Source organism: Rana temporaria, chromosome 5 (genome assembly GCF_905171775.1).
Source record: "Rana temporaria chromosome 5, aRanTem1.1, whole genome shotgun sequence".
NCBI classification, from domain to species: Eukaryota; Metazoa; Chordata; class Amphibia; order Anura; family Ranidae; genus Rana; species Rana temporaria.
This window is the reverse complement of record NC_053493.1, coordinates 78705941-78850119: the sequence shown is the minus strand read 5'-3', so window position 1 is coordinate 78850119 and position 144179 is coordinate 78705941. Positions and strand designations below refer to the sequence as shown.

The following is a 144179-nucleotide window of genomic DNA, read 5'->3' as shown; positions in this document are numbered from 1 at the left end:
TAGCTATGGGGGCAGGCTGTGCCCCCTCCTACGCCAACCTGTACCTGGGGGGGTGGGAACGTGACCTCTTCAATGAGGAATCCAGGAACACGTCGTCTGATAGCGTGCTAACATGGCATCGCTATATAGACGATGTTTTCATGGTTTGGGGGGGCTCTCGTGATGAGCTTCTGATGTTTTTGGAGGGGCTACAAATTAACAACTACAATTTAAAATTTACATACAATTATAGCCAAAAAAATATAACCTTTTTGGATGTTGAACTCTTTATTGATAATAAAGGTAGCCTGTGTTCTACACTCTACAGGAAACCTACAGCAGGCAACAGCCTACTGCATGCTTCCAGCTCGCACCCCAGTCCGCTAATCAACAGTATTCCATACAGTCAATATTTAAGACTGAGGCGCAATTGCTCCCGCGATGAAGATTACAAAAAAGAAGCAGCACAGCTTTACGCCCGCCTCAAAGAGAGAGGCTACAGTAAGACCTGCTTACGCCGTGCCTACAATAAAGCCAGCCGATTAGACAGAAACGATCTTATCTATAAATCTAAAAATGTCTCTAAAGCCAACACTACTAGGGTGATTACACGCTTCAATCGTCAGCACCAAACTATTCGTAATATTTACAGCAAATACTGGTACCTCCTCACCTCCGATGATAAAATTAAAAAATTCATCCATTTAAAACCGGAGATAACATTCAAACGCTCTCCCTCAATTCGGGATAGAGCCGTTACCAGCCACTATGCGACACAAATGGTGCCCAAACCAACTAAGACAGGAACTTTCCCGTGCGGTAAATGCAACTTTTGTCGATATATTCTGCCAGGTGAAAGTGTTTCTCTACCTAATGGCGAAACATATTCACCTAAGTTTCGTGCAACCTGCCAAACAATTGGCATTATCTATATAATGAAATGCAATTGCGGTGCCTACTATGTAGGTAAAACTAAACGCAATTTCTTTTGTAGAATGAGAGACCATGTCTTAGCTGTAAAGAAAAAACTTATGGAAACACCCATTAGCCGCCACATGGGCTTGTTCCATAACCACAACCAGGCAATGTTAGGCTTCTTTGCCTTGGCACACATTCCTCTCAATGAGAGAGGAGGCGATGCTGACAAACGACTGCTACAAACGGAAGCACGCTGGATATATACACTTAATGCCACTCAGCATCCAGGGTTAAATGAAAATATTAGTTACAAACCCTTTCTTTAGTTTAATCCAGTGACCACAAGCTGGACATATCGGGGTGACTACATTGTTGATTTGAAGCTCTTCCATCTGAGCTGTTCTTCCATCTTTTATGGTCAGGCTTTACCAAATGGCTATCAGCCTTAATCCATCAAGGCCCATCAAGCCATCCTGTCCGAGTCCCTTTAGCACTAATACTTCCTGTTGATAGAAGGAGGTGGTGCAATTGGCGCCGTGAACTGTGTTTTTACACTTATACGAGCCCCATTATTGCGATACCCCACCACCCGACACTTGGGAGTATAGAACTTTATTGTGCAGCCTATATGACTGTAGGTATGCAACAACACTTTATAATTAACTTGATTTGTTTTTTGAATACCATTTTTTTCGGTTATACAGAAGAACATACTTTGATGTGACAACATTAATGTCAAATATTACTGTAATGGATTTCGAGGGGTTTATGCTGTGACCTGTGGACTTTATCTACGGTTTTTCTTTTTGTTTCTTCTGGGTCCACTGGGGGCCCTTTTTTATATATATACTTTATATTCCTTATTATCATTATATATCTTCACACATTTTTTATTCATTCATTTATTTATTTATTTTTTCTCTTTCTTTTTCTTTTTCTTTTTTTTTTCTTTTTCTTATTATTATTTTTCTTATTATTATCATTATTATTTTTTCTATCTTATTATTTTTTCTATCTTTTTATTATTTTTCTTAATTTTGATTTTATAAACAATATTATATTCCTTTAATATTCTTTATAATTAATCAAATAATATTTTTTTCTTTTTCTTTCACCAATTCCTATTTCCCAATTATTACACTTACATTTACTCTTGCTTTCCCTCTTTTTCTTTTTCTTTTATTCCCCTTTTCTCTTCTTCCCCCTTTCCCCACATCTATTTTCACTTATTTGCCTGACACGGATTCAAACTTGTTTTGCATGCTCTCCTATCACCAGCATTGATCTCCTGCACTTTAGCACACTGCCGTTATCATCAGACATCTATTAGTATTGCTGCAAGCCATTTTGGGCGCTAGGGGGCACGCACCAGCTCAGCGTTACTGATCTGAACTCAAGCGGAGGCTTGAGTGTCAGTGCGCGTCCGCTTTCTCACGGCACCCATATGCTAGGCACTGATGCGTCATTTGTGACGCTGGTGCACTTTCCCAGGAGTTCCCCTTCTCCGCGCTGGCGCGTTAGATTCAGCATCTCCTAGAGGGATGCTCTTCTTCTGCGCAGACGCGGTCCCTGTGGTTCCTATGGGCAATCCCCATGACACCTGCCGTGATTACCACGCCCATCTTAGAGTGAGGAGCTGCCCCCTACTCAGCTGTGTATCATCTCACTCTGATTGAGGGCAGCTTATTAGTGAGCCGCACAGCTGATGTGTCAGCGTGAGCTCTGCCAGAGGAATCATTCCTTGGTATACAGAGGCAACAGCAGGTCATAGGTATGCTTTCATCTACCATTGTCTTATCATTATTTCATTATTTTCTTCCCTTCCAAGTTTAATTCATTTTTCACAACAGTCTGGATGTGATACTTTGTTGCCACTTGCAGACTCTGTGAAAATATACTTTTTACTCACTTATCTGTCAACAATGAGGAAATATATTTTTTCCTGGATTGACTTTCTTTCTTTTATTTCTTACTATTCAGTATCTGGACTATACAGTTCTCCTGGGCAATTTATCTGCCCTATTCCCGGCAGTTATTATTGCAACTAGAATCAGGTAAAACCATTACCATTATTCCTTTTAATTAGATTAGTATTTTCATTCTCTTTTCATGCTATACCCCTATTACTATGATAGGTATAACAACTATAAAGTTGAATTATTACAAAAAAATGCTACATTCTTCTAATTAATTTAGATTCGTTTGATACTTTGCAGCCTATATAGGCGTTTATATTTATATTAACATTATCTTTATTACTGCTGTCGTTTGCAGTTTTAATAATTAATTTTCAAACTAATTTGTCATTATACAATCTGATGATGTAGTGAATGACTTCCTATTTTGTGCAGTATAGTATTGACAGAAATCTCTTGGGATGAATTATACCCATCTCTTCTGAGACTACCTCATCATCAATCTTCCCATTATTTCTATCATCATTTTAATCAGGTAATAATCATTAATTCTTCTACACATATCTCTCTACAGTTGTCTGTTCTTCGCAATCTTTCTCCCTTTCTGGTTACCTTTTCTCTTTTTCCTTTTTTACTTGTTAATTTTCCAATATTCTTAATATTTTTATTCTGTACCTACAGTACCTGCTTGCCTCCGGCTCCTCTTCCTCTATAGGCTTGCATCCAGGCTCTGTGCATGGCACGGCGTTCCTACCCGCATGCTTAAGAGGATTATTTCCTCTTTCTCCCATCCCTCCTTCCATCTATCTGGGATTCTCCATCTGGGACTTTGAGCCAATCACGGCCAATCATTCAGGTTTTTTTAGTCCACTTTTACAGGTAAATATATTCTTTATAATTATTATTTATATTTCTTTCGTTAAAGTCCACAGCTACCACAGATACTCCATTAACTCGACTTTCATTTATTTAAAGAAAATACATTATCTTTATGTTCTATAATAGACGATGATTATATTAAACTCTATGGTCAACCAGACACGTTTGTATGTACCGATATAATCAATTTATGTGACTTTTTGTATATAATATGATTTATATGTTCCTGTTCATTGATATACTCTTTGTTTGCTCAGACTACTGCCCCCCATTGGTTCCTGACGAAGCCCCCTTGGGCGAAACTAGTAGAACCGTTACATGTGGGATGAAATGAAGATCACCTGCATCTATATGCACTTGAAGTATCATTTTATTTGATAGTCTGGAATTTGTCTAGTATGCATTCTATAGTATTCAATGTACAATATTTTTGCTTTTTTCTTTTTTTCTTTTTCTATGTCTTTTTATAAAGAAAACCTTTTTACAAAATAAATATTTTTGATATTCATATCGATGTTGTGGCTCTCATGATTGAGGTTTGACCAGGCCCACATATTTCTACAGAAATTTACTGTCGATGCTTTAACAAGAGTCCCCATATTTTTCCTGTATAAGGAAACCCCCATATATCCTCTTTCATAGAGGGACTTGAAAGCTGACAGTCAATCCTTATTTTATTAATGTTTATGCTCTGTCAATCCACTTATATCTAATATCATCTTAAAGTGATACTAAACCCAGGATCCTGCATTCACTATATTTGGTCTCCCTTGGAAATGCAATAATTTTGTAAATATAAACTGCTAAAGACATTTTCTCATTGGCAGTATATAGCAGTCTTGTGACTTCTATCAGTGTCTGGTTAAAGCTTGTATGAGGAGTTTTCATTCTCCTATGACTTTCCTATGAAGCTGCAAGACCCCTGACCCTCTCTCTGGACAGTGCTGATTGGCCCTATGCTGATTGTCCATAGCAATCAAAAAGTGTCCCTTTATGTCAAAGGTGGTTTTAGACCAGCTAAAAAACAGCGCTAATAAATTAGAATCACTTGCAGAATTTAGAGATAGTGATTTGTGGGGAAATTTCGTCATCAAAAAATTAAAAGTAATAATTTTTATTATTATTATATTATTTGTTATAATTATTTATATTTATTTATTATATTATACCGTATTTATCGGCGTATACCGCGCACTTTTTTGCCCTGAAAATCAGGGCAAAATCGTGGGTGCGCGATATACGCCGATACCGCGCCGTGTTTGAATGCCTGCGCCGACATATACCGAGCGCAGTACACTCGGGTACATTCGCCTAGGCTCGACTTCACTCGTAGTCACGCTCTGTGACGTTTATGCGTGAGAAGTCGAGCGTGGCCGAATATACCCGGGTGTACTGCGCTCGGTATATGTCGGCGCAGGCATTCAAACACGGCGCGGGAAGCGGGGATTCGACATGAAGACAGCGCGGGAGAAGCCGGGAGGACACCACCGAGGCCGCAGATGGACGCCGGACCGGACGAGGCCGCCGATGGACGCCGAGCAAGCCACCAAAAACTGTAAGTAGTAAAATGTAATAAAATGTTTTTTTTTACAGGTTTTTAGGGTCAACATTAGGGGTGCGCGCTATACGCCGGAGCGTGCAATACCCCGATAAATACGGTAATTTATGATTTTGTGTTTCAAATTTTATTATACCCAGGATGTCTACTAGACTCTTGTTTGGACAGATTTAAATGAGTTATTCTTAAAGTGGATGTAAACCCAAAAAAAAAAAAAATTTTTTTTGATGTCACGATGTAGAGTATACGATTCCCTATCATCTGTGCCCAGTCTTGCCACGCAGAGTTAATTCAGCGCTGAGCAATCCTCTTTTAATGTTCAGTGAAAATTAACAGAATTCCAGATAAAAACTTGCCAAATTATAAAGTCTGTTTCTCTGTTCTTGCTTTGTGTTACAGGTTATTTACATATCCTGGCAATATACAATGAACTTTGGATGACCTCATATTATGATAAACATAACATAACATATGATAAACATGTCCAAGCTCTAGATATGTAAATAACCTGTAACACAAAGCAAGAACAGAGAAACGGACTTTATAATTTGGCAAGTTTTTATCTGGAATTCTGTTAATTTTCACTGAACATTAAAAGAGGATTGCTCAGCGCTGGATTAACTCTGTGTGGCAAGACTGGGCACAGACGATAGGAAATCTTATACTCTACATTGTGACATAAAAAAAAAAATTTTTTTTTTTGGGTTTACATCCACTTTAAGAATTGCAGGCCTACAATATAAAACGCCAAATTTCCAAGCAAAATAATGGTACCGCTTTTAGCACCTAAAATCTGAAATAATCATACCACCAGGGAGGTTAAAGGGGCATGGCAGGGAGTGTGTCCTATGCCTACAAACTTTTAGTAATAGGTGTCCCTTGTTCCCATCTCAAAAAGTTGGAAGGTATGTGTCAATTCTGCATAAAAGTGTTCTGTGTACTTGAAAATAAAGAGTCCTGCTTGAACATACATACAGCCTGCCTGGTGTGTGTTCTTAATGGGTCTGAACGGCACATAGCTGTAGTTTGGATCCCGGAACCTTGGATGACTGGACCATCAGACGTTGCAATCGGCAATCTGATCCAATAGAAGCAGAGGAGTGTCGGGAGAGCAGAACCGAGCGAGCAAAGGGTCTTGTCACAGTATGGAAAATGTCATAAATCAAAATTCTAGCTGCATCAAAATCATAATCAAGGAAGAACACAGATCAAGTCGCACTGTCTGTGATCCTTCAAATCGCACTACAAAACTCTTTGAAATAGCAACGCATCAGTGTGAACCTAGCCTAAATTATTAAGAGTTGTTTTTTTTTTTTGTCCTGGCCATAATAAAATATACAATTTACACAAACCACTGCACATTCCCAGCAGTAGCAGCATTTTAGGCTGGATGTGATGAGCGCACTCCATTGCTAAAGTGTAAGGCAGCTGTCTAATCCAGTGTACTTTTATCTGAACAGCATTACAAGACTCAGCAGAGGAATCCTTCCAGATAAAACTTCTGTACAGAGCTTATAGTTAACCCATCATTGTCTTCCCTTGCTGCCTTTCTGAATCTGAGAGGCTGGCTGAGTACGGCTCAGAAACAGCTTTTTTTCATCATCCTCACCATCTATAGCTTTATTTCCAGCAGCATAGCAGTGGTTTGTTTCTATGTCATAAATCACTAAGGCGAAAGGGCCTCTCCCTCCATATTATGTTGCAGATTAGTTTTACTTTTTAACAGGATGACAATGTCCAAAAAAGCGGAAAAAAATGTCAGCATTCAACAGCGATGGTATCTACCAGTCTATATCTGCGGACATATGATTATTGGCACAGAGTCTCCTACTTCAACACAATGCAGTAGAAAAAAAACATCCACTTCCTTGCAGCTCTCTCCAGACCAGGGAATCCTCAGAAAAATTGTAAATGAAAAAGAGCTTGCAAAAGAGCTTACAGGCCATATTAAGCCTTGAAAGAGGTATCCAAATTACTGGGTCATCCTGAGACCCCCAAAGTCCTTGTAGTTTGTCCATGGTGATGGCGGGAGACATTTCCAAAAAACAGGCAGATTACACACCCTGTCAGACTCTTTCCTTCCTCATTAGGTACCTAATACTGCTCTTACTATCACGTTAACAAGTGGGCCCTATCTTTGACCTACTCTTAGGCCTCGTACACACGAGGGGACATGTCCGATGAAAACGGTCCGCGGACCGTTTTCATCAGACATGTCCGCTTGGAGATTTCTGTCTGATGGTTGTACCCACCATCAAACAGAAATCTGTGCGGACAGGATACGCGGTGACGTGGCCGCGCCGTCGTCGCGACGATGACGCGGCGACGTGCGCAACCCTGGAAGGTCAATGCTTCCACGCATGCGTCGAATCACTTTGACGCATGCAAGGGCTTTTGGCCGAGCGGACATGTCCGGTGAGTCGTACAGACGACCGAACATGTCCGACGGACAGGCTTCCAGCGGACATGTTTCTTAGCATGCTAAGAAACATTTGTCCGCTGGAAACCTGTCCGATCCGCCGGAAAATTGTCCGGTTGGCCGTACACACGACCAAACATGCCCGCGGAAACTGGTCCGACGGACCAGTTTCAGCGGACATGTTCGGTCGTGTGTACAAGGCCTAACACTGCAGGCACATAACTCAGAAACTTCTATTTAAGCACATCTAGATCAAGATGACTACTCAGATCTTGCTGGATTTGAGTACCCAGTAGGAGATGCTGGCCTCCCCAAAATGGCTGCTTGGAGCCCATAGTTGGGAAGAAATTAGTCCTTATATAGGCAGAATGTGTCACTATCTCTTGCTATACAAGGGCTAAGAAAGTGTGATAAAACTATACATTTTCAGAAAAGCTCTGGCTGGTGCCCATTCACTCCAATAATCTGTGAAATGCCAATTCAGCAATTGACTCTTCTACTCTCTTGTCAGAAACCATGAATCAGACCGAGACAGAAGTACAGTTAAATCACACTTGTTTATTAATAATAATAATAATAATAAAAGATAACCAGAGTAAGCGCAATCAAAACATAGCCAGAGTTCAGGGACCAGATCAGATAGTCAGCCGAGCCAAATGTCATAGAGCCAGAGAAGAACGTAGTAGAACAGCCAGCAGGATCAGAAACCAGAAGGGATGTGTCAGCCAAGCAAGTCTTAAACATCATATTTTACATTGTTGGATCTTAACAAGGTTCCAAGTAGAGCTTCAACATGCAACAAGAAGAAATGAGAGGGAGACAAAACATTTTTTGAGCATTCAATTTAATGAAAACAACTAATAAACTGAAACAGTCAGATCTTCATTGATTGGTTGTAAACATATGTATTGTATATAAATTGGAGTGGGCTACAGTGGAGAGATACCCCAGATGATGTGCTTTTGACCACGAAACGCGTCGGGAGGACTCCACTGTCGCCCTATTTGCATGCAAGAGCTTTTAAATTTCCAGCCAAATGTAAGTTTGTTAGCTGTGAATAAAAATGTATTTATTTACCATACGGAGTTACGCTATGTGGCCACCCTTTTCTCTTTTCTACATGTATCTCTAAAACATACTGAGCCAATCAGTTTGGGGATCCCATTATAAGTACAACTTCCAGCTCACTCCTGGGGACCTATCCTACTGAAAGATACTTCAACCAGTCTGGCGTACGATTCCTGCCAAGGATCGTTTTTGACATCTGTCATAGAAAGCCTTAATTGACCTCTGTTGGCATATGTCATCATTGGTCAACGAGTTCTGGTAAGCCTGCACTTTTTCCGGTGGTGGGATAGTCATGTTAAAGAAGTCACGGAATTTTCATCTATTCACTCACTCACCTGAATGACTTTTTGATGCTGATGAACTTTCTTTCATACAGAATCTGTTATCAGTTTTTTTGTTCAGCTGAACCTTTATATATATTTAGCACCTTAGTGGACTTGTGTTTTGTTATCAGTTAGCAGGTGTATCAGATCACTTGCTTCACGTGCCATCCAGGCACACTTCCTTGTTCCTCCCACTAGAGGGACTCATATATGATTTATGCACAATATTTCATCATTGTTATATGTGTTTTAAATTTTTATTTCACATAGTATGGTATTTTGATTTTCACTTAGTCAAATTTTAGCGCTACACACATATACCCTTTAAACTGAAACAGGCTGTTTTTCAGCTGATCAAAAGTTTAGGACCACACCTCCAAAAAAAAACTAAACCCCCCCCCCCCCCCCAAAACAGAAATCCAACTTCCAAACATGAACTCAGTAATGACTAGCTCCGCCGTTATTGTTGATCACGTCAAAAATTTGTTTCGGCATGCTTGATGCAAGCGTTTCCATGAGGTGAGAGGGAACATTTCTCCAAGTGGTGAAGACAGCCGCACGAAGGCCATCTACTGTCTGGAACTGTTGTCCATTTTTGTAAACTTTCCTTGCCATCTATCCCCAAAGGTTGGGGAGCAGACCAGTTTCAGCAGACATGTTCCTTTGTGTGTACGAGGCCTTCCGCTCAAGCTTGGCTTGCATACACTGAGGCCCCGTACACACGACCGAGTTTCTAGGCAGAATTCAGCCAGAAACTCGATCGGAGCCGGATTCTGGCGAGAAACTCGGTCGTGTGTACACTTTTCAGCGAGGAAGCCGGCGAGGAACTCGTCGGGCCAAATAGAGAACATGTTCTCTATTTCCTCGTTGTTCAATGAGGAAAGTTGGCCCGCCGAGATCCTCGGCGGCTTCAACACTGAACTCGACGAGGAACTCCATGTGTTTGGCACGTCGAGTTCCTCGGACATGTGTACGGGGCCACAGTCACACAAAAGTTCTCTGAACTTTTGAGCGTTAAAAATGTGGTGATGTTCAACACTACGACGAGGCGAGAAAAAGAAGTTCAATGCGTCAAATTGTTTCCGAGCATGCGTCGGAATTCCATACAGATTTTTCAATAGGAATATTTTCCGTCGGAAAAATTGAGAACCTGCTCTCAAACTTTTTCTGGCGGAAATTTCGACAGTAATACACGGTCGAAATTTCCGATGAAATGCTCACATCAGACATTTGCTGGTGGAAATTCCGCTCATGTGTATAAAGCTTTAGAACCACTTTAAGTACAGTATGTCAATAACAGACTTACTTGCTGACTGACCAAGTGAAAACAGGAAAAATAAGAAAAACTAAAAAGAAACTAATGCAGCTACCACTTCTAAGAATTTGATGGCTGTAATGTAATATTTTTTATTTTTTTGTTTTTGGATTTAATAGAGGAATTTAAAATGATTTATGTGGTTAGTGCTCTTTGCTACCTCTACTGAATAAGCTGAAACATGCATATTCATTGGTATTATATATATTGTTCCCTTTAACTCATTGTAGCGAGTAAGTAAACATTTTTCCAGGTATTTTAGGACAAAAGAAGGTCACGCTTCATGGTGAGCATAAGAAAGAACCAATTGTGCTGATAGGATCTGATAGAGTACAGTGAACCATTTACAGAAGGACATTCAAATATACTTAGTAGGTTGGCTGGAACAAATAATTCCTTACCTAGTTAGTTAATACAGTCCTAATAACTAGAACTATTCAGTGGCATGCACGGAAACTGGCCACCTGCATTGGAAATCTGATGTGCAACAATTTTTTTATTTTTTTTGTAATAGTTTTTATAAATCTTTTAGGTAAATACAAGAAAGTAAACAGCATTTGGTTATGTCTGGAGGTTTATATTGCCTGCATGGTGGAAAAATACATAATGTATGTCATTGTGTATGTGTATGCTTGGAGTAAACAGGGGTATTAGCAGTTACCAAATTAGCAGTTACAGCGGATCCCCAACGGATTTTCGCGTTCGCTACGTCGCCGCTAGTCTAGTTTCCCGTCGCAAAGTTAGTCTTCGTTTTAGGTGCCCTAACTTTAGTCAGCAAACGTATCGCTGTCTAAAGTATGGCCGTCGTTCCCGCGTCGAAATTAAAAAATGAACCTCGTTTGCGTAGCACGTCCGGGAATACGGAAGTACGCTACGCACGTCGCCGTTCAAGAAAATGACGTCACGCCGCGCAAAGCACGGCGGGAGTTAGGAAACAGAGCATGCGCAGTAGGTACGGCGCGGGAGCGCGCCTAATATAAATGGCACACGCCCATTTGAAATGGCCCGCCTTGCGCCGGAGGCCGCCGGCGTAGTTTTCATTGCAAGTGCTTTGTGGATCAGGCACTTGCGATGAAAACTTGCGGCGGTGTAGCGTATCTACGATACGTTAAGCCGCCACAGTTCTATGTGAATCTGGCCCTTAGGTATTCCAGTTTAAGTAAAGTAGGGAAACCAAAAAGTAAAATTATAGAAGAAGATCAGAAAAAAACATCAAAGCCCCTCTGCCCTTGAACTTTCAGCATATCCATTGTCATTGGTTGTGTTCGATTACATCTCCATCTTGTCCTTTGCCCCTTGTCCAGATGCCATCTGAGTCCAATCCCAGGAATGATTGGCTCTAATTTAAAGAGTTCAAGACCAAATGTACTGTCCAAGTTCTCTGAAATAGCATCCGTTCGCTATCCTGAATACTTAACATTTTTTCATGGAGTATTTTCTACAAGATTTTGGCTTTTGTTTGTTCAGAATATAAAGTTTAGGTTTATAAGCCCTCAAAATAAAAAACTTGCTGCAAGAAAGATAAAAAAAATTGTATTTTAAAAACACCCTGAATTAGTTATTATGTATAATCCTCTTTATATTTACCAGCAACAATTTTGTGTCCAACCTTACCTAAAATTCAATTATTTTGAAGCCTTTACATTACAGTTATTTTGCACATTGGTATCAGGAGATACACCATCGTATCTCTATGTGAATCTGGCCCTTTGTGATTATGGGCTAGCTAGAACACACTGCTCATTTCAAACAATCAAAGTGAGAGGGGGAAAAAGGAGAGATTTGGGAGCTCACGGAGGATGTTACAAGGAGCAGAAAAAAATTATTGAATGTGTAGCGCTACCCCCGGAGGTGCCCCTTAAGATTGTTCAGTACCCTCAACCCTAAGTTACTCTGCCTCTCAACCCCATATAACAGTCTCAGCCCACCCCTGGCACACCTGGCATCAGTGTAAGTGCAAGGACCAATGAGAAACACACGCTATGATAAAACACAGACATTTTCTTTACTGCAATATTTCTGTGGAAAAGTAACAAACAGTAACGATATTTATATTCAAGGATCAACTTGAAAGCAATTAACTGAGATGAGGAGCAATATAGCTCAATACTATACTCAGGTTGCTTTCAGGGGATTCCAAATCTGAGAATGCCCCCAAGAGCAAATACACACTTAAATGCCAAATAAATCACAATATGACACTCTATATAGGATTGGTAGTCCAGGCAGGAGGAGAGCAGAAGACTGACCCTCTTTATGTCAGACCTCTCTTTTCTGTCTCCTGACACCACAGGCCCAACTACAAACACTGTATGCAAATCAATATTTAATGGCTTAGCTTCCCAGATAAACTGTCCCATACACCCACTGCATATACAGAGTCCTGAGTATGTGTGTGCGGGCCCATATAGCACTAGTAGCTTCAGTCCCTTTAACCTGCCTGGCGGTGTTCCCGAGTCTGACTCGGGGTTAGATTTTCCTGCTGCGAGCGGTAACCCCGAGTCAGACTCGGGCTTCCCTCGCTAGATCCACAGGCAAAGTTACTTACCTTGTCCCTGGATCCAGCGATGCCACCGCGCTGTGTGAGCGAGCAGGACCTCGCTCGATTCACACAGTGCCTCCGTGTGACGCCGATCTCCGTTCCCTGCAACGTTACGACGCACGGGGACGGAGAACGGCGCCAAATTCAAAAAAGTAAACAAACACATTACATACAGTATACTGTAATCTTATAGATTACAGTACTGTATGTAAAAAAAACACACCCCCCTTGTCCCTAGTGGTCTGTCCTGTGTCCTGCATGTCATTTTATATAATAAAAACGTTTCTTTCTCCCTGCAAACTGTAGATTGTCCATAGCAACCAAAAGTGTCCCTTTATGTCAAAAATAGTTTTAGATCAGCTAAAAAACAGCGATAATAAATTATAATCACTTGCAGAATTGTGCGATAGCGATTTGTGGGGAAATTCGTCATAAAAAAAAAAAAATAATGACAGCGACAATTCTGCAAATGAGCAAATTTCAGTGATTTTGATTTGATTACATTATTGAATAATTTTTATTATAATTATATTATTATTTGTTATAATTATTTATAATTATTTATTATATTATAATTTATAATTTTGTTTTTAAAAAAACTGTCATACCTGGGATGCCTATTAGAAGCTTGTTTGGTCAGATTTAAGTGAGTTATTTCTAAGAATGACAGACCTACAATATAAAACGCCAAATTTCCTTGCAAATAATGGTACCGCTTTCAGCATGTTTTTTCTGAAAGAATCATACCGCCAGGGAGGTTAAAGAAAGATGAGGCTTTGTATCTTTAGCCTAGCCACTGTCATTGGTGCACTTAAAGCAGAGTTCTACCCAAAAGTGTCTTCTCTTCCCCTCCGGTGCAACAATTGGCACCTTTCGGGGTGGGGGGGGGCTCAGGCGGACTGATTCCCGTACACAGGATTCAAAACCCGTACTGTCCGAGTGAATCCCCGTACGGGTGGCAACCCTAATTATAACCCTTCATTTTAAAATTTTTTTTGCCTTGCCTTTTTTTTTCTGTCGCATAGGGGAGATTTCCATTCACTCCCTGTCCCATAGCCAAAACAAGAAGTGAGACGAATTCTCTCCAAAGTTAGTGAATCCCAGGGTGTCACCAGGGTCACCAGAACTATTGGCCCTATTGGAGGATTTCCCTTCTACTAATGTCCCAGTGTAAACCCAAAATCCAGGATTTTCTTTTACTTTCATTTGTGATGAGAACGGTAAAACTTAAAAAAAATAAGTATTTTCTGTAGTTACACTTTAATGCTATATTTTCTAAATGCATCCATATTTCAATTTGACAAGGTTTTACAATTCAAGCCATTCAATGAATGCACATGGTTGTGGTGAGCTGATGTGTGCTTTTTAGTGTTAGAACAGTCAGTGAAGAAGCAGCATATTGCCTACCAGCCAGTTAAATGCCCTCTAAAATTAGATACCCCAAATTCCCTTAAAAAAACAATGCAAGTGTAAATGAGCTCGATCTGATCTGCTTATGTCAATTCATATTAAGCTAATTGTTTTCTTTTGTGCAATGTACAGTGCCTTGAAAAAGTATTCATACCCCTTAAAATGTTCCACATTTTGTCATGTTACAATCAAAAAGTAAAAAACAGGTATGTAGGAGGTACAGTGGGGAAAAGGTTTGTGTGTGGGGAGGGGGGGGGGTTATAGTGGGGATAAGGGGTAAAGGGTGGTACAGTGGAGAACAGGTGTGTGGGGGACAGTGGGGACCTAAGAATTAAGTATCAGCAATTGGTATCGGCGGGTACTTAAAAATAAGTATCATACTCTTACTCGTTGCTAAAAAAAAATGGTATTGGTGCATCCATACTGTAAACAGAGTTTCTTTTGGCTTTCTTTTAACAATGGCTTTCTTCTTCTTGCCACTCTTCCATAAAGGCCAGATTTGTGAAGTGCAAGACTAAAAGTTGTCCTGTGGACAGATTCTCCTACCTGAGCTGTGGATCTCTGCAGCTACCATGGGCCTCTTGCTGCTTCTCTGATTAACGCTCTCCTTGCCGCCCTATCAGTTTAGGTGGACGACCATGTCTTGGTAGGTTTTCAGTTGTGCCATACTCTTTCCATTATCGGCTGATGGATTGAACAGTGCTTTGTGAGATGTTCAAAGCTTGGGATATTTTTTTTTTTATAACCTAACCCTGCTTAATGCGCTGCACCGATTTCAAAAAGTAGTTCCTGTACTACTTTTTGCAATTTTGGGCCGCGATTTACATTGACATCTGTGCAGAAACCTACACAGATGTCTCTGAAATAGCGGCTGAAATCGGGACTGCCAGCGGGAGTGAAATCATGCGAGTTCAGCTGAACTCGCACGGCTTCACTACAGCAGCCCAGTGTGAACCTGGGCTTAAACTTCTCCGCAACTTTATCCCTGACCTGTCTGGTGTGTTCCTTGGCCTTCATGATGCTGATTGTTCACTAAGGTTCTCTAAAAAAAACTCTAAGGGCTTCACAGAACAGCTTTATTTATACTGAGATTAAATTACACACAGGTGGTCTCCATTTACTAATCAGATGACTTCTGAAGGCAATTGGTTCTACTAGATTTTAGTTAGGGGTATCAGAGGGGGGGTTTATTAAGGGACTGAATACAAATACACACCACACTTTTCAGATATTTATTTGTAAAAATAATTGAAAAAACATTTATAATTTTCCTACCACTTCACAATTATGTGCCACTTTGAATTGGACTATCACATAAAATTGCAATAAAATAAATTTATATTTTTGATTGTAGTATGACAAAATGTGGAAAATGTCAAGGGGTATGAAAACTTTTGCAAGGCACTGTATTACCATGAATGCATAGCACAGAATAAGCTTTGGTTGAGTCAGGTAGATATAAAACATTTTTTTTTCAATTTATGAGGCTCATGCTGTACATCCAATGACAACTAGATTTAAGACATGTTTAGATTGCCAGACAGAAACTTTTAGATGTACTTTAAATAAGGAACTAAAATAAATCTATTAATTACGATACACTGATTTATTTTTCCTTTTTTATTTATTTTTGCAGATTTAGCAAAGAAGCGTGAATTCATCTTATTTATAACTACTGCAAGTCATTCCAGAATTCTTTGTATGATAACTTTTTCATTTTTTCAGCTAATTTATTTTATATTGTGTCTCATTTTTAATTACTGATAAAAAAAAATACTAATGTGCACTGTGTACTGAGTTTTTTTTCTTATGCATTAGTGCCAGCTCTGCACATATATTTTTGTACTCTATTCATCATTTCTTTTCTGTTATCATCATTAAAGCGGGAGTTCACCCGAAAAACTATTTTTAACATTAGATTGATGCTCATTTTGTCAAGGGGAATCGGGTGTTTTTTTTTTAAATCGAAGCAGTACTTACCGTTTTAGAGATAGATCTTCTCCGCCGCCTCCGGGTATGGGCTGCGGGACTGGGCGTTCCTATTTTTTTGACAGGCTTCCGACAGGCTTCCGACGGTCGCATACATCGCGTCACGAGTAGCCGAAAGAAGCCGAGCGTCTGTGCGGCTCTATACGGCGCTGCGCACCGACGTTCGGCTACTTTCGGAAAATCGTGACGCGATGTATGCGACCGTCGGAAGCCCGTCGGAAGACTGTCAATCAAATGTTAAAAATTAAGTTTTTGGGTGAACCTCCACTTTAACTTTGAAATTGAAATTTAGAACTTACAGTATATATAGAAATGGCTAGAGGCACTAAAGTTTGACAGATATTTATGTTATGTATAATTTTTTCACCACCTCATTATTAATTCATTTGCAATCATTATTTAACATGAAACACGTGCAATTAAAAGCTATAGCCAGACCCAGGCCCACCCATAAGGTGTGCAAGGCGGCCCTCTCATAGACGCAGCTATGACGCAGGGGTTTGTTTATTTGGTGCAGCAACATTCCCACAGTAGCTAAGCTGCTGCCCACTTTCTGGCCAGCACAAAGTGTGGAAATTACAACTGGCTGCAGAGTTTGAGATGAAATGGCTTGAAGTACTGCTGTATCCTCCGTGTCTGAGCTGACCCAAGTGCCCCTTGAGCTTCTGTGTCTGAAGAGACTGAGAGGTTGCTGGTGACTCTATTTGTGGGCTGAAGCTTGCACATAGGGGGCAAATGGGTGGGTCTAGAATGGATGCTGGTGTTTCGTCAGATTAGGCGACCCATCAAAATGTGTAACGGAAGTGACGTTTCATTGCCGCCATCTTGCTACACCCCACACTCCTCCACAATAAGGATACACTGAGAAGGGGGCAAGTGGACATCTTGTTACACCCACCAGAGTTTTGCATTTTACACTTTTTTTAACAGTACACAGAGTTAGAAAAAATTGAATTGAATGCGTCCAGGTGCGATTTAGCGCAGCTATATGCACTTAACCGCAGGTAATCGCAGTCTTATGTGTCAACTGCGGATAGCAGCGTGAGAAGAAAAAAAGAACAACAGGAAGCACATCATAATCAGAAAAATTAAAAGGGTTGCTTTTTTTTCGGCTTTTTCCGGCGTATAGTTACCCCTGCTATATGAGGCGCAGCCAATGTTAAGTATGGCCGTCGTTCCCGCGTGGAATTTTGAATTTTTTATGTCGTTTGCGTAAGTCGTTCGCGAATAGGGATTTGCGTAGAATGACGTCACCGTCGTAAACATTGGCTTGTTCCGGTTTACCCCCACGGACGGCGCATGTGCAGTTGAAAAAAAACGTCATTTACATCGGGTCAAGACATATTTACATAAAACACGCCCCCATCACATCCATTTGATTTGCGCGCCCTTACGCCCCCAAAGATACACTACGCCGCCGTAACTTACGGCGCACATTCTTTGAGGATACCAAAAAAAAAGTAAGTTACGGCGGCGTAGTGTATAAGAGATACGCTACGCCCGATGGAAATATGCGCCAGGGTACGTGGATCTGGCCCTCGGTGTGTACGCACATCAGACCATCAGGCCACTTCAGCGGTGAACCGATGAAAACGGTGCGTCGGACCATTCTCATCGGTTTGGACCGACCGTGTGTACGGGGCGTGAGTACTGTATTTTGCCATAAAACTCAGTTTACTGTTAAAAATAAGTGTAAAATGCAAAACTCTAGTGGGTGTAACAAGATGTCTAGTGGCCCCTTCTCAGTGTATCCTCCCTGTGGAGGAGTGTGATGAAACGTCACTTCCATTACACATTCTGACCTGTTGCCTAATCTGATGGAAAACCCGCAGGCAGTTTTGAATTTTGTAAAATATATGGTAGTTGTAGAGTATGTAATTAAAAAAAAAAAAACTTGGCTATAGTGCACCAGATGCAACTCTTCTCTGCATTGTGGTGTCATGCATTACCAAAAATAGTGCAATTTATGTTTTTCTTATGCTGAGGGTCATTATTTGACCATTCAAAGTTATCGGGATATTGTAACACTTACACCACTTAAAAAAAAAGATAATGCAAGCATAAGACACACAGGGAGATATGAACAGGCCTTAAAGGGGTTGTAAAGGTACATTTTTTTTTCTCCTAAATGGCTTCCTTTACCTTAGTGCAGTCCTCCTTCACTTACTTCATCCTTCGATTTTGCTTTTTAACCACTTCCCGCCTGATCCATAGGGGATTGACGTCCGGGAAGTGGTTCTGAAATCTTGACTGGACGTCCATGGACGTCCTGCAGGATTTCATGCCGTGCGCGCCCGTGGGGGCGCGCAGCGCGGCGATCGGTGATGCGGGGTGTCAGTCTGACACCCTGCATCCCCGATCTCGGTAAAGAGCCTCCGGCGGAGGCTCTTTACCACGTGATCAGCCGTGTCCAATCACGGCTGATCACAATGTAAACAGGAAGAGCCGTTAATGGCTCTTCCTCACTCATGTCTGACAGACGCGAGTAGAGGAGAGCCGATTGGTGGCTCTCCTGACAGGGGGGGTTCGCGCTGATTGTTTATCAGCGCAGCCCCCCCTCGGATCGCCACACTGGACCACCAGGGAAGCCCACCCTGGACCACCAGGGAAGGGCAAACAAAAAAAAAAGGGGGCAAAAAAAGAAAGTCATTGAAAAAAAAAAAGAGCATTAAAAAATAAAAAAGATGCCAATCAGTGCCCACAAATGGGGACTGACTGGCAACATGGATAAATCAGTGCTGCCCCACAGTTTCCATCAGTGCCACCCCACAGTGTCCATCAGTGCCACCCCACAGTGTCCATCAATGCCACCCCACAGTGCCCATCCATGCCCAGTGCCCACCTATCAGTGCCCATCTGTGCCACCCATGAGTATCCATCAGTGCCACCCATAAGTGCCGCCCATGAGTGCCCATCTGTGCCGCCTATGAGTGCCCAGTGCCGCCCATGAGTGCCTATCAGTGCTGCCCATGAGTGCCCATCAGTGCCGCCTATGTGTGCCCATCAGTGCCGCCTATGTGTGCCCATCAGTGCCGCCTATGAGTGCCCATCAGTGCCGCATACCAGCACCGCCAATCAGTGCCACCTCGTCTGTGCCCATCAGTACTACCTCATCGATGTCCATCAGTGCCATCTTATCGGTGCCCATCAGTGCCGCCATATCAGTGCCCGTAATTGAAAGAGAAAACGTATTTACAAAAAAATTTACAGAAAAAAATAAAAACGTAATTTTTTTTCAACATTTTCAGTCTTTTTTTAGTTGTTGCGCAAAAAAAAAAAATCGCAGAGGTGATCAAATACCACCAAAAGAACGCTCTATTTGTGGGGAAAAAAAGGATGCCAATTTTGTTTGGGTACAGTGTAGCATGACCGCGCAATTGTCATTTAAAGTGCGACAGTGCTGAAAGCTGAAAATTGGCTTGGGCGGGAAGGTGCGTAAGTGCCCTGTATGGAAGTGGTTAATGTCCTTATTTCTTCTGAGAAATCCTCACTTCCTGTTCTTCTGCCTGTAACTACACACAGTAATGCGAGGCTTTCTCCCTGGTGTGGAGTGTCGTGCTCGCCCCCTCCCTTGGACTACAGGAGAGTCAGGACGCCCACTAAAAAGAAAAATTGAAGGATGAGGTAAGTGAAGGAGGACTGCACTAAGGTAAAGGAAGCTATTTAGGAAAAAAAATGTACCTTTACAACTTCTTTAAAATGCATTTGAATTACTTTCCTCACCCTGACCATCGCCCTTTACTAAAGTGGAAGAACACTGGCAGCTGTGCAGTGGCTGAAAAGACCTATTATATACAGTTGTAATTGCTGAGTGGCAGGAGGGAGGGGCAGATATGTAACTTATTATTTATGGCGGGGGAATGCTTACATACTTTATTAACTGCTAAGTGAGCCTTCCCTTTGAAAATTGAATATTTACTTAGCTTAGCGTAGTGAATGAGGTGAAGTTGTGCTGACTTTTATCATTTAATGAATCATGTGCAAGCAAAAATCCATTTTTTTTCCTTGCACATGATACTGCTCAGAGAGTCAACTCCCTGCATGCGCACGCTAAATAAGTTATGTTATGGTTACAGACTAAGAGAAATTAAGAAATTAGAAAGTAGAAATGAGATCCAAAGATAGACAGAAAGGGAGGAATCAGGAAGAGAAAAAAAACCTCCATCTTTAGAGGGGGAGAGGGGGAAGGGAATGGGTAAAAAACAGAGAGTCTATGTGGCATAGCAACATACAGAATACAGTATCAATCACTGACGATGCCTACTAGGGAGAGAGTATTATCCATATGAAATAAATGTTAAAATGTTTTACAGATTTTACATTCTGTTTATCATTTCTTCTGAACCAAGAGTAGGAGAGTCCCTATGTACGTAATTTCTGTATAAATCTATAGTTCAAAGAACCTTTTTGTTAAAAAAGAGGATGTAATTGGGGCCGCTTCTGCAAAATGCTGAGGAACCAAAAGCGCAGTTTGTTTTGGCTTGTCGTTTTTGTTTTTTTTGGTTAGAGATCTCCCCAGCGGTGCACTTCCTTTATATTCTGTGGTCATGAGTGCAGGCCCAAGGCTCAACATTTCAATAGCCAAGGAGGAACCCTTAGAATTTCACATAAAAAGATGGTTTGTTTTTCTTACATTTGTACACACGTAAGCAGAACATTTTGTGAAGCAGCTCACTGTAGAACACACTTTATATATAGAAAATATATTCAGTATAGTAGATGAAGAATGGCTAGGAACTGACATACCTCCCAACTTTCTGAGATGGGAATGAGGGACACCCAGGGCCGGCGCTAGCGCAAGGCAACATGGGCACTTGCCTTACGGCACCAGGGAACAGGGCGGAAAATTGACCGATCCGTGACAGTCAGTCGCCCGATAATCAAGATAGAGTGTGTGTGGTGTGGGCTGCCGCTGCGGGCGGCATCTGAAGGACGAGTCCCGCAGCGGCGCTGACCTGTGCAGTCACTCTGTCCAGTGTGTGACAGTCTCAGGCCGCGTACACACGGTCGTTCCAAACCGTTGAGAATGGCCTGACGGGCCATTTCCATCGGTTCACCGCTGAAGTGGCCTGATGGTCTGATGTGCGTACACACCATCGTTCCAAAAACCGATCGGGTCAGAACGCGGTGACGTCAAACACACGACGTGCTGAATAAAACGAAGTTCAATGCTTCCAAGCATGCGTCGACTTGATTTTGAGCATGCGCGGGTTTTGAACCGATGCTTTCTGTACTAACCATCGGTTTTGACCGATCGGGCAGCGAGCCATCGGTTCGATTTTGAAGCATGTTTTAAAATTTTGGACCGAAGGACAACAGACCAATGGGCTATACACACCGTTTGAACCGATGAAACTGAACCTCGATCCATTCTCATGGGTTTTGTCCGACCGTGTGTACGCGGCCTCACTGTCTAGTCCTTGGCTACGCGGCCTACGCTGTGCCTATGTCCTATATCAATGAGTGACGTAAGCGGCCCCGCCCCTGGTTCCCCTGGCCGCTCAGCCGCATGATGTGAAGGAGCGAGGGCTGCAGGAGGCGGAGCAACGGACGTACCGGACCCACACCAGCAGGCAGTGCAGCCTGAGGCGTCATCCTGGAGGCGATGGCGACCTGTTGAGGGACTCGGGACGGGAGCCACCCGGTGCACAGATTTGTGTTCAGAAACAGCTAAGGGGGACCGACCTGTTTAAAAGTTTGCTGTTTTAAAAAAAAAAATGCACTTTACAAAACCACAAATAGTTTGTTTGCTATCTTTCTCTGTAAAAGATAAATAAGTTAAACGAACACTTTAAGCATCATAACCATTAAATCTTAATGGAGCACATATATAATGTATGGTCTGTGTGTGTGCGCGTGTGCGTGTGTGCCGGGGGGGGGGGGGGTGTATCAAAATGCACCTTCGCCTGAGTTGGCAAAAATCCTTGCAACGGCCCTGGGGACACCTATCAGCAAAAGTATGCAGGCATAGGACACACCCCTTGCCACGCCCCCTTAAAGGAGAATTGTACAAATAAATAAGATTGGTTAAACCCACAAGTGCTTTTTTACCACTACTATTCCTTTATATTGGCTTATGGAATTTACAAATGCAGCAATTTAGAAATCAGATGAAAGGTTTAGCACTGGAAAACACATTTTGATAGATACCAAGTGCATTTTACTTACATCCATAAAGACCAGACCAAAATGAGGGACAAATGAAGAGGAAAGAGGGACAGAGGGACATTGCTCCAAATCAGGGACAGTCCCTTGAAATCAGGGAGAGTTGGGAGCTATGGGAACTGATCCAACAAACAAGGGTCGGTGTAGGTGTATATCAATGAGTCATCTGTATTTACCATAAGACACACACAGGGGGCTAGATTCACATAGATTAGCGGATCTTTAGATCCGCGTAATCTATGTGATTTACGATCCGCCAGCGCACTTTTGTGAGGCTAGTGCAGTATTCACAAAGCACTTACCTCCAAACTTGCGCTGGCGGATCGTAACTCCCCCGGCGGAATTCAAATTCCGCGGCTAGGGGGAGTGTACAATTTAAATCAGGCGCGTTCCCACGCCGATTTAACTGCGCATGCGCGCGCCGGCGATATTTCCCAGTGCACATGCTCCAAATGACGTCACTAGGACGTGATTGTTTTCGGCGGCAACGTAAATTACGGCCATCCGTATTCCCGTCCGACTTACGCAAACGACGTAAAAATTTGAAACACGGCGCGGGAACGACGGCCATACTTAACATTAGCTACCCCTCATATAGCAAGGGTAACTATCCGCCGGAAAAAGCCGAACGCAAACAACGTTAAAAAAAAGCGACGGGCGGGCGTTCGTTTCTGAATCGGTGGAAATCGGAATTTGGATATTCCTCGCGTAAAAAACCGAAGCGACACCTAGCGGCCGGCGGGATATTGCAGCCAAAGATCCGACGGTGTAAGTCACTTACACCAGTCGGATCTAAGGGAGATCTATGTGTAACTAATTCTTATGAATCAGTCGCATAGATCCGACCGTCGGATCTCAGAGATACGACGGCGTATCAGGAGATACGCCGTCGGATCTCTTTGTGAATCTGGCCCGAAACGACGTCATTTTTTTAATTTAGACGTGAATTACGTCCATCCCTATTCACGGACGACTTACGGAAAAAAAAAAATTTAAATTTTGACGCGAGAACGACGGCCATACTTAACATGGCAAGTCTATCTATACGCCGCAAAATAGCAGCTTTAACTATACGCCGGAAAAAGCCAACTAGAGACGACGTAAGAGAATGCGACGGCCGCGCGTACCTTCGCGGATCGCCGGAAAAAGCTAATTTGCATACCCGACGCGGAAAACGACGCGAACTCCACCCAGCGGACGCCGAAGTATTGCATCTAAGATCCGAAGGCATACGAAGCCGTACGCCTGTCGGATCGAACCCAGATGCTGTCGTACCTTGGTTTGAGGATTCAAACTAAAGATACGACGCGGGTAATTTGAAAGTACGCCGGCGTATCAGTAGATACGCCGGCGTACTCGCTATGAGGATCTGGCCCATAATTTCTAGAAAGCAGCTGCATTTGATGTCCTTGGTGTCTTGAGTTAGCTGACCTCGTGGTGGACAGGCCGCTAGTGAAATATGAACTAGAGACTCATTCTATGCAGACTATCTAAAGGTCACTGTCCAAAAGTAAACACTGAAACATCAACAGGGTCACATTATTTCTGCTTTTAGGTCTGTTCTATCTCACCAAGGTCACTCTCGTTTTTGTACTGATTACCTAGCAAAAGTAAAACATCCTTCCTAAAAAGCAGAATGGTGTATGAAGCTGATTGGGTCATTCAAGGCATGATAATTGAATGTGAAAATAAGACAAATCATTAGGTATGGAAATATTTCTGGTGCTTTTTTCTTTTACACGTGGGATATTTTTTACATGTGGGATATTTTTTACACGTGGGATATTTTTGACATGTGTATTTTCAAACAAATTGTTAAACAAATGTTGTATGTACTATTATTGCAAGACATTTGTGCCTTGTAATTTTTACATCTGATTTTCTAAATTTTAGGTGGGTGACTTTTAGCCCACCTTACCATAACATGTCTGGTTGTCTTGTGTCAGTCAGAAAGCTCCTTAACAAGGTGGGCAATCGGGCGAATAATCAGATGAACTGTAACCTGTAGTTTACTAAACAGGTGCAAAATTAGACTTCATGAACACTTAGGGCCCTTTCAGACGTGCCTTTCAAACGTATGTCCGTTTTTCATCCATCCCCCCATAGAGGAGAGCGGAGATCTGACAAGGCGGTCCCTGCACGGCATTCCTGAACCTTGCACTCTGTACAACGCTTTCCTGAACCTTACACTCTGTACAACGCTTTCCTGAACCTTGCACTCTGTGCAACGCACTCCTGAACCTTGCACTCTGTGCAACGCACTCCTGAACCTTGCACTTTGTACAATGCATTCCAGAATCTTGCACTCTGTACAACGCATTCCTGAACCCTGTACTCTCTACAACGCACTCCTGAACCTTGCACTCTGTACGACGCATTCCTGAACCTTGCACTATGTATGAAATGCATTTGTGAACCTTGCACTCTGTACAACACATTCCAGAACCTTGCACTTTGTACAACGCATTCTTAAACTTTGCACTCGGTACAACACATTCCTGAACCTTGCACTCTGTGCAACACACTCCTGAACATTGCACTCTGTACAACACACTCCTGAACCTTGCACTCTGTACAACTCATTCTTAAACTTTGCACTCTGTACAATGCATTCCTGAACCTTGCACTCTGTATGAAGCGCATTCCTGAACCTTGCACTCGGTACAACGCATTCCTGAACCTTGCACTCTGTATGAAATGCATTTGTGAACCTTGCACTCTGTACAACACATTCCAGAACCTTGCACTCTGTACATCGCTTTCCTGAACCTTACACTCTGTACAACGCTTTCCTGAACCTTGCACTCTGTGCAACGCACTCCTGAACCTTGCACTCTGTGCAACGCACTCCTGAACCTTGCACTTTGTACAATGCATTCCAGAATCTTGCACTCTGTACAACGCATTCCTGAACCCTGTACTCTCTACAACGCACTCCTGAACCTTGCACTCTGTACGACGCATTCCTGAACCTTGCACTATGTATGAAATGCATTTGTGAACCTTGCACTCTGTACAACACATTCCAGAACCTTGCACTTTGTACAACGCATTCTTAAACTTTGCACTCGGTACAACACATTCCTGAACCTTGCACTCTGTGCAACACACTCCTGAACATTGCACTCTGTACAACACACTCCTGAACCTTGCACTCTGTACAACTCATTCTTAAACTTTGCACTCTGTACAATGCATTCCTGAACCTTGCACTCTGTATGAAGCGCATTCCTGAACCTTGCACTCGGTACAACGCATTCCTGAACCTTGCACTCTGTATGAAATGCATTTGTGAACCTTGCACTCTGTACAACACATTCCAGAACCTTGCACTCAGTACAACGCATTCCAGAATCTTGCACTCTGTACAACGCATTCCTGAACTCTGCACTCTGTACAACACACTTCTGAACCTTGCACTCTGTACAACGCATTCCTGAACCCTGCACTCTGTACAACACACTTCTGAACCTTGCACTCTGTACAACGCACTCCTGAACCTTGCACTCTGTACAATGCATTTTTAAACATCGCATCCTTCTGAGCCATGCACTTTGTATGTGGTATCCTCCTGAGCCCTGCACTCTATATGTGGCATCCTCCTGAGCCCTGCACTCTGTACGTAGCATCATTCTGAGCCCTGCACTCTGTACTTAGCATCCTCCTGAGCCCTGCACTCTAAACGTAATGCATTCCTGAACCCTGCACTCTATACAACGCACTCCTGAACCTTGCACTCTGTACAATGCATTTTTAAACCTTTCACTTAGTACAATGCATTCCTGAACATTGCACTCTGTATGAAACGCATCCATGAACCTTGCACTCTGTACAACACACTCCTGAACCCTGCACTCTGTATGTAGCATCCTTCTGAGCCCTGCACTCTGTACGTAGCAACCTTCTGCACACTGGACTCTGCACATCGCATCCTTCTGAGCCATGCACTTTGTATGTGGTATCCTCCTGAGCCCTGCACTCTGTACGTAGCATCCTTTTGAGCCCTGCACTCTGTACTTAGCATCCTCCTGAGCCCTGCACTCTAAATGTAATGCATTCCTGAGCCCTGCACTCTGTACGAATTCCATTTCTGAACCCTGCAATCTGTATGTAGCATTCTCCTGAACCCTGCACTCTGTACGTGTCATCCTCCTGAGCGCTGCACTCTGTATGAAATGCATCCCTGAGCCCGGCACTCTTTACATAGCATCATCCTGAACCCTGCACTCTGTACGTAGTATCCTTCTGAGCCCTTCACTCTGTGCGTAGCATCCTCCTGAGCCCTGCACCCTATACATAGCATCCTTCTGAGCCCTGCATTTGGTACGTAGCATCCTTCTGAGCTCATCACTCTATGTATGTAATACATCCCTAAACCCTGCAATCTGTATGTAGCATCCTCCTGAGCCCTGCACTCGGTACGTAATGTATTTCTGAGCCCTGCAATCCATATGTAGCATCCTCCTGAGCCCTGCATTCTGTATGTGGCATCCTCCTGAGCCCTGCACCCTGTATTTAATGCATTCCTGAGCCCTGCACTCTGTACGTAGCATCCTCCTGAGCCCTGTACTCTGTACATAATGCATTCCTGAGCCTTGCAATCTGTACGTAGCATCCTCCTGAGCCCTGCACGTAGCATCCTCTTGAACCATGCACCCTGCATGTAGCATCTTCCTGAACCCTGCACACGGCATCCTCCTGCACCCTGCACATAGCATCCTCCTGCACCCTGCACGTAGCACCAGCATACAGGGGCACACTGACCACCAATATGCAGTGTTAAAACCTATAAATGAATATCCAGTGCAAATCAACCAATGTACTGCAATATAGTAGTGATGGTGTCACCCCCTCTGCAAAAATATTTTGAGAAATTGCAGAACTTCAATGTGCAAATAATGGTGAATGGTGCCCACAGGTGTACGGTAGCAGTGGCTCACTTTTACCTCAAGCACCACCAAAAAAAAGATTGCCTGGATTGGATTTGAGTTTTCCCTCCAAGTTTTTTCTCTATCTTATCTTCTTAACATTTGGAAGTCATATCCAATTTTTATATCTCATGGAGGAAATGTGAGAAATAATGTATATATCGTTCAATCATTCCATAAACGCATACACTGCATATATCTTTTGAGGAAAATATGCTTATAAAGTAGTATAACATTTATAATAATATTTTGAAATTTCCATCACAACCTTCCAAGCGTTATATCAAATGTATGTCTCTCAACCACATATTAAAAATAGTGCAATCTGGCCAAGTAAGAGCCATTATGTTGAAGAACGGGATCCATAGATCTGTATGAAAGCGTCACACCCAAGATGTCTTCCTACTGGAGACATAAACCGGAACGATGTGCGCCTCTAGAGTCTACACATGTTTGTACCGCACAAAGAACACGCCCACTCACACAGCCTGACCCACCACAGAGGTAGGGATGTGGGAGGCGACGTCACGGTACAGGGAGGAGCCGGGTGTCACGTAGGGTTGAGGGCGGAGATTGCGGCCAGTCTTCCCTCAGTGCACTCTGGAAGGGGCCCAGGTAAGCAGAACGTTCTGGGGCCACTGCTGTGCTGTGTGGGGGCTGCAAGGTGAGGTATGGGGGGGCTCAGGGGCGTGTCCACGTGGTGACAGCCGGGTATTAGTCCGGCGTGTGACAGGAGGGGGAAGCGCACTCAGTGCTTAGAGACAGCTGTGTGCCACATAGGAGGGCACGAGACTGATTGTACACACTGATCACTGACTGTATACACTGACTGTACACACTGATTGTATACACTGATTACTGACTGTACACACTGATTGTATACACTGATTACTGACTGTACACACTGATCACTGACTATACACTGATTGTACACACTGATCACTGACTGTATACACTGACTGTACACACTGATCACTGACTGTATACACTGACTACTGACTGTATACACTGCTCACTGACTGTATACACACTGATTGTATACACTGCTCACTGACTGTATACACTGATTGTACACGCTGATCACTGACTGTATACACTGATTGTACACACTGATCACTGACTATATACACTGATCACTGACTGTACACACTGATTGTACACACTGATCACTGACTATACACTGATTGTATACACTGATCGCTGACTGTACACACTGATCGCTGACTGTATACACTGATCGCTGACTGTACACACTGATCGCTGACTGTGCACACTGATCGCTGACTGTGCACACTGATCGCTGACTGTGCACACTGATCGCTGACTGTGCACACTGATCGCTGACTGTGCACACTGATCGCTGACTGTACACACTGATCACTGACTGTATACACTGACTGTACACACTGATCGCTGACTGTACACACTGATCGCTGACTGTATACACTGATCACTGACTGTATACACTGATCACTGACTGTGCACACTGACTGTGCACACTGATCGCTGACTGTGCACACTGATCGCTGACTGTACACACTGACTGTATACACTGATCGCTGACTGTGCACACTGATCGCTGACTGTGCACACTGATCGCTGACTGTGCACACTGATCGCTGACTGTGCACACTGATCGCTGACTGTGCACACTGATCGCTGACTGTACACACTGACTGTATACACTGATCGCTGACTGTGCACACTGATCGCTGACTGTGCACACTGATCGCTGACTGTGCACACTGATCGCTGACTGTGCACACTGATCGCTGACTGTGCACACTGATCGCTGACTGTATACACTGATTGTATACACTGATCGCTGACTGTGCACACTGATCGCTGACTGTGCACACTGATCGCTGACTGTGCACACTGATCGCTGACTGTATACACTGATTGTATACACTGATCGCTGACTGTGCACACTGATTGTACACACTGATCACTGATTGTACACACTGATCACTTAGCCTAGGTTCACACTACTGTGATGCAATGTACTGCAAACTTGATCCGTTTTTTTTTGTTTTTGTCCTGTGTGCGGTGCGAACTTGCCTTGCGATTTTGCTGCGAATTTCAGGAGGCAGCCGGTGAACAATTCACAGAACTGTATCGCACCCACAGGCACCAAATTTGCAATGCATAGATGTGAACCAAAGCCATGGAATACTATGCTTTTTATCTGTCCTGCGAATATGTGTTCCTAAACGAATAAAACCTGCTGTAAATTCGCATTAGTGGGAACCCAGGCTGACTGTATACACAGATCACTGACTGTATACGCAGATCACTGACTGTATACGCAGATCACTGACTGTATACGCTGATCACTGACTGTATACGCTGATCACTGACTGTATACGCAGATCACTGACTGTATACACAGATCACTGACTGTATACACAGATCACTGACTGTACACGCTGATCACTGACTGTACACGCTGATCACTGACTGTACACGCTGATCACTGACTGTACACGCTGATCACAGTACCCTGTGTAATTCAGGGACCCGCACCTGATGGGGATACAGATGCTGTGTGTCACAGTAGACTAAAATGGGATTCCGGCATGGGGATACACACAGCACCTGTGCAGGTAAAAGACAGACCTGCAGGGGGCACTGCGCTAATCGCCCCGTATGAATTGGGCCTAAGGGTCATTTCACGCTGTTTTTCCTTGCAAGAATATTTTTTTCCTATTTAACCACTTGACCACTGGGCACTTAAACCAGGGTTTGACAAATTTGCTTGGAATCTAGGAGCCAGCTAAAAAAGTTAGGAGCCAGAAAATGCGCCCCGTCCCGACGAGCTCGCACGCAGAAGCGAACACATACGTGAGCAGCGCCCGCATATGTAAACGGTGTTCAAACCACACATGTGAGGTATCGCCGCGATTGGTAGAGTGAGAGCAATAATTCTATCCCTAGACCTCCTCTGTAACTCAAAACATGCAACCTGTAGATTGTTTTTTAAACATTGCCTATGAAGATTTTAAAGGGTAAAAGTTTGTCGGCATTCCACAAGCGGACGCTATTTTGAAGCGTGACATGTTGGGTATCAATTTACTCGGCGTAACATTATCTTTCATAATATTAAAAAAAATGGGGATAACTTTACTGTTGTCTTATTTTTTTATTTAAAAAAGTGTAATTTTTTCCCAAAAAAGTGCGCTTGTAAGACCGCTGCGCAAATACGGCGTGACAAAGTATTGCAACGATCGCCATTTTATTCTCTAGGGTGTTAGGATAAAATATATATGATGTTTGGGGGTTCTAATTAGAGGGAAGAAGATGGCAGTGAAAATGGTAAAAAATTACATTAGAATTGCTGTTTAACTTGTAATGCTTAACTTGTAATACCAACGGCCACCACCAGATGGCGCCAGCTCACACCAGTAAGAGCTGGGGACTTCACAAAAAAAAAAAAAAAACATTTTTTTTTTTTTTTTTTTTGCCCACCTTCCAAGCCAAGTCGCCAGGACGCTATTTCTATTCGGCATGGCGACCGGGATTTGTCGAGCCCTGACTTAAACCCCCTTAATAACCAGACCAATTTTCAGCTTTCGTTGCTCTCACAATTTGAATGACAATTACTCAGTCTTACAACATTGTACCCATATTAAATTGTTGTCCTTCCTTTTTTTTTTTTTTTCACAAATAGAGCTTTCTTTTGGGGGTATTTAATCACCGTTGGGTTTTTTTTGTTTTTTTTTTTTTTTTTGCGCTAAAAAAAAAATTCTGTAAGAAAAAAAAAAGAATTTTTATTCGTTTCTGTTGTAAAATTTTGCAAATTTTTAATTTTTGACCAAAATTTATACTGCAATATATTTTTGGTAAAAATAAGTACAAATTGGTGATTATTATTTGGGCTTTGTGAAAGTTATAGAGTCCACAAGCTATGGTGCCAATATCTGAAAACTGATCACACCTGAAGTACTGATTCAGTACTCATTTCTTGAGACCCTAACATGCCAGAAAAATACAAATACCCCCCAAATGACCCCTTTTTGGAAAGAAGACATTCCAAGGTATTTAGAAAGAGGCATGGTGAGTTTTTTGAAGTTGTAATTTTTTCCCACAATTCTTTGCAAAATCAAGATTTTTTTTTCACAAAATTGTCATATTGTCACACACAGCATATGCATACCACAAATTACACCCCAAAACACATTCTGCTATTCCTCCCGAGTATGGCGATACCACATGTGTGAGACTTTTACACAGGGTGGCCACATACAGAGGCCCAACATGCAGGGAGCACCTTCAGGCGTTCTGGAGCACCCAGGCCAATTCTGACATTTCTCTCCTACATGTAAAAATCATCATTTATTTGCTAGAAAATTACATAGAACCCCAAAACATTATAACAATTTTTTTAACACGTTTTTTTTTTTGGAAATAAAACTGTTTTTTGCTTTTAAAAAAAACACACAAAAAAAAAAACATTAAAGTTAGCCCAATGTTTTTGCAAAATGTAGAGTAGTGGCCGGGGTATTGCAGGGATGGCTGAGCATGGATGGCTGGATCTGTGACTGCAATTGTCACAGATCCAGCCCACAGCGCTGCTGACACCCGCTCTCCCCCCCTCTCACACTGTACCAATCGGTACAGAGAGGGTAGGGAGGAACCGGCGTCATCAAATGACGCCGGTTTGTTTACAAGTGATCGCTCCGTCATTGGAGCGATCACGTGGTAAACGGCCGCGATCCGTGATGCGCCGGGTCCCATGCGCGCGCCCGATTCTGGGAGGACGTCCATAGACGGGTGCAGTGCGTTTTAATAAGTCCTGCAGGCAGCTTCCCATTGAAATGAATGGAAATCATGGTAAAACCACAAATTAGTGTTTTTGAGTCACATATCCGTTTTTCACAGGCTCAGATAGAAAAACGCACAGCAAAATCTGATTTTGCTACAGAGCAGTGTGAAAGTACCCTAAGACTCAAGACTATGTAATATGAAGACACAGCTATACATTGCATTGGGGTCCAATCAGGCGGACACCTGCCTGGGGCTCTATAATGGCCATACACTGTACAGTCCACCCACACAGCTATGTGCTCTGTGTGAATGAATTAGCGGCTGTCGGCTTGTAGTTCTCAATAAACTCCCAGGGAGCTGTGGTAGTTCATTGAGTCTTCCTGTCGGGAGTATCGGCTTTCCTATACAGAATGTACAGGTAAGCTGATATACTGACAGTGTGGAGCAGACTTGCATCTCCTGATCACTGGTGCAATGATTTCCAGGCTGCTATTACAAAAAATAAAAAACGTTTTTTTTTTGTTCCACTTGACCCTTCCTTCTAGATTGTAAGCACTAATGAGCAGGGCCCTCTGATCCCTCCTGTATTAATTTGTATTTATTATCGCATAGTTTTTTGGCTCCTTTTAAAATCTTATGGATAGCAGAAATCACCCAAATGGCCCTGATGAAAAGTTTGCATACCCTGGAAGGTTTGACCTTGGTACAGACACAGAAGGTGTCACACACACACACACAGGTTAAAATGGCTATTAAAGGTTAATTTTCCACATTTGTGGCTTTTTAAATCACAATTGGTGTCTATGTATAAATAGTCAATGAGTTTCTTGGCTTTCACTTAGATCCACTAAGCAGACTAGAAACTGAGCCGTGAGGTGGTAGAAAAAGAACAGTCAAAAGACCTGCATAACAAGATAATGAAAATTTACAAAGATGGAAAAGAATATAAAAAAAATAGTGAAAGCCTTAAATGTGCCGGTCGGTACTGTTCAATCGTTTAATAAGAAGTGGAAAATTTGGGGATCTCTTGGTACCAAGCCAAGGTCAGGTAGATCAAGAAAGATTTTAGCCACAACTGCCACAGGAAATGTTCGGGATACAAAGAAAATCCCCACAGGTAACCTCAAGAGATAATCGGGCTGCTCTGGAAAAAGATGGTGTGGTTGTTTTTAAGGAGCACAATACGATGATATGTGAACAAAAAAGAGCTGCATGGTCAAGTTGCCAGAAAGAGGCCTTTACTGTACAAGTTCCACAAAAAAGCCTGGTTACAATATGCCCAGCAACACCTTGACATGCCTCATTGGGCTTTTTTGTGGCATTGGCACAGTAAAGACTTCCTTCTGGCAGCTCAACCATGAAGCTCTTTTTTGTTCAAGTATTGTTGAATTCTGCTCCTTAAAAAATAAAACGCACTGTCTTTTTGGAGAGCAGCCTGTATTTTTCCTGCGGTTACCTTTGGGTTTTTCTTTGTATCCTGGGCAATTCTTCCGCCATTTGTGGCTGCAGTCTTTCTTGGTCCTGACCTTGGCTTGGTATCAAGAGCCCAGAATTTTCCACTTCTTAATAAGGGATTAAACAGTACTGACTGGCATATTCAAGGATTTGGGGATCTTTTTTATATCCCTTTTCCATCTTTATAAAGTTCCATTACCTTGTTACGCAGGTCTTTTGACTGTTCTTTTCTACCTCCTCTTGCTTTAGCCTGCTTAGTGCATTCATGTGAGGGCTAACACACTCATTGGCCCAGATTCAGGTAGATTGGAGCAATATTTGCGTGGGCAAAGAGCAAAGATTTTTCTCTGCGCCCACGCAAATATTTTGATTTGCCCAGCGATTCACGGAGCAGTAGCTCCGTAAATTGCGTGGGCGCTATGCTAATTAGCCCTGCGTAAGGGCGCCTAATGTAAATGATCCCGCCGGGGGCGGGAATCATTTAAATTAGGCGCGCTCCCGCGCCGAGCGAACAGCGCATGCTCCGTCGGGAAACTTTCCCGACGTGCATTGCGGCAAATGACGTCGCAAGGACGTCATTTGCTTCTAAGTGAACGTGAATGGCGTCCAGCGCCATTCACGAATCACTTACGTAAACGACGTGAAATTTAAATTTCACGAGCGGGAAGCGCAGCTATACTTTAGCATTGGCTGCCCCTGCTATTAGCAGGAGCAACCTTGCGCTAAAGTCGCCGTACGGAAACTCCGTACCTTGCGTGCGCAGGGCCCGCGCAACTTTTGTGAATCGGTGGTAGTATGCAATTTGCATACTATACGCCGATCACAATGGCCGCGCCCCCTAGCGGCCAACGCAAGAATGCAGCCTGGGATGTGAAGGCATAAGGAGGCTTATGTCTGTCAGATCCTAGGCTGCAGTCGGTGTAACGAGGTTCCTGAATCAGGAGCACTCGTTACACCGGAGCAAGTAAGCACTTGCGCCGCGCAACCTATGGTTGCGCGGGCGCAAGTGCTTCTTGAATCTGGGCCACTGACTATTTATACACAGACACTAATTGTGATTTAAAAAGCCAAAAATTTGAGAAATTAACCTTTAATTGTCATTTTAACCTGTGTGTACCACCTTCTGGGTCTGTACCAAGGCCAAACATTCCAGGGTATGTAAACTTTTTTTTATCAGGGCCATTTTGGGTGATTTCTGTTATCATTCGTTTTTTTGGATCCTTTTAAAAACATTTGATAATAAATGGCTTCATGTGATCATTATCCTTTGAATAAAAGACAGTTTGGCATGATTAGTCATATTTTCAATATAAATGCCAAAATGTCACAATTTCTGCCAGGGTGTGCAAACTTTTGAGCACAATTTTAAGTTCAGGTCCACGTATACAAGGCCTTGTATGGTAGGAAAGTGCAGTGCTTCTATGACCCCCTCTAATGGGTTAATATGTGTATAAATGGCTAATGTATTTATTTTGATCTTGTTATATATTTGCTGGATGTTAATGTAGGAATGTTGAATGTGGATGTGTTATTATCCCCCTCCCCCTGACACCTTTGATCTCTTTGCAGGGAATTGAGAATGGACCTTCGACAATGCTAGGGTTACAATGGGCAGCGCCGCGCTCCGCTGTTTCTGCTATGGGTGCCTCTTCACCTCTGTGACCTGGACACTTCTGCTTTTTATTTATTTTAACTTTAGCGAAGAGAACCAGGGCGTCAGACATGTGCCCATCAAGGGGTTAGAGCCATACAACCCGTACCCCAAGAAAATTTACCACCGCTTCTCTCGGGGATCAGCTGGACAGCCCGATGGCTCCTATAAGGGTCGTGCTGCAGAGCAGATGGGAAATCGTGTCGGAGACCTACCAGATACAAATGGCAATTTCTCTCCAGAAATGGGTAAGCAGGAGTTTTTTTAGACTATTTTTGGGGGACTCGCTTTGGGTATTTTAATCAGTTCTGTCATGTGGTTCGCATGTTGAAAGAACATCGAGAGACTGTGGAGAGGCCTAGAAGTCTATTACTTGCTCTCCTTCCTCCTTATTTTCCCATCAGAGCCCCCCAACAAAAATTGCTGCTGGTGGCTTACACTCCATTCACACTTGTACAACTTGTCATATGACTTTGGACATCAACGTCGCATGTCAAGTCGTACCGCATGTTTTCCAATGATAACCATTCTTATATGTGCAACAAGTCGTAGCGACTTCAAAGTAGTTCATTTCGTCGATTTTTTTTTCATGCAACTTGAGTGCCATAAACTTTAATGTTGACCCTCAATAATTGCATGAAAGTCATACCTGAATGTTTTACAATCAAAAATTGAAAGTCATACCTGAATGTTTTACATGCAACAGTGGGTCTGACTTTGCAGAGAGACAAGAAGTCACATTCAAGTTACATCGAAGTCGCACCCTGCCAATGTCGCACGACCTTGGAATCGTACAAGTGTAAATGGGGACTTAGGGTCAGAGTTTGTATTGTATTGAAAAGCGGCTCCCGTGTGGCTGTGGTCGTTTCATTGGCCAGTAAACCAGTGCTGCAAAGGGATGAGAGAGTTACCCCCCCCCCAATACTCGGGGGGGGGGGGGGGGTTGGGGAGTAATTCTCTCCTGCCTTTTTCTTTTTTTTCTTGTTGGGGGAGCCAACCAGAAAACCTGTTGCTTTTTCCTGAATAGGCCCAATTGCTTTAGGGCCAGTCAGGGCCGGCCTTAGGCCTTTAGGTGCCCTGTGCGAGAAAGCTTTACAGCCCCCCTTCAGTAACCACACCCCTCAGTAACCACACCCTTTCAGTGTCCACACCCATTTCTCCAATACCGGCTCCATTTAAAGCCCTCCATTCCGTTAAGTTTCCAAAAAATAGATTACACGCTATGATAAAAAATACAACTTTTATTCACACGCTATAATAACGCCACATATACTGCAAATCACATGGTATAATAACGCCACATATAAAGTAAATCGCATGGTATAATACCACTACCTGTAAATTTACTATCAAACATAATTACAATAAAGTATTTTTTAACTTTTGTATTTACTGTTCCTTTAAGAAATACCCTATTTAAATAATAAAATACAAAACAGACAGTAAGTACACTGCATTTATAAAAAAAAGTTTTTACATCTGCTGCCTGCTTCTGTGGATTCTTGCCCTCCTTTGTCTTCTCAGAGCGCATGGCATATGAGCTCCTGCTCCTCACCCCTGCTCCTCATAGCAAGGCAAGGACAGCCGCCCACACCGTCTTTCTGGCAGAATCCACTTGTGGCCTGCCAGTACTTTGTCCAGTTTTAAAGATGTTCTTAATGAGTAATCCACAGACTGCCAGTGACACTGTCACTGCAGCCTGTGCTGCCTGGTTGAGCCACTGGACCCCTTTACATTATACAACACCCTGCATCACTTTACATTACACAGCCCCCCACATCTCTAGACACCTATATGTTACACAGACACCCCCCCCCTAACAGTTCTGGACCCCCTGCATGTTACGCAGACCCCTCCTTACAATACAGAACCCCCTCTACAATACAGATTCACCCCTACAGGGCAAACCCCCCCCTCCTATAATACAGACCCCCCCCCTCCCCACAATACAGATCCACCCCTACAGTGCAGACCCCCTACAATACAGAACCCCCCCCCCCACACACACACACACACTACAGAACCCCCTCCCCCCTACAACACAGACACCCCCCCCCCCTTCAAACCAGGCAAGCTGATCATTTGAGCCACGTGCTGCACACACAGCACAGTACGGAAAAGGGGGAGGCGGCTGCGTGACTGTAAGACAGTCACAAGCAGCCGAGACTCATCAGACCCGCGGCCAGGTCCTGGGTGTGCCGATGGCTCGCTTGGGTGCGGCTTGCACCCCCCCCCCTGCAAAGCCAGGCTTTAGCCTGCTGTGTGTCTGCTGCTGCCTCCCTGTCACTACGCCATGCCACCTGGTCCCCGCTAACGGCGCTAAGTCCTCTTCAGTCGCGGAGGGGGGGGGCGCCAAATCTGTGCAGGTCGCCAGGCGCCCATGTTGCTATGGCGCCCTTTGCACAGCCTGCACACCCCAAAGGCCGGCCCTGGGGCCAGTTCACACCACATGCAGTCCAGTGTGTATTATTATTATTATTATTATTATTATTATTTTTTTTTTTTTTCTCTGCTTTAAAAAAGCATGGAAGTAAGTTATATGGTTTTCAATGGCATAGTTCACACTAGTGCTTGCAGTTTTAGTGAGTTTCAGTTCCAGGAAAAAAAGTAGAACATGCTGCATTTTTCCTGCACTGGACTAAAACGCATAAAAATGCACTGGAACGCACCTAAACGCACCAGAAACTGTTTCTATTGTGAGAACGTATCCTTAATTAGCATGTCATGCTAATTAAAAAAAATTTTTTTTTGTATTTTTGGTTTGTAATTTGCACACAAGGACAACTATATTTGTCTTTCTACTTAATTTTTAATTTCTTTCATTGCAAAGCTATCAGTCTGGTCAGACTGCGCTGAAAACAGACTCTTTAAAGCTGAATTCCATAGGCCTGATTCACACCTATGCAGGTTTCAGTTTGCATATTCCAGGTGCATTTTTCAATACATGTTTTTGATCCACTGAAGTCTATGGAACCAAAAACTAGAAAATATTCCCTGGCCCTTTCCATAAAATGTACAGATGTGAATGTGATCCATAGGAAACCATGTTAAATGGACTGTAGCGTGTTTCTGAAGAAACTGAAAACGCACTAAATGCATAGGTGTGAACAAGGCCTTAAAGGCCTTTTTTTTATTTATTATTAAGGTACTTTGTATAGTGCTGTGAATTTACGCAGCGCTTTACATATATGTACATTCACATCAGTCCCTACCATCAAGGAGCTTACAATCTAAGGTCCCTAACTCACATTCATATACTGGGGCCAATTTAGGCAGAAGCCAATTAACCTATCAGCATGTCTTTGGAGTGTAGGAGGAAACCGGAGTACCCAGAGGTAACCCACGCAGGCACAGGGAGAACATGCAAACTCCAGGCGGGTAGTGTCGTGGTCAGGATTCGAACCAGCAACCCTTTTTACTGCTAGGCAAGAGTGCTACTCACTACACCACTGTGCTGATATGCATTAAGATCTTTTGTGTATAGCAGCCCCCCCCTAATTACTTGCCTGAGTCCCCATCTCTCTCCAGCGATGTCCATGAATCTCTAAGCCATACAGGACTCTCCTACTGATTGGCTGTGACACAGCAGCAGCAGCAGCACCATTATCTCCCGCAGCTGTCAATCAAAGTCAGTCAGCCAATCAGGGGAGAGGGGGTGGGGCTGGGTTGGGGCTCCATGTCTGAATAGATGCATGGAGCTGTGACTCGGCTCGGATGCCCTCATAGGAAACTACTGACTGTGGGGGCACTATATAGGAGGGAGGGGCCAGGAGCAGAAAAGGGGGACCCAAGAAAAGGAGGATTCGGGCTGCTCTGTTCAAAACCAACTGCACAGAGGAGGCAAGTATAACATGATTTTTTTTTTTTTTTAAACAAGACTTTACGATCACTTTAATGAGCAGACAGTCCACTTGCCCCATTACACCCTTGTTTACATCTTAAAGCCATATTAAACCCAATATATTGCAGCTTACCAATCATTGGGTGCAATGGTTGCATTTGTTTTATTTCTTTTAGGCTTTTTCCCTCCAAATGTTTTTTTTTTTCTCTGTTTTCACCTAGTGATCTGGCAAGTAACATACACCTCCTGTATTAGAGTGCCTCCACTCTGGATGGAGGAGCACAGGGGGCACCTTTTGGATAGCAGCATTAGCAGTCTGATTGAAGGGGAGTGTTTAGATAATCTAGAGGATTTAGTTAGGGCTCTTTCACACGGAGCGGACCGTTTCTGGGTCCGCTCCGTGTGTTCGCCAAAGCTCAGCGGGAATCCCCGCTGAGCTGTCGGCGCATAGGGCGGTCCCCGCACACAGTGCAGGGACCGCCCTGTCTCTGCTCCGCTGTCCCCTATGGGGAACCGTATGCAGACGGACCGTCTGTCCGTCTGCATCCGGTCCGTTCCGCCGAACGGAAGAAAAATAGGGTTTCTTCCGTTCGGAAAAGCGGATCCCGACTGACGCGGACGCTAGCGGATGCTCCAATCTGCTAACGGACGCGTTCCCATAGGGATGTATTACAAGTCCGTTAACGGACTTGTAATGAACGGACGAACGGTCCGCTGGTGTGAAAGGACCCTTATAATCTAGAGCAGCCGTCACTAAATGGCGGCCCGCGGTCCGAGTCCGGCCCGGGTGGCGCTTCTGCCCGGACCGCCATTATCATTTTAAATTTCAGCGTTGGTTTGCTGGGGCCGCGGGTTTCCCCAGCAACCAGTGACGCTGAGAGCGGAGAAGACAAGCAGTCACGGGCCGCGAGGTAGGGGCGTGACGTCACGTGCGTGCCCCGCCCCCTGCTGCATGCGGGTCCACTCCTGGCTCTCCTTGCGAGATTGGGGCGTGACGTCACGCGCGCGCCCCGCCCCCCTGCTGCTCGCATTTCCCGGGCTCTCCTTATCGCGCAGCATGCAAGGTATGTGACAAGTTAATTAGTTGTCACGAATGGGCAGATTTGTTTGTAATTGTGCTGTCATTAATGGTCACGCTGATGGGCACCTTTTTTTTATGTTAAGGGGCACTCTGATGGACGAATTTTATTTTAAGGGGCATGCTGATGGGTATATTTTTAATGTGCACACTGATGAGCATATTTTGTTAAGGGGCACACTGATGGACACATTTTGTTGTGCCCATCAGAGTGCCCCTTAACATAAAATATACCCATCAGCGTACCCCTTAAAATAAAATGTGCCCATCAGAGTGCCCATTAACAAAAAATGTTCCCATCAGCATTTCCCTTAACATAAAATAAGGGTCACGCTGATGGGCACCTTTTATGTTAATGGGCACTCTGATGGGCACATTTTATTTTAAGGGGTATGCTGATGGGTATATTTTATGTTAAGGGGCACTCTGATGGGCACAACAAAATGTGTCCATCAGTGTGCCCCTTAACAAAATATGCTTATCAGTGTGCACATTAAAAATATACCCATCAGCATGCCCCTTAAAATAAAATGTGCCCCTCAGAGTACCCCTTAACATAAAAGGTGCCCATCAGCGTGACCCTTATTTTATGTTAAGGGGCATGCTGATGGGAACATTTATTGTTAAGGAGCACTCTGATTGGCATATTTTATTTTAAGAGCAACACTGATGGGCCCTTTTTGTATTAAGGAGCACTCTGATGGGCAGATTTTATGTTAAGGGGCACATTTTCTTGTGCCCATCAGAGTGCCCCTTCATATAAAATGTGCCCATCAGGATGTCCCTTAACATAAAACTTGTCCATTAGAGTGTCCCTTAACATAAAATGTGCCCATCAGTATGACCCTTATTTTATGTTAAGGGGCACGCTGATGGGCACATTTTATGTTAAGGGGGACTCTGATGGGGACAGCTGATGTAAAGAGGGACTCTGATGGGAATGCCTGATGTAAATGAGCGCTGTGATGGGGACCCCTAATGTAAAGGGGTGCTGTGATGGGGACCTCTGATTTAAAGGAGTGCTGTGATAGGGACACCTGATGTAAAGGAGCTCTGTGATGGGGACCCCTGATGTAAAGGGGCACTGTGATGGGGACCCCTGATTTAAAGGAGTGCTGTGATAGGGACACCTAATGTAAAGGGGCACTGTGATGGGGACACCTGATGTAAAGGGGCACTGTGATGGGGACACCTGATGTAAAGGGGTGCTGTGATGGGGACACCCGATGTAAAGGGGCACTGTGATGGGGACACCTGGTGTAAAGGGGCACTGTGATGGAGACACCTGATGTAAAGGGGCACTGTGATGGGGACACCTGGTGTAAAGGAGTGCTGTGATGGGGACCCCTGATGTAAAGGGGCACTGTGATGGGGTCCCCTGATTTAAAGGAGTGCTGTGATAGGGACACCTGATGTAAAGAGGTGCTGTGATGGGGTCCCCTGATTTAAAGGAGTGCTGTGATGGGGACACCTGATGTAAAGGGGAACTGTGATATGGACACCTGATGTAAAGGAGCTCTGTGATGGGGACCCCTGATGTAAAGGGGCACTGTGATGGGGACACCTAATGTAAAGGGGCACTGTGATGGGGACACCTGATGTAAAGGGGTGCTGTGATGGGGACACCTGGTGTAAAGGGGCACTGTGATGGGGACACCTGGTGTAAAGGAGTGCTGTGATGGGGACCCCTGATGTAAAGGGGCACTGTGATGGGGTCCCCTGATTTAAAGGAGTGCTGTGATAGGGACACCTGATGTAAAGAGGTGCTGTGATGGGGTCCCCTGATTTAAAGGAGTGCTGTGATGGGGACCCCTGATTTAAAGGAGTGCTGTGATGGGGACACCTGATGTAAAGGGGAACTGTGATATGGACACCTGATGTAAAGGAGCTCTGTGATGGGGACCCCTGATGTAAAGGGGCACTGTGATGGGGACACCTAATGTAAAGGGGCACTGTGATGGGGACACCTGATGTAAAGGGGTGCTGTGATGGGGACACCTGATGTAAAGGGGTGCTGTGATGGGGACACCTGGTGTAAAGGGGCACTGTGATGGGGACACCTGGTGTAAAGGGGCACTGTGATGGGGACACCTAATGTAAAGGGGCACTGTGATGGGGACACCTAATGTAAAGGGGCACTGTGATGGGGACACCTAATGTAAAGGGGCACTGTGATGGGGACACCTGGTGTAAAGGGGCACTGTGATGGGGACACCTGGTGTAAAGGGGCACTGTGATGGGGACACCTGGTGTAAAGGGGCACTGTGATGGGGACACCTGATGTAAAGGGGCACTGTGATGGGGATCCCTGATTTAAAGGGATGCTGTGATGGGGACACCTGATGTAAAGAGGTGCTGTGATGGGGACCCCTGATTTAAAGGAGTGCTGTGATGGGGACCCCTGATTTAAAGGAGTGCTGTGATAGGGACACCTGATGTAAAGAGGTGCTGTGATGGGGACCCCTGATGTAAAGGGGCACTGTGATGGGGTCCCCTGATTTAAAGGGATGCTGTGATGGGGACCCCTGATTTAAAGGAGTGCTGTGATGGGGACACCTGATGTAAAGGGGTGCTGTGATGGGGACACCTGATGTAAAGGGGTGCTGTGATGGGGACACCTGATGTAAAGGGGCGCTGTGATGGGGGCACCTGATATAAAGGGGCGCTGTGATGGGGAAAATGGGGACTTGAGATTCGGACCTCGGCCCAAAGAAAATTTTAGTGACCGGACCTCCTTGAATTTTAATTCAAGACCCCTGATCTAGAGGATTTAGATACACTAACAAAATAAAGGCAAACCCCCAACACTATATAATCAGTTACAGCAACCATTTTCTTTCTTTCTTTTTTTTTTTGGATAAAGGTTTTTCAGATATAAAAAGAAGCTGATCATTGTGAGCACCCCTGTCTGTTGTACATGGTTTGTATATTCCCTCTAACTGCTGCATCAGATCAGATTGTTCTGTAAAAAAACAACAGACTTGATAGCTTTACCACCAAGTTGAAAATAAGAGGCATACCAAGTAAATGTTTAAATCAACAGCTGAAATTGCTTTTAAAAAGTGAGGGCTTTAATATCTCCTTCAGTCTTGGATGGCTAGTTAGACCGCATGCAGGCAGTAGGTGTTCAAGGTCAGTAAACATGAAAGGTAAATCATTTTCCTTTAGTCTATAAAGTCTGCATGCTGAAATAATCAGTCAGCTCTCCTGGCAGAGCTCGGAATCTCGTAGTCTGCCACCGATCATTTGGCATAAGATAAATAACATGATTCATACCTTTTCCTGCTCCCAGTCCTGACATTCCGAGTGGAAGGCGTCCATATTGGCAGAGAAGAAAATGAAATAGTTTTCTATATTTCTGCTTCCTGTGTTGGTACAATGTGTACATCTGTGTGTCTGATAGACCCGCATCAAACACTGCATTAACTTGTGACCTGTAAGTTGGGTGTATGGTCATCTTTACATGATCTTATGGCTGTACACTATACATGGTACAATTAGATTATCTCTCTACAATCACCTTTTAAGCCTATTACACACAATGGCCTGGATTCACAAAGCACTTACGCCGACGTATCTCGAGATACGCTGCGTAAGTGTAAATGTGCGCCGTCGTATCTATGCGCCGTGTCCACAAAACTAGATACTCCTGAAAATAGGCTTCATCCGACCGACGTAACTTTCCTACGCCGGGGTATCGTGGGCGCATATTTACGATGGCCGCAAGTGGCGCTTCCATTGATTTTCTATGCGCATATGCAAATGAGAGAGATACGCCGATTCACGAACGTAGTTGCGCCCGACGCATAATGTACTCGGTTTGCGTAAGTCGTACGTCCCGCGTAAAGTTATTCCCCATATAAGAGGCGCAACTCATGCAAAGGTATGGACCAGGGAACACAGCCGTTGTATTTTACGTAGTACGTGAATAGGGCTAGGCGTAGGTTATGTTCACGTCGTAGGCAGTTGTTTCAACGTAATTCTGAGCATACGCACAGGGATGCGTCCACGGGATGGCGCATGTGCCGTACGTTATTCGTATCTTTATGACACTCAGTCCATCATTTACATGGGGTCACGCCTCATTAGCATGGCTCACGCCCACTTCCACCTACACTGGCTTACGCCGAGGAAACCCAGCGTAGATTTGGGGGCGAGTGCTTTGTGAATCCAGTGCTTGCCTCTGTGCGCTGCTCCGGCGTAGCCTAAAAGATATACGCTACGCTCGCATAACTATGCGCCGATGTATGTGAATCCGGGCCACAGAGATTATCAGATGAATGATCTTCCGTTTTTTTTTTTTTTTTTATGCTAGTCTCATTTCGAAAACAAATAGGTTACTAAAGTACGGAAATTCTGGTACGGCAGAATAAAAATTTGGAAGTATTTGTATTGTATTTTTGAACGAAAACTGTACTGATTAAACAAAAATGGTATGAGAAAATCTTTTGTTTGTCCCTTTGAAAAATTTTGGTCGACAGCTGTGTCCTAACGATCATATTATCGCATCGAAAGCGGTATTTTTTGTGCAATATTCTGATCGTATGTACGGAGCTTTAGGCCTCTTTCACACGGGACGGATCTGTGATGATCCGCCCCGTGAACCTCCGCTTGCTCAGCGGGGATCGCTCCGCTGATTCCCGCACACTGTGCAGGGACCGACCTGTCAGATCTCTGCTCTCCCCTATGTCCGTGTTCACCCGATCCGCTCTGCAGACGGGTGGAAAAATAGGGCTTTCCTCCGTCTGCAGAATCGGAGCATTGAGGACCCAGATGAGATCTCATAGGGATCAATGTGTGTCCCTTTTTCATTCGTTACAGGCCAGTTACACACGAGTTGGACTCCGTCGCTACAGAGTCCGTCTGCTCCCGCCAGCTCAGCGGGAGATCGCCAGTCCGCTGAGCTGGCAGATGACACGCTCTTCTCTGCTCACTGAGCGGGGAGGGGCTTGTGCAGCACCGCTGATTCCTATGGAGGGAGCTGATAAAAAACGGACAGCATGTCCGTTTTCATCAGATCTCACCCGATCCGCCATGGATGGATATGGACGTATCGCCATACGTCTGATTTTGGCGGATCGGGTCGGATGTCAGCGGACATGTCTCCGCTGACATCCGACGCTCCATAGGACTGCATGGAGCAGCCGTTCAGGTCCGCCGTCAAAACTGACAGGCGGACCTGAACGGTCCGTCCGTGTGAATGGGGACTTAGGCTTACCAATGAGACGGTCCAAAATAAGAAGACATCCAAACAATCCATAAAATTTGTACCAGTCTGGCCGGCTCTTGCACTACATAGTAATGGTAGATCTAAAGGTAATTGTAAAGAATTTGACCAGCTTAAAGCAGCGTTCCACCCAAAAATTGAACTTCCACCTTTCGGAAACACCCCCGCCCCCCCTCCGGTGTCACATTTGGCAACCCCGCTGTCTTCTGGGAGACACACATTTTCCAAAAGTCAGCAGGGACCAGTGGGATTGCGCAGTGCGACATGCGGAATGCGCAGTAGGGAACCACAAAGTGAAACTGCAAAGCTTCACTTCCTGATTCCCTTACCGAAGATGGCGGCGCTTCCACCCGAGGGACAGATCCGCTTTGGGTGCTGACATCGCGGGCGCCCAGGACAGGTAAGTGTCCATATAATAAAAGCCAGCTGCTGCAGTATTTGTAGCTGCTGACTTCTATTTTTTTTTTTTCTCCGCTTTAACGCCCACTTCTGGCTCCCTCTGGTTGCACATATCGGCCCTAGCCATGGTTGGGAAATGAAGTGAATTTTGACATTGAAGCATGCTTCAATTTTATGTGTCGTTTTTCAAAACGTCAACTTTTACTTCACAGAAATTGACCGTGTGTAGCAAAAACGTCGTTTAAAACGAAGTTTTTTCATCCGCGCATGCCCAGAAGCTACTTATGAAGCGAGCTTCAATGGAAAAACGTGGTGGAACGTAACCTCGCTTTGCTAGAACATTATGAAAAAACGATGGTGTGTAGGCAACTTCGTCTTTGAAAATTGAAGTTTCAAAAACGTCGTTTTTTTACTTCACAGAAAATGTCGTTTTTTTTCATCACATAAAGTGATGGTGTGTACGCGGCATTAGGCCTTGCTGACTTCTATGCACAGTGCCATCTGGTTCTGCATAGCCTTAAATAAATGGTTAGAATTCCAGTTTTGCGTCTTGGTTAGTAAATTACTTTTCTTTCAGACCACAGACCATCATGCATATTTCTGAAAGCTTCTAAAAATACCATATAGTATATATTTACCATGTCATTTTCTGGCAGGCCTGTTTCATAAATATAATGGGCTTTGCTCACTGCTTCTCAAAGTGTAGACAAAAGCATTACTACAAGTTCTATATGGTTATTACAAGATCTGTATGACCGTGCTCACTCCTTAAAAAAAAATGTGGTCTCCATTAACCACTTAAGGACCGGACCAATATGCTGCTACATGACCCAAGGGGTTTTTACAATTCGGCACTGCGTCGCTTTAACAGACAATTGCGCGGTCGTGCGACGTGGCTCCCAAACAAAATGCAATATTTTTTACTTTTTGCTATAATAAATATCCCCCAAAAATATATATAAAAAAAATGTTTTTCCTCAGTTTAGGCCGATACGTATTCTTCTACCTATTTTTGGTAAAAAAAATCGCAATAAGCGTTTATCGATTGGTTTGCGCAAAATTTATAGTGTTTACAAAATAGGGGATAGTTTTATTGCATTTTTATTATAATTTTTTTTTTTTTTTTACTACTAATGGCGGCGATCATCGATTTTTTTTTTTTTTTTTTTTTTTTTTTTTTTTTTTTTTTTTCGTGACTGCGACATTATGGCGGACACTTCGGACAATTTTGACACATTTTTGGAACCATTGTCATTTTCACAGCAAAAAATGCATTTAAATTGCATTGTTTATTGTGAAAATGACAGTTGCAGTTTGGGAGTTAACCACAGGGGGCGCTGTAGGAGTTAGGGTTCACCTAGTGTGTGTTTACAACTGTAGGGGGGTGTGGCTGTAGGACTGACGTCATCGAGTCTCCCTACAAAAGGGATCACTCGATCGATGCAGCGCCACAGTGAAGCACGGGGAAGCCGTGTTTACATACGGCTCTCCCCGTTCTTCAGCTCCGGGGAGCGATCGCGACGGGGCGGCTATAAACGAATAGCCGCGCCGTCGTCCCGGATCGCTCCCCGCGGGAATCCGACCGCCGCATGTAGCGGGGGGGGGGGGATCCCGATCGGACCCCCGACCCACGTCTAGGCAGGGACGTACAGGTACGCCAATGTGCCTGTACGTGCCATTCTGCCGACGTACATATACATGCGGCGGTCGGGAAGTGGTTAAAAACCATGTACTGCATGCCTTCTTTCCAAGTACATCTGCACTTACAGTGGCTATAGTAAGAATCCCATTTTGTAACTTTGTCGCCTGAAACGGAGACACAGTTTTTGATTTATCCAGCTGTATTTGCTCTATAACATCCAAGTGAAAGATACAACACCAACATGTCAGAAAAAAAAAAAAAGTTGGGAAAAGGGATCACCACCCCATCCCTCCCAAAAATGACTTGTAAACTCAATCGGGTGAAGCTAATCACCTTCTCAATAGCACACAAAGCCATTTGACTTTCAACTGTGATCAGCTGTGGTAATTTTGATTTGTCCAGCATGAAAAGAGCTTTCCTGGAGCATTTCAGTCTCCGGGATAAAGTTGTGGACAGGCACAAGTCAAGAGATGGATACAAAAAAAAATTCAAAGGCTTTATCAATGTCTAGAAGCACAGTGAAGTCAATTAAGTGGAAGGTATTTTGTACAACACAGACCCTCCCTGGATCAGGACGTTGCTCCAAACTGGATGAAAGGGCCAGCAGGAAACTGGTGAGCTACCAAGAGGCCTACAGCAACTCTGAATCAGTTGCAGGAATTTATGACAATGTGGGCATGTGACAACAATATCACAAATTCTCCACAAATATGGCTTGTATGGGAGGGTTGCACGAAAAAAGGCCACTCCTCAAGAAAGGTCACATGCAGTCACGACTGAGCTTTGCCAAATCGCACCTTTGAAGATTCTGAGGCCACATGGAAAAAGGCGATATGGTCAGGTGAGACTAAAATTTAATTATTTGGCCTCAACATCAAACTTCACGTCTGGCGGAAATCCGAAACCTCTCACCATCCAACTAACACCATTCCTATAGTAAAGCAAGGGGGTGGTGATATGCTGTTATGGGTATGTTCATGCAACATGGACTGGAGCACTTTTCATGATAGAAGAAAAATGGTTGGGGCAAAATATGAACAAATTCTTGAGGAAAATCTGCGGTCCTCTGCCAGAAAGTTGTCAATGGGAAGGTTTACCTTCCAACATGACAATGACCCAAAGCACACAGCAAAAATTACCACACAATGGTTGAAGTAGGAAAAAAGGTGAATGTTTGTTTTTGCATGGCCTAGTCAGAGCCCAGACCTAAACCCCATTGAAAATCTGTGCAATGACTTGAAGACTGCAGTCCACAAATGGTCACCATCGCATTTAACTGAACTTGAGCAGCTCTGCACAGAAGAGTGGAAAACAATTGCTAAGTCTAGATGTGCAAAGTTAGTAGAGACATATCCCAACAGACTAAGGCCCCTTTCAGACTGGGGCGGGAGCTGCGGTGGCGGTATAACGCCGCTAAAAATAGCGGCGCTATACCGCCGGAATTGCCGCGGGTATCAGCCGCTAGCGGTGCGGTATTAACCCCCGCTAGCGGCCGATAAAGAGTTAATACCGCCCGCAATGCGCCTCTATAGAGGCGCATTGCGGGCGGTATTGCCGCGGTTCCCATTGTTTTCAATGGGAAGGAGCGGTGAAGGAGCGGTATATCCTCTCACCGCTCCAAAGATGCTGCTGACAGGAGATTTTTTTGTCTCCCGCCAGCGCATCGCCTCAGTGTGAAAGCCCTCGGGCTTTCACATTGAGTCTGCAGTGCAGGAGTTTTTCAGGCGGGATAGCAGCGCTATTTTTAGCGCTTTACCGCCTGAAAAACTCCTCAATGTGAAAGGGGCCTAAGGCTCCATTCACACCTAGGCGTTTTAACGCCTGAAGCCCGACGCTATTGCAGCCTAAAATACGCTGGAGGGGTGATTTAACATTGTTCTCTATGGAGATGGTTCACATCTCCACGCCAAACGCCGTATGCCTGAAGCTCAAAACAAGTCCCTGACCCTTTTTTTAGGCGGCTTCGGCATTCGGCATAGCCGACAATGTGTAAATCACCCCTCCAGCGAAAACCGCAGTAAAAAACGCCGCGTTTTGTTGCGGCAAATCGCGGTAAAAAACGCTGCAATTTGTCGCGGCAAATCGCGGTAAAAAACGCCGCGCTAAGTTGTGAATGCAGCCTAAAGGCTGTAATTGAAGCAAAAGGTGGTCCAACAAAATACTGACACAAGGGTGGCAATCCTTTTTCCAACTCAGTGATTCCTGTGTTTTTTTTTTTTTTTTTGTGACATGTTGGTGTTATATCTTTCACTTTGAAGTTATAAGTTGCATTAATAAATACAGCTTGATAAGACAAAAACTGTGTAGGTCTTAATTTCAGGATGCAAAGCAACAAAATGTGATTATTTTACAGGTGGATGATTCTTTTCTATACCCACTGTATCCCCCTCCAAATTCTCACAAATCCCTGTTTATCCTGTCAAAAAAAAAAAAAACACTTAATGCAGCTTTCTGTGATGGTGTGGCAACAATGCTGCACTGGTCCTGAACTCGGAGCAGAGTTGCTGCTTGCATGTAGTTAGTGCCTGCTTGTACTATGATGGAATGGGACATTTGTCAAGCGGCTCCGGGCCGCACCTCATTCTACCCTCTGCGTTCTAGATTGAGAGCAGTGAGTCTGTTGCTGACCCCCCTCCTGCTGTGAGCTTCAGTGTCTGGGAGGGGGAGCTCATGAGGCAGAAACAAATGAGTATTTGGCAGTAAAGAACGTTTTTTGTTTTAATTTTTGAATCTTGTGCAGCACATTGTAACTGGATTTGGTACTTTAAATTGTCGTACAGGAACCTGAGGTCCAGGTATGATTTTCATTACATATTTACAATTGTCCGTCTTGGACCAATGTGCATACTTCATACATGGGGGCCATTGAGGAAGGTGATAACTTCTGTAGAGATCACCACTATTAAGATGGAAAGGTGGAGTAGTGATATCATGATCTTCCTTTATGATGAGATGGAGAATGTGGTGTCACTGCCCCATGCCACCCTATCTAATCGGAGAACGTATTGTATTAAAATGGTAGCGGTGCTGAGAGAGTGCCCCCCCCTTTTTTTTTGGGTCACTATGCAGATAGAAAGGTGCTAAGCACAGGACCCAGGAATATAAAGACTTTCATTTCATGGCTCCTTCTGAAAATGCCAGTTGCCTGCTTGTCTTTTCAATACTTGCTAAGTTACAGACCCAGAACAAGTGTGTAGCCAGCATAGGCGTGCGCACAGGGTGTGCCCAGGAACACCCTAATCACCATGTGCAGCACAGATTCCCCCTACTGCCCTGGCTCCCATCTTCGCCCTTCAGCGCTGCCAGCTTCCCTCCTCTCCTATCGGCTGTTGCTGCTGGGATGTTTTAGGAGTGGGGAAGGGGCCAGAAAATATGTAATTTACCGGCCCCTTCCCTTTCTGAATGAACATCAGGAGTGATCGGTAGTGTGTGTTTGGGCTTTGGGGTGCACACCCTAATGCAATAGGCTGCGCAAACCTATGGTAGCCAGATAATGCAAAATGCCTACTTGACATATTTTCAGGTTATAAACGCCTCAAAATACTGCCAGTTCAGCAGGGACCAGCCACATTTCAATCAGTGGGTGGCTCTCCTGGCATGACAGAAGACAGTGAGGTGATGGGACTTCTGTTAAAGGGACACAATGAAAACTTTTTGTTGATCAGCAGTTGCGTCTCACTGTTAAAATACAATGTCTCAATGGAGGGGGATTCCTCCATTTACCTCGCTTGTGGTAATAGAGGGATCTGTATGTGAGCTCTGAAAGAAAGCAAAGCTGGCATAGAGTTACCTGAAAGTGCCTTCTGTGGCATGTAAAGTACTGTATGCCCAGATGCAGTGGCGGCTGGTGCTCAAAACTTTTGGGGGGGCGCAAACAAAAACGAAAAAAAAAAAAAAAAAAATCAATTGCAGCCTCACTGTGCCCATCAATTGCAGCCTCACTGTGCCCATCAATTGCAGCCTCACTGTGCCCATTAAAGGCAGCCACTGTGCCATGCCATCAAACGCAGCCACTGTGCGATCAATTGTTAGCACTGTGCCCGTCAATTGTCGCCACTGTGCCATGCCATTGTCGCCACTGTGCCATGCCATTGTCGCCACTGTGCCATGCCATTGTCGCCACTGTGCCATGCCATTGTCGCCACTGTGCCATGCCATTGTCGCCACTGTGCCATGCCATTGTCGCCACTGTGCCATGCCAAACGCAGCCACTGTGCCCATCAATTGTCACCACTGTGCCAGTCAATTGTCGCCACTGTGCCATGCCATCAATTGTCGCCACTGTGCCATGCCATCGTCGCCACTGTGGCCATCAATTTTCGCCACTGTGCCATGCCAAACGCAGCCACTGTGCCATGCCAAACGCAGCCACTGTGCCATGCCAAACGCAGCCACTGTGCCATGCCAAACGCAGCCACTGTGCCATGCCATTGTCGCCACTGTGCCATGCCATTGTCGCCACTGTGCCATGCCATTGTCGCCACTGTGCCATGCCATTGTCGCCACTGTGCCATGCCAAACGCAGCCACTGTGCCCATCAATTGTCGCCACTGTGCCCATCAATTGTCGCCACTGTGCCACATCATTGTCGCCACTGTGCCATCAATTGTCGCCACTGTGCCACGCCATTGTCGCCACTGTGACCATCAATTGTTGCTACTGTGTCATGCCAAACGCAGCCACTGTGCCATGTCATTGTCGCCACTGTGCCCATCAATTACTGTCGGTTTTCCTCGTAAAATGCCGCCAGATTGCCCCCCGGCACTTACCTTTCTCGGTCAGCCATCCTCCTCCACGATCCCTCAATGTCTTCTCCCGCCCTCAATGTCGCTTCAGCCAATCAGGTTACTGGTAACCAGACCTGGTGAACCTGATTGGCTGAGATGCATATCCGTGTTAACCAGGGAACGCACACCCCGTGTGTCCCCTGGTTAACTATTTGGAAGCCGATTACAGCCCACAGGCTCTGATAGACACTTCCACAGCCAACCAGCTACCGTTATTCAGATGCCCCCCGCCTAAATCATATACCACCAGCCGCCACTGGCCAGATGGCCTCTGCACTGTTTTTCATTTACTGTACATTGAATCTAATTTAAGAAATCTGTTTGGGAATTCAAATCAAAATCTTCATATTTTACATGCACAGCATGATCAGGATATTTGATGTAGTTCTGACTCATTTTACAATTAAATAAGGTTTTTATTATACTGTAGAGATATAGAAGTGATCATTTCTAAACTCTGTTCATCACAAGCCGGGCATAGGGGGTTATTTACTACAGGCAAATCCACTGTGCACTACGTGTGCCCTTGGAAGTGCAGTTGCTGTAGATCTGAGAGGAAGATCTGACATGAGGGGAAACTTTGCTGATTTCTATCATGTACAAGCAAAAATGCTGTTTTTTATTTTCCTTGCATGTCCCTCTCAGATCAACAGTGACTGCACTTCCAAGTGTACTTGCAGTGCACATTGGATTTGCCTTTAGTAAATAAACCCCTAAGTGTGTGTTGCATGTCACAAGTAATTGTAAACCAGGCATAAGTCATTTCCTCTGACAAGTCCAGTTCAGGTTGCTAATTACAGCTTGTGTCCTCTATTTCAAGACTATGTGTGTATTCCCTTGTGGTAGAGAGCACTGCAATGTAACCAGTTGGAGATACTGAGCTCAAAAAACTCTTATTCCAGGAGAAGGATAATGGGAAAAGTGCAGTGACCCCCAGGAACCAATCGGGCTTCATTTTACAAAAGTTAGAGCATTGGAAGCTGCATTCTGAATGGTTATTGTAAATTAATAAAGGTTGCACTGAAGCCTACAGAATAAGCGCCAATTCAAACCTGCATTCAAAGCTAATGGACAGAAAACTAAATGTAAATATGGTTGGTGCAGGTTAAATCAGAATCTTCCTCTGAAAAGTGAATCCTGATTGGTTGTGGTTTACACTTAAAGTGACACTTAATTATATCCTTATTCTCCAAAAATAATCCATACACATCCATCACCTAAAGCGGAACTATATAGATTTTTAACCGGTTAAAAAAAAAAATCTATTCCTGACATACTGGGAATACTAACCCTCACTGAGAGGTTGTGCTCTCAACCAAGCTGTCAAACCATCAAATAGCTGGTGTCATAAGGCAACTTTCACACTGCAGCGGGGTGTTAGCTTTTCGGCCGCTAGCAGGGAGCTTTTAACCCCCGCTAGCGGCCGAAATAAAGGGTTGAAAGCGCCTGCAAAATGCCGATGCCGAAGCCCTTTTTAGTCGCTTCGGCAGCACTGCCCATTGATTTCAATGGCATGGGTGGTGGAGGAGTGGTGTATACAATGCTCCTGCACCTCCCCAAAGATGCTGTTTGCAGGACTTTTTCTAAAGTTCTGCAAGAGTACCCCCCCCCAGTGTGAAAGCGCAGTGGAGGCACTTTTCAGGCACTTTACATGTGCTATTTCTAGCACCAAAAATGCCTGAAAAACACCTCTATTTGAAAGGGGTCTAACTGATCACATGTGCAGCACCATGGCAGCTGCAGATCAAACAGAAGCTAAGATGGCAACTTCCTTGGCTGTAAAGGATAGGAGGGTTTAGTTCTGCTTTAAAGGCCCTGTCATTTGTTTCTTCTTGTGTTTTTTTTGTGTACTTGCAATGTCCCAAACCTCTCCTTTTCCCTCCTCACTTCCAATTTGGAATGAGCAGCGCACGTTAGTTGTGGTCATGTGCACTGTTCTATGGATACTGTGAATCCCATACCCCATAGCACATCCCAGGAGTGAGCAAGAGAGGGTGACTACATTCCTACATACAGTGGGACCAGTATGAAGCAATGTAGTGACCCTCTAACAGAAAGTCAGATCACCGCAAAAAAAAAAATTACAGTTATTTATAATCACCATTTAACATTAGACACAAACTTTTTATGAATTCTTAAAATTACTTCTTATTCTCCCATCTAGACTTTCATGATGTCACAAAAAATAAGCAGAATTTATTTTACCTGACACCTGTAGCGCGGCTTGGGGCTTCTACACCCAAATGTTCAGCATTCTCATTCTGTGGTGAAGGGGAGGGTGAGGAAACCCTTAAATGCGGGCAGAGCGGCAGCGCTGGCCGAGACTGTAGCGCGTACCTATGGCATACCTCGGAGGGGAAGGAGGGGGACGAGCGCCCACCGGAAATCACCGAGCCGTCATCTCCACTCGGCTGTCACGTCACACACGCACAGTCCCGCCTCCGCCATCGGCATTGGACCATCTCCTGTGACAGACAGAACACTGGTCCAATGCTGGTGGCGGAGACGGGACTGTGCGTGTGTCACGTTACAGCCGAGTGAGAGCCGAGAGGAGATGATGGCTCGGTGATTTCCGGTGGGCGCTCGTCCCCCTCCTTCCCCCTCCGAGGTATGCGCGCACCCGTGATTTTCCCCCTATTTTCAGGGGAAAAAAGTGTGCGGTATACGCCGATAAATACAGTATTATTATTATACAGGATTTATATAGCGCCAACAGTGTAAAGGGGAGACAATACAGTTATAATTAGGGTTGTCCCGATACCAAGCATTTGCCCGAGTACTTGTACTCGGGCAAATGCTCCCGATGCTTCACCCGATACTTGTCCTGTGTCCTCCTCCAGCCCCCCCTCCGTTTTGCTGCAGTCTCTCTCCCTCTGTGCTCCCCCCCCGCCGTGTTTTCCTTCTCCTCCGTGTCCCCCGCTGTTTCCTTCTCTCTCCGTGTCCCCCGCCGCTGTTTCCTTCTCTCCTCCGTGTCCCCCGCGGTTTCCTTCTCTCCCCCCCCGTGCGTCCCCCGCTGTTTCCTCCTCTTCCCCGTGCCTCCGCCGCTGTTTCCTTCTCTCCTCCGTGTCCCCCGCTGTTTCCTTCTCTCCTCCATGTCCCCCGCTGTTTCCTTCTCTCCCCCGTGCGTCCCCTGCGGTTTCCTTCTCTCCCCCGTGCGTCCCCGGGAACTGTCAGGATGGAGAGCGGTGGTAGGAGCCGGTAAACCCGGCTCCTTACTGTTCCCAATGGACAGAGTCAGCGATGACTCTGTCCATTCACAGAACTGAAACATTGTAAACTGTGATTACAATGTTTCAGTTTATGAATGAAGAGAAGCTGTCTTCTCTCCTTTAATTTTCAGCACAGCTGATGCTGCTGAGAAAGGGACAGGGGAATCTGTTTCCCTAGTCCCTTTCTCTGTCTCAAAGGGGAGATGTCAGAGGTCTGTTAAGACCCCTGATATCTCACCAAAGCCCCCCCAACAGGGCTGATTAAAAAAAATAAAAAAAAATTGCAATAAATAAATAAAATAATAAAAAAAAAATGTAAATAGTAATAAAAAAATTAAAAATTAAAAAACACACTGACAATCCACTACTGAACCCCCCCCCCTCTAAAAAAAAAAAAAAAAAAAAAAACCGCCACTGTAAAAAATAAAATAAAAAAAAAACAAACAAAAGAAAAAAACGCCACGGTCACATCACATTAAAAAAAAAAAAAAAAGTATCGGTATTCGGTATCGGCGAGTACTTGGAAAAAAAGTATCGGTACTTGTACTCGGTCTTAAAGTGGTATCGGGACAACCCTAGTTATAATACAATAAAATACAAGAGGATTAGGACGGTCTTGCTCAGAAGAGCTTACAATCTAATAAAGTATCCACGTTTATGTGCCAGTTGTTTTTAAATATTTGCTCACTGATCAGATCACTGCCTTTTGTGTGTAGTCAGGATTTTATGTGTCCTGCTTGCATGTTACAGGAAGTTATAGTTCTAGGTAGCATGTGTAATGTAGGGGTCCTGTAATACAAATGCAACTTAAAAAAAAAAAAGTACATCTGTAACCAACTGCCTGATAGTATACATGATAACCAGTTATACACTTTAATATTGGAAATCTTTTCCTCCACTTTTCAGGCATGATCTTCAATGAACAAGACCAAGATGTGAGGGACATCGGCTACCAGACACACGCCTTCAATATGCTAATAAGCAACAGACTGGGCTATCACAGAGACATCCCAGATACTAGAGATCCCAAGTAAGTCACACAACCCCTCTGTTATATGGGACAGAGTCTGGTTGTATGTGTGTGCTTGCTTGTTCTGGGTGCTGTGTAATGGAGACACACAGACACACATACACACACATACACACACACACACACACACACACACACACACACACACATATATATATATATATATATATATATATATATATATATATATATATATATATATATATACACACACACATACACACACACACACACACACACACACTCTGTTTTTCAGGCAGCTGTACGATATTACAAGGATTGCAGACCATTTGTTTGCTCTGCCTGTTTGTACAACGGGTGACACAGTGAACACTGTAACAGCTGAGCATCACATGGCAGCACAAAACATTCCGTAGATTTTATAGCCACCCCCAAATAAACTTTACATCCTCCGAGGCCAGCTGTGTATACTGATTCAATGTTGCATACATTCCTTTTTAGTATTTTTAGTCTTTTCTTTCTGGATTTTGTAATCATTCCCAAAACCCAACATTCATTGTTGGTGTTTTTAGATCTTTATTATATATTCTGTAATCTTGCATCTAAGGGACAACAGGCTGCTGATAAAGAAATGGTTGCGAGATGATTAAGTCCGAGTGTTTCCTATTACAGAATGTTGTGACCGTGGTCTGGAAAAAGTAGCACAGAAAAGTCTGTTGTATAAAACTGCAGTTTTGTTCATGTAGAATGTTGGGGAACCCAGGGCTGGTCATCCTATGGTCCTGGAGCTGTGTTTTTTTTCCTAGGCCCTCAAGCCTCGTACAGGCAAACGGTTTTCCTTCCAGAAAAACCGCAGGGAGACCTTTTGGCCGGGAAAACTGACGGTGTGCATGCTTCCTCGCAGTTTTCCCGATAAGAAAACTGCCAGGAATCCCTGCGGGAAAATAGAGAACCTGCTCTCTATTTTCCCGCCGGGATTCCCGGCGGTTTTAAACCTTGCAGTTTTCTAATGGGGAAACCCTGCGAGGGAGCATACACACGGCCGGGATTCCCGCCAGTTTTCAACCTGGCAGTTTTCTTATGGGGAAACCCTGCGAGGGAGCATACACACGGCCGGGATTCCCGCCAGTTTTCAACCTGGCAGTTTTCCTATGGGGAAACACTGCGAGGGAGCATACACACGGCTGGGATTCCCGCCAGTTTTAAACCTGTCAGTTTTCTTATGGGGAAACACTGCGAGGGAGCATACACACGGCTGTGATTCCCGCCAGTTTTAAACCTTGCAGTTTTCTTATGGAGAAACCCTACGAGGGAGCATACACATGGCTGGGATTCCCGCCAGTTTTAATCCTGGCAGTTTTCCTATGGGGAAACCCTTATGACGGCCAAAACTTTCCCCGCAGTTTTACTAACGGGAAAACCTCTCGTGTGTACACGGGGTAAGTTACCAAGCAGGTTCTCGGTTTTCCCGTCAGGATTCTCAATGGACTTTATGCCGCCGGGAATCCCGGTCGTGTGTACAGGGCTTTAGTCTGAAAAACTGATTATCTAAGACAAAGACAGAAAGCCATCATCCATGTTGGTATTCTAATAGAGCTAAAATGTAGATAGCAGTCACCTCCTACTAGCGCTACAGTGAGTACCTTCAACTCTGTGATCACTAATGACCTCAAAAGATTTGATGCACCCTAGTAATAGGCTTGTTAAAGAGGGCTCCGTGTACTAGAAACCATGTGATGCAATGCTGCTATGATCCAAGGGTTTCTAAAGCCTCGTACACACGATCGGATTTTCCGACAACAAATGTGCGGTGGCAGGGTTTTGTCGGAAAATCCGAATGTTGTACGCTCCATCGGACAATTGTCGGAAATTTCCGACAACCCATGTTTTATAGCATGCTTTAAAACTGTCCGACAACAAATGTGTGTTGTCAGATTATCTGATCGTGTGTACACAAGTCCGTCGGAAAAGAATCCAAAGTACAAACACGCATGCTCGGAAGCAATGCTAACTATAGCACGACATTAGCAAAAAATTGGTGGTGCTAGAGCTGAAAAACCATGTAGTTTCGTGTATGTTGGCTGAAAAAGTTCTGCCGTCTGTATGCAGAACAAGTTCACGGCCAACGCCCTTTGGACAAAATTACACGGCTTTGTCCGATGGAAATCCGATCGTGTGTACGAGGCTTTAGACTCCATTCACCCAGGTGGTTTGCCAAACTACGAATACCAACGGCAGGAATCCATCAATTTCTGCAGGTGGGATTGCGGTGTGTGAACTGGCTTGACCGCTGCAAAGAGCGTAGAGTTGTGACCAATGCAGGTAATCTCTGGCTCTGTGAACAGTCTCCAATAGCTGCGGCTGCCAACAGCCTGCCATTGCAGTATACAGGCCCAGCGGCAGTAGCTTTCCACACACGGCTGTCAATCCCAGCCACAGGAATCGGTAGAATTATTTCTGCTTGGATTTGCACTTTGGCAAAACTCCCGTGCAAATGAAGCCTTTTAGTCCTATTATAGGAAATTGCTGGCGGTTACTGCTATTCCATAACATGAGCAGAAGGTAAGTTTCCGTGTGTATCATATGCACACGAGATATATACATGTAACATGAAACATGGTCTAAAAATGGACTTTGCCTTCAAGCCTGTTCTGCGTAACTTATTTTAAGGCAGAATTGAATGTGATTGGTGGCTGTTAGACACGTCTTATTACCAGCATTTCTATAGGCTATTTATATATACCTGTTTGTGAGGAGCAGAGGGGTTAGTGTCCCGCCATCAGAAACAGGCATACTCCAAGGTCTGCAAGGTCACATGGTGAAAAAGGAATGGGGTGGCTTGGTTCAGTACAAGGATGTTGTAAACCTAAACCATTGGGCGGTAGGATATGCTCCTTTTGAATGGAGTGTACCTTTTTTTTATTATAATTATTTTTTTTTTTATGGAATCTGTTTCCCAGCATAAAGTCACTTTTATCAAGGTTTGTTAATATACCGGTGTCTGGAAAGTATTTTGTGAAAAATCTTAATGGTGCCATTTAATAATTGGATTATATGAAAGGACTTGCATGGGTTCTTGCTCTTTCCAGGCTTTGGAACCACAATAAAAAGAAAACGGGTGCACCGGCCTGGTGCATTATCCTAAAACCATATATTGCAGATAGAGAGAGCACGAGCGCGCGCGCGCGCACGCACACACACACAAGAAACAACTGCATTTTCGGAAAGAGTATGTGAATGCTACATGATGAGAGAATGACTGACTGTTTATGTTACACTATAGATTCCGCTGCAGCCCTCCCAGATTTGGAATCGGAGACAGAATTGTTAATGGCTTAATAACTACATCTCTGCCATTATAATGGTTTGTGAATTGACATGTATGTGTTTTGTATTGGCAGGTGTGCTAAGAAGACCTACCCCACCGAACTGCCTGTTGCCAGCGTTGTTATCTGTTTCTACAATGAAGCTTTCTCTGCCCTCCTGAGAACAGTACATAGCGTCTTAGACCGAACTCCAGCTAATCTGCTTCAAGAAATAATTCTGGTGGATGATAACAGTGAGCTAGGTACATGATATTCTCTGTCTGTGAAGGTTCTCATTTATCGGGGGGCATGGTAAAGCTAGTAGTCCGCAGTCACATTCTACTGCGCTTGTTCTGTAATGTTCGACATTTCACAGCTTATTTATATCAATGCAGGTAGGCACAGGTACCTTCATCGCTTTGGCATGAACACCGTCCAAAAGAGTGGCTTGTGTAACTAGAAGAGGGCGGTTCACAAACTTTCACACTTCCCATCCTGTTGTTGGACAATTGACATCTACATTTCATGGTGATTGTGTTCTGGTGTCTGCGTTGTATGTGTGGATATAAATGCTGGGGGTACTGTATGTGCCTGACACTCATCGGAACTGAAGAATTGGCTTGGATATGCTACAAAACATCTTCAAAAAAAAAGAGAACAAGTCTAGTTAAAGCCTCGTACACACGATCGGATTTTCCGACGGGAATTGTGCGATGGCAGGCTGTCGGAAAATCTGACCGTTTTGTATGCTCTATCGAACAATTGTTGTCAGAATTTCCGCCAACAAATGTGGGAGAGCATGTTTTTAATATTTTCTGACAACAAATGTGTCTTGTCGGATTTTCCGATTAGTGTGTACACAAGTCCGTCGGAAAAAAATCCAAAGTACAAACACGCATGCTCAGAAGCAATGCTAACCACAATACAACATTAGCAGAAGTTGCCCAAAGGGTGGTGCTAAAGAGCTGAAAAAACGTAGTTTTGTGTTTGTTGTACGACAATTCTTTGCCGTTTTGTATGCAATACAAGTTCACGGCCAACGCCCTTCGAACAAAAGTCCTACACTCCGTCCGATGGAAATCCAAAAGTGTGTATGAGACTTTAATGTGAATAACTACTACTAGCAGTGTGATATTCTCTCATTTGCCATTGGTTCACATCATGGTATTTTCTTTTTGCCACACCCTCCCATACATAGGCAGTATGGGAGGGCTCTAAGTAAACTGAAGATTTCCTTCTTTTGTACACTGTACGGCTTCCCGGCTCTCCTAACCAATTTGCCTTGCCTGTGTATTGGGGCGGTGCTGAAAATAGCTGCCCCAACCCATTTGGTGTAAATGTGCCCTTAATGTGTATATATAAACCCAGATGGTAATAGTGGCCCGGATTCAGAAAGGAGTTACGACAGCATATCTCCGGATACGCCGTCGTAACTGAGTGTGCGGGGTCGTATCTATGTGCCTGATTCGTAGAATTGGTTACGCATAGATTTCCCTAAGATCCGACCGGCGTAAGTCTCTTACACCGTTGTATCTTAGGCTGCATATTTACGCTGGCCGCTAGGTGGCGCTTCCATAGATTTACGCAAGGAATATGCAAATTACGTATATACGCTGATTCAGAAACGTACGTCCGCCTGGCGCATTTTTTAACGTCGTTTACGTTGGACTTTTTCCGGCGTAAAGTTACCCCTGCTATATGAGGCGTATCCTATCTTAAGTATGGACGTCAGGCCAGCGTAACATTTTCTGTTGATTACGTTGTTTGCGTAAGTCGTTCGCGAATAGGGCTGGGCGTAATTTACGTTCACGTTGAAAGCATTGGCTTTTTGCGGGTTAATTTGGAGCATGCGCACTGGGATAGGTTCACGGACGGCGCATGCGCCGTTAGCCAAAAACTTAATTTACGTGGGGTCAGCCTTCATTGCCATACAACACGCCCACTGCATGGAGAATTTGAATTCCGCGGGCTTACGCCGGACCACATACGCTACGCCGCCTTAACTTAGGGCGCAAGTGCTTTCTGAATACGGAACTTGCGCCCTAAGTTACGGTGGCATAATGTATCTGAGATACGTTACGTCTGCCGATAGATACACAATTATATCTGAATCCGGGCCAGTGGTTTTTTTTTTCAGTGACTTTGATCTGTATTGCCGGGACCCGACAATTCATTATAGCCACAAGTAGTTTTAAATGACTTTTTTCATTTTTAGAAATGTCATTTTGTGCAGAGACTGTTATAAACACGGGAAACATGCGCTACTTTACAGACATACTATAGACACTCCCCAGGTGCGAAATTTTAAAAGAATATTTCACTTTTATTGTTTCACTTTTAAGCATTATTAAAATTACATGCTTCCGAAAAAACGGCAGTTTTTAAAACTTTTTTTTTTTGCATTGATACATGTCCCCCTGGGGCAGGAGCCAGGTCCCCAAACACTTTTTATGACAATAAGTTGTATATTAAACTTTTAAAATTAGCACTTTAGATTTCTCCCATTTTTAAAGGGTGTTCTGTGGCTTTTCGAATTTGCCGCGAACACCCCAAATTGTTTGCTGTTCAGCGAAACGGGCAAACAGCCAATGTTCGAGTCGAACTCATATTCGACCCTAACATAAAGCTCATCCCTACTGGTAACTCTACCACGAAGATCCTTATGGAGACCCTTCCTGTTATAGGGGGACAGCACTCTGTCCTTGTCTCTCAGTTGCTTCCCTCTGTTGTCACTGGGTCAGATGCAGCATTGCACAGGCTTGTTCCACTTTTGTCACCATTAGAAAACCCACAATGAGAAATGACATACAGCAGTTACCAGAGAAGCAGATATAGACGGATTGTGGCTGCTTAGAGGTTACAGGAGATTGTCATTCTTGATCTGCCAGAAATAAAATGGCAAATATTTGATACATAGTCCTTTAGCAAACAAAATTTCACTCAGGGTTTACATGTACTTTACAGGTTCCTACTGTTGGCCATTTTTAAATGCTTCCTTTTTTTGTGTTGCTGTTGGCTGTGTTGGCAGACGGAGCGTGGAGATAGAAGTGTATAAGAATCTTTGTGGGGCTCACCTGTATTTATGGGGAAACTTTGTCAAATGCCAAAGGGAGAAATTCGAACCTGTTGTTGTTATTGGCTCGCTTTAGTGTCCTGTGAGTACAAGGAGGTGTTTTTCATATATGACTCGGTATGCTGCTACATTCCTGCCATGCCAGATCCTAGATATACTGTACATATAAAAATACTTGTGGGTTTGCAGCCTGAGACCACCCAAGCTGAAAGAAATGTTTTGGGTAGACTCCATAAGTTTGATCCTCTGACAGCTTTTTAACCACTTAAGGACCAATATGCTGTTAAATGACCCAAGGGTTTTTTACAATTCGGCACTGCGTCGCTTTAACAGACAATTGTGCGGTCGTGCGACGTGGCTCCCAAACAAAATTGGCGTCCTTTTTCCCCACAAATAGAGCTTTCTTTTGGTGGTATTTGATCACCTCTGCGGTTTTTATTTTTTGCGCTATAAACAAAAATAGAGCGACAATTTTAAAAAAAATGCAATATTTTTTACTGTTGCTATAATAAATATCCCCCAAAAACATATATGAAATTTGTTTTTTCCTCAGTTTAGGCCGATACGTATTCTTCTACCTATTTTTGGTAAAAAAAATCGCAATAAGCCTTTATCTATTGGTTTGCGCAAAATTTATAGCGTTTACAAAATAGGGGATAGTTTTATTATTATTTTATTTTTTTTACTACTAATGGCGGCGATCAGCGGTTTTTTTCGTGACTGCGACATTATGGCGGACACTTCGGACAATTTTGACACATTTTTGGGACCATTGTCATTTTCACAGCAAAAAATGCATTTAAATTGCATTGTTTATTGTGGAAATGACAGTTGCAGTTTGGGAGTTAACCACAGGGGGCGCTGTAGGAGTTAGGGTTCACCTAGTGTGTGTTTACAACTGTAGGGGGGTGTGGCTGTAGGACTGACGTCATCGATTGAGTCTCCCTATAAAAGGGATCACTCGATCAATGCAGCCGGCACGGGGAAGCCGTGTTTACATACGGCTCTCCTCGTTCTTCAGCTCCGGGGACCGATCGCGAGGGGGCGGCTAGAAACGAATAGCCGCGCCCTCGTCCCGGATCGCTCCTAAAGCCACGGGAACCGCCGCATGTACGGGGGGGGGTCCCGATCGGACCCCCGACCCACGTCTAGGCAGGCACGTACAGGTACGTTGATGTGCCTGTCCGTGCCATTCTGCCGACGTAAATGTACATGCGGCGGTCCGGAAGTGGTTAAAATCATCTCAAACCCACCTTAATGCCTTGTACACACGACCGGTTCTCACAACGAGAAAACTGCCATTTTTTTATATTGGTCGTGTTGTATGCCCCCCAGCAGTTTTCTGGACGAAAAAACTGACCGTAAAAAAAATTGAAACCAGCTCTCTTCTTTCTCGTCGTGTTTCCCGTCAGTTTTTTTCTCGTCGCGAAAAACTATTGTGTGTATGCTTTTCCAAAGGGGAAAAAAACGTGCATGCTCAGAATCAAGTATGCAGCCCAAAGGGTGGCGCCATTTGAAAGAAATTTCCTCTTTATAGCCCCGTCGTACGTGTTGTAGGTCACCGTGCTTTGGTCAGACGTTTTTTTTGCATAAACGTGTGTATGCACGTCAGGCTGGAGAACAATCTTGGGGAAGGTTGGGGGGAAAAAACGTTGTTTTTTTTTTCTGCCGAGAAAAATGGTGGTATGTACGAGGCATGAGACGTTCGCTTAGATAATGCTGAAATTTCAGTTGGGTGGACATTTGGCAGCAAAAAGCCCAATGAGGTATATCGGCTCACAGGATAATTATTGTAAAAACAATTTTAGCTGCTCTTTACCAAACTGTGGGGTAGATTCAGGTAGGGGCGCGCTTAGTTACGGCGGCGCAGCGTATTGTATTTATGCTACGCTACGCCGACGCAACTTACAGGAGCAGGTGCAGTATTCACAAAGCACTTGCTCCGTAAGTTGCGGCGGCGTAGCGTAAATGGGGCCGGCGTAAGTGCGCGTAATTCAAATGTGGAAGGGGGGGGTGTGTTTTATGTAAATCTATGATGACCTGACGTAATTGACGTTTTGCGCCGTCCGTGTACAAGTACGGCGCAACAACGTATTTGGTTTCGACGTGAACGTAAACTACGTCCAGCCCTATTCGCGAACGACTTACGCAAACGACGTAAAAAATTAAAATTTCGAAGCGGGAAAGACGTCCATACTTAAAATTGGCTGCGCCTCCTAATAGCAGGAGCAACCTTACGCAGAAAAAGCCTTACGCAAACGACGTAAAAAACTACCGCCAGGCGCACGTACGTTCGTGAATCGACGTAACCAGGTAATTTGCATATTCTACGCCGAAAACAACGGAAGCGCCCCTAGCGGCCAACGTAATATTGCACACAATTATACGCCGCCGCATTCAATTTACGTCGGCGGAGGAAGCCTATTTTTTTTTTAGCGTATCTGCCTTTGAGAATCGGCGTAACGATACGCCGGCGCAGATTTCAAATTATGGCGGCCTATCTGGAGATACTCCGCCGTAAAAGCTACCTGAATCTGCCCCTGTGTTTCCAGGTTACTGTAATGCCCCGTACACACGATCGGAATTTCAGATTGTCAGATGGACTTTTTCCATCGGATTTTCCGATCGTGTGTAGCCCCATCAGAGTCTTTTCATCGGAAATTTCAATGAATTTCATCGGACTTTAGATATAGAACATGTTCTATATTTTTCTGATGGAATTCTGTCGCGATTTGGCCAGGCAAAAGCCTGATCGTGTGTACGTGGCATAAGGCTAGGTTTTGATATGCAGCAACATTCATGCTTCTAAAAAGCGATCCATGGTCGGATAGCTTTTTTTTTTTTTTTTTTTTTAGACCTTTGACAGGCAGTGAGAAGGAGGTTTTAACCTTGTAAATGCTGCACCACTACCGCGTGCACCCCTATTCAGTTGGTCATTAGTCGGCAGTACTGCATATTGAACCTGTTGGGGGAAGAATTTTACATTTCTGTTGCTGTGGGGGTAAAAAGTTAGCTCACCTGTGGTGTGTGGTTTTTATTTTTTATTTTATTGAACACTAGGAAAAGGCATATCCATGACCTCACATTATTAGTATATGAGTCGTATCATAAACGGATAAGGTAGGGATCCTCAAACTACGGCCTTCCAGCTGTTGTAGAACTACACATCCCATGAGGCATTGTAACACACTGACATTCACAGACATGACTAGGCATGATGGGAATTGTAGTTCCTGAACAACTGGAGGGCCGTAGTTTGAAGACCCATAAGATAAGGCATACAGAAAATTCAACCACAGAGTTCAATGTTGAAAAAGGAAAAACATATGTCGAGGACTCATTGCAAAGCATTTCCTTTTTTGTTGAAAGACTAAAGCCTCGTACACACAATCGGATAACAGGGTTTTGTCGGATAATCCGACCGTTTTGTACGCTCCATCGGACAATTGTTGTCGGAATTTCCGACAACGAATGTTTTATAGCATGCTTTCAAATTTTTCGACAACAAATGTGTCTTGTCGAATTATCCAATCGACTGTACACAAGTCCATCGGAAAAAAAAATTATACACATGCTCCGAACTAATGCTAACCATAAGACAACATTAGCAGAAGTTGCCCAAAGGGTGGCACTAAAGAGCTGAAAAACCACGTTGTTTTGTGTATGTTGGCTGAAAAAGTTCTGCCGTCTGTATGCAGAACAAGTTCATGGCCAACGCCCTTCACACAAAATTCCACGGATTTGTCCGATGGAAATCCGATCGTGTGTACGAAAATCATTCAAAGCTCATAAGCAATATTCAATGCTAAGAGGTTTTTTATTCTTTCAGATGACTTGAAGATGCATCTTGATGATTATCTCCAAGAGAGCCTTCCAAATAAAGTGAAGCTGGTAAGAAACAGACAGAGGGAAGGTCTGATTCGTGGAAGGATGGTCGGAGCATCTCATGCTACAGGTAGGGCCAATTATTTTGAGTGATTAAAAAAATAAGTTGTAGCTTAAAGCGAAGCGGTATTCAACCCAAAAGCAAACAAGTTTATATATTGCAGCTTACCAGTTCTTAGACGTGATGGCTGCATTCATTTTCTTTTTTAGACTCGTTCCTTTTATTTTCACAAGGTTATCTGGCCAGTAAGTCTGTTTAAAAAAAAACAAAACAAAAAAACAAGCTTGCTGCAAATGTATCAGCTAAGAGTATTGATACAAATCATCTACCACAGACAGGGGACCTTTACAATGATCAACTTGTATTCATGTAAAACTGTTGTAACTGCAGTGTTTGGTGGTGTTTGGCTTAAATTTGTTAGTGAATCTAAATCTGCTAGTACACCTCACACACACACATGAGGTGTGTTTACTGGCTAGATCACCAGGTGAAAACAGAGGGGGTAAAGCCTTAAAATAGGAAACTAATGTAGCCATCACATTTAATCCTCAATATATTACATTTTGGGTTGAACCACGTCACCCCCGGAAGAATTTACCCCCTTCCTGACCAGGCTAGTTTTTGCGATTCGGCACTGTGTTGCTTTTAACTGACAATTGCGCGGTCGTGCGACGTGGCACCCAAACAAAATTGACGTCCTTTTTTTTTTTTTCCACAAATAGAGCTTTCTTTTGGTGGTTTTTGATCACCTCTGCGTTTTTTTTTTTTTTTTGCGCTATAAACAAAAATAGAGTGACAATTTTGAAAAAAAAACAATCATTTTTTACTTTTTTGCTATAATAAATATCCCCCCAAAATATAAAAAAAAAAAAATGTTTTCAGTTTAGGCCGATATGTATTCTACATATTTTTGGTTAAAAAAAAATGCAATAAGTGTTTATTGATTGGTTTGCGCAAAAGTTATAGCGTCTACAAAATGTGGGATAGTTTTATGGCATTTCCATTATTTATTTTTCTTAGTAATGGCGGCAATCTGCGGGTTTTTTTTTTTATTTTTTATCGTGACTGCAACATTATGGCGGACACATCGGACACTTTTGACACTATTTTGGGACCACTGACATTTATACAGCATTCAGTGCTATAAAAAAGCACTGATTACTGTGTAAATGACACTGGCAGGGAAGGGGTTAAACACTAGGGGGCGATCAAGGGGTTAAGTGTGTCCTAGGGAGTGATTCTAACTGGGGGTAGGGGGTGGGATGGGATCACTACAACATGACACAGATCACTGCTCCCGATGACAGGGAGCAGTAGATCTCGGTCCTGTCACTAGGCAGAACAGGGAAATTCCTTGTTTATATAGGCATCTCTCCATTCTGATGCCCACTATGCCACGATTTAAAGGCGACGTACAGGTACGTTGCTTTGCGCAGCCGTGCCATTCTGTCAACGTATATCGCCGTGCAGTGGTTGGCAAGCGTTAATGGTGCTTTTTGAAGTTCAGGCCCCTCTACAATGAAAGGGAGTGCCTGCATGCCGATGCAAAGAACCCTTGTGCATTCCTGTGCGGGCGAAGCCAACCATTCACACACGGGTGAAGGGGCATAGATATGCCAGTGTGAATAAGTTCTTCAAGATAATGTCATAGAAACAAAATCTGAATGTGGATAGAGCAGACCATGTTCAGCTTTAATATTAGAAAGCTTAGTCCTTTATGTACAGAAATGTGACCCCAATTCTTGTGTTTGCAGGTGATGTGCTGGTATTCCTGGACAGTCACTGTGAAGTAAATGAGATGTGGTTACAACCATTGCTGGCGCCAATCAAGGACAATTCTAAGACTGTGGTGTGTCCAGTCATTGACATTATTAGTGCCGACACGCTGATGTACAGCTCCTCCCCTGTTGTACGAGGGGGATTTAATTGGGGTCTTCATTTTAAGTGGGATCCCGTGCCTATGTCAGATTTAGGAGGACCGGATGGATTCACTGCTCCTTTCAGGTGATGGATCTTTATTAGATGAATTGTTGCAAACTGAATAAAATATGAATGCAAACCCTCATGAAAATATATATTGTAGCACATGGAGGGATTTAATCTTTGTTTTGTTGATTTTTTTCAAGTTTTTTTAAACCCAGTACAGAAAAGAGAAAGTAAATAACCAGTTTTATAGCACATTAGCTTGAAAAGGCACATTGTACAAATTACATTTCACACTGGGGGCGTCGGCGGTAAATCAACGCTATTTTTAGCGTTATAGCGCCTGCAAAGCATCTCGATGTGAAAGGGGTCTAATGCCTCGTACACGCGACCGGTTTTCCTGGCAGGAAAACTGCCATGAGAGCTTTTGGCTGGGAATCCCGGCCGTGTGTATGTTCCATCGCAGTTTTCCTAACAGGAAACATGTTCTCCTTTTTCCCGGCGGTTTCTAAGCTGGCAGTTTCCCTATGGGGGAAAACCTGTCGTGGAGCATACACACGGCCGGGTTTCCCGACCAAACCTCTCATGACCGCTTTCCTGTTTGGAAACCCGGCCGCGTGTAGGGGGAAAAAGCTACCGAGCAGGTTCTCGGTTTTTCCGGTGGACTTTTCTCGCCGGGAAAACCGATCGTGTGTACAAGGCATAAGAGTAATGTTGCATGGTATGAAGACATCACATATCGGGTCCAATGGACATGCTGAGGCTTACATTAGATCCAGATATGAGACATTAGCACATTGGCAGGTAATAAAGAACCAGTAGGTCCCAATATCGAGAAAATACAAAACGTGAAAAGACAGATAAATAAAATTATCAATACTTCAGGGCAGCCTTTTTCACCCAGGGTGCCCTCTGTGTTTTTTTGTTTTTTTTTGAGGGGGTGCCTTGGCAAAATACAATAAAAATTGCCCAAAAATTGTATACAAGCCAACGGATTGATGATGCCTGCCTTTTAGTTACACCAAGCCACATTGTGCACCATTACAACTTTCAAGCCACTGGCCTTCTATCAATCAATGACATCAATGGTTGCTAAGAGGGACCTTGGGAGCCTGAACAGCATCCTTGTTTGCCCCTCTCCATCAGCACTGGGGTCACGTTAGCTGAGGGAGTGAAGCTGAGGGAAAAGAGAAACATTGGCATACTAGTCGGTTCCAGTATGCAAAGATGTATTTACTTTGTAGGAATAAATTACCTCTAATAATGGGTGCCGTACACGTGTGGATGTTGCTGCATTATGTAAAACTATTAGTTTCGTTTTTTTACATTTTAGAAGGGGGGGCTTGAGATTGTCCATAATTTTTAAAGGGTTCCTTGACTAAAAAAAAAGGTTGAGAAATACTGCTTTAGGGCAATGACTATAGGTCTATAACAAGCTCAAAAGACTATAGTATCTGTTTTATAAACCCTCCACTGAGGGATGAAGGTGGCGAACTGGCGAGAGCTGCCTGCACTTCTGAAAGGAGACCTTGGATGAAGTCGGTGTCACTGCCATAAGTCACAGTGGTTACACCTATAATTAGGATGTAACATGTTCTCCTTTCCACATCCTATCAACATTTTGAAAACGGCACTGAGCCCCGCCTGGACATGTATTTCATTCACAAGTTCATGTGAATTAATAAACTACAAGTGCCATCAGCCATTGCAGCTGAAGGCTTGTAGTTCTCGATGAGCTGGGAGGGCGCTGGTGAGCGTTCTCATACTTAATCGATCTTCCTGCTCTCAAGTAACTCCCTACCCGTATCGGAGGTGTGGGCAGACACCTATCCTGAGAGTCTGCAGGAGGCTGATATTGCACCTGTGATCTGGTGATTGCGGGTGCAATGCTCTGCAAACTCTTTAGAAAAAAAAATACTGCACATTTTTTCTTTTTATTTAAAGGTGACCTTCGTCCTTAGACTTTAAATATAGTTACCATCAATATAACAGTTTTGGGTTTTAACAGCCAGTTAAATTCCCTTATGTTTTTTTTTTTTTGCCCATCTGATATTTTTGATTTGCCTGGTTGTTGGCAGCTTAAACCATATGCTGGCTGTCTTTTAAATACTGTAGTGGTGAGCTGTCTTCCCAGTTGTGCCCACATTGCAAAGCCTAACATTGGTGTCGCCCTCTTCCAATGGAGCCTTTCGTAATAAAAAATAAACCATAAACTGCTTCAATGTCTAGCTTTGATAGATCAAACAATTTTTGTTGTGGTTCTGGGTGGGTTTATGACAAAAATGTAGGGCAATCTCTTTCAGAAAAATACGAAGCTATAATTCTTCGTTGTATTGATCTTTTTTTATTTTTTTTCCAAACTGCTCCTTAAAGTGTTTGTTACCCTAAAAAAAACTATCCTATTCCCTTAAAGCATGTTATATAGCACAGTGCTTGTGCTGTGTAATTTGCCCCCCCGTATCACCTAAAAAAACTGTCTGACCCTGCCTGACTATACCCTCCCCCTGTTAACTGACCACGGTTTATCATGGCTGTTGAGCCCTGACACCGTGGTCAGTTTATGTGCCTCCGTCATTCCCAGCCCTGTCCTGTCATCATTTGCCCACCCCCTTCCCTCCTGCGGCTCTTATAACTACCATAAAAACCTTCCCTCCTCTGTTAACATAATGTTATATGCCCCTGTGCATATGTTCTATGAAAAAGCTGCCGATTTGTACCTAATATCAGAGCGTCTCCCGGCACTCGCGTGACTCCTCGGCTCTCTATCCTCTCTCCTCTTCGGCTGACGTCAGCGGCAGTGCTTGGCCCCACCCACAGATGCTGTCAGCTGGGCAGAGGAGAGAGAGCCGAGGAGTCACAGGAGTGCCAGGAGCTGCTCTGATATAGGTACACATTGACAGCTTTTTTTATATAGCACAGGGGCACATAATATGTTACAGAACGGATGGGAGGTTTTTATTATATTGGCTAAACAACTTCTTTAAAGTGAACCAACAGGCAGACTATTAAGAGCTCTAAAAAAATTAAAGTTTAAGTTCATTTACCTTTATAGAAAAATAAAATAAATGCTCATGTTTTTACAAGTAAAAAATTTGCCATTTTATTTTTTATATAATTTGTATTTTATTTTTAAAATTCAAAACAGATTCAAGGTACATTGACAGTTGAACACCACATAACATAATCCGGGCACATTCAGGCATTACATCTGGGATGAGGCTCTGAACAGGCATGGGGAAGGGGGCATCCCGCCCGCCCCGGACATTCGGTCCAATTGAGCAGGCATTTTTATTTTATATTTTTTTTAACTTGGAGCCTGTAAAGCATTTACTCCTGCAGACTTGTCAGTGTATCTGTTTGCTTGTACATTGTACACACAGGCAGATACACACTGACAGGAAGAGACAATAACCTACCAGAGCGCTTAACAGTGCCATGGTAGTTCATTGAGAACTACAAGCCGACAGCCGCAAAGGCTGATGGTACTTGTAGTTTCCCATTCACAGAACTGTGTTTTTTTTTTAAATGGTTATAGTGATCAGGGGAAGAAGGCTGTCACTAGCGGCAGCGGAACGGGCAGGAAATGGAACATGTTGCATGCTCTATCCTAAAAATGGGTAGAACGTGTAAAATGTTCCTACAGGTGAACTTATCCTTTTAACTATATGAAAATAGTGATTTCAGAAGATGCACTCCTTGTTGTGCCTCCTAACCCTCACTTGGTTCATCACCATGAGAGGTGACCTTGGTGAGGTGTGGGAGGCAGAAGAGATGAGCCCAAGCTAAAGATGGCCAAGATGTATTTAATATAGGGGCTTTTTAGGGTGCTCTTTAGTATATGTGAACAAAAAGTGCCCACTTTTAAAGTATGCCTATAGATTGATAGTTGTGAAGACCGGTTCACTTTAATATTTAGGCAATTTCATGAACACATGCATAGAATAATGGCAGGAATAAGGTGTCTCATGTACAAAGTCCCCAGCTTCTTTGCCTTACGTCTGTCCTATGAATGAGAACATAATCTCTTCCGGGAACCACATTCCTGGAATTTCTAAAAGAAGGATTACACACACATAAACAACAATACGTTGGTTGAGCTGTGGATTTATTTTCATGTACTAACCACCAGAATACATGGCTTCACTTTGGGATTGCTGTCATAGCTGCTTTTGTACTTTGTGTCCCAGATTGGAGGAAGCTGGATTTCGGCTCTGCCAGCTCCTCTCATAGTGGTGTCCAAGCCAGCTCCTGCTGTAATATGAATACATGACCTGGCTCTTGGTATCTGCCTGGAATCCAAAGGATTCATTTGACCAAAAACAGGATACTATTAGATTCTATTAGCTGGATGGGATTTTGGAAAATGTTTTGTGGTTGTGTTGGCCGCATGTCTGTATTGCTGTAAATATAGAGAGCTGCAATATGGAAGTGATTTTAACTTTCCAGAACTGGGCTGAACTAAAAAACGGTTTCCCAGCATCAGCATACCATCATCTTGTGTTTGTCTACCACACTATTTATATTCAAAAGTGTAATGGTACCTTATTATTAATGTTATGTATAGTTTTTTTTCCTCCATGGTGATTTAAATCTCAACCTATACCCAAGAGCCCGGGGGCGATTTATTAAAGGAATAGGAAAAAAATTGGGGTTCTGCTTTAATTAACCTATCATGTTCTAGCAAAAAAAAAACTGTTTGAATGCTCCAATCATTTGCAGGGGAAATTAAAGTTTAACACAATTCACATTATGATTATAATGATATATTTTGCATACTTGCAATTGGCACAATTTAAGTATGTAATACATGATCGCCCTCTCTGGAAGCTGTAAATTACTGTAGTAGACCATGAGTTCGACTCGAACATTGCATGTTCGCCGAAGAGAGAACAATTTGGGTTGTTCGCGGCAAATTTGAAAAGCCGCGGAACACCCTTTAAAAGTCTATGGGAGAAATCAAAAGTGCTAATTTTAAAGGTTACTATGCAAGTTATTGTCATAGGTGCATAAGTGTTATTATGCAAGTTATTGTCATAAAAAGTGTTTGGGGACCCGGGTCCTGCCCCAGGGGACATGTATCAATGCAAAAAAAAGTTTTAAAAACTTTTTTTTTTTTTTCGGGAGCAGTGATTTTAATAATGCTTAAAGTAAAACAATAAAAGTGAAATATTCCTTTAAATTTCGTACCTGGGGGTGTCTATAGTATGCCTGTAAAGTAGCGCATGTTTCCTGTGCTTAGAAAAGTCCCTTCACAAAATTACATTTCTAAAGGGAAAAAAAGTAATTTAAAACTGATCGCGGATATAATAAATTGTCAGGTCCCGGCAATTTAGTTTTTGGGAGGAATCTATTTTGGTGCGGGGTTCCCCTTTTTAAAATCTGGATTTTTGGGGGGAACCCCACGCCACTTGGGGGGTGGGGGGCTCACGCTTGTTTTTTTATTTTATTTAATTTTTAATAATAATAAAAAAAATGTAATACATTTTTTGCTTTGGGGTATCCCTTAATATTCATACCAGACCCAAAGTGCATGGTAATGGACATGCTTGTTTTTTTCAATGACTTTTATCTGTATTGCTGGGACCCGACAATTCATTATAGCCACGATCAGTTTTAAATGACTTTTTTTCCTTTTAGAAATGTCATTTTGTGCAGGGACAGTCCTAAGCACAGGAAACATGCGATACTTTACAGGCATACTATAGACACCCCCCAGGTACGAAATGTAAAGGATTATTTCACTTTTATTGTTTCAATTTAAGTTTTATTAAAATCGTTGCTCCTGAAAAAACTTCAGTTTTTTAAAACTTTTTTTTTTTGCATTGATACATGTCCCCTGGGGGCAGGACCCGGGTCCCCAAACACTTTTAATGACAACTTGCATATTAGCCTTTAAAATGTATCTCTTTTGATTTTTCATGTTGGTGTCCCATAGACTTTAATTGTGTTCGCGTTTCCGAACAAATTTTTTGCCTGTTCTGCTGCAAACTGAACCGGGGGGTGTTCGGCTCATCCTTACTTGTGAGCAGGCAGCTACATGATCAAAAGCCTTTTGATGGTGGAATTGTTGTTGCCTATAGCAACCAATCATATTCTTCCTTTTCTTTTTCTAATGCCCTATGCTAATTGAATTTGGGGTCGATGGACAAATACAGTTTTCTTTCAGACATTTTAGATCAGAGGTAGGCAAGCCTGGAGAGGTGGAGATTTTCCTGAACGACATGAAAGAGAAGATCTTTGGGGTGGAGCGTACTTCCTTTTTTTTTTAGGGTAGTAGAGTAAGTACAGCTAAATTAGTGCTCACTTTACTCCAGCTACTGCTTTCCTACACATGGTCCTAGTGCATCTTCCATCCCACCAACTATTTCATTTTTTTGGTTAACCATGAAGCAATAGCAACATGGTTAACCGTGCTATTGCTTCATGGATAACCAAAAAAGTGAAATAGTTGGTGGGAAAGAAGATGCACTAGGACCATGTGTAGGAAAGCTGGAGTGAAGTGATCACTAGTTTAGCTGTACTTGCTCTGCTACCCTTAAAAAAAAAAAGGGGGGGGGGGGGGTAAATCGCAACATCCTTCCCGGAAAAGGGGAGAGTTGCCTGCACCTTCTCCTGACTCTTGCCTGCTTCCCAGCGTCGGCTTGCCCCTTCGGCTGCTATCTGACAGGAGTAGTGATGCTGTTGTCACCACTCCTAACAGTGGGTTGATACAGACAGCAAAACCCAGTTGCAATTTACTCATTACATGGCCACAAGAGATGGGTAGAGCTGTTGCCCACCTCTGCCTTTAATGTCTATACTTTGTATAATCTATAAAATCTACCCAAATATTGATCTACCAACAGATTATCATGGCCTGGACCTCTCTTGGTGGTTCTGAATGCACAGACTATAAATTACAGCTCCTGTATGGTGATGTGTAACAAATGACCAGTAGTAATGTTGTCGAATGAATACAATATGTGCATCTATGAAATCATCCAGTGCTGATTGTCATGTTTGCAGATATGTTGGCAAAACATCCTAACATGTACAGCCAGTTCAGTCTGCCCTTCCAATCTTCTGATCAATACACAAACCCTTGTGTGTCGTAAAGTATTGGTTCTCAACCTCAGTCCTCAAGTACCCCCAACAGGCCACATTTGCAGGATTTCCTTTATCTTGCATAGGGGGTGCTTTAAATCAGAGTCAGTGGCTTGGTAATTTGGACAGCTATTTTATCTAAGAGAAATTCCCAAAACGTGGCCTGTTGGGGGTACTTGATAGCTGAGGTTGAGAACCACTGTCATAAAGGATCCAGATTGGCCCTTCTGTTATATATAAAAAAAAAAAGCTGACTTTCGAATTGTTGGAATTGCAGGTCTCCCACAATGGCTGGAGGTCTCTTTGCAATGGACAGGGAATACTTTAATACATTGGGCCAGTATGACAGTGGCATGGACATCTGGGGTGGAGAGAACCTGGAAATTTCATTCCGAGTAAGTACACTTTGTGAGATGTTTTTTTTATTTTTTGGGGATTTGTGATTGGAGTAATTCTAAGAACTTTTTATTAAAAAGTACAAACCACCCATACCTCCTGGGTGAGGCGTTTTTTTATTTATTTTATTAAATAGATTGATCCCCAAGTGATTTGCAAATTGAGATGCCGAGAGAAAGTAAACCTCTGTTTTTTTCAGATCTGGATGTGTGGTGGAAGTCTACTCATAGTACCCTGCTCCAGGGTGGGGCACATCTTTCGTAAGAGGCGTCCTTATGGATCTCCAGGAGGCCATGACACTATGGCCCACAATTCTTTACGTTTGGCGCATGTGTGGATGGATGACTATAAGGTAATGTCTGATGATGACACCAAATATTTAAAGACAGTAGTTTGCAAGTAAACTGTTGCTTTTAAATTAATTGCATATTAAGCCTTGTTAAGAACTGTTGTGGCATCTAAATGTATTAAGAGAACTTTGTTAAAGCGTTCAGCTTCTCTGGTGCAGTCTTGGAAAATCATTGCTTTTCAAAGGAATTTTAGGGGCCAGTCTTCACCTTTTTATTTTTTTTTAGTCTGTTTGCATTGGCGTTCCAAAGGCAGGCTGTGCTATCCTGCCAGTGTTGACCAGCTCAAGGTTTTGAGTGTAGTTCACCCCAATGGGGGAACTGCAGACAAGTGCCATTCAGAGAATGCTTTGCATTTTCTCAATGAATGAAAAGTGTTCTCCGATTGGATGAGACAGAGAGGTGGGGCTGTGATGTCATGCTCTCCACCTTGTTCAATCGGTAAATGCATTGCATTTTCTAAATGGCACCCGTGCTGAGGGGGCCGACTTTCTGTTTTCACAATGCAGATGGATAGGCACAGAAGCTAGTGGAGATCACTGTAATATCGGTGTCTACTGCAGTACATTCTAGCTTCTAGAGGGATCCCATAGTTATGATATACCACATATGGAATCAAGAGCAGGCATACCAACCTGACTAGCTTCATGTTATGCCACTATTCATCAGGGGCTAGTGCCACATTTGTGCACCCTGCCTTAAAGTGATTGTAAAGGAAAAACTATTTATAAAAAAAATAAAACAACAAACATGTTATATTTACCTGTTCTTTGCAGTGGTTTTGCTCAGATCAGCCAAGATCTTCCTTTTCTTGTGTCCCCCCGCCGGTGCTCTGGGCCCCTCCCCCTTGCCGAATGCCCCCATAGCAAGCCACTTGCTTTAGGGGCACTCTCGCATGCTTGCTCCTGAACCAGCTCTCTATGTCCATAAGACACAAAGAGCACAGCTCAGCCCTGTCCCTTGCCTCACTGGCTGTGATTGACAGCAGCAGGAGCCATTGGCATTTCAGCCAATCAGGAGGGAGAGACCCTGGAGAGCCTCCGGTCTTGTGCACATTACTGAAGCAAGGGTGGCATATGTGTTTGAGTGGGGAGATATTTAAGATTACCGATCAGCAACAGGTAAGTGGAGGGGATGACGTGCGCTGACTGTGGATATGCCCACCACTCAGTGGCAGGAAACAGTGCAGGTGGCATAGGAGTACTGAATGGGGAGATCCCCACAGATCAGCAGCAAGGGGGGGCTCATGTGTCAACTTTTGAGCGCTTGTATGCTTTTTAACCCTTGTTCTTGTCTTTGTTCACTTGCTTACTAGGAACAATACTTTGCCCTGCGACCAGAGCTTAGGAACAGGGAGTATGGTGACATCAGTGAGCGAGTGGCATTAAGGAGCAGACTAAAATGCAAGTCGTTTAAATGGTACCTTGACACCATATATCCTGAAATGCAAATTTCTGGACCAAATGCTAAACCACAACCACCCATGTTTGTCAACAGAGGCCAAAAACGACCAAAAATTCTACAGCGTGGGAGGGTAAGCTCTTGAATTGAAGGTTTTCTATTAGTGCTAGATTTAGCTAGATAATTATTCTAGCAATGTTCAGTGAATGAAGTTCTGTTTACATTGAAATGTGGACTAATAATGATGAATGTAACATGGGGAACCTGCATTGTGAGTGACAGACTAATAAATGACAGAAATAGTCTGGGTGTCAGAAAACCACAAGCACCACACCCCTCAAAAATTACAAATGTGGAAAACATTTTTTTTTAGGTGCTACACAAAAAGAGGACATAATATAATTTTAAATATTGATTTTATTTATACAAAGTTAAAATATTTAGCATAAAAAGAAACATTGTTTTACATATATTGTGCAGTTTTTCCAGTTCACTCTACATGTTTCGCTATGAATTAGCTTCTTCAGGAGATACAGTAATTATGGCTGATGGATATGTAAACACTGCAAAAGATACATATTGATCACAAGTGGAAAAAACTAAATCTGCATCAACCATTAAAGTTTATTGATTGTCAATAAATTGATATGTATATTTTGCAGTGTTTATATATGCAGCATCCATAATTGAAGAAGCTAATTGATGGCGAAACATGCGAATTGGAAAAGCTGAACAATGTTTGTTTCACTGTTGAATATTTTAAATTTTGTGTAAATAAAATCAATATTTAAATTTATTATGTCCCTCCTTTTTGTGTAGCACCTAAAAAAAAAATGGTCCATATTTTTAATTTACACACGAACAGGTTGAACTGGATGGACTTGTGTGTCTTTTTTCAACCTCACCAACTATGTAATTTATACTAATAAATGTAGTCTTCTCAATCTGTTCAGACTACAATCTGCAATAATAAAGAGTATTGCACAAAGGAACCATCGTTAACCACTTGCCCACCGGGCCTATTTTGGCACTTCTCTCCTTCATGTACAAATCACATTTTTTTCGCTAGAAAATTAATCACAACCCCCAAAAACGATTTCATGAATGAAATAACATAACAGTAAAGTTAGCCCAATTTTTTTTGTATAATGTGAAAAATGTTACGCCGAGTAAATAGATACCTAACATGTCACACAGGTCTAGTGCGAGAATTGTTGCACACGCTCGAATGCACGCGACGATACCTCACATGTGGGGTTTGAACGGCGTTTACATATGTGAGCGGGACTTGCATGCGTGTTCGGTTCAAAATAAAATTGAATTTTATTTTTATTTAACTTTTTTTTTTTTTTTTATCACCTTTATTCCTATTACAAGGAATGTAAACATCCCTTGCAATAGGAATCACTGTGACAGGTCCTCTTTATGGAGAGATGTGGGGTCAAAAAGACCCCACATCTCTTCTCCAGGCTTACAAGCATGAGATTGTGAACAAAAATTCACTGATCTAATGCCATCAGCCATGATTGCGGCTTTGTTTACTTCCGGGTACCCGGGCGTGACGTCATAACGTCGTGCCCGGGCCTTCCCAGCCAGCGCCGACCGATTCGTTCTCTGGGCCCCCGATGGCACGGGAGAGCTCGGAGAAGTGGCGGGAGGGGGGGGGGTCGTCCCCTCCCGCTGCCTATAAGAACGATCAAGCGGTGGAACTGCCGCTTTGATCATTCTTATCGTGCACAGAATAGCCAGCTGAAGACGGTGATATCTAAATGATGACTGTAGCTGCAGGCATCATCCAGATATCGCCGCACAAAGTCGAGGACGTCCTATTACGTCCTTGGTTGTTAAGTGGTGAAGTACATTTAAAGAACTAAAAAAGCATGCCATTGTTCTTGTAACATCAGATTATGTGCACTTGTGTATCCTTGTGAGCCGTATTGTCTATGCTAAAGGATTTGTGTGGTATTTTCTGCCCATGGCAGCAAGCAGAATGTTGAGGTAGATTTGTGTTTTTGCTAGATTCATATCTTTGTAGTTTGGTACCTTTCCTCTGAAATAATGTGTCCAGAACATAAAATTGCTATTTACATAGAAGGTATTTTAGGGTGACTATAGATCAGCCAGTACTTACCTTTTTATATCCTTTCAGTGGAAACACTAAAAGCTGCACAGATTATTGGGAAGGTAAAGAAAAACCTCTGTTGTCTCTTTCAGGTCATTAACATGCAAACACATCGATGTCTTGTGGCCCAGGGTCATCCAAGTCAAAAAGGGGGGCTAGTAGTAGCAAAACAGTGCGACTACAATGACTCTGATCAGGTAGGTGTTCTCTTATTCTGCTCTGTTTTGTGAGGCTTGCATGCTGATCTCTGCATCTCCCTACTTTCAAGTTCATGCAGAAATGCTGGTACCTTTTTTACTTTTTAACCACTTGCCCTCTGGAAGGTTTTACCCCCTTCATGACCAGAGCATGCTTTGCTCATCCACACTGTGCTGATTTAACTGGAAATTGCGCAGTCATGCATCATTGTACCCAAATTATATTTTATATAATTTTTTTTTTTTTTTTTAAACAAATAGAGCTTTCTTTTGGTGGTCTAAATAAATGAAAAAAGAATCAAGGTTTTTTTTTATTTATTTTTTACACTGTTATTGCTTATACAGTAATTATCACTATATAAGCAATATATTTAGCTGTTGTGATCTGTGATTGGCTACAGCTGATCACATGGTACAGGGTGCCTGGGGTACCATGTGATTGCTGTGGGCCAAGCACAGATCACAACAGTAAGCAAGCTGTTCATGACAGTTTGTTTACATTTACATTGTTATCATGTGATCACTATGACCACTCATAGCGATCACATGATACACTGTTACCAGTAGCCTGCTGTGTTTAGAGCAGGGGTAGGCTACCTGGGGCATAGAAGAGGTACAATCACACACACTCTTATATAATAAAAATATATATCAAAGAAAGGTACACAAAATAAGGGGCCCACAGTGCACTTCCAGCACCAAAGTAAATAAATTAACTGGTTCTGAGACCCAGCAATTGGGTAATAAATATAAACAATGGTTAAAACCTGATATCACAACAAAGGATAAAAGATATATGCAGAGCAGCTGTTTAAAGTCTAAAATGAACAATCATCCAAAACATAAACTAAAATATATATCAATATCTAGAATCAAAAATGATCTATTGATAAAACAGCGCTATTATTGGATAAGTGTCCAACCTCACATAAATAAATAAATGAATGATGACGTGGCAAAAAAAGTCCTTAACTGGTAAGTGCTTCTAGAGTTAAGTGGGTAGTGCACCCTACACCAGCTCCCAATCTTCACCAACAGTGGCACTCGCCCCCTCTGGGGTTCAAACTCACCAGAAGGATAAATCAAAAAAGCCTTGAAATTCAAATTATTTTTATTCAGAACTCCGTCATCACCTCAGAAAGCAGCAGGGGTTAATTCCCAAAGATGGTTCATATAAAAACACAAAAACACCAAAAATAGTGCAATACTGCTTTAATAAAGTAACCCCGTATACATAACACCCCGCTTCTGAACTGAGTACATTTATATCACTTGGTAATGAACATATAAGGAAGTGTGTAATCACCGCTATTCAACAGTATCCGGAAGCCGCGCTTGGTGATGCCTGCACAGCGCTGTAGAAGTCCTTCCTTTCGTCACTTACGACTTCCACAGAGGACACCCTCTGTCGAAGTCGGAAGTGACGAAACGCGTCAGTTCGTGGCTACAACGGCGTAACCAGGAAGTTATCTTAGTGAGGAGTGCGTTCCACCGTTCTTAGACCTGTATCCAGGAAGGACTTCTAGAGCGCTGTGCAGGCATCGCCAAGCGCGGTGAATGGCGGTGATTACACACTTCCTTATATGTTCATTACCAAGTGATATAAATGTACCCAGTTCAGAAGCGGGGTGTTATGTATACAGGGTTACTTTATTAAAGCAGTATTGCACTATTTTTGGTGTTTTTATATGAACCATCTTTGGGAATTAACCCCTGCTGCTTTCTGAGGTGATGACGGAGTTCTGAATGAAAATAAATATAATTTCAAGGCTTTTTTGATTTATCCTTCTGGTGAGTTTGAACCCCAGAGGGGGCGAGTGCCACTGTTGGTGAAGATTGGGAGCTGGTGGAGGGTGCACTACCCACTTAACTCTAGAAGCACTTACCACTTTAGGACTTTTTTTTTGCCACGTCCTCATTCATTTATTTATTTATAATAGCACTGTTTTATCAATTCTAGATATTGAGAGATTATATATATATATATATATATATATATATATATATATATATATATATATATATATTTATATATATTTAGCAAGATTGTAATTGCCACATAACATAGTCCCCATAGGATGTCAATAGCTCCCCAGCCAGTAAAGTAATATTGGTCCACACTTGCCTTATTTTCTTCTTCTCCTCATCTGGCTGAATTATTTGTGTGGGCATTTGAAGCCCAATTCGTTTCCCTTCCTGGATTTCGGCCTGCAGTGCATGCTGGGTAACCTACATCTCGCGCGTGTGCAGTAGAACTGGGCTTGTAGCGCAGTTTGTTTATTCTTTTGTCATGGCAACGGGCGGCGACGGAGGAACGTCCCACCCTGTTGCAACAGTGATAACACAATCTACGCTCTAATAAAACTCTGAATGACTCCCCTTTCCAAGCAGTCTATATACAGCGCTTGGATAAGGTGGGTCATTACATCCATGCAAATGAAAATTGTAATATTTTAAAATATATATTTATATGATATATATATGACAGATTTTTATATATATATATATATATATATATATATATATATATATATATATATATATATATATATATATATATATATATATATATATATATATATATATATATATATATATATATATATATATATATATATATATATACGTTTTTGTTTGACCCTTTCAGATGTGGACTTACAATGAGGAACATGAGCTTATCCTGAGCAATCTTCTGTGTCTGGATGTGTCGGAAACTCGTTCCTCAGATCCTCCTCGTCTGATGAAGTGTCATGGATCTGGGGGGTCACAGCAATGGGTGTTTGGTGTAAGTACATTGTACACAGAATATTAGACATACTATCTGCATGTCTGTTCCTAAATTGTTAGTAATTATGACTGCTAGATTGACTAACATAGTAAACTAAGTTTGTGGCCACCTAACAATCATAACTACCAACCTTATATGGAAAGTGACTTTTTCAACATATCTGGACAGGAAAGTTTTCCATCTCATTCAAGCAGTGTCTACACATAATAGTCATGTACTTGTCTTTTCAATTAAGTATTAAAAAAATAGATCTATGTATTGGTATATTGTGGGAGAAGTATGAAGATTTTGCACAGCTGCCCACCAGTCTCTGACATTAACATAAATTGTACTTCTTACAATGGCATTTCAGATCAATATCTTTGGATATTCTTAGTAGGTGGGTCATTCCTGCTGTGGTTCTAGTGATATCCTACCTTAAAGCTGAACTCCCAGTTTTCTTGTGACTGGTTTTGTTTGGCCAAGTTGGTGCGCCTCCTGGAAGCAGCATATAAACTGAGCGCCTTGTTCCAGCAGTGGGATGACACTTCTCGTTCTGCTCTCAGAACAAAACTGAGTAGGACTGTGCCCTGCTCAGCCAATCACAGGAAGCCTTGTATTTCATTCCCTCAATGAGTACAAGGTTTCCTTCCTCTGATTGGCTGAGGTGGCGACTGTGATGTTATCTGCCTACCTCTCTTTCTCATCCAATCAGAGGAAGCCCTGTATTCATTGATGAAATAAAGGTTGGATGTTCAAGCCTTCTCTGATTCCAGCTGCAGACTCTCTCGCTTTGAATGCCCCAGTCATCTTAGAATAATTTAATCCTGTGTCCCTGTAACTACTGACCTTTAATTAAAAGAAAAAAAAATCTGTGAAGTTCCTCATTATAGCCATCATGCCCCCCCCCCTTCCCAAAATCCATACCAGACCCTTATCCGAGCATGCCAGGAAAGGGAGGGGACGAGCGAGCGCTCCCCCCCCCCCCCATGCCCAAAGCACCTTTCTCCATGTTGAGCTTGTCTTCTGTTCCTGCATGCTCGGTTAAGGGTCTGGTGTGGATTTTGGGGGGACCCCACACCATTTTTTCTTTTCCATTTTGGTGTGGGTGTCTCTTTCGAATCGAAACTAGACCTAAAGGGCCTGGTATGCACCTGGAGTGGAAACCCTATGCCGTTAGTTCTTTTTGCTATTTGTTTTTTTACATTCGGCAGGGAACCCCCGCTGACAGCTGATGACTCATCAGTTTCTAAGGATGCGGTGGCCGGCTTCCCGACCCCTACGTAGCAACCAGCTATATACAGTGAATATGTAAATTGTCCCTCGCGCTACAGTGTCCAAAATGAATAAACAGATCATCTAATAAATGAAAAGTCTTAAATTCCACAATAGCAGCTGTGTATATAAAGTGTCCAATAATCCGGAAAAAAAGAGATTCTATATGATCACAGTGAAATGCAACGTATTCTTGATGTCCCGAGAAGCCGGGCTCTCTAGACTCTCTCACCTCCAATATAGAAGTAATTTGCATCAAAGACCCATAATGGTAGAAACAATCTTCTTATATTGTACACATTAGAACATCATTGGTGCTTCTCCAACTCCATGCAAAAACGTCTTGCAGAGTGACAATCCTGGTGAACCTGTCACACTCCGTATGGAAAAGAGGAAAAAGAAAACCTCCAATGGTGTAGTTTGCGGTAAATAAAATGTAAGTGTTTATTAAAACATAAAGGTGGACCCTAACATAAAAGACGCAAAAAAACAAGTAAATTAAATAAAACCACAGCGTACTCAGCGCCTCCTCACGTCACTTCTGTGATCTTTCTGCCTCCGGCCACTCCCTGCGCGTTACGTCACCTCACGTGACTTCATCAGCTATATACAGTGTGTTTTTACAGTGCCTTTTAAAGAGTGGGGAAAAAAGCAAAATGGATGAAAACTGCATGCAAAAACGCATAAAAAAACACGCTGGTTTAAAAATGCAAAATGCACTGAAAAACGTATCAAGCGCAGCCGCATAGATGTGAACCTAGACTTACTGTGTCTCCTTTGTATAGTGGACATTATGTATGGTGACATCAGGGGCTGCACTTGAGGCCCTTATACTTTGTTGGTTAAAAAGCACTGCTTCAGGGTAAACACCGCAATAATACATCATAAATATACACCCACTATACTTGTCCTCTCAGGGTTATTGGTACAAATCATAAGACTTGGACAGTTTTTATAAAGTGTGCTTGTTTAACTTTCATTGCTGCCAATTTCTTTTAAAGGAAGCCAGGAGCTTCTTAATGAAAAATACATTCAGATTGGCACACATGTTCCATAGAGTCGTGCTCTGATGTGGAGTTCCACTCTTGTTTTTTTATTTTTACTTAATTTCAGTAATTTCATCCTCTGCCGCTTCCAGGGAACATTTCATTAAAGTCTCTGCTGGTCGTGGAGCTGGGACATTACTTGAGTACAACTTGTTTTATGAGCTGCAATGCTTTTTTTTTTTTTTTTTTCATTGCTTAATCCAGAAGGTGTCCAATACTGACCATGTTCTTTCTTACATGCAGAAAAACAATCGGCTGTACCAAGTGTCCGTGGGCCAGTGTATGAAGCTTGTTGACTCCCTCAGTCACAAGGGATATGTCGCCATGGCGATCTGTGACGGGTCCCCATCTCAGCAGTGGCACATGGAGAGCTAACGTGTTACCCTGACATTTCCGACCTGCAAAGACTACATGGACTCTATATGGCGTTACGTGCCGTATGCTGCTATTTTTAATATGGAACTATTTTACAGAATATATTGCTGGACTGACGCATGTAGGCAGCCAGCTCATACTTGTCCGCATAGCAGAAGACTCTTCCCATTACTAATGTGCAAGTCACTAAGCATTAGAGGGTGTAAAGAATTTTTAATTGTTTTTAAATGTTCATGAAATTTATTTGGTACATAAAAAACAATGTTAACCATTTTAAATGACTTTTATTTACCTTTTACAGTATATTGTCAAAGTATTTAAATACTTTTAAAAGCTAAAATAATCCAATCACAGGAGCAGTATTAGGATTTCTGAACACCTTGTTGCGTTATTAGTGACACTAGATATATTTTACATGCTTGTGGCATTTCTAATAAAATTGTGTAAATATAACTTTTTTTTTTTGTTTCTTTTTAATTTCATTTTATCAGATTGTTGTTTCAATTGTAAAAACGTTTAACGTAGAACTCAACATTTGCAAACAATTTGTAGTGGACTGTAAGTAAAACTGTATCATACTACTTTGGGGTTAAAGGATAAGTTTACTTTAAAGCGGATGTGCCAGTATAAAAAAAATATTAAAAGTCAGCAGCTACAAATACTGCAGCTGCTGACTTTTAATATTTGGACACTTACCTGTCCTGGAGTCCAGCGCCGTCCGCAGCAGAGGACGAGCGATCGCTCGTCTCTCTGCTGCTCCCCCCGCCATCCTCAGTGAGGGAACCAGGAAGTGAAGCGCTCCAGCTTCACTACCCGGTTCCCTACGGCGCGAGTCGCGCTTCGCCCGCCGATTGGCTCACACGCTGTGTGCTGGGAGCCGAGTGTTCCCAGCACACAACGGGGGACAGACGGGAAGTCTGGAAAAACCCGTCTTTTGCCCGAGACATGTGGCCAGAAGTGGGTGCAAATACCTGTCTTTAGACAGGTATCTGCACCCCCCTCCCCCCTGAAAGGTGTCAAATGTGACACCGGAGGGGGGGCGGGTTCCGATCAGCATGAGTTCCACTTTAGGGTGGAGCTCCGCTTTAAAATAATAAAAAAATCATAAATGCACTTTAATTTTTTTCAGGTAGAAAATTTGAATTTATTTTTTTTGGAATAGAAGCCTGGAAAGCATTGGATCAGTGATCAGAAGACTGCTGATGCCATGGTGGTCTCTCCTGCACATTGTCAGTGTACCTACCTACATGTACAGCCCATACGAGGAAACCGATACACTGGACAGGAACACTCGATGAACTACCACAGCAGTGTGGTGGTTTGTTGAGAACTACAAGCCGACAGCTGCTAAGGATGTTGGGGCTTGTAGTTCATTTATACACAGAGCTGTGTTGAGGTGTTTTCAAACAGTGACAGTATGGGGAACTTCTCCCTGTGCTGCTGCCACAGTGACTGGGGGCTTATCAAATGCTTTGTTAAACCCATATAGACTATGTTCACAGCACCATCCTGGTTCAAAATATTCATGAGATAGTAAAAAAAGAAAATGCTGCTTTGGGTCCAGCGAGGTGTGTGTGTGTGTGTGCTTTTTTTTTTTTTTTTTATGATCCTACAGATGTTAAAAAACAAACAAACATAGGACTTTACTTTAACAAATATGTTATTTTACCTGCTCTGTGTAGTGGAGCGGACCCAATGCTCCACTTCTGGCTCCTCCCTTTCTCAGTGTGCCACCAGATGGCATCCACCCACAGATCCTAGGTGAGTTGAGCTCTGTCATTTCAAAGCCACTGTACCTAATATTTAGGGACTCATTAATGACAGGAATAGTACCACTGGATTGGCGCAGGGCCGATGTGGTGCCCATATTTAAAAAGGGAGCAAAGTCTTTACCAAGTAACTATAGACCTGTTAGTTTAACTTCTATAGTTGGGAAGATACTGGAGAGTTTAATAAAAGACCACATGGATGAGTTCTTGCTGGAAAAAAACTATTTAAGCAGCCGACAACATGGATTCATGAAAGACAGAAGTTGTCAGACAAACCTGATTTCCTTTTATGAAGAGGTAAGTAAAACCCTGGACAGAGGCGTGGCTGTGGACGTGGTATATTTGGATTTTGCAAAAGCGTTCGATACAGTTCCGCACACACGGCTCATGTGTAAGGTAAGGTCTACAGGATTGGATATATCAGTTTGTAAATGGATAGAAAACTGGCTGAAAGACAGAATTCAGAGAGTCGTGGTTAATGATTCTCACTCTGAATGGTCCCATGTTATCAGTGGTGTACCCCAAGGTTCAGTGCTGGGACCCTTAATTTTTAATATATTTATAAATGATATTGGGTCTGAGATCAAAAGTAAAATTTCTGTCTTTGCAGATGACACCAAGCTATGCAGTGGAATAACGTCCTTACAGGATGTCTCCAATTTACAAGCCGACCTCAATGCTCTGTCTAATTGGGCGACTAAGTGGCAGATGAGGTTTAATGTAGATAAATGTAAAGTTATGCACTTGGGGGCTAAGAATATGCATGCGTCATACATACTAGGGGGAGTACAACTGGGGGGATCTGTAGTGGAGAAGGATCTGAGGGTTTTGGTAGATCATAAGCTCAATAATAACATGCAATGCCAAGCTGCGGTTTCCAAAGCGAGCAAAGTCCTTTCTTGTATTAAGAGAGGTATGGACTCCAGAGAGAGAGAGATCATTTTGCCCCTGTACAAATCATTAGTAAGACCTCATCTGGAATATGCAGTTCAGTTTTGGGCACCAGTTCTCAAAAAGGATATCGGAGAACTGGAGAAAGTGCAGAGAAGGGCAACCAAACTGATAAGAGGAATGGAGGAGCTCAGCTATGAGGAAAGATTAGAGGAACTAAATTTATTCACTCTTGAGAAGAGGAGAATAAGGGGGGATATGATCAACATGTACAAATATATAAGAGGTCCATACAGTGGACTTGGTGTTGAGTTATTCACTTTACGGTCATCACTGAGGATGAGGGGGCACTCTTTACGTCTAGAGGAAAAGAGATTTCATCTCCAAATACGGAAAGGTTTTTTCACAGTAAGAGCTGTGAAAATGTGGAACAGACTCCCTCCAGACGTGGTTCTGGCCAGCTCAGTAGATTGCTTTAAGAAAGGCCTGGATTCTTTCCTAAATGTACATAATATAACTGAGTACTAAGATTTGTAGGTAAAGTTGATCCAGGGTAAATCCGATTGCCTCTCGGGGGATCAGGAAGGAATTTTTCCCCCTGCTGTAGCAAATTGGATCATGCTCTGCTGGTTTTTTTTGCCTTCCTCTGGATCAACTGTGGGTATGGAGTTGTGTGTATGGGATTGTACTGTGTTTTTTATTTTGTTTTTTGTGGTTGAACGGGATGGACTTGTGTTTTTTTTTTCAACCTGACTAACTAGGTAACTATAGGCGGCTGCTTCCTATGGCCTTTGTCCATAGACGCAGACAGCTCAGCTCGGATCCCTCCTCCCCATCGCAGGATTTGACTGACTGCCAATGGCCCTCACTGCCTCTGCAAAGCATGAGATAGCCCCTCCAATGGACACAGTGCCAGGTAGTGTGAGCACGCAGGTAAAGTATAGGGCGGGTGGGGGGGGGGAGGGGGTTGATGCAGGTACTGAAATCTTTTTTTTTACCTTAATGCAGGGAATGCAAAAAGAAGCCAAGAGAATCTGTGAAGACCTTGCTCTCTGCAGGTTCATAACTTTACTCCAGCTTTCTATACCATATGCCACCTAAACACCCCTATCGGGATCAATCTATGAGAGGGTGGGCACGCACCCAGTCAAGCCTCTTACTATTGTCTTACCGAAACAAGTCCACGAAGACTCTTGCCTCGCCAATATCTAAAGGCATCATCTCGGGGATTGGGTACTGAAGATATGCTCCTTTTCTAAGCTAGGCTTAAAGTGAGTGTGTTATTCAAACTGGTCTTTGAGAACCACTCGAAACCTTAGAGTTTTTTTATTATGGCAGAGGAAGGGTAAAGGAAGAGAGGGGTGTGTGTGTGTGGGAATGTGTTTCTCTGTGGACAGTTGTCCTGTGCTGGATGTCTGCCACCAGGTTATGGTATGGTGGCTGATAAGGTGCGGTATTCCGCAAATTCTTTAAAGTAGATCCAGCAGGCCCATATCTTATGGAATTTCGTTGGGGAGACTCTCGCTTGTTGTATTAGGTCTTCCATTTCAGCAATTCTCCCAACTCTTTGTAGCCATTAAGAGATGCAGGGGGGTGAACTCTTCCTCCAACGTACGGGTATACAGAGTTTAACTGCGTTAATGAGATGTAGCGTAAGAGACCGTTTGTAGGCCCAACAAAAGCAGTGCCGGACTGGCCTACCGGGATACCAAGAAATTTCTCAGTAGGCCGCCTGCCTGACTGCCCCTGGGGCCGCCGCCGCTGTTAGGGCAGCGGCGCCTGAAAAAAAAAATCCGTCTGCGGGGCCGACATGCAACTGCACAGACGCCAGCGCTGTTCCGAAGTTAGCCGTCGCTTTAACTGACAATTGCGCGGTCGTGCGACGTGGCTCCCAAACAAGATTGACATCCTTTTTTCCCACAAATAGAGCTTTCTTTTGGTGGTATTTGATCACCTCTGCGGTTTTTATTTTTTGCGCGATAAGCAAAAATAGAGCGATAATTTTGAAAAAAATTCAATCTTTTACTTTTTGCTATAATAAATACCCCCCAAAAATATATAAAAAAACATGTTTTTTTTCTCAGTTTAGGCCGAAACACATTCTTCTACATATATAAATCGCAATAAGTGTTTATTGATTGGTTTGTGCAAAAGTTATAGCGTCTACAAAATAAGAGATAGTTTTGTGGCATTTTTATTAATTTTATTACTAGTAATGGCGGCAATTTAGCGTTTTTTATCGTGACTGCGACACATCGGACACATTTTTGGGACCATTGTCATTTTTACAGCGGCCAGTGCTATAAAAATGCACTGGTTACTGTAAAATTGATACTGGCAGTGCAGGGGTTAACCACTAGGTGGCGCTGTAGGGGTTAAGTGTGCCCTAGTGAGTGTTTCTTACTGTAGGGGGGATGGGCTACATGTGACAAGACAGTCATCACCGCTTCCGATTACAGGAAGTGGTGCTCACTGTCATTGTCACCAAGCAGAGTGGGGAGATGCTTGTTTACATTAGCATCTCTTCATGAGACGATCGCGCGTATCCCTGCGGCGATCAAGTCTGGGGCCCGCGGTCAGGTTCACAGAGCTCGCAGCGGGCACCGCGCACAATGGCTCTTTATTAACCACTTAAGGACCGCCTAACGCCGATATACGTCGGCAGAATGGCACAGCTGGGCACAATCACGTACCTGTACGCGATTGTATAAAGCCCAGCGGTGGGACGCAGGCCCACGACCCGGTCCGATCGCTGCTGGCATCCCTGGATCAGTCCCCAGAGCTGAAGAACGAGGAGAGCCGTGTGTAAACACGGCTTCCCCGTTCTATACTGTGGCGCCGTCATCGATAGTGTGTTCCCCGATATAGGGACGCACAATCAATGACGTCAGACCTACAGCCACACCCCCCTACAGTTGTAAACACACTTGAGGTCACACATAACCCCTTCAGTGCCCCCTGTGGTTAACTCCCAAACTGCAATTGTCATTTTCACAGTAAACAATGCAATTTAAATGCATTTTTTGCTGTGAAAATGACAATGGTCCCAAAAATGTATCAAATTTGTCCGAAGTGTCCGCCATGATGTCGCAGTCACGAAAAAAATCGCTGATCGCCCCCATTAGTAGTAAAAAATTTTTTTTTAATAAAAATGCAATAAAACTATCACCTATTTTGTAAACACTATACATTTTGCGCAAACCAATCGATAAACGCTTATTGCCTTTTTTTTTACCAAAAATTTGTAGAAGAATACGTATCGGCCTAAACTGAGGAAACAAACATTTTGATATGTTTTTGGGGGATATTTATTATAGCAAAAAGTAAAAAATATTGAATTTTTTTCAAAATTGTCGCGCTATTTTTGTTTATAGCGCAAAAAATAAAAACCGCAGAGGTGATCAAATACCACCAAAAGAGCGCTCTATTTGTGGGAAAAAAAGGACGCCAATTTTGTTTGGGAGCCATGTCGCACACCCGCGCAATTGTCAGTTAAAACGGCGCAGTGCCGAATCGCAAAAAGGGGCCTGGTCCTTTACCTGCATTTTGGTCCGGGTCTTAAGTGGTTAAAGGAGATGTTTATATATGTCATCCTGCCCAGGAGTGCCATTGTGTCGACGTAAATATGCGTGCGGCGGTCGGGAAGCGGTTAAACTTCACCAAAGGCTGTAGGAGATGAATCATGTTGTGATCATTGGCAAAGCTTCCTTGTTCCAATGCCGACAGCCTCTTATCCACCTCCCATGTGTTTTTCTTTTTTTTGCATATCAGATGGACATAAAAATTCACATTATATTGAGTTCTGCATATCAAACTTTTTAGTGTTTGTAGTCAATTGTATTCCATTTTTTCAGACGCTAGAGCTGGAATTTGGTAGCAGTTTTGGATACACATTGGTTGAGAGCACAAATTAGGCCGACACTGACTTTTTCATATACGTTTGAGATGACTAAAAATTCAGGTGATATTGCATTCACGTATGTAAGCCTTTGATGCTTGGGCGGTAAATACAAATGGAACCCATATCATTGTTGGGACCTGGGGAATAAAGGAGAGATTTTTAAAAATGGATTTTGTTTGGTTAAACTCCTCTGTACCACCATTTTGTAAAAAATGTAACTCATCCGACCAGTATTGTTGTGACCTGGGTGTGCAGGCTGCATTCACACCTCAGCTAGGCATTTTTATTTGGGGCTTTGGAGACTTTTTGGAAGTGTACTACAAGCGTTTCACAGCTTCAGGTGTTTTGTTTAGCCAATAGACTGCACTAGGGGTAGGAGAGATGAAGGAAATTAGGGGTGGAAAGGTCTAGCTTGAGCAAAAATGTGCAGCACACTGCTCAAAAACACTCATGTCACATGTTTTCATTGAAGACCGGGGACCAATCTGCCAAAAAGAAGCTCATGGAATTTTTTGAGCGACGTGTTTTTGCTACAGGTTACAGAACATTTAGATGTGAACAGGGGGCAGTGAAATGAATAGAAATTGGCTTGTTGAGCTTCAAACAGAAAATCGCTCAGGTGTGAATTGGGCCTTATTGGAAAGCTCAGTTCACAATCATGATGTACAATGCCAGTGGTTCTGTACCTTGTGATTGCTGTAAACCAATCCCAGCCATCACAAGTATAAGAAGTGCTTACAAACATTCTGCCCAGTCACAATGGAAGAGGGGTTTCTTTGGTTATGAATGGGCCAAATGTTTGTAAACACAGCAGTAAAGAAGGTGCAGGGTCTTAACCACTTGACCTCCAGAAGATTTACCCCCTTTTCATGAGCAGGCCATTTTTTGCGATATGGCACTGTTACTTTTGATAATTGCGTGGTCATACAACGCTGTACCCAAATAAAATGTATATAATTTTTCCCATCAATTAGAGTTTTCTTTTGGTGGTATTTGATCACTGCTGCGTCATTTTATTTTTGTGCTATAAACAAAAAAAAGGCGGAAAATGTAATTTATTAATTTTACTTTCTGCTATAAAAACACATTCAATAAAAACATTATTTCATAAATTTAGGCCAATATGTATTCTGCTACATGTTTTTGGTATTTAAAAAATTAAATCCCAATAAGCGTATATTGATTGGTTTATCATAATGTTATAGAGACTATAAACTATGGGATTTATTTATGGAATTTAGATTATATTTTTATACTAGTATAGTATTACCCAATTCCCCTATAGAGAAAAGCATATGTAAATTCTGAGTGTTTTGCCAACGATCGACGGATGCTGGAGGACATGGAGTCCTCAGGACTGGCAGATTGGCTTCTGCCATAAACTATCGTGGGGGTCGAAGATCAAAGTCGCTGTCAGGGCATTGGCCAACATTCTGCTGGGTTTATTCTCTTATTCATAGAACCCTCTCCTGCTTAGAACTAGTTTTGGGCTACATGCATCTCAGATCAGGCAGTAGTACTGTGACGATATGGCAAAGAGTAAAATACAATCCCTATGATGCTGTATGGGACTGAACACAGAACCAGCCCATTGCACAGCAAGCAAGCAGTGTATGCACTTGTGTACATTGTCTTTGGTACTGATGAAATTTATAATTACATTTGCGAAGCCTCACATTGCACTTAAAGATGAACATCATTACGTCATACACCCTTATGATTCACCCAGTGAGAACTATATCATGTATAGTTCTCACTGTACCTTTACAACCCCTTTAAGGCCTGTTCATATCTTCCTGTGTGCCTTAATGCAAGCATTTTTTTTTCTATGTGGTGTTACAATATCCCGATAAATTTGAATGGGCAAATAATGAGCCACAGGACTACAGGAGAGTCAGGATGCTCTCTACGTTGCAGATGGAGAAAGGAGCTGTGTGTTAGTGGGTGTCCTGACTCTCCTGTAGTCCAAGGGAGGGGGCGAGCACAACACGCCACATCAGGGAGAAAGCCTTGCATTACTGTGTGTAGTTACAGACAGAACAACAGGAAGTGAGGATTTCTCAGAAGAAATAAGGACATTTAAAAGCAAACTCGAAGGATGAGGAAAGTGAAGGAGGACTGCACTAAGGTAAAGGAAGCCATTTAGGAAAAAAAATTGTACCTTTACAACCCCTTTAAGATTTTAAGGGGTTAAACCCCCAGTATGTCTTTTTTACTATTTGTATAATAAACCTTCTTTTCTTCTCATTCATGCATTTGATTTGTATTCTGAGAGGGAAGTTCTAGCACCTCTAAAATCCCAATCTCTTTTGACATCATATTGTTTACTCTTCAAGGAATGTGCTGCTGTCCTTTTCAGGCACACTTACATTTCAATTGTAATTTAATCCCAGTATACATACAGCTGTTCTGTGATCTCCTCAGAGGTTTGTTAGAGAACCTTAGCGAACAAACAGCATCACAAAGGCCAAAAACACACCAGACAGGTCAGGGATAAAGTCATGGAGAAAATTAAAGCAGGGTTAGGTTATTAAAAAAAATACCCCAAGCTTTGAACATTGTTCAATCCATCATCTGAAAAAAAGGATTTTTGTACTCACCGTAAAATCCATTTCTCTTTAGTTCATAGACGGACACAGCCTTCATTGACCTTAGGGTTATGCTTCTTCCTACCAGGAGATTTGAAGCATAACCCTAAGGTCAATGAAGGCTGTGTCCGTCTATGAACGAAAGAGAAAAGGAAAGAGTATGGTACAATTGCAAACCTACCAAGACATGACCATCCACCCAAACTGACAGGCCGGGCAAGGAGAGCATTAATCAGAGAAGCAGCCATGAGGCCCATGGTAACTCTGGAGGAGCTGCAGAGATCCACATCTCAGATGTTCGAGTGACAAGAAGAAAGCCATTGTTGAAAGAAAGTCATAAGAAGTCCCATTTGCAGTTTGCGAGAAGCCATGTGGGGGACACAGCCAACATGTGGAAGAAGGGGCTCTGGTCAGATTGAACTTTTTGGCCTAAAAGCAAAATGCTGTGTGTGGCAGAAAACAAACACTGCACATCACCCTGAAAACACTATACCCACCGTGAAACATGGTGGTGGAGCATCATGTTGTGGGGATGCTTTTTCAACAGGGACAGGGAAGCTGGTCAGTTGATGGGAAGATTGAGGGAGCCAAATACAGGGCAATCTTAGAAGAAAACCTGTTCTCAAGTCTGCTAAAGACTTGGCAGGCAGAGGTTACCTTCCAACTGGACAACCCTAAACATACAGCCAGAGCTACAATGGAATGGTTTAGATCAAAGCATATTCATGTATTAGAATGGCCCAAAGTCCAGACCCAAATCCATTAGAGAATTTGTGGCAAGACTTGAAAATTGCTGTTTACAGATGTTCTCTCTATCCAGCCTGACAGAGCTTGAGTTATTTTGCAAAGAAGAATGGGCAAAAATGTCACTCTCTAGATGTGCAAAGCTGGTAGAGACATCCCCAAAAAGACTTTCAGCTGTAATTGCAGCAAAAGGTGGTTCTACAAAGTAGTGACTCAGGGGGGCTGAATACAAATGCACACCACAGTGGTGCAGAGGGGCACAGTTCTGCTGGAACAAACAGTTTTTCCTCAAACTGTTGCAACAAAGTTGAAAGGGCACAATCATTTAAAATGACTTGGCAGTGGAGATTGTATGGCTGTGTTATTGATTCTTTGCCCTATGTCTGGAATGAGATGTCCAACAAGCTCATCATAAAAGGTAATTGATGGCTAGGGCTGGTTTCACCCGGGCTGGTCCAATCCGACCTGACAAAAACAGGTGGATGGGGGAATCTATTCCCCATCCGTCCAGTGGATCGGATGAACGGGCGGTCTGTTTCCATCGATCACCTCAGAGAACAGCAGGGCTGTGTCCATATCCGCACTGCATAGCAGAGCAGACACGGACCTATCATCTACCTGTTCAGCAGAGAGATCCCCTGCTAAGCAGACGGATGCACATTACAGAGTCCCGCACTTGTGAAACCAGCCTAAGTGTCTACAAACTTTTAGCCACATTTAGTGCATTTGTTATTACCAGTAATTAATCTACATTTTTGCAGATCACAAGTAGCCTGAAAAAGAGATCACACAAAAGGTTATAGTTGTAAAATATTTTATTTGTAAATGCTGATCTTCTAAATCTGCTTCCACAAATTCCAAAACCCATAACACTCTGTATACTCCAAAAATCATTTTTTGCCAACATTAGATACTATTTTACAGGACAGAAAAAAATGAACTGTAGGACAAATACTGGTAGGATGTTGAGATATTTTACAAGAAGAAAAATATTCAAGAAACAATTTCATACAGCTATTTACCAAGAGAAAAAAAATATATACAATTCATTTCTTTTGTACGATAAAAAATACATCATGCCATATACATTACAAGTTCAAGACTGTGTGACTGAATAGATCAAGAGCATACAGTCGACTTCCATTGTGCACACAAATAAAAAGCTTTTTTTTTTTTTATATTCAGCCTGTGAAGTGTCAGTACCGGAATTTGAAGTAAAAAAAAAAAAAAAGAAAAGAAAAATTCAAAAACAAACTTTCTACAAGCAAGCACAACTTGTATCTTTTTTTAAGAAATGTAAACAAAAATTCTTACAAATGTTTTAAATTAATTTTTCCAAAGTTCTGCAGTTGCAAGTACTGTATTCTACAATTAATCTTTTTTATTTAATAGCAAAAATGCTATCATGAATCATTTTCCTTTCTCATGATTCATTAACTGATGACCTAAACCTGACATGTTTTTTCCTTTTTTTTATATGTAAGCCAATAGGAAAAAAAAAAAAAAAAGAAAAAAAGAAAAGAAAAGCAGAGCCCTCCATTTGGGTAGTTTTAGCAGTTATTCACAGTTATCAAAAAATATAAGCACAAAGAACCTGACTGGAAAAGAACAGGGATGTTACAATTTGACTTGAAATGTGAAAACAAAAACAAGCAGGACCAAACTTGATCAATGTTAAACCAAAAAGAAAAAAATACATGCCATCAAATTTCAAACAAAAAGACCACAATTTTCTCTAAACTTGAACTTTTTTTTTCATTTTTATTTTTTTGTTTTTTGGTAAGAACCAAAAAATATAAATTCTTATATGATACAAAAAAATCACATTGTAACATCCCTATCTTAATTTTTTTTTTTCAAAATTAGCACCCAAACTGCTGCAGAGTCTGGTAGCATTTGGTCAATCACTATTTTATATTGTATTATATTTTCAAATTATTTACACAGCTGTACAAAGTAACATAATGTGTGTTAATTCTGCAAGTAACAGCAGCAGCTTGGCTTTCTTCTATTTTTTTTTCTTTTAAAAAATAGCTTCATTCAGTTATCCAATAATAAATACAAAAAGTTTCTCTTATTTTACAGAAATAAAAAAAAAAAAACTACAATAAACTGACTCATGGAATCAAGTATTTTAAATGTATTTTAGTGCAAGTTATTTTCCCTTAGCTCTATCCCTAAGGAAGTCGTTTCAGTACATTCCTTGTTCAGTGGTGTCTACGTTTATTTATTTAGTTTTCTTTATTAGAGGGCCTGCCCCTTTTTTCATATAAGGCTGTGGCCAGCACGCTGGGCATCTTCTTTCGCTGGTGATCTCAGTCTTACATTCAGGTATTTGTCCGCTTGCTGACGTGTTTCTTGACCCAGTAAAACATTTTCTTCAGTGAACACGAAGCAAAAGCACTGGACTCGCTCAGAAACCAGCTGCCTGGTCGGAACACCAGAGGGGCGTGACAGCGGCCTCCTCCTCCTTAGGCAGCATCTAGTTTCACTTGCTAAGCAGGTTTTAAAGACACACATGTATCATTTTGCCAGCATGTTTAATCACATCTCAGGGACAAGTAAAACCATGGAGTAGCAAGGAATGCTTTCAGTTCATCCATTTCCGGCAGTTAACGGCACCACAGTGGCAGGGGATCTTGTGCTGATCATCTTCAAAATCAAACTTATAATCATAACAGAGCTGAAAAGATAAGACACAAAGCAATCAATTCTAATGTAAAAGTGCATAAATGTTCAGACATAAAATAAACGCATAAAAAAAACAAAAAAAAAACACTGAGTTTAAATGTTTCATAAAGAACAGGGACAGTGTCTTGTGCATTTGTTACATACAGTGCATGGACATGACGACTCCCCTGAAGTTTTCCACATTGTCATGTTACAACCAAAAACATAAATGGATTTTATTGGGATTTTATCTGATAGACCAGGGATCCTCAAACTATGGCCCTCCAGTTGTTCAGGAACTACAATTCCCATCGTGCCTAGTCATGTCTGTGAATGTCAGAGTTTTACAATGCCTCATGGGATGTGTAGTTCTGCAACAGCTGGAGGGCCGTAGTTTGAAGATCCCTGTGATAGACCAACACAAAGTGGCACATAATTGTGAAGTGAAAAGTAAATAATTTTTTTTCACAAATAAATACCTGAAAAGTGTGGTGTGCATTTGTATTCAGCCCTTCCTAAAGCAATACTTTATAGAACCTCCTTTCACTGCAATTACAGCTGCAAGTCTTTTTGGGGGATGTCTCTTTCAGCTTTTCACATCTGGAGAGTGACATTTGTGCCCATTCTTCTTTACAAAATAGCTCAAGCTCTGTCAGATTGGATGGAGAACGTCTATGAACAGCAAGTTTCAAGTCTTGCCACAGATTCTCAATTAAATTTAGGTCTGGACTTTGACTAACACATGAATATGTTTTGATCTAAACCATTCCATTGTAGCTCTGGCTGCATGTTAAGGGTTGTCCTGCTGGAAGGTGAACCTCTGCCTCACTCTCAAGTCTTTTGCAGACTCTAAGGCCTCGTACACACGGCCGAGGAACTCGACGTGCCAAACACATCGAGTTCCTCGGCGAGTTCAGCCCTGAAGCCGCCGAGGAGCTCGGCGGGCCGAGTTCTCCCATAGAACAACGAGAAAATAGAGAACATGTTCTCTATTTTCTCGACGAGTTCCTCGTCGGCTCCATCAGGCCGAAAGTGTACACACGACAGAGTTTCTCGGCAGAATCCGGCTCTGACCGAGTTTCTCGCTGAATTCTGCCGAGAAACTCTGTCGTGTGTACGGGGCCTAACAGGTTTTCTTCTAAGATTGCCCTGTATTTGTCCTCTAACCATCTTCCTATCAACTCTGACCAGCTTCCCTGTCCCTACTGAAGAAAAACATCCCCACAACATTATGCTGCCACCACCATGTTTCACAGTAGGGATGGTATGTTCAGGGTGACGTGCAATGTTAGTTTTCCACCACACACAGCGTTTTGCTTTAATAGCCAAAAAGTTTGATTGTGGTCTCATCTGACTAGAGCACCTTCTTTGCTGTATCCCTCACATGGCTTCTTGCAAACTGTAAACAGGACTTCTTATGGCTTTCGTTCAACAATGGCTTTCTTCTTGCCACTCTTCCATAAAGGCCAGATTTGTGGAGTGCACAACTAATAGTTGTCCTGTGGACAGATTCTCCCACCTGACCTGTGGATCTCTGCATCTCCTCCAGAGTTACCATGGGCTTCTTGGATGCTTCTCTGATGAATGCTCTGCTTGCCTGGCCTGTCAGTTTAGATGGATGGCCATGTCAGGTTTGAAGTTGTGCCATACTCTTTCCATTTTTGGATGGAATGAACAGTGCTCAGTGACATGTTCAAAGATTGGGATATTTATTTTTATAACCCAACCCTGCTTTGAACTTCTCCACAACTTTATCCCTGGACTTATCTGGTGTGTTCCTTGGCCTTCATGATGCTCTTCGTTCTCTAAGGTTCTCTAACAAACCTCTGAGGGCTTTACAGAACAGCTTTATTTATACAGAGATTAAATTACATACAGGTGGACTCTATTTACTAATTAGGTGACTTCTGAAAGCAATTAGTTCCACTAGATTTTAGTTAGGGGTATCAGGGAAAAGGGGCTGAATACAAATTCACGCCACACTTTTCAGCTATATATTTTTTTTAAAAAAATTGAAAAACAATTATCATTTTCCTTCCACTTCACAATTATGTGCCACTTTGTGTTGATCACATAAAATGCATTTGTGTTTTTGGTTATAACATAACAAAATGTGGAAAATTCCAAGGTGTATGAATACTTTTTCCAGGCACTGTATATACAAACATTCTAAATCCATTGCCAAGAAGCTTACATATACTGAGTGAAGCAGTTATAAGTGTTGGGCTAGGGAGGTAAACCCAAGCTTATCAGGGTAGAATTACACCATAAGTACTACATTTTAGAGGGAAGTGTCTATTCCTATATACAACCCCAATTCCAAAAAAAATGGGACATTGTGTGAAATGTACATAAAAACAGAATGCAATGATTTTCAAATCTCAAACCCATATTTTATTCACAACAGAAAACATATCAAATGTTTAAACTGATAAAATGGACCATTTTAAGAAAAAAAGGTACTTTTGAAATGAATGGCAGCAACACGTCTCAAAAAAATAAAAATAATAATAATAGTATTGTATTAAATTATATATATATATATATATATATATATATATATATATATATATTTATTTAACAATTGAAAGTGTCCCCCATGCTCACACGCGAATGCATACGTACGTTGCGCATGCATATGTAAATGTAAGTATAAAGGCTTTTAAAGCCATGCCTATGGAAATGAACATAGTTTGTCGCCATTCCACGAAAGTACGCAATTTTAAAGCGTGAAATGTTGGGCATCTATTTACTCGAAACATCTTTTACATTTTACCAAACAATTGGGTAATAAACTTTTTTTGTGCATAATAAAAATAGCAATTTAAAAAACAGCTGTGCAAAAATTGTGTCACGTAAAAAAATTCCAACAATTTTTTATTTATTTTTTTCAGACCTTTGCTTTCAGAATTGTCTTGGGCAGGGTAGCTAGTGGTTAATAGCAAGAGAGAGGAGAAAGGACATAATAATCCCTTTAAAGGACTTTAACACATCTATTAGTGGGTATTCAGAGATGGGTTCATCCTGGTCCCTGAAGTGCGCTTCTAAACTATTGCGTACAGCTTACTCTTCAGTGAAGTTAACCTAGGACAATACTTGCCTTTTACCCGATCCAGCGATCTTTCCCTAAGCAGGGTCCTGGACAACTTATTTCTATACTGCCCACTGCAGCACCAATGGGTAAGCCATACGCATGGTGACCTTCAACAGCCCCTTTGAGTAAGGATTGCCCACAAGAATAAATGGGGCTGAGGAACACATTTGCTGTTTAGAGGGAGCCAACAGACACTGTTTTGTAGGTAAGAGCACCAATCTGGGAGGAAGGTAAACATTATGCCAGCTGGGCTACAGTCAGGAGGGTGGGATTTTATTTTATTTTTTTAAGAAGAACTTCACTAAAGGCAAAGCTGTCCAACAGATCTCATCACAAGGCCAATAAATAAGGTATTTACTGTAAGCCTGTGTCAATGACATGGGTTTGACATTTTCTGAAGCTTCTGAGCTCGTTCAGAATTCAAATGACGGGTGTCTTTGACCTGCAATTGACCACCTACTAACCTGCTTGATACTAAAGATGAAACCTTTTTTTTACCTTAAAGCATTTCTCTCTCTACCCTTCTCCTGCCCTGTGTGAAGAGGAAGAGAGAGAAGAGAGAGAAGAGATCCAGCACTGCGAACGGCTGCATCTCTTCCTCTTCACAAAGGGACTTGGACAGCAAATGCAGTGAGGAGAAAGTGGGGCGGGGCTAAGACCCTCTGTGTGCATCTATGGAGCAAGGGTTTCAATGGGAACACACGAAGAAGAGGAGCCAAGATCGCCAGCGGGGGGACCAGAGAAGAGGAGGATTGGGATCTGTACAATATCACTGCACATAGCAGGGGAGTAGAGCTTTTTTTTTTTATTTGACTTTAGCCAATTGATATTGACTTGAATGAAAATGCAAAACCCATTTGAAGTGAACAAAAGCCCTGCAACACAGGCCCTTATTTTCCTGTTTAAAAAAATATAATACAACAGCTCTAAGAGTGCTAGGAAATCAAGAAAATACTGGAGATCTACATGGAGCTTTAAAAGCAGGAGCAGTAGTCAGGTGATGCTTCCCTCAGGCTGAAGGGCAAAAAAAAAAAAAAGAGCATGAAGCACCCAGAAGAATGACTCTCAATGAATGTTGTTAGCACTCCTTCCCTCAGTCTTAACCTGTAGCACAGTAACACAAGGAAGTTTAAAATGGCACAACAGTGAGGTAACTCCATGAGCTTCAACCCAATTAATCTTAATCTAATACAAGTCTTTAGAGACGAGATCAAGTTTTGTCATGGCACTGGACCCAGAAGGTGCTCCATGACCAACTAGTACTCTCAGGCCTGGAAAATGTAGAGCACAGTGCCCAAAAGACATATGCCAGGCTTTGGGTGTACAGCCTCTAGTGCGGTGACCAGCTCCAGCAGGTATGAACATGAAGTCTGGAAGGAAATCACTGCAGGAAAAAAAAAAGCAGTGTAGCATATAGATCTTGACTGAGGTCACAAATATTAGAGGGCTAGCAAAAAGAAAATTGGATCTCTCTTCATCAAAGCTAAAGGGGTTGTAAAGGTTCGTCTTATTTTCTAAATTGGTTCCTTTAAAGGGGTTGTAAAGGTTTGTTTTTTATTTTCTAAATAGGTTCCTTTAAGCTCGTACATTGTTGGTTCACTTACCTTTTCCTTCAATTTCCCTTCTAAATGTTTTTTTTTCTTTGTTTGAATTTCTCACTTCCCGTTTCTCCTCAGTAAGCTTTCCACCATTATCCGAGCGGTGGAAAGTCATATAGAACAACTTACTGAACACCTTACTGAGGAGGAACAGGAAGTGAGAATTTCAGACAAAGAAAAAAAACATGTAGAAGGGAAATTGAAGGAAAAGGTAAGTGAACCAACAATGCACTAGCTTAAAGTAACCTATTTAGAAAACAAACCTTTACAACCCCTTTAAGGCATCCAACCCTCCTAGGACTCGTGGCAAAAAAAAATTGAGAGATGCTGGGTAGAAGAGTGGGTTATAAGGGCGCTGGGCTTATTACTTTTCTTTTTCCCAGTGGGTAATTAGGAAAAAATAAAATGTGCAATTTTTTTATTTGTGACATGAAAAACATTGCCAAAAGTTTACATCAAAATAGTGGTTTGACCAAAGACCATAACAGATCAGCTTTAAAGCGGTCACAAGCCCTGAATTTATCTTGTTGCATGCTAAGCAATGTGTCAATAAAAACACTTCAAAACCTCTAAGGCAGGATTGCTGCTCTGCAGTTACATCCTAGCTACTGCTCAGGATTTGTGTAAATAAGCCAATCACAGTCTCTGCCTCACAAAGATTCTGCCTAAAGGCAAGGCTGTATTAAGGAAAGTGCCGAAGAATAAGACAGCCAATCTTGCTCACAGGTAAGAATTTGAGCACTTTTATAGGATGGGGCAAAATAACAGGCTTCCAGTAAAAAAGGACAAGTAAGTTTTTTGAGTGCTTTCACTTATCTGGAAAATGATAAAAATAAAATACAATACCTCTTCACCCTTTTGTATCCTGCGATTGGAGCTGATAATTATCTTATGCCCCTTCTCAAATGTTACCATTTCAGCCACACAGTTAGGCGCACATGAATGGTTAATATACCTAAAAACATAAGATCAGCATTACTAGGTACAGTATAAAATAAAGCCAGTGGTTACATGAACATCCTGAAAAGGCATTCAGAGAAAATTATTAGATATTGCTGCACAAAATGTTCATAGCCCACCATTGGCTTTGCACATTACCAACAATTTAAAGGGATGATGGGCTATGGCTCAAAGACCTATCATCCTAATGTAGTTCCAGGGCCAATTCACTCCAGTGCGTTGATCTGCGTTTTAGTGAAACCGCAGATCAACAGAGGGAGTTCTGAAAAACAATACATTTCCAATGTGTCCTATTCACACTATAACGCTGTGCATGCATGTCAATGGACATCAACAATGTATGACACCGCTTGTTAAAATGCAATTAAATTGGATGTAAATTTACATACATTTTAGCGCAAGTGAGTGTGAATTGGTGATACGGTCACTTACACTTTTATGTAACATTTAAAGTGTATCTGTACCCTTATTCTGGGTTAAATGAGGCAAACAGATTAAAGGATAGGTTCACATTTTGTAACATGTTACACTCATATTCAGGGTGTAACATGCACTGGCCCCCGCACCCTCTCCATCCTCCATATTGGCAGCAAGTGGGAGATCTTCTCCCCCCACTTGTTTCCACCATCTAAAGAAAAGGCAGCGAGGCGGGTGTTCTGTAAACAAACGAAATACAACTACCGACAGCCTTGGTGGCTGTTGGCTTGTAGTTCTCGAAAAACTACCATGGTGCGGTTGAGCGCTGTGGTAGTTCATTGATTCTTCCTGTCAGAGAATAAACTGCCTATCTGTATGATGTACAGGCAGACAGCTTACACCGGCAGTCGGAGACCTGCATGGAACCAGAAATCTGCTAATCGCTGGTGCAATGCTTTCCAGGGTCCCAAAACAAAAAATAGCAAATGCACCTATTTTTTTACCTGCAAATTTTTCTTTAAAAACAAAAAAAAAAAAAAAAAAAAAAAAATGCATTTATTATTTTTTGTTAAAAGGTGAACTTATCCTTTAATGTACCATGTCCCCCACTGTTGGCATACTCAAACATACGTATAGTGATCTGGGCCTACTTCAGTGCACAGAATTAGAGAATAAATCTTCTACATCTTAAGAAGATCTAAATGATTAAAATCTCATAAAAGTTTAAAGATGTTAATGTGTTTTTTAAAAGTCATTTAACTACTTTTTTTTTTTACATTCAGCTTTTATTAAAATAATACTTAATGATCCTGACATGAAGGTCCTTGCTCCTAGTTTCTCCCCTGCACTTGAGGAGAATACAAGCAGCCATGCTGACACACATTATGCAGGCATCGTTCACTTTTTCCACCATTAGGAAACTGATACGCAGCTAATAGTAAGTTGCTTAAAGTAAGTGGTTAGACCAGATGGCAAGCACAGAGATGCAAAAGAGTAGAGGGAAAAAATAATTTATGAAAAAAAGAAAAACAATGACATTTGTTTATCTTACACAGTGCTTTAGATCTACTTTAAAGCGGGAGTTCATCCGAAAATTTTTTTCAACAGTAGATTGGGCCTAATTACGGGAAGCAGAATCGGGTGTTTTGATTAAAATGAATGCAGTACTTACCTTTTTTGAGATCGATGTTCTCCCGCCGCTTCCGGGTATGGTCTTCGGGACTGGGCGTTCCTATTTGATTGACAGCCTTCCGACGGTCGCATACAGCGCGTCATGAGTTGCCGAACGTCGGTGTGGCGCTATACGGCGCCTGCGCACCGACGTTCGGCTACTTTCGTAAACTGGTGACGCGCTGTATGCGACGGTCGGAAAGCTGTCAATCAAATAGGAACGCCCAGTCCCGCAGCCCATACCCGGAAGCGGCGGGAGAACATCGATCTCAAAAAAGGTAAGTACTGCATTGATTTTAATCAAAACACCCGATTCTGCTTCCCGTAATTAGGCCCAATCTAATGTTAAAAATTGATTTTTGGGGTGAACCTCCACTTTAATGATTAAATTATATAGAACACACCATATGGCTGAGATAGAACTCAAAATACCTTGTTTAGTGATGCCAAATACATTTTGAGTGTTTAAACCCATCAAAAACTCACAGCGCAGCCAAGCATAGCGTTTCTGCATTACTACTCAAAACAAAGCTAGCATTACTGCAGAGTACCAAAGAGCTTGAAAACTGTACTTGATGCATTACAAACCTTGCAGGTCCTCCAGTTAACGTGGCATCAATTACATGGTCATTGTCCATACGGAACATATATACACCACGATTCTGCAACAAAAGTTTCAGGTAAACATGGCTTTAGAATGAATACTGAAATAATACTAATATACAGATCACAAAACTACACAGAAGGATACTTTTATAGTTTGTTCTAAAAGGTAAATCCAAATTTAAAGAGGAAGTAAACTTCCTTTACTGACTTTTACCTGTTGGTAAGCCTATGATAAGGCTTAGCTATAGATAGAGTAAATATCTCCTAAACTTTCACCGTTTAGGAGATATTCACATTACAAGCCGCCAGTGAAATCACTGGTGCATGCGCTCTGAAGGAACAGCCATCTGTGGCGTTACTTCAGAACCCTGTGCCGTGAACGGCAGAAATGATGTCATTGCGGAGCCCCGCAAGCCTAGAAGCAAGACGAGTGAAGATGGGAATCCCTGCAGCGCTGACATTGCGGCACTGGAACAGCTTTGTTTTAAAGTAGGTTTCACATAATGTGCTAGTATGCTTGCAGGAAAAAAAAAAAAAAAAAGAAACACAACAAACCACCAGCGGTATACAACCGCTTTAAACATGTACTATATATTGCAGCAGGCATTTGTGATTGGATTTCTCGATTTATTTTAATGTGTGAAGTATTTTTCCTCAGTTCTTAACTGGAGATCCTGCCAGTCAGTGCACTGGTCTATTTGGCTTCCTGCAACAAGGTGACAATGCTAAACCACTGCACCTTCAATACAGCAGAAGTGTTCTCACCCCGCCATGGGTGGGACTACAGGAAGTCACGCCAATGTAACTGCAGTCAATGCTCAGCTGGCCTATCAGCCCTGCCCACACTTTCTGCATTCTCCTTTTATGATTTATAGATGGGATTTCCTCACAGAGCAGCACATGAATATGGCAGCTGAAGTCTGTGCCTATGCAGTGACATCCCAGGGTTCTGCCTTTTCTTAGCCCTGGTCCTGCAGACAGAAGGGATGTTCTATAGTGGTCAAGTGTCCACTGGGAAACATCAGAAAAAAAGTGTTTGAACAAGGTTGTTTGTGGTAAAACATGCACCAATCAGGTTTTACTTGCAATATACCAAGAGTGAGTTCAAAGCAATGGCTCAACATTTACTTAAAACTACTTTACATAGATATTATACCTGAGAGTCATACAGCTTCTCTTTTCTATTGGCTACTTCATTGCGTATTATGGTTCCAATGTATTCAATCACCATAGTGTGCTTTTCAATATCTCTAGCAGCATATAAACCCAGGCCCTGAAAAAAAAATAGAACATTAAAAAATTAAATCTTGGATAACTTAAAGTAAACAAATTAGCTGATCGAACCAGTAAGGTATCTGGCAAGTTGATAAAAAAGAAATACAAATTTATATATATATATATATATATATATATATATATATAATGGCAAAACTGATCCGTGTAAAAAGAATATGCACTATATATTTACCTTTCCAGTTGCCTTTGTCTTGAAACACAGTGATGCTGCATCCTGGCAACTTCAGGTACTCTTTAGGGTGTGTGGAATACCTGCTACTCCCGCTGCATGCTGTGGTTTCTCACGCTGGTTAGTACCTCAATACAGGACATACACACGAGTGGGAGGAACCACTGTGTGCAGTGACCCATCTGACTGGTTAAATACTTGCAGCAGCTGAGCAGCAGTGTTGCAGCACCCTTTCAAGATAGTGGAAAGGGAAGTACGATCTAATTTCCTTTTACATGTAATTTTTTTTATTGTGTGGTTTTACCCCAGAGGGACAAGATCACCTTAAAGTGGTGGTAAATTTGTTTACTTGTACCCATAAGCAAGAGTAAAATAAGACTTACCAGTAGGTACAGATGGTCACCAGTCATCTCTATGACCGTCAGAGGCCCGGGCGCGAAGCTATGACGTCATGCCCGGTACCCGGAAGTAAACAAAGCCACAGTTGCGTCTGTCGGCATGTGATCAGTGATTTTCTTTTCACGGATTTCATGCTTGTAAGCCTGGAGGAGAGATGTAGGGTCTTATTGACCCCACATCTCTCCATAAAGAGGACCTGTCACACTGATTCATATTACAAGGGATGTTTACATTCCTTGAAATAGGAATAAAAGTGATCACATTTTTTAATTTATTTTTAAAAGTGTAAAAAAAAAAAAAAAAAATATATATATATATTCATTAAATTTTTATTTTACTTAAACACCCCTGCCCCCGTTATCTCGCGCGCAGAAGCGAACACGCATGCAAGTCCCGCCCACATATGTAAGCCCCGTTAAAACCCCACATGTGAGGTATCGTCGCGTGCGTTAGAGCGTGTGCAAAAATTCTAGCACTAGACCTCCTCTAACTCGAAAATAGTAACCTGTAAAAAATGTTAAAGCGTCACCTATGGAGATTTTTAAGTACCGAAGTTTGGCGCCATTCCATGAGTGTGCGCAATTTTAAAGCGTGACATGTTAGGTATCTATTTACTCGGCGTAACATCATCTTTCACATTATACAAAAAAATTGGGCTAACTTTACGGTTTTGTCATGCACGCACTTTGACCACGTGGTCTCTAAAAAGAGAGGCGAAGGACTAACAGGGCTGGTTGAGCGGGGTAGATCCTCTCACTCCCTTGTAGGGAGTCCCTCTGCCCCGTTGGGCTTCAAAGCGGAGCAGGTAGGGCGGGCTGTGTGGGAGGACCCCCTCACACACCTGCCATTGCCACCCGGGGCATGGAGAAAGGTGGCAGATTGCCTCTGGGGGAGGCCTGCCTACTCCCAACTCCTGCAGTCCGGCTCTTCTCTCGAGTACACGCACAAAATACACTTTAAAAAAAAAAAAAAAAGTTTACGGTTTTGTTATTTTTTAATTCATGAAACCGTTTTTTTCCCCAAAAAAAGGCGTTTGAAAAATGATTGCGCAAATACCGTGCAAGAAAAAAAGTTGCAATGGCCACCATTTTGTTCCCTAGGGTGTCTGCTAAAAATAGTTTTTATAATGTTTGGGGGTTCTGATTAATTTTCTAGCAAAAAAAATTGTGATTTTTACATGAAGGAGAGAAGTGCCAAAATAGGCCCGGTGGACAAGTGGTTAAATACAGTGGGTAAGGAAAGTATTCAGACCCCCTTAAATTTTTCACTCTGTTATATTTCAGCCATTTGCTAAAATCTTAAGTTAATTTTTTTCCTCATTAATGTACACACAGCACCCCATATTGACAGAAAAAAACAGAATTGACATTTTTGCAGATTTATTAAAAAAGAAAAAAACTGAAATATCACATGGTCCTAAGTATTCAGACCCTTTTCTCAGTATTTAGTAGAATCACCCCTTTGATCTAATACAGCCATTAGTCTCTTTGGGAAAGATGCAACAAGTTTTTCACACCTGGATTCAGGCATCCTCTGCCATTCCTCCTTGCATATCCTCTCAAGTTCTTTCAGGTTAGATGGTAATAGTTGGTGGACGGCCATTTTAGGTCTCTGCAGAGATGCTCAATTGGGTTTAAGTCAGGGCTCTGGCTGGGCCATTCAAGAACAGTCACTGAGTTGTTGTAAAGACACTCCATTATTTTATCTTTGTGCTTAGGGTCAGTGTCTTGTTGGGATGTAAACCTTCAGCCCAGTCTGAGGTCCTGAGCACTCGGGAGAAGGTTTTCGTCCAGGATATCCCTGTACTTGGCCGCATTCATCTTTCCCTCGATTGCAACCAGTCATCCTGTCCCTGCAGCTGAAAAACACCCCCACAGCATGATGCTGCCACCACCATGTTTCTCTGTTGGGACTGTATTGGACAGGTGATGAGCAGTGCCTGGTTTTCTCCACACATACCGCTTAGAATTAAGGCCAAAAAGTTCTATCTTGGTCTCATCAGACCAGAGAATCTTATTTCTCACCATCTTGGAGTCCTTCAGGTGTTTTTTTTGCAAACTCCATGCAGGCTTTCATATTTCATTGCACTGAGGAGAGGCTTCCGTCGGGCCACTCTGCCATAAAGCCCCAACTGGTGGAGGGCTGCAGTGATGATTGGACTTTCTCCCATTTCCGGACTGCATCTCTGGAGCTCAGCCACAGTGATCTTTGGGTTCTTCTTTACCTCTCTCACCAAGGCTCTTCTCCCCCGATAGCTCAGTTTGGCCGGACGGCTAGCTCAAGGAAGGGTTCTGGTCATCCCAAACATCTTCCACTTAAGGATTATGGAGGCCACTGTGCTCTTAGGAATCTTAAATGCAGCAGAATTTTTTTGTAACCATGGCCAGATCTGTGCCTTGCCACAATTCTGTCTCTGAGCTTTTCAGGCAGTTCCTTTGACCTCATGATTCTCATTTGCTCTGACATGCACTGTGAGCTGTAAGGTCTTATATAGACGGGTGTGTGGCTTACCTAATCAACTCCAATCAGTATAATCAAACACAGCTGGACTCAAATGAAGGTGTAGAACCATCTCAAGGATGATCAGTAGAAATGGACTGCACCTCAATTAGGGCTCTTTCACACGGAGCGGATCCGTATTGATCCGCTCCGTTAGCTCGTTTGGCTCAGCGGGGATTCCTCCGTAAATCCCAGCTGAGCTGTCGGCGGACAGGGCGGTCCCCGCACACTGTGCAGAGACCGCCCTGTCTCTCCTCTGCTCTCCCCTATGGGGAATCGGATGAATACGGACCGTGTGTCCGTATTCATTCGATCAGTTCCGCCGGACGGAAGAAAAATAGGGGTTTCTTCCGTCCGCAAAAGCGGATCTTTGCGGACGCGGATGGTTGCGGACGTTAGCGGATTCATCATCCGCTAACGCCTGCAATCCCGTAGGGAACCATTACAAGTCCGTCAACGGACTTGTAATAAACGGACTGTTTGTCCGTACATGTGAAAAGGCCCTTAAATATATGAGTGTCACAGCAATTGGTCTGAATACTTAGGACCATGTGATATTTCATTTTTTTTTTTTTTATATAAATCTGCAAAAATGTCAACAATTCTGTGTTTTTCTGTCAATATGGGGTGCTGTGTGTAAATCAAAGAGGAAAAAAAATTTACTTAAAAGATTTTTAGCAAATGGCTGCAATATAACAGAGTGAAACATTTAAGGGGGTCTGAATACTTTCCGTACCCACTGTATTTTCTATTTCTGTGCAAAGATAAAAACCAACCTGAATCCGAGACCTAGCCAGGTAGACATTGGACTTCCATTCAGTCTTCATCTTCCGGTACTGAGAGGATTTAGAATGGACGAACTGCTTGCTGTAAGGGGCATTCAGTTCGCCTGTAACTGTGCTCTGAAAGGACTTTGAAGTGCTGGTGCTGTTCAAGGTGTGAGGCCTGCGGAAAGTCACATAACACCACACAAACAGAGAACAATGAAGATTACTTTTGCTTTGGGTATAGAGTACATAAAAAGCAAGCCAGAGCAGACAACAGCAGTATACACAGCTAAAGACAACAAGGTCTGGAATAAACACACAAGAGCACAGAGCGTTAGAGATGCCTTAAATCCTGGGCTGTACAATATGAAATGAAAAGAAAATACCTTAACACGAACCTCTTGACATGATTATTCATCTTGGGCTCGGAGCGGGAACACCCAGTGGGATTGATGGCCAGAGGGAGCTCCATTAACGGGTTTCGCCCATAACGGAAAGTGTATTTTTCACAAGCCTCAACTCCTGGAAGCTGCAGAATTAAAACAAACCACAAAGAACATAGATGAGATAAGGGACAGCTGTACAGAGCCATACTAAAATTGAAAGTGATATTAGACCCAAAAGCAAACATTTTTGGGTCTAATATGTTCTTATATGTGATGGCTGCATTCATTTTCTTTTTTCTCAGGCTTGCTTTCTTCTATTTTCATCTGGTGATCTGGCAAGCGAATCTCCCATCAATCGCGTCACTTAGGCTCCTCCCCCGGGGAGGAGCCTAAGTGACGAGATTGATGGGAGATTGGTCCCAGTGAGGAGATCGCAGCACTGAGCAGCGTTTTTTACTCTACAGCTGAGCCTGATTAAACCTGAAGTGTATCGTGAGTGCAATCTTTGTATTGCAGTAATCCTTTTACTTTGCTTTACGTTACTTGCACCATATTTGTTTTCTTTCTCTCCTCTCTATGAGCGGTTTTTGTCCTGGAGGAAGAAAAATCCTAGAGGAAGAAGTTTGCATGTATTGAATTGTTTACTACAGGACTCTCTATCACAGGATTGTGGTTGCTTTTTTTCCATAGTGATTGTGCAGTGTTCCTTCCATGGAAGTTTTATGCTGACCTTTTGGGACTGGTATAATATTTTTTTGGCACTAGCATTTTATCAATTTTTCAAATGTATTCATTTTATTAATGTTTATTTGCACCTTGATGCCCCTTTATTAATTGGGGATCTCTTATGCACTATTGTATGGTATAATAAGTTAATATTAGCGCAGCACATGAGATACACAAACATGTTTTATGTAGCAGAATCAGTTGATTAATACAAATTTACTGCATTTAGAGAAATTATTATTAGAACTTCTTTGGTAAAACATACCGATTCTGCGATCCTTACAACTGCAGATACAGTTAAACCAAAAAGGTCTTCGCCTTTTAGGTAAATTGGAAACAGCCTGAGAATTTCTGAATTCTTCCTGCAGTTTGCAACAGGTTCCAGAATTTTGTCCCAAACTCCTGAAAAACAATGTAATAGAGTATGATCAAGTAACTTTTACAGAAAACGTATACATGCTTGAATAGCTGGACACCTGACCATCACACCTATTTGAGTTTGTTGGCTATACAATCTCAAAACAATAGGTGTTAATTAGGGCTGGTGCAAGGATTTTTGACAACCTAGGCGAAACCTCATTTTGATGCCCCCCTGGCTCCACCCCCTTTGCCCTGCCCATGTACATCCCACCTTTTTAATGACTTCTACTATTTTGCATGCAACACTTTGCTAGACCAGCTAATTGTGGAAAGTCTCACCCGTGCCCATCAAATGCAGTCTCACCCGTGCCCATCAAATGCAGTCTCACCCGTGCCCATCAAATGCAGTCTCACCCGTGCCCATCAAATGCAGTCTCACCCGTGCCCATCAAGCGCAGTCTCACCCGTGCCCATCAAGCGCAGTCTCACCAGTGCCCATCAAGCGCAGTCTCACCAGTGCCCATCAAGCGCAGTCTCACCAGTGCCCATCAAGCGCAGTCTCACCAGTGCCCATCAAGCGCAGTCTCACCAGTGCCCATCAAGCGCAGTCTCACCTGTGCCCATCAAGCGCAGTCTCACCTGTGCCCATCAAGCGCAGTCTCACCTGTGCCCATCAAGCGCAGTCTCACCTGTGCCCATCAAGCGCAGTCTCACCTGTGCCCATCAAGCGCAGTCTCACCTGTGCCCATCAAGCGCAGTCTCACCTGTGCCCATCAAGCGCAGTCTCACCTGTGCCCATCAAGCGCAGTCTCACCTGTGCCCATCAAGCGCAGTCTCACCTGTGCCCATCAAGCGCAGTCTCACCTGTGCCCATCAAGCGCAGTCTCACCTGTTCCCATCAATGCCAATCAATGCAGCCTCACAGGGGGGGCCTTGGTACATACTTGGCACTTCGGCAGATCATTCATTAGTGAATATACACACATATAATACACACATGAGATTTGCAAATTGCATGCCATTGTCAATATATACACAATCTCGTGATTATCTAAGGCGGCAACAGTTTTTACTGATCACACGTCAGGTGATGGTCTTGGGCTCAGCAAACTTATATCGGACGTGAGTGACCCTGTGCTTGCTGTCTGCCTGTTCCCCGCTCACACCAATTTAAAATTCTGCTGTATATGCATGTACCTGTCTCTGTCTGTGCCTCCTTCCATTCTCCACCTGTCCCCAAGCCCGGAGAGCCGCCGCCAGGCGCCATGCTACAAGACTGTCCCATAATTTACTCCCCTTCACTCCAGTGTGACACGGACAGCCCAGGAGAGCGTCTTTAGGGGACGACGACACACACGCTGGACACACGTGAGGGTGGAGAGCGTCAGGGGGGCTAGGTGGGGTGCTGGACACAGGACACATGTCACTGTGTCCAGCACAGCTTTTTCATCCATCCGTTTGCGGATGAAAACGGGACATACATGGGTCCCTATGTGATTGCGGGTGTCAGCGGATAAACATCCACTGACACCCGTAATCACCCGCCTCCGCAAAGATCCGATTATACAGACGGAAGAAAACCCTATTTTTTCTTCCGTCTGCGGATCGGATGAACACGGACACATGGTCTGTGTTCATCCGATCCCCCCATAGGGGAGAGCGGAGAAAAGACAGGCAGGCTCAGCGGGGATATACTGAGCGATCCCCGCTGAGCTTACGGACACACAGAGGCGGATCATTACTGATTCGCCCCGTGTGAAAGGGCCCTTAAGGTACAATTTTTTTCCCTAAACAGCTTCCTTTACCTTAGTGCAGTCCTCCTTCACTTACCTCCATCCTTCGATCTCAATCCTCACTTCCTGTTCTTCTGTCTGTAACTCCACACAGTAATGCAAGGCTTTCTCCCTGGTGTGGAGTGTCGTGCTCGCCCCCTCCCTTGGACTACAGGAGAGTCAGGACGCCCAATAACACACAGCTCCGTTCTCTATCTGCAACGTAGGGAGCGTCCTGACTCTCCTGTAGTCCAAGGGAGGGGGTGAGCACGACACTTCACACCAGGGAGAAAGCCTTGCATTACCGTGTGGAGTTACAGACGGAAGAACAGGAAGTGAGGATTTCTCAGAAGAAATAAGGACATTTAAAATCAAAATCGAAGGATGAGGTAAGTGAAGGAGGACTGCACCAAGGTAAAGGAAGCTATTTAGGGAAAAAAAATTGTACCTTTAAAATCCCTTTTAACAGTGGAAACACAAGCATGATATGAACAAATTATGTTCTTTTTAAAGAACACTGACCCATGCATGCACAGCACAGAGGACAATATCAACTTAGGAAGACCCAATCAGGATGGCAAAGAAGCAGAACCCAAAAGGACACTGGGTGAAGATGTCCAGAGCAGCGATGGAGCGACAAGAGAGATCATGGCTGACAAAACACTAGAGCAATCCCTTTGGCAAGCGAGTCTGCTGTAGTATGAAAATACACTGTGATGCACATACACTACACCACCATTACGCAAGATTTAGCTCTGCTTTATCAGTATTAAGTCAGTACCTCAGTAGGCAGTGAAGCCAGAATTCGGATGATGATGATTCCCGCAGGCTCAATCTGTCCCCCTCCATGGTATGACTGCACGCTCAAAACCCCGAGAGCCATTTCATGGAAGTACAGATAGCTTACTGGTTGCTAGCACTACTAGCTGACCCTGTCCCCTTATTATTTTACAGGATTTATATAGCACCAACAGTTTGCACAGCACTTTACAATATAAAGGGTGACAGTACAGTTACAAAACAGTAAAAAAGAGTTATGCACTATAATATTGGTTAATGGTGATAGGCAACATAATGATGGGCCAATAGGCACATGGGACAAGGAGGGGCAGGACCAGGTTCTGGGAAGATGGAGGTTTTAAAAGTGTAGGGTGCTATTTAGTGGGTCCAGTGCCATTTTCAGGTACAATTTAATACAATCATCTCTCAGAAAATGTCAATTATACATTTTAGCAGTGCTTTTTATTTTTTATTTCACCTTGGCCTGTTAACATTTTCCTCACCTTTTGGTGTAGAATCAGTCAGAATCATGTCTTCATGGCCCTGTTCATTTACTCTGATGACAAACAATGGCAATCCATCGCTCTCTTCAACGTAGCAGTGATAGCGGCAGCGTCTGTTTGCATAGCGCATGCTCCAGTACAATCTGCTGGCTTCGTATCCCACTGGGAACAGCGCTGTTGCAGAGTGGAAATCCAGCATCTGCTGTGGCAGTAGCTGACCAATTGCGTGAAAGATCAGACTGCCAACACGGAAAGTGTGGTCACGTTCACCGCGCTGTACGATGCTTGCAATTTGTCGCACCTCATCACGCTGAACGTAAACTCTACGAAAGACTGCAAAATAATTCAGTTCTTGCTCATGAGCTCCCTTTGGCTTGTGCATGGGGCAAAGCATAGTTTTGTCTTTAAAAAACATGCATTGTGCTTTTATTGCACAGGTGAAGTGGTAAATATTGGTGCACCTTAACCTGTGGCACCCGCTGGTGGCTCCCGTTTTATGACAAAATACACACTTCATCTGCAGACCTCGTCTTAATGCCAGTTCCACATTTATTAAGGCACCAGCCTGTGTCTCATAGACCTCAGTAGACCAAAGAGCACAGTTTAAGTGGACCCAAAGGTCAAGGTCAAGGTTGAGAAGCCTTGCGGGTCCATCTGTCATTCCATCACCTTCTTCATGGCAGAAACAACATTTTCTAAAATCTTTGGGCATTGGAACTGGCTTTAGTGATGTCCCCAGCTTTTTCAAAAAATCATCTATATCATCTTCACACTGAGACTTGAAAGGCATCTTGGGAATAACTATCTGAATATTCCATTTCTTCCACTTCATTCCTCTCCATTTCTTACTGACAGGACGGGAATCATCGAAACCACTGTGCACAGCTCTGGGCCGCGGCTTTAACTTTACAGTGACTTTCAGTTCATCTGGCTTTGCCTCGACTTTAGCCGTTTCAAAAGTAGCTGGAGGAAAAGATATAGGAGGAGATGAAGGTGGTGAGGTCTTCTCCTGCAGCAGAGGAAGGCAATGAACATCCAGGGTGGAAGTGTTGTTACTGTACTGATGGCAAGACTTTGGTTGTGGTTCCTTTAACAACGGAAGAGTTAAGGAACGGTCCTGATTCTACAAAAAAGATTACAAATAAGGAATCAAACACCCTCAGTAAATTAAGGAGTAACAATATTGTAGTCACAGCTTGGTAATGCCTAGGAATCGGTGCATACCCATTTCCTTCTATTACCACTAGGCCTAATTTTGTTACAGAAGCACAGAGCAATTGCTGCAGCAATACAGTATGTAAAGATGCTGTTCCTTATATCTATATGCAAATTGAATCATGTATGTGCACTGGTACTATATTGCGACTGCAAGGTATAAGACTCCATTCACACCTGAGCGACAGCCGCGTTCGGCGGTAGCGGCGTATTTTGCCGCGAGTGTGAAACTTTAAATTTTTTTTTTTTCAAAGTCTTCCCATTGCTGTCAATGGGCAAACGCCAATGTCGCCTGAAAAAAAGGGTCCGGGACTTTTTTTCAGGCGACAGGCGTTCGGCGTCTATGAGATGTGAACCATCTCCATAGACAGCAATGGGAATTCTCCCCTCTAGCGGCAGAAGCGTCCGGCGTCGGGCGGTGTGAATGCAGCCTAAAGTATAATAAAATATAACAAAAAAAGTTTTTACGATTTTAGCAAAAAGAAATTCACATTTTCCTAGGTTTGAATAAAAGGAAAACTAACAAACCCTGTTAATATCTGAAGATACTTCTGTCAAAAGTGAGCACATTGATCAGGCAACAGAATATGTGAGTATATTAAAAAACTTTATAAGAATGGATATATATATATATATATATATATATATATTAAGAATTTTAAAAATAGCTCGAAAGGAATGCAACTTAACACTGCGGAGATGTACCGGTATAAATCTGCTCCAGCTTAGGAGTGTGTTGAGATGTATTTGAACAGGACTCAGGGCACACTAAAACTAGAACAAATGTATGATTCTGTTCTCCTTTGCATTTTGTTGCTTTTCAAGATTAGTACACATTATTGATAGAAAACATTCTGTGGTGCCCAATGAAACATTCTCTTATTGCAGTTTGTTGCTGGTCAATATCGGAATTACCTTGTTTTCACTGCACTTGGCCTGTGCTGCAGAATACAGCAAAAAGCAGTTGTTGCTGCAGAAGACAAGCTCACCATCTATCTGTCCAGGGCTGGGAAGAAACTCCTGCGACACATAAATATTGGTTAGCTAGAAGTAAAGCAAAATCGTTACAATTTCTTTAGCACATTCAGAAAACATAAAATTATTTATAAATTACCCTTAAAAAAAAAAAAATAAAGAAAAAAAAAATAAGAAAAAGTGTGTCCAGTGATCTTTTTTTTCCGGGCTAAAGTATAGTATGGCATAATCAGCAAACAGTATACAGGCAGTCCTCCCGCATTACAAACATCTGACTTACATATGACTCGTACTTACAAACCATGGGAGACAACAGGATAAGAGAGGAAATCTACCCCCTAGAAAGGGCAATTCGCTCCCGTAAGAGTTACCATGGGAAAAAGGTCTCCACAGAAACTTTATCAACAATCTTCGTTTCCACAACCCAAAAATTTCAAATCCAATTGTCAATAGGACAAAAAGTGAAGTGAAATCTTCTGAACAGGGGCACAGAAAGCAAAACAAACGTTACAGGGGTGTTAACCGTTCCCTATGCTATCCCCCAAAAAAATGTACCTGTTCCAACTTGCATACAAATTCAACTTAAGGCGGTTGTATAACCCTTTAGCACATTTTTACCTACAGGTAAGTAAGCCTATAAGGCGGCTTACCTGTAGGTCAAATTAATATCTCCTAAACCTGTATGGTTTAGGAGATATTCACCTTGTATGCAGCCGCTGACTTCAGCGGCACATGCGCTTGGAAGGTCTGGCAGATTGCTGCTGAAAAATCAGAGCTCCTTGCCAGAAAGAAGACATCGCGGCTCCGGGCAATCACAGCACCAGAGCTGCGAACCCATGAAAATCGCCAAGGGCAAAATGGCAGCTCCCTCAGCGGTGACCAGGAGACGGTGCGGGGGGCTTCGTTCTAAGGTAAGTATTTCATAATGAGCTAGTATGCGGTGCATACTAGTTCATTATGCCCTTGCCTTATGTTTTTTTTTTTTTTCTGGGAATACAACCACTTTAAGGACAAACCCTCAGAACCTACCTTGTTTGTAACCCGGGGACTGCCAATACATGAAATCATCAATAAACTGTAAAAATAACACAATGGTGTGATGCATACCCGTTTAAGAAAACGGAGATCCTTCATAGATTTTCGGACACCGCTTCCCAGGACCACAACCTTGCAATGACAGCACCATGATGGTCTAAGAACTGCAGAATCTCCCAAACTGGGGGGGTGGTGCCTATATCCTGGCATACCTGGGAATAAAAACACCAATTCATCCATGCTGTGCTTACAGAAATCCCTCCTCATTTTCACTCTACAATATCTTAAAAAATACCATCTACCATCATGAGTAAAATATGACTACTACTACTACTACTACTGCTGATCAGAATTCCTTATTTTAATAATTGTTCTGGGTCTGTGTCTAAAAGTACTGAAGCCAAAGCATTAGCTTGAGAACAGTAATTAATGGGTTCCTGGCACCTGATCCTACATATAGTCAATAATTGTTATTTATTACTACTATAAAGAATACAAGGTATACGTTTTTATGCTACACAATACATCCTAAGTTCAGGACTCACCATTATTTGGCATGAAAGGTAAGTGGTGGGTCTTCATGGCATAAGGTCCAATAAGCCTGGCCGGTGGTATAATGCCAGGCCTGGAACGATGGCGTAACAGCTGATGTCGGTACTCCATGCTAGAGTGCATACTGTGTCCATTCATTAGGATGACAGAAGAGTCTGGAGCGCTGCTCACTTCATAGCTGGTGGGAATGTGGACTTGTAGAAGATCTGCAAAGGCTGAAACTACCCCGCTGATGTTCTATATAGAAAGAGTGTTCACATGTTACATAACATGAACGGATGTTAATGTTCAACAACTGTAAGTGTGACATGAAATGTACCAATAGCCATCTTACTTATGAGGATATGGATACCCCTGGAGCTCTATTTAATTTGTTGAGGTCTTATATTATGTGAAAAATGACAAACACAGTTTCTTTTTTGTTCATTAAATTGTAGTACAAGTATACCGCTTTCTCACATTCAGCCTTCTTGACCAATATTCTTATTCTTAAAGCGGTAGTAAACCGCTGGGTGTTTTTTTTCTAACCTGCAAGGTAATGTCATAAAGTGCTAGTATGCATCGCATACTAGCACATTATGTTAAACTTACCTAAAAATGAAACATTCCAGCGCCACGCTGTCACTGCAGGCGCTCCCATCTTTACCCGGATCTTCCTTTCTGTATTTGTGGACTCTGGCTGTGAGACTGGATGGAGCCGTTATGACGTCACTCCAGTGCATGCGCGCAGGAGCTTCCGTTTACAGCACAGGACACTGAAGGAACGGCCCGGGTGGCCGTACCTTCAGAGTGGTGCTTATATTACACCGTGAATACACCGCTCCTAAAACACCCTGCCCATTGAAATCAATAAACAGCGCTTCGGCAGCGCAGGTCGGGTAAAGGAATCTGAACGTACTGTCACTCTAATTTGCGTATAGGTAGCAGAAGCAAGTCAATGTGTCAACACATTAATGAGTCAATGTATTAATGGTCATGGCACATACGATAAATATATTATTCATAATAGTGAGTGATGTCCTACTTATAGTTTAGGCCTTTGGGAATTCTAGTATCCATCCTGAAAATCCAATAGACCTCCCTTTTACAGAGAAGGAAAAAGTGGTCTCCACCACGGATTGGACAATTTACCTTTTCATTTACTTGAACATTGGGGGTCTGTGTGAGGAATTTGGTCTTATCAGAATAAATTGACCTCTAGGTATTGCTTTGATGGTATGGGGGGCAGAAGAGAGCTCTTGGAGGTGTTTTTTCTGAATGACCGTACCATGACAGTCTTGTCCTGGATGGATTAAGATAAAGTGAATAAAAATCTTCGGTCATTCGCGTGTTGGAAACTCCTGTTTTAGGGACAAAAATCTGATCATCGTTGGATCGAAAGTATGAAACAATTTAATCTCTTTAGGGATTGTCTGCATTGTAAATATAAAGCTCCTCCCAACAACCCATGTATACATTTCCCATAGGTGGCTGAGAATCTAGCTCCCATAGAGGAATATATTCATACTTGGCTCTTCATTAATAATTACCAATAGTGATTACAGATAAAAAATGCAGACGAAAAAAACAATATAAAAGTTGGTTACCTCAGCGGCAGCAGGGTGCAGGGTGATTGCCACGGATATCAGGTCAGGTTTAGGCCCATTTGGTGCATGGCTAAAGTGTGAGCCAAAAAAAAAGGTACCAGGTTCTCTCTTCATACAATTGTCCCTGGCCTCAGATCCTATGAAAAATGGAAGCACAGAGGTTGGAGATTAGGGACAAATGAAACTTCCTTAAATTTTGTGTAGTATGAAAAGAAATAAAAGTTTTATAAAAATGTTTTTGTTTTTTTTTTACATGAAGGACTTGTCAAAAACTGTCTCCTGTCATTTTTTACACTTTTGGTGAATGAGGGGGTACAATGTACCCGATACCCATTCACTTGGTGGGGGGGGCTCCTTGGGGCCCAATACGGTTCACCCCCCATTTCCTGCGGCCTGTCAGGTTGCGTGCTCGGATAAGGGTCTGGTATGGATTATGGGGGGGACCACCACGCCATTTTTTTTTTACTTTTGGCATGGGGTACCCCTTAATATCCATACCAGACCTGGAATGGATTTGGAGGGGGGATAACTCGTGACATTTTTTTCAATGTCCTCTAGAAATTTCATTTTGCTGCTCTAATTTATTACACTATGTACGGCCAATATGTAAGCAACCTTACATAGTGTGGGGTGTGGACTTAGCCCCCTGAACCATGATTGGCCAAAGACAGCCTGCCTTTGGCCAATCATGGCTCTCACAACAGAGCGTGCTGTGATTGGTCAAAGCATGCCGGTCAGATGCATGCTTTGGCCAATCATCAGCCAGTCAGTGTCAGAGGTGGAGTAGGGTGCTTCGGACCTTCCGTTACGAGCCTGCTCCCACCCAGACCTGACAGTCAGCTACTAGGCAGACTACCATTACCTGTCCTGCACAGGGAACAGCTACTAGGAACTACTGGGAACCAGGAATCCAGCTCTCTTCTCTCCTCGTGGACTCCTTCCTCTCAGGGCCTACCATCCAGGGGAACCACTGACGGCCGTCCTTCTCAGGGCAGCCGTCACTCAGACCCCTCACTGCGGCTCTCTATTCCCCTCTTGGGCTCGGCATCCCCACTCGCACGGCCACCCACGATTGTGGTGGCCCCTAGACACCCCACCTGGGTGTATTCTCGGCGCTTCTCGGCGTTTTTTACACGCCCGCGCCAGCCTGCTACTTTCCGCGGCCGCCGCGCCTCAGGAAAGTCCGCGGCTTCAGCCGCGGCCTACCGGCGCTCCGTCCGTTTTCTCCCTGCGCCTGCCACCAATAGTGCGGGTCTTTCTGATTATCGCCCCCGCACCCCCAGAGGTCCCCTCCACCCCCCTGCTAAGCAACCAGATTGGGGGAATCATTTTCTTACCAACCTGGTTGCCCCCCCAGCCTGGGTCCTGTATCTTTGCCTGGCGGCCATCTTGGTGCACCCCAGCAACAGTGACACCCAGCATCCCCCCCCCCCCCCTCTTTTTCCCCTCATTAAGTTCAGCGGTCTTTGACCCAGGGCTTGAAGCCGATCGCCTTTAGGGATCAGGAAGGAATTTTTTTCCCTGCCGCAGCACATTGGCCAGCTTGCCCAGGGTTTTTTTGCCTTCCTCTGGACCAAGGACTGCTGAGAGCGAGGATTCTCCGAATCCTCTCTCACCGATCACCCGCACCCCCGCCCACGGTGACTGGCAACAATGGTTAAATTGCGATACTCTGCGGAAACCATTTGGGGTCTGAGACAATTCGCAACAATATTACCTGCCGTCACCAAAAAAGCCTTAAAATCAGATCAACTTTTGAGAATCGATCGACGATCGATCATCAAAAATTTCAACCATTCAACACAGCTCAAGCACATATCATGTGCGTTGCTTAACACTAGATCAGCAGTTAAACACCGATCAGAAATCCATGATTTCTTACTACAAAACGATCTGGACTGCCTCTTCATTACAGAAAGTTGGCTGTCAGACGATTGCAACACCATTCTTGGAGAACTGGTACCAGCAAATTATCGTATCCTAACGGAAAATAGAATAGGGCAAAGAGGAGGAGGCCTGGCGGTGATTCATAAGTCTCATATTGCAATCACTAAACCGGTCCTTCAAAATCCTCTACCTTTTATGGAAACTCTTACGCTTCAACTTCAAGCTCACTCTCAGGAGACCGTTCACATTCTCCTCTGCTATAGGCCCCCTGGGCCCAAATCGCATTTGATTTCAGCATTAACGGAGTTCATATCCACTTACTCCCTTAACAGCAATCATCTTTTGCTGCTCGGGGATTTCAATTTGTGGGCCAACTCCTCACAGGATCCCATCGCGGATGCCTGCATCGACCACCTGGAAGGGTTAGGTCTTCAGCAACTTATATGCGGACCCACGCATGCTTCAGGTCACACTCTCGACCTAATTTTCAGACAAAATCTGAAAATAAACATTCTGGGTATTGAACCTTTGCCATGGACAGACCACCATGCAATTAGCTTCATAATTCCCAGAATTCCACTAGTCATGAAAGTACCCAAGCCGGTGACAATACACTGGGCTAGATCTCAGAGGAAGCTCCACTCGGAACTCTTCAGATCTACCCTGGGAAACCGAATTGGGGCTATTCCTCCTCAGCTAGCAGCCTCAGATACTTTGGATGCCATAAATGCAGCTCTGCTACAGTCAGCCGACTTAGCAGCACCAAAGCGCAAAGTCCGCAGCCGGGCAAAAAAGTCCAGCTGGTTCAATAACCAGCTGTCGCTATTGAAGCAAGAGCGCAGAAGGGCGGAAGCCGCCTGGATAAGAAGTCCTTCAGAAGACCGCCTCAACTTCTACAAAGCAGTAACTACACGATATCACAAGGAAATTTTCAAAGCCAAGAAACTTCACTTTTCCACGGTGATTAACAGCGCAATGAATCGCCCACGTGAACTCTTCAGGATGGTCACCCAGACCATGAATCCGGGATGTCTTGAAGTCCCCACTTCAGACACCCAAGAGTTCTGCAATGAACTATCGGATTTCTTCATCAACAAAATTGAAAAAATTCGGGTAAGTATTCGGCAAAACAATACTCCACTCAGCCCCCTCTTCAATCAAAACACCGACGGAACGCCTCTCCAATCAACTAAGTTCACTTTGGAACCCATCTCCATTGATACCACAAAAAAATTCATTGGTGCGCTGCGCAACAGCACAGCACCCAATGACATCATTCCCACCAAGCTACTGAAGGAATGTGCCGACATCCTGGCGCCTCCGATCACACAGCTTATAAATCAGTCATTTAAGGAAGGCATAGTGCCTTCCCTGCTGAAAGAGGGCACAATCCTGCCGATCTTGAAAAAACCTAATTTGGATCCTATGGACCCAACTCACCGCCGTCCCATAACAGGTCTAAATGCTCTGTCCAAGATAATGGAGAAAGTGGTGGTAAATCAGCTGCAACAGCATCTGGATACCCACAACCTACTCGATCCATTTCAATCCGGGTTCCGTCCCGGACACGGGACAGAAACGGCCTTACTGAAAATATGGGATGATGCGCTCGAGGCCGCAGACGAAGGAGAATCGTGTCTCCTGGTTCTGCTGGACCTAAGCGCAGCCTTTGACACAGTAGACCATAAATTGCTACTGAGACGACTAACAGAAGTCGCCGGAGTCTCAGAAGATGCCTTACCATGGTTCTCCTCTTTTCTCGGAAACCGTTCACAAACAGTGAAACTGGGATCTTTCACGTCAGAAAAACGCGCGGTGCCATGTGGGGTCCCCCAAGGATCCCCCCTATCACCGGTGCTGTTTAATATCTATCTTCGTCCTCTCTTTGATATTATCAGTAGCCAAGAACTACTCTATCACTCGTATGCAGACGACACGCAGTTGTACTTTCGCATCTGCCAAAAAAAGGATCATCATCTCAGATTAGAGAAATGTCTCTCTTCAATAGAAAACTGGATGACTAAGAGTTATCTCAAACTCAATAGCGCTAAAACAGAACTCTTTATGTTCAATGCCAGTCGGAAGAGACAACCGACAACTAACTGGACACCTTCGCCCATCCTGGGTCAGACCATCTCCCCTAGCTCCAAAGTCAAAAGTCTAGGAGTCACGTTTGACACCTTCATGACAATGGACGCACAAATAGGGTCAGTAGTCAGCGGGACGCACCATTTGATGCGCCTTCTACGCAGACTTATTCCATTTATTCCCAAAGAAGACATAGCAGTCGTGGTGGGAACAATCGTGAATTCCAGACTGGACTATGCAAATGCCCTGTACCTCGGGCTCCCCAAGTACCAAATCGCTCGTCTTCAAGTCGTACAGAATACGGCCGCTAGACTTGTGACTGGGAAAAAATCTTGGGAATCAATCTCACCTTCGCTGAGATCCCTTCACTGGTTGCCAGTGAAAGACAGAATTGCATTCAAAGCACTCTGCCTGACACATAAGTGCATCCATGGGAAGGCTCCTCGATATCTTTGCGACAAGATCAAAACGCACAATTGCAACCGCATTCTGCGATCCACCGACCAAAATCTGGTCAAGGTTCCTAAAACCAAATACAAGTCCAAAGGAGAAAGAAGGTTTGCTTTCCAGGGCCCCAGGCTTTGGAATGCTTTGCCAACCAGCATTCGGTTGGAGCAAAACCACCTGTCTTTCAGAGGGCAGATCAAAACCCTGCTTTTCTGAAAGGCATGAGACACAAACAACTAGCGCCCAGAAGCGATTCAGTTCGCATGTGCCGCGCTATATAAATTTTTTCATTCATTCATTCATTCAGCCAGCAATGCATTGTGCAGTGCATTATGGGGCATTGCACAGGCGCTCAAATTTCCTGCGAAACCCAATAATGTTCTAAACTCGGCGAACATCAGGCTTATCCCTATTAGAAGGTAAAAAACTGGATTTGAAAAAGCATTTGGTGTATACAAAGTGGGGTTATATAATGTGTAGCTACAATTGTTTGATACACATTATGAGCAGCATGGTCCAACTTTGCCATTCTAATCGACTGTCCACCTTTATCAAATTTGACTCAACCCAGCTAAAAAGCAAGATGAAAACCATTCAATATTCTAGACAATTTAAAGCGGAGGTCCTGACTTTTAATAAGGAGACTTACCTGTCCAGGGTGCCCCCGATGACGGCAGCCGAAGCCGAGCAAATGCTCGGGTCTTGGCTGCCCCGCCGACATCCTCGGTGAGGGAATCAGGAAGTGAAGCCTTGTGGCTTCACCGCCCGATTCCCTACTGCGCATCCGCGGGCCGCGCAACGTGAATGGATGATGTCTCCCGGGACACACAAAAGGTCCCAGAAGACACCGCTCCCCCATTCCACAGGAGGCAGCCGAGAAGTAGAAGAAAGAAGATGGACCGCGGATCAGGAATTGGCAGATTAGGATGATCTGCCTAGCAACAGGCACTTCAGGTATGTATTTTCTTGCAGCATTTAAACAAAAAAAATCTTGGTGGAGCTCCACTTTAAGAGAATACTGGACCATCAAAATGTTGGGTGCATGGCTGGCAGAAAATGTACATTGTATATAAACAAGTGAAGGCAGTATAGGCTACTAAACTGTAAATTGGCTAAATACATTCAATTAGAGACCAACATACTTACTGAGTCAACTTACAACTAACTTACTGAGTCAAAACTATAGTTCTGCAATCAGCAAAACCAATGCTCCCCACTGATAAGGAAGCCCAGGCTCTAATTCAGCAGCAGTAGTGTTGGACCTCAGCAAAGAGATCATTGCATTCACACAGGGTGCATGGTTCTTTCTATAAAGCATGCTGGCAGGAGACAGGCTTTTTTTCTACTTAGTTTCTTTTCTGAAGGAATCAGTAACAGCCTAACACATTGAACACCTTGTGTTTTGATGCACCTGGAATGTATTTAGCCAATTTAAATTAAAGATTCAATTAAGCTTTAAACTAAATAAATTGTCTCTTTTAATATTTAGGAATGCTATGCCAACTATACAAAGGAGAAAAGAGCACCTTTTCCTGTGCTGCTGGGAAGCATTGGAATGATAGGGGATGGTGCTGGATCTGGAGGCTCCTCTTTCACTAGTGACAAATCCGGGTATCTGCTAATTTCCATTCCAACCACACTCTCAGGAGAAGAGGAGGGCACAAAGCTGTCAGGACTGTCCCTGGCATCACAGTGATCCTGAACCCTGTTAAATATTAAATACACATTTTATTGGTTTATCTAAATACATAGTCAACCAAGCAAGTTATCACAATTATAGAGTATCTTTGTGACTAAAGTATCAGCATTTAAACGAAAATGTACACTCTGGCTGTGATTATACTCCTATAGGCAGCCCAAAGCCTGAATGAAGAGTGAGCAGTATGATTTGCAATCAAAAGCAGGGAGATGGAATACCAGAAATTGCTGACAATAGATACATAAACATACAAGACATGACTTAGTAGTGCTTGGTGAGAGAAAATTAAGTCCTGCTATATCACTTGATGCTGGCTCCTTTTGCAGGCATAGCTATGTAAAACAGTCGAATTTGTAGAGGCTGATTTCATGACAGCTGAAGATTTACTGCTGTTCAGGGGCTCCGGCATTCAGCAAAATGGCAGCCTCCCGCAGGAAGAAATGGTAACAATGCTGGAAGCAATTTACAGTACACTCATTTTGGTAGCATAATTATTAATGTGGAATGTATGTTCTTTGCTAAAGAACATTATTTTTATCAAGTTGTTATGGATAAAGTTTTACTATGAAACAGATTGTCTTAGCAATTTCCGATTCAATTAGAGTGAATGTGCCTCCAAAATTGTGTGTTTCTTTTTGGATAGATTATGGAAGGGTTAAACTCCTTACCAGTTTTTTTTTTCTTTCTTTGCTTTCTGCATACTACTGGGGAAACTTCCCTTTGTTTCCCGTCCCAGAGATGCATCTCGAAATTAGAGGAAATCCACCAAAGAGAGGAGCATTTCTTTCTTAGACAGTTGTCCCCAGATCAGGAATCCCCACCTTACCTCTTGTTTTGGGGACAACTCAAAAAAAGAGATTTTTAATACAGCTTACCTGTAAAATCTTTTTCTTGGAGTACATCACGGGACACAGAGCGGCATTCATTACTATATGGGTTATATGGAGTACCTTCAGGTGTAGACACTGGCAATCTTCAAACAGGAAATGCCCCTCCCTATATAACCCCCTCCCATAGGAGGAGTACCTCAGTTTTGTAGCAAGCAGTATGCCTCCCAAAATGGTCCTCAAAAGAGGGGTGGGAGCTCTGTGTCCCGTGATGTACTCCAAGAAAAAGATTTTACAGGTAAGCTGTATTAAAAATCTCTTTTTCTTTATCGTTACATCACGGGACACAGAGCGGCATTCATTACTATATGGGATGTCCCAAAGCAATGCTTACAATGAGGGGAGGGAGAACATCTCCAAGACAAAAGGATTTAATTTAGAGATATACTCAAATCATAATAAATCCAACTTATTTGAGAAAAATAATCTTAAATTTTAAATTTAACTCAAAAAAAGAGGAGCCCCCGGAATCCGAGGGTCTCAAACTGCAGCCTGCAGCACTGCCTGCCCGAAGGCAGTATCAGTATTCCTTCTTACGTCCAACTTGTAGAATTTTGTAAATGTGTGGACAGAAGACCAGGTTGCCGCCTTGCAAACTTGAGCCATAGAGATCTGGTGGTGCGCTGCCCAGGAGGCGCCCATGGCTCTAGTAGAATGAGCCCTTAATGATACTGGAGGAGGCAACCCTTTCAAGCCGTAGGCCTGAGTGATCAATTGCTTAATCCACCTAGAAATGGTGGACTTTGCAGCTGCCTGCCCCTTCTTGGGCCCATCCGGTAGAATAAACAGGACATCTGTTTTCCGGATCTTCTCTGTAGCTTTAAGATAGGCCTTCATGGCCCTGACAATATCCAAGGTATGCAGCAACCCTTCCTTTCTGGAAGTAGGTTTAGGGAAGAAGGATGGTAATACCAAATCCTGGTTCAAATGAAAACTGGATATGACCTTCGGTAAGAAGGAAGGATGAGGGCGGAGAACGACCTTGTCCTTATGAAATATAAGATATGGTTCCTTACAGGATAAGGCTGCCAGTTCCGAAACTCTTCTTGCGGAAACTATGGCAACCAAAAACACCAACTTCCTTGTCAGTAGAACCAAAGGAACTTCAGCCAACGGCTCAAACGGTTGTTTCTGTAAACTCGACAGAACAAGATTTAAATCCCACGGACAAAGCGGGGATTTAACTGGAGGTTTAATACGTAAGACCCCTTGAAGGAAGGTCTTAACCAGCGAGTGGGTGGCCAGTGGCCGCTGAAACCACACTGACAGGGCAGAAATCTGTCCTTTGATTGTGCTTAATGCCAATCCTTTATCCACTCCTAGCTGGAGAAAACTTAAAACTCTATCTATGGTGAACTTGCGAGGAAGCCATAGCTTGGACTCGCACCAGCCTATATAGGCCTTCCAGACCCTGTGATAAATCACCCTAGAGACCGGTTTCCTGGCTCTGATTAGGGTAGAGATTACCTTCTGAGACAGACCTCTACCCCTGAGAATCAAGGATTCAGCTTCCAGGCCGTCAAATTTAGATGCCGTAAGGCAGGGTGGAGGATCGGACCTTGCGATAGCAGGTCTGGCCTTAGAGGCAGAGTCCAAGGGTTTCCCACTACCATCCTTAGGATTAGTGAGTACCAAGCCCTTCTGGGCCATGCTGGAGCTACCAGGATAACTGGTATGTGCTCCACCCGGATACTGCGCAGCAGGCGGGGTAGTAACTGGAGCGGGGGAAACGCATAAAGAAGCTTGAACTGATGCCAAGGGCAAACCAGAGCATCGGTTCCGCAGGCCATCGGATCCCTTGAGCGGGACATGAACCTGTCTAGCTTCTTGTTGAGTCTCGATGCCATGATATCCACGTCCGGCACTCCCCATCTTTGGCAGAGTGCTTGAAAGACTTGTGGATGCAGAGACCATTCCCCCGGCCATAGAGTCTGGCGGCTTAAGAAGTCCGCCTGAAAGTTGTCCACTCCGGGAATGAATACTGCCGATATGCAGGGCACATGAGCCTCTGCCCATAAGAGAATCAAGCTCACTTCTCTCTGAGCGGCCTGACTCCTGGTCCCCCCTTGGTGATTTATGTATGCCACTGCCGTGGCATTGTCTGATTGAATTCTCACCGGGAGCCCCTGCAATTTCGACGTCCAAGCCCTGAGGGCTAGTCGAACAGCTCTGAGCTCCAAGATGTTGATGGGTAAAAGCTTCTCTGGCTTTGCCCAAATACCTTGGCGAGTGGAACCATCCACAATCGCTCCCCAGCCCGTCAGGCTGGCGTCTGTGGTCACTATCTTCCAAGCCACTGGGCTGAAAGATTTTCCCTTCAGTAGATTGAGGGTCTAACCACCAACACAGACTTTGCCGGACTCTTGATGAGAGAGGCAACGGGATATCCAAGGCCTGTGGCCTTCTGCTCCATGCTGACAGGATGGCTGCCTGCAGGATGCGAGTGTGGCTCTGGGCGTATGGCACCGCCTCGAAAGTAGCCACCATCTTGCCTAGTAATCTCATACATAGGCGAATAGTCGGTTTTTTCTTGCTTAGAACCAGTAGGATTAATTCCTTGATGGCTTTGACCTTCCTCAGAGGTAGGAACACCCCTTGTTGTTCCGTGTCTAATCTCATGCCGAGATATTCCAACTGCCTTGTGGGCTGGAATGTTGACTTTTCTTGATTTAGGACCCAGCCGAACCTCTCGAGGTATTGGACCGTGAGGGCCACTGCTCGTTCCAAGCCGGGAGATGAGTGGTCTATGACTAGGAGGTCGTCCAGGTATGCTAGGATCGTGACCCCTTGGATCCTTAGCTTGGCTAGGATTGGAGCTAGAACCTTCGTGAACACCCGGGGGGCCGTAGCCAACCCGAAGGGAAGCGCCACGAATTGGAAATGACGCGAAGCCACCATAAAGCGTAGATATCTTTGATGTGGCTGATAAATTGGAACATGAAGGTAGGCATCCTTTATGTCTATGGACGCCATGAAGTCGTCCTTTTGGAGTGTGGCAGCTGCTGACCGCACGGATTCCATCCGAAATGAGCGGACCTTTAAGTATGCATTTACCATCTTTAGGTCCAAAATTGGCCTGACATCTCCATTGGGCTTTAGGATGATGAATAGGTTGGAGTAGAAACCCAGCCCCTGTTCCAGGACTGGTACCTCTACTATTACTTCCTGGGAAAGTAGATGATCTAGAGCCGACCTTAATGCGGCTCTTTTCTCCAGATCGTTTGGAATCCTCGACTCCTGGAAATGAGGAGGAGGAAACCTTAGGAACTCTAGCTTGTAGCCTGTGGCCACGGAAGACCGTACCCACTCGTCGGGAATGTTGGCTTCCCAAATCTCCGAAAAGAGTCGCAGCCTTCCCCCCACCTTCGTGGGTGGGGGCGCCCCTTCATGAGGTAGACTTGGGGGCTGGTTTTGCTGGCTTGCGAAACCACTGCCTCTTGCCCCTAACAGCCTGTCCTCGTGATCTGCTGTTGAAGCCGAAGTTTGTTCTTGCAGGAGGCCGTCGATACTGCTTGGCATTAGAGGGCCCCTGCCCAGGGGAGGACTGTCGTTTAAACGCAGGTCCCTGAACCCTCTTCTTAGTTGGCAAGAGAGTACTCTTGCCGCTTGAAATGGTCTGAATGTATTTATCTAAGTCCTCTCCGAAGAGCCGTCCTCCATGGAAGGGAAACCCTGCCAGGAGCTTCTTGCATGGGGGCTCAGCCTCCCAGCTTTTTAACCATAAGAGTCTTCTCATATGGATAAGGGATAATGATAAACGTGACGCTTGTTGGATAGAATCCTTGATTGCGTCTACCGTAAAACATATGGCCTTAGGGACATCCGAAAATTCTTCTGCCTGCTCGGCAGGAATAAGTTCAAGCATTTGCTTAAATTGATCCGATAAAGCTTGAGCGACTCCAATCGCAGCCACGGCTGGCTGTACTACTGCCCCTGCAGAAGTGAAGGAGTTCTTAAGTAGGGCTTCCAAGCGTCTATCAACTGGATCTTTGAAAACCTGTACGTTTTCTACAGGACATGTTAACGATTTGTTAACACATGAGATGGCTGCGTCTACTGCAGGAGAAGCCCATCTCTTGGAAAACTTTTCTTCCATAGGATATAAGACAGAAAATTTCTTAGGTGGAAAGAAAACCTTGTCTGGTTTGTTCCACTCTTGGAACAAGACTTCCTCCAATAGAGGATGGATCGGAAACACAGCACTGCTTTGAGGCGCCCTCAGTGAGCCCAAAGCTGAAAACGTGGATACCTGGAGATCTGGTACAGGTAGGTTGAATGCCTTATGGACCAAGTCCGTCAAGCCCTGAATCCACCAGCTCTCCCTCAGGGAGACTGCCCCAGACTCCTCTGTATCCGGATCTTCGATCCCTGAACCTACCTGGTCTCTGTCCAAGAGGTCCAATTCCCCAGAGGAAAGGACCTCCTCTTCCGAGGGTCCGCGCACGGGTGACGGAGATCTATTCCGCTTACTACCCCGCATGGCTGCGGCTATCATTTCTCCCATGCTTCTCCGCATCTCATTTAAAGAGGCGAGTAACACCTCCTCCGTGACCACCTTAGGGTTGGGTTGACTCGCGTCAGCTCTAGCCCCAGACCCCGATGGCCCAAAGGCTCCCTGTGGGGAAAGCAGCGGCATAGCTCTATCCGAGACCTCAGATTCTGCGGGGGAATCCCCACCTTTTGTACCCTCTGCTCTTGATGCCATGGTACAATACCGAGGTACACCTGCTACTTATTGGTACCTGGGACTTATAATAGTTAAATGCCCAAACACCTGTTTGGGGAATAAAAAATGTTTCCTCTACCCTAGATGACACCTTCTTTTTTTTTTTTTTTTTTTTGTTTTTTTTTTTTCAAAGAAAAACTTTTCTTCTTTTTTTTTTTTTTTTTTTTTTTCAATCTAGGCAAGAAAAAACATTCTATCCCCCTGAGTAGTATTGCCAAAGAAAAGACTATGAGATGGAAAAGAAAACCAGCCTATTCCTAGGCTAAACCACAATCTTCTGAAGACTGTAGTATTCTTTCTGGCCACTGTGTGTCCTCAGCGCCCCGTGCTTCACTCCAGTCCTTCCTCCCTTAAGCCAGAGAAATGAATGAGCTGTGGCATCTAAGGAAGGGCCGCCCCTTCCTTTAAACCACTGACCCGCCCTTCCCCCCCAGCTAAAACGGCGCCAAATGCGTCTATAACACGTGCACGCGCACCGCGCGCGCGCCCGCCGACGGGGGGGGGGGGTTGGGAGGAAGGGCCTCTCTGTTCCTGCAGCCGCAGGCCTGGAACACACGAGGAGGTCAGCGTTTTGCCTGCCTTGCAGGCATGAGGGAGAGGACTGGATAGAGCATCGCCTGGAGGCTTGCAGGTAAGCATAGCTCTCTGACACACACATACATTGTACACAAAAGGCCCCACTCACAGCTTTTGCAACACTACCAGGGAGGTCACTTTTTATGGGGAAATATAACATATAGAGCCATCCTATCTTCATGATATGTGACTGGTTTGCCAGATGCAATGCATAACCTTTAGGCATGTCCCCTGTGACCTCCCAGAAAAAACTTGCTAAGAGCCAAGCCCCGCAGGTTTTTTCCCCTTACTTACCTGCTCCATGCCGCAGGACTTTGCCAAGCAAGAGGTCCAATCTTCCCCCATCTCCGTGGGGATGTCTAGACCTTCAGGCCCTGGGAACCTTCTTCTTCCATGAAGGATCCACTGTCCTGGGCCCATACAGCACCCTGGCAAACAGAAAACATTAGGCGCCCCAAAGGTTTTCTAAGTTCTGGGCCCAGGGTCCAGCTCTCTTAAAAAGAAAGCATTATGGGCTATACCCCAAGGGTTTGGGGTCCGGTTACTGACCACTTTAGCGCGCAGGCTTTTTTGGACAGAACCGGTAGCTCACCTAATCCCAAGGATGCGGAGGCAAGCTAAACCATGACTAACACCTAAGACACTGGCGTAAAAACTGAGGTACTCCTCCTATGGGAGGGGGTTATATAGGGAGGGGCATTTCCTGTTTGAAGATTGCCAGTGTCTACACCTGAAGGTACTCCATATAACCCATATAGTAATGAATGCCGCTCTGTGTCCCGTGATGTAACGATAAAGAAATTTGGTATTTCTCTTAATTTCTTTTTCTTAGTGACACAAGTGACCAGTACAAATAGAGGGGTGCATCTACCCAATGGAGACACAGCAATAAAAACTTGAAAGAGAAACCATTTCCCGCTTTTGTTAACAAACTAAAAAAAAGGTTCCTAGAGATATACAAATGTAATCAATAAGGTAAAAAACAATATGCCAAGTGCAAGGTGAAGTGCCTTGAAGGCTGACACACAGGTAAGAATTTAGATGGTAAACTGGAGGCATATGACAACATTATTGGGATCATCACAAATCTCTAAACCTCACTTGGACTGATGAGAAGACTTGGAGGCGAGGTGATGACTGTTCAGTATCAATCAGCACAACATCCCTGAATTACATGATTACAAACACATCAGTCCTCATGTGAACAATCTGATTTACTGGAACACTGGTGGAATCAATTAATACCTTTGGAGACTTTATTAAGCTGTATTGCCGAGCATGCGATTGCAAGGCAAATACTATTGGTAAGTGCAATTCCTTAGGGCGTGGAGTCACTGCGCACTTATGGTGTGGTGGAAGGTTTCAAGCAAGATTTTCTAAGAAGATTGAATGGACACTGAGTTTAATCACTTGAAATTTTTTAACACTTATGGACTTGGCTTGAGTGGTTATCACTTATTGTTTTTTGACCACTGGATGAACGTTCTGAATAAAATAGATATATATATATCTCTATCTATAGATATATATTTTTGTTTGTAGTATATGTGTGATATACTCTTCACAGGGTGATTTATTCACACACTAATATAGAATTGTTCATTCACTTAAAGTGGTTGTAAACCCACTTTTTTTTACTTTTGCCTACAGGTAAGCCTATAATAAGGCTTACCTGTAGGTATAAAGAATATCTCCTAAACCTGTACGATTTAGGAGAGATTCCTCTCGCAATGCGCTGCCGATTGCAGCGGCGCAGGGGGGATCCTCGGCTGAAGGGCCGGCCCCGCCGACCCATGCCGGATTGAAATCTCCCGCGCGCATGCGTGGGAGTGACATTATCCCCGCTCCAGCCAATCACAGTGCTGGAGCGGCGATACCCGGAAGACACGCTCGGCGTGGACCAGGTAAGTTCCCTACCTTGTTCCGAGGTAAGTATTTCATAATGAGCTAATATGCGGTGCATACTAGCTCATTATGGCTTTTACCTTGCAGGGTTAAAAAAAAAAAAAATGTATATGCGGGTTTACAACCGCTTTAACATAGCACTATTATTTTGTTCACTCAGAATTATTACACAATTTTTAACTTATGATTCCACCAATGTGATCTATTTGGTAGAATGCTCTTGCTAGCTACAGTATATACTGGCCATATGAAACAAACATATGTGCAATGTTATGAAAGGCAAAAAGACAATCGTGTCCTGCAGAAAATGTCATAGGAAAGATCCTACGTTCACCTTTTTAGCCATTTAACAAGTTAAAACCAAATGGTGTAACATTCATTTTTGGGATCGAAAAGAAAGTGAATGGACATATAAATAATGAGCTTTTATTCTAATGGGATACATGTTGAATTCAATCTTAAATGCTTTGTATAAGCCCTGTTGCAGTATATTGTTAAATGTATTCATGCAAATATGTGTTTAGTATAATTCGTCAAGACCCACCTCAATCATAGAGGGTTTGCTTTTTCATGACTTTTATTGGAATATATTGTATATGAATTGGAGTGTTTATACACCTTTTAGTGTCTGGGATTGTAAGGGTAAATATTACTAGTGGGCAGAAACAAGACAGACCTTAATATATATTAGTCAGCTTGTGCTCCCTCCCCTTGATGAAGATGCTCATTCCTTTGAAATATGTTGGGAAGTAGGAGAGCGCAAGCATGATTAGTCCAGTTGCCCAGGGTTACCACCAAAGGGAGCCTGCCCCTGATGGAATATCATCCTCAAAATCTAATTTAATGTAGATGGCCATATTTTATGAATTTAAAATGGACTTTGTTCTTTTCTTGTTACTTGAATAATAAAGCAGGTATCGTTTTATATATTTGTTTCCTCTGGGTGGATCGCTAGAGTTTCATATCTCCTTCACCCTGCTTTACAGGGTGTTATAGGTTTCATTAAGATAGAGACTGGCTTACCTCAACTCCTCCTGATTATTGTGAGGTGGTGTGGGTAATGAAGCTGGGACATCCACTGATTTAGGTCCCTGAGTTATGGCTCTAGCCAAAAGATCATCCTGGGACCTGAAAGGCAGGTGGAATTGTTTGGGTCCCAGAGCTTTGGTAACTGAAATGAAAAAGTAGAACATGAATGCAATGATAACAGCAATACACAGAGATTGTGATAATATATTTTTATGTAATAGGCAATATTAAAGATACCATGTCCTCCAAGAATAGCAGCTTTTCCTGCCAGCTCTTCAGTGGTGGCATAACCATTCACCATCTTCTGGCAGGCCACTGGAGGGGGAGTTGGTGGCAAAGAGGCTGGAGGTGTGGGTGGATTACTGAGATTATTTTGCTGTTAAAAACAAATAATATGACTGTGTTATGAAACTGTTAAAAAAAAAAAAAAAAGAAGATACAGACTAAAATAAAATTTCTACAGAAAAAAAATTGCATCTCTACAAATTATTCATGTAGAAAACCAATTTAGAAAACAAAGAAAAAAGAAAAAACACAAGTAAGCCTAATGAACCGTACACATTTGTGAAAAAAACACAATTGATTTGTAGAAAGGTGCAGGGTACAGAGATGGTTAAATAACAGGTATGATATGGTACCGCATGTTGCTTAAAACCTACTACTAACTTCATGTGCATCTTGGCACAGGTCCACTTTAAGGGGTTGTTAAAGGTACAATTGTTTTTCCCCTAAATAGCTTCCTTTACCTTAGTGCAGTCCTCCTTCACTTACCTCATCCTTCCATTTTTCTTTTAAATGTCCTTATTTCTTCTGAGAAATCCTCACTTCCTGTTCTTCTGTCTGTAACTCCACACAGTAATGCGAGGCTTTCTCCCTGGTGTGGAGTGTTGTGCTCGCCCCCTCCCTTGGACTACAAAAGAGTCAGGACGCTCTCTATGTTGCAGATCGAGAAAGGAGCTGTGTGTAAGTGGGACGTCCTGACTCTCCTGTAGTCCAAGGGAGGGGGCGAGCACGACACTCCACACCAGGCAGAAAGCCTTGCATTACTGTGTGGAGTTACAGACAGAACAGGAAGTGAGGATTTCTCAGAAGAAATAAGGACATTTAAAAGCAAAATCGAAGTATGAGGTAAGTGAAGGAGGACTGCACTAAGGTAAAGGAAGCTATTAAGGAAAAAAATTGTACCTTTACAACCCCTTTAACTGCTTGCCATACAGGGCGATTTTGACATTTCTTACGCACTTGTTAAAATCTGCATTTTTTTTGCTCTAAAATAAGTTTGGGTTGATGCACACTAGGCGGCGAGAACTGTATAACGTTCGGATGGCACATATTGTACATGCCTTGGTGTTTTTGCGCTCATCTAATGCAAATTTTCAGGTAAATACAAAAAGATGATGCCAACTAAATGTCATTGTGGGATCCCTTACAGAAACATTGTGGCGATGTATGGGCTGCTGTTGTAGAGTTGGATCACTTCTGTGTTGTCTGAACTAGATGCCTATTTCTAAAGCGTATAAAAACTATTTTGGAGGATAATTAAATAGGTCAGTACATTCAAAATTGATATTTAGGTTTTTGGTAGATATTGGAGAATCTCCAGCAATAGTGTGTAAAGATTCAGTATGGATAGAAAGAGCAGGGAACTGTTGTAAACTGAGATTTGGCAGCTGGAGCCCTCGGACCTACAAAAAAAACCAGCATGCGACTTCATTCAAATTCCAGTAGTATCCGAAATATCACTTTTGCATAGGACTGACCTTTTTGATTACTTCCTAGACTTGACTAATGTATCCAGGATTCAATCTCGTCTTTGTCTTTTCATTTATCTATAAAAAAAAATCCTGGGAGGATACAGTGAGGGAAAAAAAGTATTTGATTCCCTGCTGATTTTGTGACAAAAATAATTAGTCTATAATTTTAATGGTAGGTTTATTTTAACAGCGAGAAACAGAATGACAACAAAAATATCCCAAAAAATGTATTTCAAAAAAGTTATAAATTGATTTGCATTTTAATGAGTGAAATAAGTATTTGACCCCTTAGCAAAACATGACTTCGTACTTCGTGGCAAAACTCTTGTTGGCAATCATAGAGGTCAGACAATTTTTGTAATTGGCCTCCAGGTTTGCACACATCTCTTTGCAGATCCTCTCCAAGTCATTAAGGTTTCAAAGCTGACCTTTGGTAACGCGAACCTTTAGCTCCCTCCATATTTTCTATGGAATTAGGGTCTGGAGACTGGCTAGGCCACTCCAGGACCATAACTACCTAAGGCCCGGAAGGATATGCCCCCTAAATGACTGGGCAATTTTTTGCGATACAGCACTGCGTCGCTTTAACTGACAATTGTGCGGTTGTGCGACATCCCCCCCCCCCCCCCCCCCACAAATAGAGCTTTCTTTTGGTGGTATTTGATTACCTCTGCGGTTTTTATTTTTTGCGCTATAAACAAAGTGAAAATTTTGTAAAAAATTTTATAAAATAAAAAAATGCTATAATACATATCCAAAAAGAAATAAATTATATATATATATAAAAATGTATTCATCAGTGTCACCTGTCAGAATAGGGATCCGCCTTGGTTACAAAGGCAGATCCCCATTCGGCCTCTGTTTACTGCGATCTCGAGTCGCCGGAGGACATCGAGCACGCTCATGCAGCAGGCGCAAGAACAGGCCTGCAACTGCGCGAGCCAACGTACGGCGGCGGCTTGTGCCGGAAAGCCGACCTGCTGCCATACAACTGTGGTTGGTGGCGGTTAAGTGGTTAACGTGCTTCTTCTTGATCCACTCCTTTGTTGCCTTGGCTGTGTGTTTCGTGTCATGGTCATGCTAGAACACCCATCCAATACCCATTTTCAATGCCATGGCTGAGGGAAGGAGGTTCTCACCCAAGATTTGACGATACATGGTCCTGTCCATCGTCCCTTTGATGCAGTGAAGTTGTCCTGTCCCCTTAGCATAAAAACACCCCCAAAGTTTCCACCTTCATGATTGATGGTGGGTATGATGTTCTTGGGGTCATAGGCAGAATTCCTCCAGCTCCTAACATGGCAAGTTGTGTTGATGCCAAAGAGCTTGATTTTGGTCTCATCTGAACACAGCACTTTCACCCAGGTCATCTCTGAATCATTGAGATGTTCATTAATAAACTTCAAACGGGCCTATACATGTGCCCACTTGAGCAGGGGGACCTTGTGGGCTCTGCATGAGTTCAGTCCTTCACGTCATATTGTGTTACCAATTGTTTTTGTGGTGACTATGGTCCCAGCTGCATTTAAGATCATTGACAAGATACTCCGGTGTAGTTCTAGGCCGATTCCTCACCGTTCTCATGATCATTGGAACTCCATGAGGTGAGAGCTTGCATGGAGCGCCAGACCAAGGGAGACTGACAGTTATTTTGTGTTTCTTCCATTTGCGAAAAATCACACCAACTGTTGTCATCCTCTCACCAAGCTTCTTAGCGATCGTCTTTGCAGCCATTCCAGCCTTGTGAAGGCCTACAATCCTGTCCCTGACATCCTTGGGTAGCTCTTTGGTCTTGGCCATGGTGGAGAGATTGTATCAAATACTAATTTCACTCATTAAAATGCAAATCAATTTATAACTTTTTTGAAATTAGTTTTTCTGGATATTTTTGTTATTCTGTCTCTCACTGTTAAAATAAACCTACCATTAAAATTATAGACTCATCATTTCTTTGTCAGTGGACAAACATACAAAATCAGCAGGGATGAAATACTTTTTTCCCCTCGCTGTATCTTTCCACCTATGTATAGGGATACAAGCAGACATAACTACACATTTCAAGTACATCTTCATTAGCACCATCTTGTGGCTAATCTATAAAGGGCAAGCTAGACATCTCATAAATTCAAAACACTCTAAATCATAACAAATTAGTTCGAAGCATTGTAAATCTTGTATAGTATATTATAATATATTAATGGCCAAACCTTGAAAATCAACTGGGAATAATAATCCGAAACACCATCAAGGGAGGCACAGCCGAAGGTCCCTAGAAGACGACTACCAGCACTTATTGGGCCAGTGCCATAAGGAAGAAACTGTGCAAAGTTCATTCCCACAATTGGCTCAATTAGAGGAAGTAGAGAGAGTTGCTGTAAAGAAAATAGGCATGTAAAATCTAAAATGTATTATAGTGAATAGAACCACACTGCTAATTTTTCAGTTCAATTAAGTCCACAGATGAAGAGATTTTAAAGAAAACAAAGTGGAGCTAGCATGCACATGACCTGGAGAAACTTAATAAAACTGAAAGACAAGAACCTAAAGTTTCTGAAGTATTAAGGATTGTCACCTGGGTAGGTAGCCCAACATTCCACAAAAGCTGCCAACAGAAGGGTCTCCAACCGACTTCCCTATTAAAGTGGTTGTAAAAGTTTTCTTTTTTTTTTTTTTTAAATAAACATGTCAATACTTTCCAGCTCGTTTTGCACAGAGTGGCCCCCGAAAGGCGTTTTCTGGGGTCCCACGGCGGCTGTCTCGGCTCCTCGCCACCTCAGATAAAACCCCCTTTGGGAAAAGCCCTCCCAAGAGGGTTACCTTGCGGGTGCGCTCCCGAGTCCTGTATTCAACGCCCATAGCCACCGAGTAAAGGACACAGCCCCGCCCCATTGGATTTGATTGACAGCAGCGCAAGCCAGTGGCTGGGCTGCCATCAATCTATCCAATGAAGAGCCGAGAAGCCCGGGCAAAGGAAGAGCGTGTTTGGGATGTAGGACTTTCCAGGGCTCAGGTAGGTAAAATGGGGAGGCTGGGGATCCGAAAATCGTAAGATGTTTTTTCACCTTAATGCATAGGATGCATTAAGGTGAAAAAACATGAACCTTTACAACCCCTTTAACCTAAATCTTCATGAACCAAAGGTGGAGAGGTGTGTGTTTTATGTGTATATTTCTGGTAAACGGTCTAGTCCCCCAGAAAACTTGCAGTTTTTGCACACAGCACCCTCAGCTTGAAACGATTACCGGTAACTCCTTTTTAATATTAAATTAGGTTTCATTTTCCATACTGCAAACGGACATGCTTGGTGGGATTTATCCCAGTAATTGTTTATAATAGCTTGTTCCACCAGACCTGTGAAGTTACTGCACCCACCAATGAATCTTAGCGGAAGCAATACAATGCATTTTTTTTAGCTTGGAAAATAAGAAAACCATAAGTATATAGTGAGAAAGCTAACTGTAAAATATGACAGATATTTTACAGTTGAATCCAGAAGTTTTAGTATAAAGGGATTGGAAGATTTGTCCCCAAATCAAAACGCTCCAAAAAGCAAGGAAAAAAGCGGGCAATTGGACTATCGCGGTACAGGTATATGAATAAGATATAGTATAGGACACAAATATAAAAAAGTAATTCAGTTTTATTCATAAAAAATCAATAACAGACAATAACATTCATGCTTAATTAAAAACTTTTAATGGCAGACCACATGGATCACCATAAGAGGAGTCCCCACATGGGGGAAGTATCCAAATGGGACATGGGTTGCGGAGGGCATCTCTCCTAGTTTTGCGGTTGAACCGCTTCATCAGGAGAATATCTGCAATCAGTTAATAAATTGATCAGAAAAATGACAGTTCAAGAAATACAGTCTCACTTATGCAAACAAGGAACAAAAAATATATTAGCAGGGAAGGGGTTAAATCAGAGCTGCCTACCTAGGGCCCTTGCCAGACTGGGGACATCAAAGTGCCACGAGGGGAAGCCGCACCACTGCGGACATAGTGTGGGGAGCATGCCATGGATGGGCTAGCTGTCCAAAATGATCGAAGAGATATGTCAATGGTAATAAGAGCAATTGGTATACATAACCAGGGAAAGGCACAAGTGGGGGGTGCTGGTGAGGCCTCCCCTCGTGGCACTTTGATGTCCCCGGTCTGGCAAGGGCTCTAGGTAGGCAGCTGTGATTTAAGCCCTTCCCGCTAATATATTTTTTGTTCCTTGTTTGCATAAGAGAGACTGTATTTCCTGAACTGTCATTTTTCTGATCAATTTATTAACCGATTGCAGATATTCTCCTGATGAAGCGGTTCAACTGCGAAACTAGTAGAGATGCCCTCCGCGACCCATGTCCCATTGGGATACTTCCCCCATGTGGGGACTCCTCTTATGGTGATCCATGTGGTCTGCCATTAAACATTTTTAATTAAGCGTCATGGTCTGTTATTGTTTTTTTATGAATAAAACTGAATTACTTTTTTATATTTGTGTCCTATACTATATCATATACATGTACCGCGATAGTTTAATTGCCCGCTTTTTTCCTTGCTTTTCTGAGCTTTTTGATTTGGGGACAATGCTTCCGATCCCTTTATACAGATAAAATAGAAAAATAGCCGGCAACTCCTATCCGTAAGAAATATTGGCACATAAAAAAACAAAAGAGCAGACATGTTTCGGCTGAAGAGCCTTGGTCACTGCAGAAACCAAGGTTCTTCAGCCGAAGCAAGTCTGCTCTTTTGTTTTCCTATATGTACCAATTAATACTTCTTACAGATTGGAGTTGCTGACAATTGTTTCTACCTATTTGGGTGGTGTTTGGAGGACACCGTTGTTTGTTGGTATTCCCCTTTTCAGAGTCCTTTGTTTTTAAAATATGACAACTATAATAAAAATGACAGGCAATCAGAAGTCCAAACTTAATGCTAATATTTCATGTTTAAAGTGGTTGCAAAAGTTTTTACCTTGCCACATTCTGTGCATTAATGATAACAAAAAAAACTTTTAATCGTAGCTCCCCCTAAATACTTACCTGACTCGATCTCCATCTAACTGTAGTGTGAGTATACCTCTGCGCTACCCAAAATGTGGATAAAACCAAAATGAACCTGATGAAGTCACGTGCCGTGACATAACACGTAGGGCATTCTGGACAGGAAGTAATGCAAGAGACTGGCAAGTCACTGTATTTACACCTAACAGAGCTTTCTTTAGCTGTAAGATTTGCTATTTTAATGAATTACTGTTACTTTTAACTACAACATTATAGAGGAATACTTACTTTTAACCTAAACATATGGATTGAGCGTGGGAGATTGAACCTTAAAGGGACAACCACCTAGAGTAATCTGGAGATTCCTGGAATAACAGGAATAGAGCCAAGTCAGATGTAACATCATCCCGGACACTACATATGTAAGGCTTTATTATTGCCTAAGGTGGAAGTTCTGTGAGCATAGAGGAGGCACAAGAAGGTGAAAGCACACCGTTTTGGTTTTATAAACGCACAAAAACAGCACTTTATTGGGAGAACATTGCATTTACTACTTTCCCGCTGGATGAATGAACTATTCTATATTTTAGTTTGATTATACACCTGATCTCCATCTAATGCTGTGCACATCTGCAGCAGCTCTTCTCCCCTCCATCACAGGCTTGGTGAGTCAAGTGGGAGCCATTGCCGTCAGTCAAAACCCGTGAGCAGAGAGCGGGGGGTGGGGCTGAGCTGCCATGTCTGAATAAACGCAAACAGCCCAGCTCAGGATCGAAAATGCAATAGTGCCCTTGCAGGAAGTGGCTTCCACTAGGGGGGGAGGGGACTGAGTGGGGATATAAACGTCATAAACAATGGAACAGTTATCACAACTTAAACACAGTGAGTAACTCACAGTATAATGTTGCATATAAATAAAAATTCACATGTAGTATGTCATAGTTAAGGTATAAGCATACAAATTAGTGGACCAGAACTTTCCTTAGCCTTTAACCTAAATGTAGTAGAAAATGAGGTAAACCACCTTCAACCAGTGAGAATTCCACCTCTTACCCAATAGGGGTACTGGTCTCAGATTGGTCTAACATTGATCTTTACTCTGCAGAAA

At 43.1% G+C, this 144179-nt stretch overlaps 2 protein-coding genes and 1 long non-coding RNA gene across 10 annotated transcripts in view; 2 read left to right on the top strand and 1 right to left on the bottom strand.

Moving 5' to 3' along the window:
- Positions 1-2520: 2520 nt before the first annotated feature.
- On the top strand, positions 2521-4041 carry LOC120939580. Its single transcript, XR_005749276.1, has 5 exons — positions 2521-2668; positions 2878-2951; positions 3254-3348; positions 3495-3692; positions 3950-4041. It is a non-coding gene; the product is annotated as an uncharacterized LOC120939580 (long non-coding RNA).
- Positions 4042-27924: 23883 nt separating this feature from the next.
- On the top strand, positions 27925-86105 carry GALNT11 (polypeptide N-acetylgalactosaminyltransferase 11). 2 transcript variants are annotated; one of them, XM_040352739.1, is made up of 12 exons: positions 27925-28024; positions 35201-35530; positions 56372-56495; positions 59858-60024; positions 66664-66789; positions 68475-68724; positions 76004-76121; positions 76322-76474; positions 77785-78003; positions 80085-80189; positions 82837-82974; positions 85521-86105. In XM_040352739.1, exons 2-12 carry the CDS (start codon positions 35239-35241, stop codon positions 85650-85652), a joined length of 1824 nt encoding a protein of 607 aa, XP_040208673.1. In that variant the 5' UTR covers positions 27925-28024; positions 35201-35238; the 3' UTR covers positions 85653-86105. The 2 variants fall into 2 exon arrangements, with proteins under 2 accessions (XP_040208673.1, XP_040208674.1); XM_040352740.1 differs by having other exon boundaries at positions 27974-28073.
- Positions 86106-96342: 10237 nt separating this feature from the next.
- The window catches only part of KMT2C (lysine methyltransferase 2C), a 310800-nt gene continuing 262963 nt past the window's right edge, over positions 96343-144179 (bottom strand). For 6 of the 7 annotated variants that reach the window (XM_040352731.1, XM_040352735.1, XM_040352736.1 and 3 more), the window contains 16 exons: positions 140286-140450; positions 136562-136700; positions 136319-136466; positions 127029-127207; positions 121081-121217; positions 119488-119731; positions 119015-119154; positions 117848-117952; positions 115718-116840; positions 112568-112704; positions 111577-111719; positions 111200-111368; positions 107217-107333; positions 106043-106116; positions 103754-103862; positions 96343-98228 (listed from right to left, as the gene is read on the bottom strand). In XM_040352731.1, the coding sequence (XP_040208665.1) occupies positions 98136-98228; positions 103754-103862; positions 106043-106116; positions 107217-107333; positions 111200-111368; positions 111577-111719; positions 112568-112704; positions 115718-116840; positions 117848-117952; positions 119015-119154; positions 119488-119731; positions 121081-121217; positions 127029-127207; positions 136319-136466; positions 136562-136700; positions 140286-140450 (3222 nt within the window). In that variant the 3' untranslated portion in view covers positions 96343-98135. The remainder of the gene's footprint in view (positions 98229-103753; positions 103863-106042; positions 106117-107216; positions 107334-111199; positions 111369-111576; positions 111720-112567; positions 112705-115717; positions 116841-117847; positions 117953-119014; positions 119155-119487; positions 119732-121080; positions 121218-127028; positions 127208-136318; positions 136467-136561; positions 136701-140285; positions 140451-144179) is intronic. The other variant, XM_040352734.1, reaches the window with a different exon arrangement.

Bases quoted from the DNA above. Each gene is read 5' to 3' on its own strand.
- GALNT11 (XM_040352739.1), top strand. From the start codon at position 35,239: ATGGGCAGCGCCGCGCTCCGCTGTTTCTGCTATGGGTGCCTCTTCACC. The intron at 76,475-77,784 runs GTAATGTCTGAT...CTTGCTTACTAG, and splicing joins TGTGGATGGATGACTATAAG to GAACAATACTTTGCCCTGCG. The intron at 78,004-80,084 runs GTAAGCTCTTGA...TGTCTCTTTCAG, and splicing joins AAATTCTACAGCGTGGGAGG to GTCATTAACATGCAAACACA.